Consider the following 130,363-nt stretch of genomic DNA (forward strand, 5'->3'; position numbering starts at 1 on the left):
TAGCTGACCAAATTATAGGGATCCAATTGCTACTTAAGAATATATCCTTATATGGAAAATCAGATAGCCTGATGACATATAATCCGGTTCTCCAAATAGAAAACTTGAGTTCGAAACCACCCACCCTTTTTATAAAATAATAATAATAAATAAATAAATAAATAAAAGATTATATCATTAAATGGGAAATCAAGTTAACAAAGAAGTACTGCTTTGGAACCTAGTTCCAGGTTAAAAAAGTCGTATCATTGTGTTTACACATTAGTTATACTTTTTTTTTATAATAATTTCCTAGTCGTGTTTTTCTAATTTTGATAGGGTTTTTCTTTTACTTGAATTGGAAGCCTTTACATAAGACTTGGGCTTGCGGCCTTAGTTGGCTAGTTTTGGGTCTAGCCATTAATAAGATTTAAGGATAATTGTGTTAATAAGCATTGGGCCTGCAATGGTCTGGCCCAATTTTTGGATCCAGCCTTTAAACCACTTGGGTTTCTCTATTGGGCCGAATCGTATCATAAGACCCATACCCATTCAACCGTTGACCTGACCTGTTTGGCTGACCCGATTAACCTGAATATGACAGAATAAAATAATATTTTTTAATTATTTTAGTAATATTTTTTCCAAAAAAGATTAAATAAATAATTCTTTTTCTTTCCTCTAAATATCTCGAATATAAACATGTTATTTAATATTGTAACATATTTATATACATAATTATTTTATCTAAGATATTTAGTGACAATTCTTATATGTGGCTTAGAGAAAATAAAATGATACATCGCCTAAGTGATCAACGCCACATAGACGTTCTAATGGACATGAAAAGGTCAAAATGTCTATGGGTGAGAATTAGGGCCTTGCACCCCACTACCTCGCCCCCATTTGCCCAGTCCCAACGTGGGTGGGGTTGATCCCCAGTCAACCAGATGCCTATGGTGGGGCCACTCACGCATTTGACCACACCCCCTAGCAGTTGCAGGAAGTGGGCTAGGCCCAACCCTAGCCTTAACTTACTACTGTTTTATTACTCAACTATTTTTTTTTTCTTTTGCTCTTTAAATTTGGATTAAAAATCACAAAACAAGAAATTTTTGCATAATTTAGAAGAAAATAAATTCAACCAACCAATTTAATCATGTAATTTAATTAAAAAATTCAATTTAAAAAAATTGAATTTCTTTTGCTCTTTGAGTCAATTTTGAATCTAGTTTTAATAAAATTACAAAATTACATTGGTTAATTGAATTTATTTTCTTCTAGATTATACAAGAATGTTATGTTCTAGGATTTTTAATCTAGATTAAAAAAGAAAAAAGAAAAAATAACTAGATAGTAAAACAGAAGTAAATGAGTTGTTATGGTATAATTATCCATAACAACGTCATTTTGTTTATGATTCTAGAACTACCTCCCCCTCCCTCCCCGAGACTCTCACTCTTAAATCTCTCTCTCTCTCTCTCTCTCTCTCTCTCTCTCTCTCTCTCTCTCTCTCTCTCTCTCTCTCTCTCTCCCTCCATTCGTCGCATGCCATCATCTCTCCATAAGGTTGATGTTGTCATCGTCGCCTGAATCTAGCTCTGTTGTCGTCAAGTATTTTGTCTTTTTCTTTTTTTTTTTTCAAGTTTTGTTAGGTTATGAATGATGGAATTGTGAATTATGCGCTGTGGAGATTCTTTTGTTTGTAGTGCGTAAATTTGATTGAGAATTTTGCTTGAAAAAATTGTATAATGTGCATGTAAATTTAGGGTTTCAATCCAAAACCCTTAATAATGTTAGGGGAATGTTGAAGGGATTTAAAAAGTATGATTTGGAGGAGTGTAGAAGACCCTTAACTCGTATGGTTACCATGGAGTTGCCTCACTACCGATACATAGACATCTATCCAAAATTATAATTATATCTTTAATAGCACATTTTATTGATTGTGATTGGAAATTATACAAAAAGACTAAAGTTTTCTCAAATTTTTTTTTATCACAAATGCGAGATCATTGGGAAAGCCTTAGAGGCCACAATAAAAGAGTAAGGTTTGGAGTAGGTTGTGAAAGTTACAATTGATAATGCCTCTTCTAACGAGGTCATATTGGGGCATCTTAAGACCAATCTTAGAGAGGCAAATAAGTCAATCATGGGTTGTGAGTATTTACATGTGAGATGTGTTGCATATATTCTAAATCTTATTATTTGTGATTGTTTGAAAGATCTTGATAATTCGATTGCATGAGTTAAAAGTGCTGTAAGATTTGTTAGATCTTCACTTGCTAGATTTGAGAAATTAAAGGTTGTTGTGAGGGTTTCAGGTATAACATGCAAGAATGGTCATTGTCTTGATGTTTTTACAAGATGAAACTTAACCATCTTAATGTTGGAGAAGGTCAAAGAATATAAATTGGTCTTTGTGTTAATGGGTGATGAATGCATTCAATATGTCAGACATTTTGAGGATGATAGGGGATTAGACAAGCCAACTAATGATGATTGTGAGCTTGTTGGGATTTTTGTAGACTTTTCAAAGCTTTTTTACGAGATCATAACGAGGGTTTTCAGTTTTTTATACCTTTCGTCCAATGATTTCTGTTAGCAAATATGTAAAGTGAAAAAAAAAAATTAGACAACAGAAGAATTGGATGACATGTGGAGGAGTGACCAAACTAGATTACCAGAGATGGCATTGACCGATATTAATTTCAAATTTAATTAGATGCTAGGAACTATATATTGAACATGACAGAATTCACAGAACTTGTCCAGGTTGGTCAGCTAGCTCTTATCTTTTGAACTTTCTTTACAGAGTTTTTCATGCAAAGATTAGTGAGGGTATTTAGGGGTAAATATACATGTATATATAATTTATCTTTTGCTTTTTAATTTTTTACGTACATACTATCATACAAGAAAAGATGTAATTGTTACGGATGGATTAAATAGATCGATTAAGCAAAATATTTGGTATTTACATATATATATATATTAATTTTTTGTTTGAAGCGGTTGCTAAAATTAAAAAAAGAAAAAGAAAAAGAAAGTAATAATAAGTTTGTTAGGTAAGGTCAAAGGTGATGTGGATTCAGCTCATTTGAGTTAAAAGAAAAGAAAATATAAATATAGATTTAAACAATTTGTCTTTAGTAAAAAAATATCGGCGAATATATGATCACCTCAATTGGAAAAGACACGTGAATGAAGTAGTACTTTTATAATATTTAATATTTTATAAAACATCGATCGTTTGAGAATCTTCACAGGCAACCATAAATAATGTACGAACATTAACTTTTGAGAGATTCTTGATGATCATCTAATGATCACACCATATTGTGGACATATATATATATATATATGAGGCAAAACCCAAATCTCCCCAAATTTGAACTTACATCTGCAAACCCATTTGTCTTTGAACAAGCAAAACATTATAAGTCAATCTTACTGGAAAAGCTAGCCATTCTACAATGTTTGTGCCTTGTGGTTTCTGAGTCACGTATCTACCAATCCGGCCTTGTCCCCTATCTTTCTTGATTATTTGAATTCTCCTGTAGATGAGAAAAGTAATTATCCTGCATGCATATATAAGAAGACATCAAATTCAGAATTCACAGACATATAAACACACACTAAATTACTTTGCTGTAAAAGCAGCAACAAGGTTTCAGATTCACCACCTTGTTCAGTATTCTTGCATCTTCCTCGTGGCCCTTCTTTACTCAATGAACTTTAAGGGCCTCGTCATCTCGTTGTCTTCATGATCCAGGATCTGCATTCATGCATGTATATGTCATAGCCCTTTAATTAAGGAAAACACTACTTCCACCTATAAAAACCTACCGACAAAACTCACTGAATTGAGTTGTTTTTTACAATTTTTTATGATCGAATCTACTTTTTTACAACTTGAAGATCTATGGAAATATAATTTAGATCACTTACGTGGCAATGGTACACGTAGCCTGGCTCTGCAGTTGCATCAAACGGAAATGACTCATTTGAGTGTATGTATGAAAATCTCACTAAAATTTTTGTCACGAATTCAGGTTTAATCTTGAAAACGTTCTTCCATCCCTTCTCGTGAGCTGGCACCTCTACTCTTTTCCCACGTGCATACTTGCTTATTTGGCACTTGATCGCATCGTTCATTCTCAACATGCATTTCCTGAACTCTTCCACATTCACCAACTCAATCTGATCCAACGCCACAAAGAGCCCCATATGGATGTGCAATGGGTGATTGTCCCCTGTTAGATTTATCACGTTCCACACTTCCGTGCTTCCCACTTTTGGGGTCTCCTCGACCGGTGCCTCGAATGTCTTTCCGTTCAAGTATAGATGTGTTGGCTCGTCCGTGGTGCTCGTGTACTCGTACATTGTTATATACCGTGTGCGCGATGCACTGGATAAATCAGGACGTGGGTATTGCATCAACATCTTGGGAACTCTCCACCTGTCAATCTCACGATGCTTCAGGATGAAAAATTTGATGACCTTGCTATCGGCTTCGTTGACCGGGTTCCCATCTGGATAAGGATATGGTGCATCGTTCGCTAGAATAGCAGAATTGGTCTTTGATTCTGAAAAGTCAACAACCACGTCAGCTATCTCAGATGGGGCCAGCAGAATCTCATTGTTTACCACTGGTTTATTGAGATACGCCGAGTCAGATCCCACGTGAGTGAACTGCAGACCATTGGTAAAGAAGAACCTAAAGTATCTGGCATTGCTGGCATTTAGGATACGAAACCGATGCTTACGACGTCGTACTGTCACACGTGGCCAGGCTTTTCCGTTTACGATGATAGCATTACCGAAATATTCCGGCCGCCAGTGCGGGTGTAGGGAGGGATTATCTCCCGTGCAGTTCATGTATATGGAACCATCGGTTCGAAAGCTACGGTCAAAAACTATTAACGGTCGATCGAGCTCATCGCCAGTAGGGAGTCCAAGGTGGGTCTCCGACCGCGGGTGGCGGATGATGTAGGCCCCAAACAAGCCAGCTAGGATGTTGATTCTTGTCAATCCCATGGCATGATCATGATACCATAGGTTTCCAGCTTGTTGTTGGTTGTGGTAATGACATGTTTGTTTGGTCCACGTGGGTCCCTTCTCTTGGAATCCAAGGGTGAACCATGAGCTTGCGAATCCATCATACTCTCGGGCTCCACGATTCCACCGTGGAGATGGACCACAGTAGGAATGCCCAGCTTATTGGCTGGAATGGCAGTCGGGATGGTTGCGTCCCACGGCAGTATGTGCTTTGGAGGGAGGTGATTTTGCCACGTCACGTTGATATCGATTCCCTGGAGGGCCTCGATTGTTGGACCAGGAACTGTAGCCAAGTCTTCGGATACACCGTAGGCGTAAACTGGTGTTGGAGGGAGATCTCTGTGGAATTTCTGCAAAGCAAAAGGTAAAAAGTAACGGGCAAGCCTTTTCCATTGTGCAACGGATTAATAGAAAAGGTATTAAAAAAAAAAAAATGCTATATGACAAAGAGAAAATCACATGATTAAATCATGATACATTATTTTTATAATAAGATAAATATACATAAACTTACGTCAGTTTGAAATTTTACCTTTACTACGAAATCATGTCAACTTCTAAAATATATATATATATGCCTACACAGAGATGGAATAACATAATTCATGTGGCTGTATGTGTCAATATTTTGTAGGACACGATCCTTTCTATGAGCTAACCCAGAAATGCAATATATATGAAAGATACTGGGCGAGACATCAATCTGGTGATGCATGCAGTAGATCGGAGGCCAGAAAACGCGACCATTTGTAACGTTTCAGGGGTATCGAAGTGTCAGAATGCTCTCAAGCAAACATCAATTACTCATGAGTGTGTACAAATGACTAATGCGTTGTCCTAAAACTGGAAGTCTCGACAGATTTATATAGGGAACGAACTAATTCACCGGATTAACGCTGAATTAGGCTAATTTTTTTACTGTTACATGAAGAATGATAAACAGTTAAAAAAAAAGAAAAGAAGAAGAAGAAGAAGAAAAAGCCCCAAACAAACTTCAGCCTTCTAATTGATCCTTGTAGCGTCCTTGAATTCAGTACGTGATTCTATCATTTTTATATTACAAAGATTCACTATAAAAAAAATAAATAATTAAGATCAATTTATAGTAACGAAAAATTAATAACAACTAATTTTAATCTTATAAATTAGTCGCAATTGTAACTTTTTCTTGATTGTTAAATTAAAATGTTACATTTTTTTATTGGCGGTTTAATTATGAATTGAGGCTGCTCGATCGGTTTATACGACTTACTTGAAGACCATTACACCACCCGCTACTCTTATTAAGATATTACAGATTTACACGAACGGATAAAAATAATAATAAGAATAATAAATAAATAAATAAATTTGTAGAAACTCAAAACAGGAAGGAGAAATCTTTAAAAAAAAAAAAAAGGGCTTACCCATTTCTTCTTGAACATGCCGATCACCAGGGACTTAGATTGGGGAACGCCTGAAACAACATCGAAGCCATGGATTTTGTGAAGATGTGGAAGCTCATCCACAAACATTTCCAGCTTGGACGAATTAAGCTGTTTATCTTGGGCCACTGAAGCTGTGAGTACTCCAAACAAAGCCAAATAAATGAGATCAAGAAACTTGAGCAAAACGCCGGCCACCATGGTCGCTTGTTTGTGTTTTGAGCCTTGGCCGGCTGTATGCAAGCATAGATGGATGATGAGGGAAAGAGATGGGTATTTGATGGGAGACGCCAGGCGTGTGGTGGGCATACGTAGGTTTAAAACCACTATATTTATTACAGTATGAAAGGAATATTACCTGGTGATAATGAAAGGGATCCATTAACTGATCCTGGGTAGGCTTTGCTGTCACTGACAAACTATAAATATTAATATTAATACCATCTAATGACAACAATTTATATAGCAATTCATCTCAATTTATTTTATTATTAAAAAAATTATAAAATAAAATAAATAATTTAATTTTTTAATATTAAAATAAAAATAATATTAAAAAATATATTTTAATAATATTTTATTTAATTTTTAATTTTTATCTCAAAATTCATCTATATGTATCTAATGAGTTTCTCTGGCCAGTTTTCCTCTGCTAGAACTTTCTATCGTAAACTTTTAAGGGCTTTTCCTACTTTATTCCATTTATAATATTCAGTATATTGCTTTCGCCCTTTAAACGCATGCGACCTGCAGGGGCATTATCATCTAGCTACGGGTCTTCTTTTAAAGAGAGCCATGCATCTAAAAGACTCAAACTTTGGTCAATTACTTCCATGGACTCTGATGGGACTAGAAATTTATGTGGCCAAATGCCAAATGCACAAATCCAATTTGCTTCGTGGACAGGTGCAACTCGAGTGGGAGACCAGATATCTGTAATGCAATTAATACTCTACCATATATGTCATTGGTCCTCACACGGTTAGTTTATGATTCTTTATAGTCAAAAAGATGACATAATTCAGCTCTCACATCTCCAGTAGGTTCGGCTTTGATACCATCTAAAGAATATCTAAACCACATTTGTGCTCATACTCGAAAGATTAGTCAAAATTATGACTGAACTCATGAAAACATTTTAAAAGTTGAGTTTCTTTTTCCTTTCAATTGGTTTGTGATCTCATTTATCAACTTCTTATGCTAAGTAAGCTTTTAGTAAGAATTTTATTATGTATGAATAAAGTTATGTATTAATTTATGTATTAATATTGATTTATTTATATTTAAAATTTATATTAATATTATTTTTAATAAAATTAATTTTTTGACTAATCATATTAGAATGATACACATATTAGTGCGCAGTTATATTTATAACTAAATTTTTTTTTCAACAATGACTTTTATTTCCAATACATTAAAGTGCTCCAAGTAGGTCTAAGGAAGGATTATAAGTTTAGAGGGGCCGAATATTTTGAATAAATAGCTGTTGATGAATTGATAAAAGGAGTAAAAGGTAAGAAAGAAAAACTAATTCCTAATTAAATTTGCATTGTTCTAAAAAAATTGATAATTTTACGTCCAAATATTTTATATGTTGCAATTAAAAGAAGAAGCTAACTATGGAAATGAGTTATATGCGAATTAAGTTACATCTCAACGATAAATTAAATTTTATATTTTCTTAATAATATATTTCACTCAAATAATTACAAAATTCAAAAGAGAAATAAAATAATGTGCATATCATTGTATTATATTAATTTTCTTGAAATTAGATAAAATTTTGGAACAATATTAATACCACAAAATTCTAATTTGATGATAATAAGATAGTTGAATAAAAAATTGCAACAATTTGCAGGTGTAATAAAGTAGCAGCGCTCTTACTGGACATGCCCCTGTTGCTTCATAGACGATTTTTCGCGATATGGCCTTATTTATTTAATCTCCCACAAGTCTGAAGTATTAGACTACTTTAGACAATCCATGAGCTTGATTAATAATCATTTAGACAATAGTATAAAGGCTCTAAGAACTGACTATGGACGTAAATATTTGTCTAAGCGGTTCAAAAAGTTCTGTGATGAAAGAAGAATCAAAAAGCAGTTGACAATGCCATATATACCACAACAAAACGGCGTAGCAAAAAGGAGAAATCGAACACTATATGAGATGATTAGATTGATGATGGCACAAACAAACATACAATTATCATATTAGGATGATGCACTTTTGACTACAGCCTACATCCTTAACCAAGTGCCCTCCAAATCAATGCAATCCACTCCGTATGAACAGACCAGTGAGAAACCCAACATAAATAACTTGTGGCAATGGGGTTCAACAGGATTTGTTCACAATTCTTTTCATAAATATGGAAAGTTTGGCCTTAGAGAGAATAAATGTATCTTTGTAAGGTACCCTAACCACTTTAAGGGATATGTATTAATTGGTGAACAACCTGATGGAATTGTATCTGAAATTGATTCATGAGTTGGAATTTTATCAATGATAAATTGTTAATTATAGGTGAGTTTGATAGTAGTTTGAAACTCTAAGAAATTGTTGATCAAGAGGAAGCTACTTCAAATGTCCTAATTGAGAATGATGGAATTTTTCAAACTCATGGGAGTAACTTGGCTCCAAATAGTAACATACCACTTGTTGGTTATGTACAACAGTTTCAACCAAGTAGCATGTGGAAATATTCCATGTCGTCAACTTAGAATTAAATGAAAAATTTTCATGGTGGGGTTGCAAGATAATGATGAGCTTAGAACCAACCAGGATGTTTTCTCGTCTTCTATAAAAAGGGGTGGATGAAAGCACTAAATTATGAGATTGAGTTTATGAGGACTAATTAAGTCTGGCGTTTGGTAGACCTATTGCTAGGGCAAAAGGTCATTGAGAAAAAATGGGTTCTAAAGGTCAAATGAAAAGCGACCGATTCAATGTAGAGGTATAAAGCTCGCCTCATGGCAAAAGAATATACCCAACAAGAGAATGTAGACTATAAGAAAACTTTTTCTTCAGTAGTATAGTTTGCCTCAATTCAACTTATTCTAGCCATTGTAGAATATTTGGATTTGGAATTCTACCAAATAGATGTTAAGAATGCTTTTATCAATGGAGAACTAAATCAAGATATCTATATGGATCAACCCATGGGCTTTGTGGCTAAAGGTCAAGAGCGCAAAGTGTGCAAACTCGAGTGCAAGCAATAATCTAGACAGTGGTATATTCGATTCCATCAAGACATTATCTCAAATGAGTTTACGATTATCGCAAAAGACCACTATGTTTATATTAAAACATCCAAAACAAGTTTTGTATTGTTATCACTATACATTGATGACATTCTGTGGGCTGGAAATGATGAGGTACGGGTGGGCAGAGGGGCCCCGCACCACGTTGCCTCGCCTCCGTTTGGCAAATGTGGGTGGCAGGGCCCAACCCCGGCTTGCATCTCCAATGCCCCACCCCCAGGTGTGTGTGTGTGTGTGTGTGTGTGTGTATGTGTGTAAGACGACATCATTTTATTTGTGATGTTAACCCAAAAAGCCCAACACCCATGGTGACCCCCTCCCACCCACAGTTCTCCCTCTCTCATCTTTGTGAAACCCTAGCCTCTCTCTCAACCTTCATCCGTGGCAATCTGTCAGGCTCGTCATCGTCGTCGTCCACACCATCTCTGTTGCATGCCTAGTCCATCACCAAAGGTATGTTTCCAATTCAGAGTGAAATCAACTTTTTATTTTATTTTATTTTATTTTATTTTATTTTATTTTATTTTATTTTGTTGAGTTATGGAAGACGGATTTAAATTGAGAAGTTGCAGGATAGGATTGTGAATTATGTGTTCTGGAGTGTGAATATTGGTTTCTTTGTTATAAAATTTTTTTAAAAAAAAAATCTTGTGAAATTGTGATTTCCGGATTTCGGATTGAAACCCTAGCATGGTTTTAATTGTTGCTATGACCTTTACTTCATTTTAGATTTTTGTGAGTTTTGAAGAATAAATACTCAGCTAGATTTTAGTGCTAGCTCTCTTACCATTTTCCCAACACCAAACCACTCCTAACCCTACACCTACAGACCCTACCCTTGCCCCTTTGCCCCCCCACAAAGCAAAAAACCAATTTCAATAGTTTGGACTCACTTCACCAAACTAAAGGGTCAGGACCCTAATAACTCTAAAAGTAAATGTAACTATTGTGGTAAAGTGTATCGATGTCACTATAGGAGGACACATATTTGATCCATTCTAAAGTTCATTGTCTCCTACCACTTTAGATGTATTGATTTACACGCAAAATTGGATCACTAGAATCCCAATTCATATGGTAGATGTATTTGACTTTTAGGAGATCAATGAGAAGAAAGGTGGTGATCAACTTGGATTTGGTAATTGTGGATTTCATTTTGTTATTTTAATTTATTTACATTCATTTAATCGGTATTATTTTCAGATTCTATTGTTGTAGCGATACATTAAACAATGTGTACATCCGCTACAATATGATTTCATGTGTATTGGACCCACAATTGTCATTGATTTGCACATTTTGTTCCTTAATTAGTTTTTGTAGTTATATAATTTTTGGAAATTCTAATTATTTTTGAATATTTTAGTTTTTATACTCTAATTGTCATATGTCCAATCCTAATCCCAAGGATCCAATGATCTCATTCTCATTTTGATCCCAATCTCATCTAGGTTATTACTTTTAGTGTTTTTGATTTTAACATTTCTAATATATGTTTGTATTTTTTAATTTTGTTTCTTGTTTGTAATTCTAATTTATTTTTCTATTAATATTTTAGGTTTCATGATCTCACAATTTCACAACACAGCCTAATAACTTTTCCACCACCATGACCACCCCACTTCCAATGTCAAAATCAATTTGAAAATTGAAATGATATTCTTGAGTTAGTTGTAATCTTGCTACAATTTTTCCCTTAATAGTTAATTGTGTTATTATTATATATTTAAATTATGTGATGACTTGTTATAGATTTTAGATGAATTTGTAATTTTATAACATTTTTAGATTAATTTTTAGTATTGTAATAGCTTCATTAGGATCATTAATTTCAACTTAGTAGTATACAAGTTTTTAATTTATATTATTGTAAATTATTTAGAAAATTTTATGCTTTAAACATTTCCATCTATTTTTACAAATTTAAGGACCCAAAATGACCCATAAACATGTTTTAAGCCTAACCGGCTGAGGGCACATTTGGGTAGGGTGGGAGGGCGGAAGATGGGGTGTTCGCTAGGGTTGGCAAATCGTATTTTCTAATCGTGTCAAGTCATGAAAATTCGACTATATAGGTCAACCCGAATCCAATCCGTTAAGCTAAATATGTCAAAATTTTAAAACTTAACATAACCCATTTAAATAATAGGTCGTGTCGTGTCACTCGTTTTGACATATTTAATAATTAATTAGAAATATGTTAATACAACACAATTTATTTAAACCTGTCTGTTTCATGTACATGGGTAGCACTAAAATGCATAACTTATTTGAACTGATTAACAAAATTTTACATAAAAATTAAAATCTATATTTATTAATAACCACAATATTTTGAAAAATCTATATCAATATTTTTAAAATTTAACATATAATAAAACCAATATTACAAACTATACAATAACAAATACAAAAATAGGTCTAAAATTACAATTTCAAGAATAAAAACAATAAAAACATAAGAATACTAAGAAATACCAATATTAGAACTTAACAATAGTAAATGTTTAATTTTGAAATAAATTCTAAATGGGTTGATTTGGTGTTAAGCAAGTTGACATGTTATTGACCCGTTTATAAATCTTGTTTTAAAGGATTAACCTGTATTAAACCTAACTCATTAACATTAAACTCAAACTTATTAATTTTGCATCATGTTTGTGTTAAGTTCACGTGTCGTGTCACATATAGCCACACCTCTTGTTCGCCCCTGCCCCTTAGAATCTAGACAAGAGACCCTATCTCTCATGTCGAGGGTGGGTGCTAGTGGCAAAAATCTCACCCCCCACAAGGTGCAGGTAGCACCCCTATGATGAGGGGATAGTTGTCACTAGTAAGGAGTGGTTGTCCCTCAACTTTGAACAACATTTATAAATCTTAACTCCCAAAATGTATTATGTCCCACTAATATTTATCTAAACAGATTTACATAAAGAAGGTTTTTGAGCTCTTCAAAATGAGTAATTGTAAACTCATTGACACCCATATTGCTAAAGGACAGACGTTATGCCAATAAATGTGTTCTAAGATCCCAAGAGACATGTAAAAGATGATTCGTGTTCCCTATGCTAGCGTTATTGGTAGTCAAATTTACACAATGACGTTTGCTTGATTAGATATATGCTATGCAGTATTCTTTTTCATTAGATTCCAATCTAACCCTAGACTAGCCCATTGAAAGCAATCAAAGGGATTTTCATATATTTCAAGGAAATTGCAGACTATGTATTATGTTATCACGGTTCAAATTTGCAACTGAAGTGTTGTAATGGTACTGATTGAAGTAGTGACCTAGACAAGTGAAAATTGAAAACTAGGTATATTTTATTGTTGAACAATGATGCCATTAAATGGAGTGGCAAAAAACAACCCTACATAACCTTATTCACCATAAAGGTAGAGTATATACCATGTTTCAGAGCAGTTCAGGAGACTATTTGGTTAAGGAGGTTCCTTCAGCACCTAGATATCAGTGAGGATAATTCTAAACCTGTTATGAGTTTTTGTGGCAATATGGTTGCTCTTGTATATGCTAAGAACCCAAAGTGTTGTTGAAGAGCAAAACATATTGATATCCAATATCAGTACATTAGAGACATGGTAACACAAAAAGAAGTGCTCCTAAAACATCTATCTATGAGTTGAATGGTTGTTGATCCCCTGACAAAGCCTCTAGTGAAAGACATTTTTATGGCTCATGTAAGGAGTTTTGGACTGCGCAGACTGTGATTATAATTTATTTTTCAATTGACATAATATTATAAATTTTCCTTAGAGATATTAATGCGCTGTGATATTTTTTCCATTTAGTTTGTCTTTATCATATTACATGAATTGTATACACACAAGATATGTTAACAGACTTGGATAGGCTTATTCACATGAGCGATCACATTTGGCGTTATAAAGAGGTAGAGAGCAGAGATGAAATAATATGTCACTCGGTACTTGTCTAGAGACGGATAAATTGCATGACACAAAAAGATATGTTGAATTAGTGAGAACTAAGATGAGGTTCATCATATTTAAGAGGATTGTCCATGGACACCCTGCAATCCATGTACCTTGCAATGAGCTGGATGCGAGATAATTTTTTGTGTCTTGGAGGCGAGCAAATGGAGAGATCCTGGTTAGATGTAGAAATAGCGTTAAGACTAAGATTTGTACGGTGTTTTGATATGGTGATACAATGTTTGGGAAGATATATCTATCGTAGCATGTCCTTCATACTACATGTGCTTATGCGACTAGATATGAAAATGAATTAATTGTTCCTCCCTGTTTCTTAACTGTGTGAGTCTTGTATTTTACTTTTGAGTCCCCATTCTCAACCTTTGACAATGTCATGAGATGGTGGTTCTAATGTTTGTTACTTTAGCATGCTATGTCTGGCCATGTTTGATACAGTCTAAAGAGATATTGCTGGGACAATGGTTAGACTAAAATTGAGTGACATGATAGCGAAGGAAATACTATTAGACAATGCATCCTAAGTTATGTTTGTTGATGTTAAATTTTGGCACTATGATTTGGTAGTGCCATAGCACCGGATGGAGACGAACTCATATCAATTGGTGGATTCACTTCATGTGAAACAACTACACTGTTTCTCTCAGCAAGTATTCTAAGAAACATAAAATCTTAGAAAAGAGCCAAATTGCGAAAAGAAAACCTAAAAACTAGAGAAAAGCACTATCTATAATGCTTTTCGTCCCTGGCTACAAGTAGCACCAGGAAAGAGAAAAAGCTCATTGAATGGTTAGTCCTAATCTGTGGAATCTGTAGCACGTTTCTGCCATGGGTAGGGGAGTTTGAGATTTTGCTACATTTTATGAGTTTCTTCTGTTAACTTCGCGAAAATTATTGGGATATTAATTACATGTGAATCAATGTCCTTTCTATTCTTTGCATGCAATTTCAACCTTGTTGTGCCCGCTATAGTTCATAAGCATAAGCATAGCTTCTTTTACTCAGCACACAATCATGTCACTAAAATTATACCCACTGACCAATATCAATTCTTCTGTAAATGGATTGATCAAAGAAACTCAAAACACTAATCATTCTCTTTGTTTATTTACCAGAACTACTGTGGCTCACACCAAACAACCACATATTATAGTCAGTTCTGAAACAACTGAAGAACAAACAGACAGAACTGGAGCAAATACTAACGATAAACATAGAAAAATAAACCATCTTGACAACAAAGCAATTCGCTTACAGGATTTGGCCCACACATACCCATCCTAATTCCAAGCAGAATAAAGTCAAAAGACAAAAGCCACCAACGCACTAACAGAGAAATTCCGGTCAACACCCTACTTTTTCTCTATGCAATATATATTTATTTAATTCTTTCATCACATTATGGAACAGCTGCTTGTGTTCTCCTCACTGTACATATGGATTGCAGAGTCATGACCACTGTAATAAGGTTCAGTGTGAGGGTACGGGTTGGGATTTGGGACATAATTATAGCAATAGCCAGTGCTGGAGGGAACAAAGGGAGACCGGTTATACATCATTTGTGGTTGTTGTTGCATGGCATGCCTGGCCAGGATATCCATGTTCATCGTCGGAGGTGGTGCAGGGGTGTAACCATTCATGTTCATCAGCGTGGATGATGGGTATTGATCAGGGACATATGTACCAGTTGTGAACCCAGCAGAAGGGCCCTGACATGCATTGTTGCTTTGGACTTGAAAACGTCCCAAACCATTGGAATTCCCTCCTAAAGCAGCGGCAGCAGAAGCAACATTAAGGCTATTTCCACCAAAACCAGCCATACCCATCATAGAATTGATGTCATTTGCCCTTACTTCTCCAGCATTTATGTTACCCCCAACCAAATGAGCAGTGTTCATTTTCAGAGCTGCCATGGTTTTCGGATCAATCTCACCTGCATTAACTCCGATTCCCATATTCTGATATTTGTTTCCTATCCTTCCATTTCCAGCATTCCCATTTACAACATTATTATTTTTCCCATTGTTGGAAGCAGCAACAATGACTCCAACACCTTTCTTTGCATCATTTGCATCAATTGCCTGCTCCCCGAGAAGACCAAGTTCGTTAGCTTTCTCCCTAATAAACCGCAGCTCATCCTCTTCGTCATCCCCTTCCTCGTCATCAGCATACTCATTATCTTCTTCAAAGCTGAAAGCAGGAAATTTCTGCTGATTTTTCAAGGCTTCAAGATCCTTGATCAACTTTTGGTTTTTGACTTCGTCGTTATTATCATCTTTGATGCAGGCGTTTTTCTGTTTTTGGTTTTGGTTGGTTTTCTGAAACCATAGTTCGGCATGTTTACCAGCTTTTACTAGTATTTTTATCAATGTCGCAGCATCTACACTTCCTGAAACTGTGACTCTCTGCTGCACTGCATCTATGTTTACTTGGTACACGCCTGTAACAACGGGAGAAAGCGACGAGAGACTATAAATGCACAAAATTAAATTTTAGAACTGATGGCACAGTTTAGTCCGTGTTTTTTGTTTTAAAAAGGGGCCCACAAAACGAAATTCAATTTCATAGTTTATCGTCCATCATTTTCTGGGTAACCAAACTAGAACTGTACACAGAAGGAAAATATATGTGCATTGAGCAGGCAATGCAGTACACACTGAGTAGAGGAAGACAAGTACGTGTAATAAAAAACTGAGAAGATGAAACAAAGCAGCACCTTCAATTCTCTGAAGGAGTTTCTTCACTTTCTGCTTACACCCATCACAGTGTATGTTCACTTTGAGAACACACGTCTGTAGATGAAAATGAAAGGAACAAAGTGAACAATAAAAAGTAAAAAAAGAAGAAGATTCTCGAGGTAAAGACAACCATCCAACTTTGATGCATTATTCTGGGTAATAAATATAACAAACAAAAGGGAACTTAAAGACCGAAGGAATGCGGTTAAGAGGGAGACCTGAATCTTGAGGATCTTAAAGTCTTCATCTTTAGTCATTTCTTCGGCGCTGTTCGGGATGAAAGCTCTCTCTCTCTCTCTCTCTCTCTCTCTCTCTATATATATGTGTGTGCGCGCGCGCGCTGTAAAAAGGAAAAGGATAGCACCTTATCTAGTGGGGGTAAAAGTGTTGGCGAGAGTTTTCCGTAACTTGCACTTAAATAGATTCTTTCCGTTCTCCATTTTAGTCCCTCCTCCCTCTTCAGTCAGTCTTCGGTCCTCAAAAATTAAAAAATAAAAATCAAACGCACATGGGTCTTTCAGCTTTTAAGTTAAAACGAAGGAAAGGTCTATAGTTGCCGAGATTAAATGAACGGAAATGATACACAACCTTCCAATATACCACATTCCACTTTTTTTTAATTTTTTAATATTTTTTTTTAATTTATTCTTTTTAAATTAATTTAATTCTTTTATTTATTATTTATATATTTAATATTTAATAAAAATTAAAATAATAAAAATTAAAATAAATGTGAAGTGTGGGATGTTGAGAGGTTGTGAAGATTTTTTCTTAAATGAAACAAGGTAAGTAGGAATCGCAGGATGAGATAAAAATTAAATAAAATATAATTTTTATTTTTAAATTTTAAAAATATTAAATTATTTATTATATTTTATATAAAAATTATAATAATTAAATAAAATGAGAGATTTTTTTAATCTGACAATGCCTAAATATTGACTATTGTATAATGCAACAAGGATAATGATAGGTTTATTACTGTTTATTATTTTTTTCTATTTTATTTATTTTTAATAATTAAAGAAGTGATTATTAATAAAATTATATAATTTTTTAATTTTTTTTAATAATTAAATATGTTAAAAAAATACTTAAAAGAAAAGAAATTAAAATTTTAAATACGCTTATATAAAAAGTGATAAAAGAGAAAGTAAACCTATCGTTATTTATGCCGAATCGTAAGATAAATCAAATAAAAAACTGACCGAAATAAAATAAAATACTGACCAACTGCCAAGAACAAGGAAAAAGTGAGATAAAAGTAAGAGGGAGCTGAAAGTCAGAAGATGGACTGAAAGAGTGATATATGGGAGGGAGAGATATTGAAGGGGGTGCTCTGAGCTCTGAAATGATGTGATTTAACGTTAAATACTGAGGAAAAACAATAAAAGAAGAGCAGACTGAATTCATTCTGCTCTTTTGTCACGTGTATCTTGTTTTGTTTTGTCTTTCTAGTGGTAAATTTCCTTTCTTCAAGAAGGAAATGAACTATATTTTCAAATAATGATCCTAACTTTATAACATTACACCAGAAGAGTTTTCATTGCGTCGCAAGCTCTCCATCTTTCTTTCTTTCTTTTGTTTGCGTTTCTTAACTTTATGCTCACACTAACACAAGAATAAAGCTTTTTCGTTTATGATTTTTGTTATTTCTGTTCAACAAAAATGGGTTAATACCAGCTGATGAAGAATGAGGTCAGTTTTGCATTTCAGGAGGATGTCTTGGAATATGCGGTATCCAAAAGAGAAACCAAAAAGAACCGTTGGGAGTTGAAAAATAATATCAAATACATGAATTGAATGGTCACCTGTGCTGAAAAGATGCTTAAAACCTCGCGCACTTTTTACTGTAGTTGAGATCGGAAAAACCAAAAGATAAAGTGAAGAACACTTTTTTAACCACTTCGGGGTCACAATTTCCCAACAGACTTCCTCAAACATGTTTGTCCCAACTCCCAGGCTTTGTTTTGTTTTCTCTTGTTTTATGGGTTCGTGTTTCGGAGAACTGAGACGCAGAGCACGCAATCACACAAAGGTAAAAGGGAAAGCGAAATGTGTAAGAAGTGAGGGCGTAGGGAGGCTGGCAGTGTTAGGTCATCATTACATGCTCCCCAGCACCTGCAAAATCTCTCTGCATGCTGTCCCCAACCCTCTTTTTTTTTTTTTTCATTATTTAATTTAATTTAATTTAATCTTTACCCCTCCAACTCCAAGTCCAAGCCGGGGATTTTCTACATCGATTTCCTGTTGAAAGCGTTCATCTTCTTAAATGGGGGATGGAAATTGAAATTTTCTGAGATCATCAGCAGCTGAGGAAATTTAAAGTTGCGGTAGATATGGACGAGGAGGGGACGGGATCATGAGATCAGGGATGGTGTAGGATACAGACGTCCAATGGTTCCCACAATATTGGGATCGCATACTCCAGTTCAATTTTTTTTTTTTTAATAAATAATACTTTCATAAATTAAAAGATAAAAGATACGACAGATATAGGTTATAATTAATACTGTGTACAAAATAATTGTTAATTTTATTTTATTTCAAAAATTTTAAAAATTAATAATAATAATTAAATTAGATGAGTTGACATAATCTCTAACCTAAGGTTTATGATATGACTACTTCAAGACGTGTGCAGAGTATTTAATAGCGGGGGTTTAGTAGCCTTTAATATTCCTGTTAATAAGGATCCAGAACAGTGGAATGGCAGAAGAAGCTGCAAATATATAAATGTACAGAGCCTTAGATCTGGGAGAATAATGTTGTCTACTTTATTAGACAAATGCTGTCATGCTTCTCCCTCCATCCCCTTTAAACATCCAAGGAAATGTGCAAATGCCTCCCTATCTATATATCTTTTTTTGACTTTTTTTCACTCCTGTATAGAAAATTGTATATTCAAGTGTCTGTTTAATGTGCAAGGACTTATTTATAGTTGAATATTATGCTTGTGGTAAAGGGAAATATTTTAATTATAAATAGATTATATAAAAATAAATTTATAAATTTATGTGACTTAATGTAATTAGTTAAGTTATAAAGTTATTTTTATTATAAAGTAGATTTAATAGATAATATAAAACCATGTTATTTTGTTATATTGATTTTGTATAATTTCTTTGTAGAGTTAGCAATACTCTATGGTAAATAAGGATACACAATCATAACATAAATACATATACAATCAAGGCTTAGGGCCTGTTGAGATACTAAGAGTATATATCTCGATATATTTATAAAATAAAAATCAAACAGTTTAAATTAATATATTTTATTGAGTTTTGGAAAAGGAGATAAGGTTTAGATACTGATAATATCTTAATATATCTACAAAATAATAGTGAAATTGACTGAGGAAATAAAAATGAAATAGTTTAAATTAATATTTTTTTTTCTCCATGGTTTGGACCTACAATGGAGAAAAAAAACGGAGGAAATAAAATGCAAAAGAGAGAAGGTAAGGCACAGTCTTACAGCAAAACAAGAGAAAAAGAAAATAAATACCAGAAGAAAAAGAGAAGCATTCAGTGCACATGAGGAGGAAGGAAAAAAAAAAAAAAAAAAACAAATGAAGAAGAAGAAGAAGGAAGGCAACGGCGCAGGAGCAGAATAAAAGAAGATGATAGGCATTTGGCAAAATGCACCATATGGAGAAGGGGCTAGAAGCGAGCCCATGGGCTAGGCCTAAAACTGGAAGGGCTGGGCCAAAAATTAAAGAACAACCAACTAAAACAAATCCACCCGAAAAAATAAAAATAGTATAATAAAATAGATAAAAGATAAATAAAAACACTATAACTAAATATCAATAAAAATAAACAATAAAACTCAACAATAAACTAATTTAAAGTAATGAGCAATTTAAGTGATAAACAAGAATTAATATCAAGAAAACAAATTAAAATAAATTTCACAACTCAGTAATCACAAATAAAACAACAAAAACCACGTTAAATTTAAAACAAGAGAACTGATGTTACTTTATTTGTAACAAGACTAGATTTTGTTTATTCTATTCAAGTTTTAAGCCAATTCGTGGATAAGCCTTTCCAAATATAATTAGATGATGCACACCATGTGTAACGATGCCTCAAAGGTACACATGGCCAAGGGATTTTTTTTTCCTTCTTCATCTTCTTTGGCTTCACAAACTCAGACTAGGTCAGACACCAGAAAATCAGTGATGGGTTTTTTTGTAAAATTGGATAATTTTCTTATTTCTTGAAAATCCATAAAACAAAGTACAATATCTTAATCATCAATTAAAGCTAAGTACAGAGCTTTGGCCTCCATTGCTTGTGAATTAACATTGTTAAATTCTTTACTTCAAGACTTTGGTATTTATTATCAATTCCCAACATTGTTATTTTGTAAAAGCAAAGGTACTCTCCACATAGTAGAAATCTTGTTTTTCATTGTGAAACAATAAAAATACAGAGAAGAATTGGAAGAAATGTAGTATATCATTTCATATTTACATATCGTTATACACACACACACACACACACACACACACATATATATATATATATGTATCTTTGTAATGTAATAGCTAAATAAATACAGGATACAAATATCAAGACAATAAATGAAAATTGCACAATCTTCTTCCTTAAATTTTGACTATGTCACAATTAGTACAACTCTTGATTACAGTTGTGCCAACTTGGTCTTGTCTGGAAGATTCCTTCTTCTTGTTGTCTAATGTAATTGCAGCATAGTGGTTAACATCCCCCCCCCCCCCCCCCCCCCCCCCCTTCCCTCCCCAAGTGCATGGAGAGTTAAGGAACCATGAGCTTGTCTCTTAACAGTAGAAAATGAGATGTAGTTAAGCCTTTGGTAAACACATCAGCAGTTTGATCTGCATAGGGTATGTATTGTAAGGAGATATCTTTGTTGAGGACCTTCTTACGAATGAAATGGTATTCTACCTCTATATGCTTAGTTATAATAGGGAAAATTGTATTAGATGCTAGAGCTAGTGCACCTACATTGTCACACCAGACTGTAGGAATTGTATGAAGAGGGACATATAAGTGATGAAATAACAAGCGTAACCAATATATTTCTATAGTGACTAGTGCCAAGTGTCGGTATTCAGCTTCTATGCTAGACTTGGAGACTACAACCTACTTCTTAGCACTCCAAGAGACTAGACAGAGACCTAAGTAAATGCCATATCTTGTGATAGATCTTCTATCATCTATGGAGCTTGCCCAATCTAAGTCACAAAATGCATTCAAGTTAAGGGACCCTCAAGTGAAGTGTTTGCCATGATTGAGAGACCCTTTAATGTATCAAATGACTCTCTTAGCAGCTATCTAGTAAGTAGTGGTGAGGGAATGCATGAATTGGCAAAATTGGTTTATGAGAATGTTATTTCTGGTCTTATTAAGGTGCAATATTGCAAGGCACCTACAATCTACCTATACTCAGTTCCATCATCAAGTTTGACTCCATCTGATTAAGAGAGTTTTGAACCAGAGACAATTGGAGAGTAATAAGGCTTTGCCCCAACCATTTTGGCTATGTTGAAGAAGGTCCATTTTGTATTTAGCTTTATTTAAATGAAGACTATCATTGTCACAAAGCACTTGAATGCTAAGAAAGAGGGATAATGAGCCAAGGTCCTTCTTTGCAAAGTGTTGGCTAAGATGCTGAATAAGATGCTGAATGTCATTTGAATGTGTTCCTGTGATGATAATATCATCAACATACACAAGCACAAAGATGTGAATGGAGTTGAAGTGGAGTGAATGATCTACTTGAAATTCATACAAGAGCAGTGAGTGCTTTTGAAAGTTTTTTTGACCAAGCCCGGGGGGCTTGATCTTCTACCATAGATGGACTTTTTAAGTTTGCAGACATGATCAAAAAATTGGCTATCTACAAATCCTAGTGGTTGCTCCATGAAGACTTCCTAATTTAATTAACAATGGAGGAAAGCACTTAAGACATCTAATTGATAAATTGGCCACTCGTGATGGTATGCAATTGCCAAAACTACATGAATGGTAGTTGGTTTAATGACTGGACTAAAAGTTTCAGTGTAGTCAATACCATCTTGTTGCTCATATCCTTTAGCAACAAGCGTAGCCTCGTATCTGTCTGAGGAACCATATGATTTTTGCTTGATTTTAAACACTCATTTGCAACTTATAACATATTGCTTTGAGGGTCTTGGACATAAGGTCCAGGTGTTATTTACCTGTAATGTAGTGAACTCAGATTTCATGGTAGCAAACCACTCAGGTAACTTGGAAGCTTATTTGAAGATTTTGGGTTCATAAGGAAATAATGGAGCATGGAGTGACATGATTGGATTATAATAATACAACTTAAATCCAAGAAATGATTTAGGCCTAGAGGTTCGAACTTGTGCTCAAGTAACCATTGGATGAGAAGGTTAAGGACATCGTGCAGGAGGTAGTGAAGATGGAGAAGGGGGATTTGATTGAGAGGATAATGTAGGCTCTGTAAGAGAGATATTTGAAATAGTAGATGATGTAGAAGAATGAAAAGACAATGAATGAGGGGAAATGAGAAGAGCGTTACCTGACAAAGATTATTTTTCTGTTTTAGAGGAGAGAATGACTAAATCTCAAGCTATGAAAGAATCTTCATAAAAAATCACATGCCTAGAAATAAAGACTTGATTGGTTGATGTATCAAGACATCTATAGCCTTTTTGATTTGGACTGTAACCAATGAAGATATATCTTTTGGTTCTAAAATCTAGCTTATGCTTGTTGTAAGGTCTGAGCAAAGGGAAACAAGCACATCCAAAGACTCGAAGAGAGGCATAATTAGAATGTTTGTTAAGCAATTTGGTGTATGGAGAAGTGAAGTTCAGGAGAGGAGTAAGGAGCCTATTGATCAAATAAATTGATCTGAGAAAGGAATAAACCCAATAAGACTTTGGAAGATCAAAAGTGGTTAAAAGTGCTAAGCCTATCTCCACAATATGTTTATGCTTGCATTCTGCCACACCATTTTGTTGTGCAATGTGTGGGCAAGAGAGTTTATGTAGAATCCCATGAGTTTCAAGGAAAACCTTAAACTGAGTAAAGGTTTATTCTTCGCCCCCATATGTTTGTAAAGCTTAAATTTTGTTTGATAGGAGATTTTCCACTAAACACTAGAATTTTGACAAAACATATAAAAACATCAAATTTTTGTTGAATGGGAAACAACCATGTAAACCGAGAATAGTCATCTACAAAGAGGATAGAGTACTTGAATCCACTACGTGATGGAATGGGAGATGTCCAAACATCAAAATGTATCAAATCAAGTGGTGCAAAACTTTGTCGACTGGAATCATGAAATGGTAATTATTTGTGCTTTGCAAGTTGACAGGAATAACAAAATGGTATTTTATTAATGAAGTCAATGACTGAAAGATTGAAACATTTTAATACTTTTTGAATTACAGAAAGATGAGGATGGCCTAATCTAAGGTGCCAAACTGAAGTAGAGGTCTTGATGCCAAGTAACGCATTGATTTGGCTTGTCTTATTGTTAGAGATTCTTCCTAGGTTGATTGGATAAAATCCATTATCACTCCTTCCTTGCGGTAAGATCTTCCCTGTTGCAATGTCCTTAACAAAAAAAGATCATATGTGAGCAAAAAATAGCAAGAATTATCTTTGCAAAACTATTGTATGGAAAGTAGATTTGCATATGCTTTTAGATAGTGTAGTATGTACTGTTAGTTAAAGGATGAACCATTGGCTTGAAAAGTAGCATAACCAGCATGTGTAATGTTGAGATTAGAAGCATTTCCCACAACTACAAAATTGAATCCTTGGAAAGGATACTATATAGTCAAATTTTCAAGTGAAGTAGTGATATGTTGGATTTGCTCCATTGTCTGCAAACCAAGAATCAATTTCTTCAAATTGAGCATTTATTTGGGCAACCATGGCAGCTAGTTAGTGAGGAGGGTGTCTTCCTTGAAAAGAATAATCCATCCTATGAAAATATTCAAGAGCTTGATGGTTAGTTTTGCCACAAATCCGACAAGGAGTATAATTATTGTTTTGAAATATGGAGCCAGGTTTTCCTGTAAAAGTTTGATTGTGATTGTTGTGAGAAAGCTACTGGGTTGATTGCTTTTAAGGGAAAGATTTTGAACTAGTATTCTGTTTAAATTTGCAAGGATTGAAGTTCTTGTTGCCTTTGTTGCTAAAGAGAGCAAATGTACTAGTTTCAGGTGGTGTATTTTTTTGTTAAGATACAAGTAGAATTTTATGGTTAAGTAATTCAACTTGAAAGTCATCAAAAGTTATTGGACTAGTACTAGTCGCAAAAAGAAGAAGTAACAAAATGGGTGTATGATGGATATAAACCACTGATGAAGAAGGAAATCAAATCTTCATCATCCATGGGCTTGCCAACAACTGCAAGTTGATCTGCCCAAGATTTGGCTAATTGAAAATATTGAGTGCAAGATTTAGAATCTTATTTGAGTGTTTGAAGTTATCTCTTTAGATGAGTAACTCGAGATCTAGAGTGAGAGGCAAACAGAAAGGCCAAGGAAAGCCATCCTCAGGCGTGAGGTGTTGAGTCCAAACATAGTGGAATACTCTCAATTAGAGTTGCATTAACTAACTCAGAATGTACTAATCCTTCTTATTCCAAAGAACATAGGTTGGATTCAAAGCGGGTGTAGACCCTACTTGGGTAGGAAGAAATTGTTTAGGACATGGCTCATATCCATCTATAATTCCTACAAGATCATGGGTTCTTAACCCTGGTAGAAATTGTGAAACTCATAACATGTAGTTGTTATTGTCTAGCATAATGGAAATAAGTTGAATGGGATTAGGAATGAGAAAAGAAGCAACATCGGATGAATCTAACATAATGGATAGCGGTGTTAGCCTTTGTGACTTTTGATACTATGTAAAACAATAAAAATAGAGAGAAGAATTGGAATGAATGTAATATATCATTTCATATGTACATATCCTTATATATATACATCTTTGTAATATAACGGCTAAATAAATACAGGATTCCAATATCAAGAGATTGAATGAAAATTTGCACAAGCTTCTCCCTTAAATCTTGACTATGTCACAATTAGTACATCCCTTGATTTTAACAGTGCCAGCTTGGTCTTGAGTGGCAGATTCCTTCTTCTTGTCTAGTGTAATTCATGTAGCATAATGGTTAACACTCATGAACAAGCTAAACCTATCAAATTTATTGTCATTTGGTACATGAGAAAATATAATCTAGTGTACTTCCAACTCTATATGTTACTTCTCAATATCAATTATATTATATTTTCACAAAAGCTTTGCCTCACATTCGTCAGCTTGTTTATATTCTTTCCAAGATTGGTGTGCTTAACATTCACATTCTATCTTGAGGGGGAGTATTGAAACATAAGTAATGTTAGATGAAGCTTTAGAGTGTGTAAACATTGCACATCCTAAAACTGTAAATATAATTTCTTTTATACACTAGCAGACTAATTATGTAGCAATTACTTTGTAAAGTTAGTCTGCAATTTCACAACACGCGTAATCAACCAACAATTCTTTTCTTGTATATATATTATAACCTCTGTACAAGTTTAATTAGTTCACAATATACAAAATATAATCTTAAATTTTCAGAAGATTCTTGCGTGCTCTTCCATTCTTGCTTTCATTGGTTTCTTGAATGCTATTGTGTTTCGAGTTGGTATCTTTTTCTAGAAAAAGGAGCAAAAAAATATAAAAAATAAAAAAGAAGAAAACTCGTCTCTCGAAAAAATAAGAAAAACTGGAGTGATGCTCCTGCAATGGGTGGTGCGTGCAGTAAGTTCTAACACTTGATGGATCCAACACTTGAAATTCGTCTGCTTTGGATGCCAATGACAAACACAAACATGACATACACAAAGAGAGGTATGGAGAGGGTGGGTCATATTCGAATGGGGTCTGGACCTCAGCTTTCTATGAAAGCACATTGCCCATGCATGTTGCCTCTAATACACATAGATGGAACTTAATTTATGGACAACCTATTGGTTCTATACTCACAAATGATGAAACTATAGGAGCAATGAATTGGGCCTGCCATGCCTACTTTACCAATTAGATCAAACAAGCCCATAACACTACCTCTAAAATAAAATAAACAAGATAATGCGAATTCTGAATTCTTAAGGAGATAAAAAATAAATGCTGGTAGGTTTACTAAAAAATTACACAAAAGTAAAATTTATAAACCAATGTAACTAGGTAAGATATGTTAGATATTTTTTATAGTTAAAAAAGATATTACAATATGATCGTTAACAACAAGCCACGTTAGATGTTGGTTTGAGATGGTTTTCGATTTGTATATATATTGTCTACTCATAAATTTAAAAGAAATAATAATAAAAACAAAGAGATCTAAAAGGTACTTTAATGCTTTACTAAAACGTTGTTAATGGTAACAAGATTTGGTTAATGTGTAAACAAACATTTTTGCTTTGTTGCACAGATTTTGTTTATGAAAATTCAGTGGCTCGGATACCAAATACACATAGAGGGTGTGAATGGGTATTTTCTAAATTTATTGAACTATTTAAATTAACAATCAAGCAGGTCAAAATAAATAATCAACACATGTGACTCTCTCAACTCCCACGTACGGATAACACGGGTCACGCATCCCATTGCCAAGTGTCAAGTGTGTGGACAAGCAATACATGTATAACAAAAATAACGCAATAGTAATAAAAAATCTTTCAAATAAGTACTAGATTTTGTTTAAATACAAGCTCATTTAAAAATAAGTATACTAAAAATATTACAAATAACCAGTAAAAATATAACACAAATCAAAAATAGGAAAATAAATCATAATCTACAAGTGATCCTTGATCACTCCTCCGGCAAAGTCGCCTCCTCGGATTCAGCCTCCTCATCCTCTGAATCAAAATTTACGGTACTAAAAACGAAACCGCAAGTAAGTAACAAACTAAATAAACCTCAAGATAAAAATACATTCATCCAATAACTAAATGCATGAACATGATGCCATATACATATGTTCTGAAAATCATCATTTTTCGAAAATAATCATTTTTCCAACGCACGCTAAAATTTTATTTTGGTCCAAAAACCCAATCTATTAAAACAACAACCAATTTTTTCTAGAGAATAGCCCACATATCCAGGTCTCGCAATTTTCTCAGAAAATGACCCAATAACCAAGCATCAGAATACTATAGGCGGGAATCACAAGCAGTACTCTACCACCATCCCTACTTACTACCATCCCTACGCATGCACCACAGGCAGGAATTACAGGCGGGACTCTACCACCATCCCTGCTTACCACCATCCCTACAAATCCATCTGTAGGCAAGAATCGCAAGCGGGACTAAGCGGGACTCTACTATCATCCCTGCTTACCACCATCCCTACGCCACATGCACCGTAGGTAGGAATCACAGGTGGAACTCTACCATCGTCTCTAGTTACCACCATCCTTACAAGTCCATCTGTAGGCGAGAATCGCAGGCGAAACTTTACCACCATCCCTACGCCGCATACCCGTATGGAGGAATCACAGGCTGGATTCTACCATCGTCCCTGCTTACTACCATCTCTAAAGTACCTCTGACTTAAACTAATCAATCCAATCAATCAAATATACCAAAAATCATTTCTTTCCTGAAACTCAGTTTTCAAGTTCCAACACACATGAACATGCATGCACTATACAATGCAAATGACAAGACATAAATATATCCAACAAATTTCAACATCAATCAATATACAAATAACTCCGTCCTCCAATCCATCCGCCCCCGACTCCTCAGACTCAGTCCGGCATAACCAACCAATCACAATTTATTTTAAAAGTAATAATATATTTAAATCTTAAAGGAAGTTTGGAAAATACTTACAATGCTAAATAATATTTTTTGAAGGATCAAGGGGCTGCAAAAGGCAGAGGAAAAGCAACGTAACAGTGTAAAAGCACAGCTTTCCTTTTTCAACACACATGAACATGCATGCACTATGCAATACAAATGAAAAGATATAAATATATCCAACAAATCTCAACATCAACCAATATACAAATAACTCTGTCATCCAATCCATTCAACCCCCGACTCTTCAAACTCAGTCTGGCATAATCAACCAATTACAATTTATTATAAAAGTAATAATATATTTAAATTTTAAAGGAAGTTTGAAAAATACTTACAGCACTATATAATATTTTTTGAATGATCAAGGGACTGCAAAAGGTAGAGGAAAAGCAATGTAACAATGTAAAAGTACTGTGGCCATGGGTTGTAAAATACCTACTTTTGAATAGGGACGAACCAAGGCTTAGAATTGATAGGGAATGACTTAGAGATATTTATGAAACTAGTAAAAGTGGGAGTTGGCCTTGGGTGGCGGTGAAAATGGCAGTGGAAGTGAAAAAATGTCAAGACAGAGTTGAGCTCATAGGGGTTGCTTCGGCGATAGATCGGAGCTGAAAATTGGTGGGTTAGGTAGGCAAGAGATCGGTGATGAAGTGGCGAAAAAGTGGTGGTCGGTGGTTGTGAGACGACAGTGCGAGGATGATTTTGGGCTGAGGCTTGGTGGGGTGCGTGCTGCTTAACGGAGGCTCGGTTGGGGCTAAAATTTGGTGGAGAGGTGTGCCGATCGAAGGGAAAGAGGATGGTGGGGGCAGTGCAAGTCACGATGGCGAACTGCGGCGGTCTAGGAGGGACAAAAGAAAAACGACGGGAGAGGGAGGAGAGAGACGTCGCACGGGAGAGAAGCAGGGGAAGGAAGGAAGAAAGGAAAAAGAAAGAAAAGAAAGAAGAAAAATGAAAGAAGAAAAAGAGAAAAGAAAAAGAAGAGAAAAATGGAAAAATGGAAAAAGAAAAATGGAAGGAAAGAAGTGAGATACAGTCATCACATCTTGAGTCAATAAACTGATCTAACGAAAACTATTTTCAAAATAACAAGTTAAATAAAATAATTCAAACGCAATGATTAAATAAGATAAATAATAAAATCTAAAACACAATAATTTTAAAGGCCAAAAATAAACTAATTTAATTTAAAGAATAATTTAAATACAAAACGATAATAAATAACAAGAAAGCATATTAAAATAATTTCACAACGTAAAAATTACAAAATAATACTGCAAAAATTACCTTTAATTTAAAATAAGAAAACCAATAATTATAATAATTTGAATAAAATCACTCAATAAAAATATACGTAAAATGAGAATATCACAACCCATATGTCTTCAAAATTTAAAACCACTTCAGATGTAAGTCACTACCTAAAATCTACTATAAAAATTTGAGTTTGTTACACCCAATTTAAAAATACTAACAAATTAACCCTTGAACGTGTGTATTGGCCATAAGGATTTCCAGAGCTATCTGGGCACAGAGATCAATTTGATGCTCATGGTAAAACTATAGAAAAAGCCAGTGATTTGGAATTGCTGGGGTGCAAAGATTGAGTGGCCTACTAAATTTGGCTTGCAACATCATGAGTATCCCACTAAATCTGGCTGGCAACTCCAGACTACTAGTTTTTTCAGTAGTTTTGCTACAAGCACTAACTAAATCTCGACACCCAGGTAGTTTCAAAAATCCTTTCGGCCAACAAATACGCACACACTAGTGGACTCAACAATATTCAAACACGAGCACAATATGATGAAAGTTTGTTTATCAAGAGAGAATCAATCTTCAATATGCAATGGATTTCCTTGGAATTTTATTTTAAGAATACAATGAATACTGTAACTTTGGCATCTCTTCATGCTCTATAAGTCATGCATATTATTCTATATAATAAACTTAGGTTCTGAATAGGCCATTAAAAGTGTCCAGACCTAGTGAGAAACTGATTTTCAAAATTTTCGCTTAAGCAAACTGTCTTTCTATCTAGTTTTCTGGTCATGATATTGTCGAGCTCTTTTGACCCCATAAACGTTGTCATTTGAAGATCATTGTGAACATAATTTTGTAGAAAATTGTGTTAGCTTTGCAACTCCACCAAGATAACCTAATCTAATATGGGAACAAAACGTTATGACTAATTTATGCGTACTAGGTCGATCTCATTAGCTCTTGCAAATTTGCAATCTTTGCACTTTTTGTTTCAATTTCAACCTAGACTCTATCCAACATATTTACAATTTAATTGGACTAAGTTTTATTATAAGAACATATATGCCAAAATATTATTTTTACATTAAGAGTTTAGAACATTCAAACTTGAAAGGAATGGTAGCCGGAAAAACAAGCTAGTACTCATGCTTTTGATAAGGCGATGCTCGTTTTATGCTTTGCCCTGTTCTTTGTATAAAAATTGACAAGCCAATCCTGATCTGTCAAATTGCGTGTTTTGCTGGCCGATTCTTCGTATAAAGTTTTACATAAAGGTCCTTTGATGCTGTTGCAAATGCCATTGTTGAAAAATATTACTCCCTAGCTAAATGTTTGTCTATGAAGTTTCGATAGTACTGGTATTCCATCCCGGCCCAATATTACTCTCTTAATTCAAACTTTGAAGAAGATCAGTTACGACAAAAAATGTTAAATATTCTCAACAATTAGATTACATTTACATGTTTATGATCTAATATTTTCTTATATTTTCTATGATCATTTCCATATTTCATTGGAATTTGGGACACTAAGATATGGTAATTCATTAAATTTTATCTCCTTAGGTGGACCAGGATTTATCCAACTACTAGGGCCTTCGAACGTGACTAATTTCGACTGGAATTGATCCATTAACTTTATGAATAAAAGTTTTTTTTGTGACTGGCCGGAGATCTATTTGTGAGCCCAAAAGAAAAAGTTAACTGAGTCAACAGTTGAAAGAAAAAGATAAAAAGGATATCAAAATTATAATATTGAAAATGCTTTAATGAGATGCTTTTGAAAAAGACTCGGACTCAAGCTTGGAAAGACTACAAGATATATATCACTTGCGTTACCAACAAACCTTTTGGCATCTCATGAATGATATTTTTGGGTTAATTCTCATCCATCAGCTTCATAGACCCTTTCGGAAAGACATCCTTAGTTTTTTTTTTTTTTTTTTTGTCAGTATAAAAGGGAAGGTGGCCGGCCGGTGGTAAGCCGAGGTGACCTCCTATACTAATGCATGACCAAATATAGGAGAGCACTCTTCCTGTTGGGAACCGAACATGAGGAGCTAGTTAGACGGCGAGACATCTTTAACATTTGATCTCCTATATATAGATTTGTATAAAAAAAAAAAAAATGTCTCCAAAGTTCTTTGATGTATGTTAAAAAAATGGAGATTAATTTGCCTTAATACTCTCTCAAATATTATATTTATTTATGGTGTAATGATTCATTGCATGTAACTAATTGACTTGGTTACATATGATATTTTTTATTTAATAAATTTCATGATTCATGCACATCATACAGGGATCAAGGTCTCCTCAAGTCCAAACTTAAGGGCCTCATGCAAGTTAGAGAAATAAGTCCTACAACATTTATTATTATTCCCGCATTAACGCAACTGTTGGAATGAGACGTTCCATCTATCAGTACCCTAGTTCTTAGTTTTGGTACATCTTTAATTCTTATTTTAACCGAATTGATGCATTGCTTAACTAAGAACGTCTCATAACGCCATCAAGTAGTTCACGTGGTCGGTAATGGAAGGCTAGGAATGGTTTAATGGCGGGTTTGGCTACCTTTATTCTTCTTAATAAGAATCTAGAACAAAGCAATAACGTAAGAAGCTGCAAATGTCTAAATGTTTAGCATTACTTTTGGGAGAATAATGTTCATGCACGTCCACTTCCTTTAGAAACAAATTATCGTGGCATCTCCTTCCCTTTTTCATTTCAAACTTCCGAAGGAAGTGTAACAATTAATGTGATCTGATCTACATCCATGGTCATGTATCTTTCATATATAACTTTCTTTTACCCTTCTCTTTTTTTCATTCTTTCTTTATATATTCTGATTTCTGATATTCTCTTTCGTGGAGAATTGAGATGTAAATTAAAAGAAACTGTGGCATTCCCCATCATCAACTCATTGATTCTTTCAAACGCACATAACAATCATGTTTATAGCACATTGACATATATATATTAACAGATCAACCAAACTACTTATAAGACACTATCAAACTTCAAATTCAATAAGAGCAATACTATAGCACAAAGATATTTCATAAAAATAAATCCATATAATGTGATATATATGTTAGATATACTTTATAATAAAAACATCTTTACAATCTAATGTATCATATCAATCCATGTCAGTTTGTGGGCAATAGATTTACTTTTATAAAAAATAAAAATAAATTTAAAAAAAAAAAAGTGAGCAAAGCATTTCTCATTAAATAATACTTACACAATTAGTTTGATCTGACCTAGTAAAAGCCTAGCTCGTTATTGGATTGATTTTGTTAACTTGGATATGATCAACCTAGTATTGATATAAATATATATAATTAGGTATGAATTAAGGATGTCTTTTTTCACCCACTTTTCTGGATCACCAATTATATGCAAGAACAAGTGTATAATTACTTGTATGGCCTCTAGTGGAGTATCCAAGTGCCAATATTATTCTAGATTTGCCACGGCTCAGCAATATAAAACTGACATATATACCAAAACAGAGAGAGATAAATGGATAAGAGAGGTGCTGAGTTAACGTACCTCAGCAGGACCCCTTAAAAGTTACCTCCCCCCCATGCATTGCTGATCATCGATCGTCCTTTATATATCACAAAAAGACTGGCACAACCTGAAAATTACAGGAAGCCTATCTTTGAACGGAAAACTGATTTTTTGGAGCATTAACCTAAGCTAGATTATATGGCTACCTTGTCAATATATAATACTGATCAAAATTACACGAACCAGCTGGCCTATTAGCAGTACGACAACCAAGTTGTTTTATCATCTTTTTGGGTAAAAGGGAAGGATTAAGAAGACATCAGAATCAACTAGAATGCAGGCATTCTTTAGCAAGTGGCCGGCAATTAGCTATGGTTTTAATTACAAGAGCGATCGATAGCCCAACCAAAGTGGTAGTCATTTTCTGATAAATTTGGTATCTATCACATTATAACCTAGATTAAGTACAGGTGGCCGATAATTGAAAAGGTAATTCCTGTGACATGATATCTTTCTTTATAAAAATGATGGTGCAGGATTAATTAGCTAGGAAAATAGTTTAATATTATCGTTGATGTGTATATATATATTAAACTATTTTATAATATAAAGAGAAAAAACGTATACACTTTTGGAAGAATCTTCTGCCCTATATATATATATATGATATCTTATCACACCTCCAATTATATATATGTAGAGGGAAATGCCGGGATCCTGCTGGAGGTTCCCGCTCCCTTTATTTATTTATTTATTTTTAGTTTTTTTTTTAATAATTAAGAAAATGTTATTTAATAATATTATAATTTTTCTTTATTTTAAAAAATATTTAAAAGTGTAAAAAAATATGATATAAAAAAAATACAAAAAAAAAAAAAAATTGTCTAGCGGGAGCTTGGAGCCCCCAGCGGTAGGCATAGCAGTCCCCTGCATATATATATATATATATATATATAAAGTCTTCCTTAATTATATACCCGTAGCATATAATAAATTGATCATATGATGATCACACATATATATTATATTACATTGTAATACTTTTGTGGTACTGAGTGGACCGTTTCAATATGTTCCGCCGCAAGTTATATTTATATTATATGGCATGGCAGTAGTTCCACTAGGACAAGTTCTCCAAAGGGACAGGTACCATGAGATTAACATGATTATAAATGTTTTTTTTTTTTCTTTAATGTTTTATCTCGTTGTCATTGATTAATTATCGCCCAAATAATGCCACTCATTCAAACGTACAGAAAGGAAGGCCCTCTAATCCCTAGTTTACCGGGAAAGAAATATACGATGCGGGACATCCTTTTTTGTTTTTTACATTAATATCATATTAATACATACCGTTTGTCATGACTTTGTTCCTTCATGATCAATCTCCAAGAACGAGATCATCCTTGGTCTGAACGCTGAGGACTCATGGGTTTCTCGACACGTTCGTCGATCGTGAGCCTCTACGTAGACTCCTCGATGGTGGCAATAATATTTGACATTCCCTGCAGCAGCTTGCACCCAAAAGTCTTTTTCAAAAGTGGACTGCTAATTTGTTTTTTTCTGGTTGACAGTAACTATACGTCCATTCAGATCATGACAACACATTAATAAATTTTGTGTACAGAAAAACATGTATTTTATCATTTGGTAAACAGTTCTAGTACTAGTGGTACAACTTCTCAAAGAAAATCCAAAGCTCTAGCAAAACTTCCCATCTCCACAAACTTTAACACCTACCTCAAAACAACAAGTAAATGGTTTTTTTTTTTTTTTTTTTGTTTTTTACGCGTTTCATGTATAGAAACATACAAGATCTACAAGTGTTAAATCCATCCTCGACCCTCGTTCCAATACTAAATCTGCTTACATGATTGAACATGCATGTGCATTTTCATCACTGAAGAGGGTTGTGAATTTCTCGTCCGGTGCATTTGGGCTGGGAAGGGCTTGGAAAACATTTTTCACGTAACCAGACGGTGCCTTCTTGTCGTAGGCCTGAGGCACGTAAGGGTAAGCCACCAAGTTGTATGGCACATATGGCCAAAACTCAGCTCTCTTCCCAGTGCTCTTCACCCTATTCAAGACCTTGTTTGGCTCCACATACCCAGTTACAGTTACCCGGCTTTGCTTCCGGTTTACATCCACTTGTTTCACCCCTGTAAGTGTTTGTCAAGCAAACACAAACGAAGAATATATATAACTGTTAGCACCTCCAATTAATGGAAACAAAAAATTAGTAAGTACTTCAATGGCAATAAGATTAATTTACTGTACTCTATAGCAAAAAGTCTACAGATTTTGGCGGAGACTTTTCATAGTTTATTTACTTTGATAAGGATTTCATGGATATCATCTTGCACAAGACTTGATCAGGGAAAAATCTAAAAGAAAAAATAATTAGACAATCAAGCTTATTAATTACAACTAGTTAGGAGAAGACCTTTCGGTGGAATAGGATCTCTCAACTTTATTTGTAACTAGATAACGACCAAATTACTAGCCACGATCGAACTTTGCATAGCAATATATACAGCTAGCATTTAATATGTTAGTCTACGAGCTTTAATGCTTTCCCACTTTCTTTAACAAAACAATATTCTCTCCATTTTTAACTAAAATAGATAGATAGTATTATATATTGGTCGTTTGAGGTTGGAAACAGCATTTTTAACTCTCCTTTGAGAGAGAGAGAGAGAGAGAGAGAGAGAGATTTGAACCTCTGAGGTTGGAAACAGCATTTTTAACTCTCCTTTCACAGCCATCACAGTCCATTTTCACCTTGATATCGACTGTCTGCGACACAACAATAGTTATGGAGTGAGATCAGTTTCCACACACACACACAGATATATATATATATATATATATATGGAAAAGTTACGGATCGTAAGACCACTTGGCATACCGCGAAACAGAGATATGGAATTGGTTTCTGAAGAATACCTGCATTGCTTTGCGTTTCTTCCTTGGGGTGGAAATAGTGATATAGTCTGAGAGAAAGTCGAGTGCACCCATTTTGTTCTGGTCTTTTCACCAGTGGCAAATTAGCAAACAGTTCTCGTTAATTTGTCTGCGTTTTCGTGAATGGGGTCGAGAGAGAGAGAGAGAGAGATGACAGTTTTGGGAGGACAGGAGTACATGAATTCTGTGTTGATCTTGTATTTATATATAGAGGGAAATAAACCATGGCTGCAAACAGGGAACTTGGAGTGCAAATTGTGCTTACCAATGTAATAAATTAATTGTATAGAAGACAATGACTTGTGTCCCATTCATTCTCCAAAATATCTTCCCTACGACAACTGGACATCTTAATTGGTTTTTTTTGGTTAATAAATAAAACAATATTCTATTATTTAAACGAGAATTTAATATATCATATTTTTATTTTATTTTTATTTCATTATTTAAAATATAAAATTTTTATTATCATTAGATAATCTTTTATTAAATAATTATTTATTATAAATATATTACATCTTATATAATAAGATAAAAATAATATAAGAGTAATGAATGGTATTATTATTTAAAATGTAAAAAATTAACGTAGAGGTTACTATTGACACGTGTCATTGTATTCAAATTTTAAAATTTTTCTCGTTCAAAATGTTGGACTGAAAAAACATATCTTATGCAAGGGAGCTGGTTTGTACCGCATGTTTGACAGGTTGTCGAATTGGGAGCCGATGTCGTTGTTTACTTTCGCCGAAAGAAAGGCCGAGTTACTTTTGCGTCTCCTTTGGTTTTTCTCCCCAAGGGCTTGACAGACTATTCCCCACAGCCGTAGACTGTAGTGCCCGCCCACTGTTTCTCTTGATTTAAAAACCCATATTAACCTTAACTAATCACAATAATTATCATAATCTAATCAACGTTAATAATATTCAAACTGCAAGCATCCTATAAGCTATTGTCCTAAAAAGTAGAAACTTCAAGGTTATAATAGGAATAAATTTAATTTATTATTTCTTAATTTATGGTGATTATTCTCTGATATACCCTCCTGCTGCATGCATTGATTGGAAAACCGACAGGGAAAGTTGGATATTCATATACAGAGCGTTCAAACATATCATAATTTCTCTAATTCACTACAACAGATAGCACTTTTGCCGGCGCTTTCAAATCGCCGGAAAATCGCCAAAACTCGCCGCTATATCTATATACCAGCGATTATATAATCGCCGCCGAATCGCCGGTACTATTCAGCCATTTCCTCTATAGCGCAGCGAAGCTCAAAAATCGCCGCCTAATATAAGCTTTTTACCGGCGATTATCTAATCGCCGGTATATAATTTCAAAATATTAAACTAGATACCGGCGATTACAAAATCGCTGGTAAATTATTAAGCGGCGATTTATGTATCGCCGGTAAATATAAAAGAAAACGGGAATTTATTAACCGGCGTTTAGGAAATCGCTGGAAAATTATTAACCGGCGTTTCAAAAATCGCTGGTATGTTATTATCCGGCGTTTCATAAATCGCCGGTAAGTTATTAACCAGCGATTTATGATACGCCGGTTTATCAATTTAAAGACGGATAAATATTTACCGGCGTTTAGAAAATCGCCCGTTTATTAATTTCCGGCGATTTTAGAAACGCCGGTAAATATGTTACAGTCTAGAATTTGCATTGCGGCGTTTAGAAAATCGCCGGATTTTAATAAGCGGGCGATTTTCTAAACGCTGGCATTAACCAACACTGCCAGAAAATTACTTTCCAGCGTTTTTCTCATCGCCGTAATTTAATATAGCAGCGATTAGGAAAGCGCCGGAACTATTATTACGTCCATTTCAATGATATTCCAGCGATTTTAAAATCGCCGGAATATAATTTTTTTGCATTATAATTTTTTTGCCGTTGTTTTGTAAGTTTTTAGCGGCGATTGAAAAATCGCTGGAAAGTCCTAAGAATTCCAAATTTTAATAACCCAGTATTCCTAGATGGGTTTCATTTAAATGAGACCAATGCATTTAAATGATCATTGGTCTCATTTAAATGAAACCCAGTAAGATTACTGGGTCTCATCTTTCACCCATGCATTAATCACCCAAACCAAATATTTGGGTGATTCATGTATAAAATGTACCTGATTGACATGAGTAGCTAATTAATTATCCATACATCAACAACTCACATAATATATCAATATTCAAGTAAATATATGATTAGACCAAAGTCATATATATTTTTACACTGGGTGGTGCATTATACTGTCATATCAAGTACAAGCTGAGCTACAAAGATGTGAAGAGAAATATAATCACTAATATTTGAAACATGTTCAATCCTCTACTACATCCAAAATCAAAGAACTACCAAGTTGTGCTTGTTGGTGCCTTCAGTGCACGCCAATGAACAGCACAATGTTTTAAAGCTTTGAAGAATGTTCCCATCTGTTTAAAATCACCAAAACAGATACAAACTCATGAGCACCCTATATAACATAAATAGTTCTTTCTTAATCATAAATGTAACATGTACAAATTAATTAAATATCGATAAGTTGGTTTGTGACTGTACAATATATCCACATATCGAAAAATAAACGAGAAACTCCGTCATAAAACCAGATTGGGAACCTCAGGCACCTCAGAACTCTTATTTTCCATTTAGTTCACACCACAACAAAAGCCTCATTCAAAATGTCATTAGGGGCCTTGATACCTAAAATTTATTGTTTGCTCGATTTGAAAAATGAGACTTACACTGCTAGTGTTGCCTATATATAGAATGATGTTTTCCTGAATTAGAATTTTTTATGGTATAGTGCTCAGCTCATATGAATCAATAAATAAATAAATAAATAAATAAATAGTATTCCACTCCCCACCCTTCAAAGTTTGTACAGAAGAGAAAAGTTTGCATGAACCTACAGTTCATGGTAACCTTGGCACAAGCTCACACTTTGAGAAAAAGTGGCAAGTGCACATTACAATAACTTGGGGGCATTTACACAGCCATCTCCACCAAAGAGAGATGCAATTTAGATGATCTCTCCTTCAGCATGTTGTTTAGAATCAGTCTATCAATTCCAACACGCCACTACGTGTACACAAAAGAAGAGTTGAAAGTACTGTGTAGTGCCTTTGTTAAACCGAAGATGGATAGCCAAGCAGTCAAGCATAACTTAATGTTTCATAGAGATTTCTTTTTCTTTTAGAACATTTATTTTCTTACAAAAGTTAATTATCTGAATTTCATCCGTGTGTATTTCCACAATACCCCATGATTACACCATCATATTGAACACAAAAATCATCAAGATAGCCCAACATTTGATCATACCATTATAAAGCAAAAATTTACTGAGCACGTATAAAGGAACAAAATTATACCAGGCCAGCAACAATAAGCCCATTATTGTTGATGTAATGGCATACACCCATTATTGTGGGGAACTATATTTCCCCTAGTATAATATCATATAAACTACAAGCGCAGATGTATGTGACACAATAGAACATCTAAATATGCAAATAAAAATTGGATCAGCACAAAGATGTTGGCCTTAAAATCTGGTCTTCTTCCCCATAAAAAAAATCTAATATCTTCGATTTACCTGGTTTGTGCAAATGGCTTTTCCTTCTTAAGTTCCAATTCCTGCAGCTTAGCTTCAGCTTCCCGCTTTTGAGCCAAGCCCTTCCCCAACTTCCAACTTCTTCTCCTGGTTAAAATGCACAGGAAATGAAAGTTGACCTCTTCAACTTTAATCTACCAAGAGACAGCATTTACTTTTCAAAGAAAGAAGCTTCAAACTCAAGCTACAATATTAAAACTAAAAAGATTCCCGAGCCCATAACTATGATGAACTTACCATATTAAATGGAAAACCTTTTCATCCTCTACAACCTCATGGTTTAACGCCTTCCATAATAGAATTGATCTGTGTCTGCCAACACTTAATAATAGTCATTTGTAAATAACCACCGAGTCTCTTTGACAACTAGCAGAATTACTGTAACATTTTCACCAAAGCCTCATAAGAGATTAAAAGAACAAGAAAAGGAAAATTTTTCATAGTCACGAACATCATCAGACTGCAATTTGTACAACCTGAATCTATCCCTTCCACAATTAAGTTCTTGCAAGATTTGGGAAATGTAAAAGGGGAAAAAACAAAGAAAAAATAAACGCCCAGGTATATGCACATGCACTCTTTATCCTAATATATCTGTTACAAACACCAATTTCCTTCATTCATGAGAATTGTAATTCTTGTAATAAAATGGAAATTTCTTTTATGCTGAAACATGAAAAATACTGAACGGCCACAGTGGCATTTGTCAGCATAATTGAGTAACATGGGCTCAAGGGTAAAAGTTGACCAGTCCACCAACCAAAGAAAACAGGTTTGAGGTATAAAATACTCACAAGAATTTTATAAACTCACTATACCGCTCCTCACACATGACAGGTTTATGATAATATTCCAAAGTACCTTGGGCTTCTCTTCTACTTTTACTTTCTGCCTTGACTTCAAAAAGTCTTCCTTCGATATACGTTCTCTTCTCCAACATCAAACGGCAGAAAATTTTTAACACCCCATAATAACAAACTCATACACATATGGAACAAGAAAATTCAAGAAGCCAAAATGTAAATTCCTTTTACCAGCTGAATCATCATTGTTTTCCGCTTCAAGATTAACTGGTTTGTGACAAACTGGATCTTCATCCACGACTAAAACACCTTTTACATCTGGTTTACTTTGGACCACATTCTTCGTCCTTTTGTTCTTTTCCTAATTTCCTTCCTTCCTCATCATTGCTCTCATATCTCTTCAGATATTCTATAACTGACTTGGACCCCCAAGTTGAAGCCGCCACCATCATTCAACTTCAGAAGCCTTGAACGTGGAGGAAAGACAATATTACTGCATTTGTACAATAAACCAACTAAAAAAAAAGGATTAACATAGCCATTAGGAATATACCAACATAGAAGCAACAAATAAACGTAAAATTATATTAGTGTGCATGCAAAGAGGAAACTGAAAATCCTTAAAACTAGTGTTGTGGCCAACTCGGCCAAGTTTATTTGAAGATTATATGTGAGTACTTACCTGTTGGTTTTGAAGTCAGAGGAATTGCCATTGAAACGACGAACTGGAACCATCGATTTAATATCAAATGCTCAAAAACTTCTAACGATCCAGTCGTCGGGCCTAAACTTCCCCAATATCCCATGTGTTGGCATATACCCCTTACTATATATATATATAGTAATATGTATATATATATATATATAGATTACTGCCCAGCTGTCTTTTTGACTAACAAAAAAGCACCCAAAATGCCAAAAAACACTCGACCCCCCCCTTATGGGTCGGGGGAATCATTACACTGAGTCTGGCGATATGACTCAGTGAATGTGGGATGATCCTTAAAGAACGCTTGCAGCAGCCTATCAGTTTGAATCGCATGCTCCCTAAGAGCCCGCACCTCTGATCTCATTTCATCCAGCTGACTCTTATAGTCTTCGGCATCTTTCTTATGTTGTTCAGCATCTTTCTTGTATCTTTCAATCTCTGACTGGTAGCATTGCATTTTAACTTGGTCACGTTGTCTACTTGACTCGGGGATGACCATCTCCCCAAGTCCTCGTGCATATCCAGGTCGATGTCCGAGGACCTCCCTAAAGACCGTCGCTGCTGCCTCACCACTTCGTTCCTCTGGTTCTAGGCCATCCAATCTACCTTGCATCTCCTTCTGCACAAATGCAAAACAACGATTATTAACAATTGTTAACAACCTTATGCTCTTATTTATTATTATCAGAAATAATAATAGATCAAGTAGCCAAGACTATAAGTACTAGTACTACTGTACATTTGCAAAGGACTAGTGTACTACTCACGTAATGTTCTTCAGTAGCATCTGTCACGAACTTATTCTTTTTCTTCGACCAGCGTGTCTCTTTATAGAAGTCCACCAAATTTCCATTCTCAGCGCGCTACATGTGTGACATATGGGGAATAGGTAAATATGTTTGCAGTTCAAAAAATTAATTTATTGTGGTTGCAATTTGCAAATTAATCTCAATGAGGTTGAAATGAGACCACGCCTCAATCAATAAGGAAAAACATATTGGATGCAAAACAGGTTGTATATAATTTCAACGGATTAGGATTAATTTATATAGGGCGGCATCCTCATACCTTTTGCTCAAGTATTCGGACGAATGATTTACGTCCTGATGTGTGATTAATTGCTTGCTTCTTTCGGTTCTCCCGGTTCTGAGAAGACATTTTCTGCGATGCACGCACACCCAATGTCAGTTAAAATGTACAACTGGATTTGCCTCAACTATATTGCTCCACTATTTAATGGAAGGATTTATTGTAATTAATAGTTGAAGAGCATATATACCTTAAAGGCCTCACTGCCCCACCTGCCACACAACTTCACCCATACAAGTGGGTCCACCATGCTTGTGCCATTAGCTAAAGCTTCTTCATGGCTTCCAAAGGATTGGTAAATCTTGTGCAAGTCATGATGGAAGGAGTTGAAGCGCTTACGAAGTGCCTTTGTCACCGTCAACCGGTGGTTTTCCCTTTCCCAGTCTAACACAAAGTCAGCCTACAATAATCGGCTGATTAGTATATGTGCTACGGTTATACTATATAACCCACTTCCATTTATACATTTCACTACTAACACATAAAACTTACCCGAACACGGTCAATTAGCTCCTCTTTCATCGCTTGTGGGACATCAGTCCATCGCGCATAACTCATGTCACAATATTGTTTCACAATCCATGATACTCGTGTTGTGAACATAGGGGCATGATCACAACAAGGGGCAGTCTCACCATCGTTTATCTTTAAAATCACTTTCCCGTTCTTTCTCACCTTCTCAAACTCAATGCATCGAGCGGGCCCACGTTTTCGTAACCTCTGTTGCTGCGTTAGTACGGGCTCCGTGGGGGCGTCTGCAACTGTATTGCAAAATTCAGATGATTAGTGTACGTAATTATAAATTACCTAAACTCTTACAAATGGGTTTAAATATGTCAATGCATTGAACATTTAATAGACAAAACAATCACCAATTTGGGGTGAGTCTTCCAATCTTGCATGTTCTCTAGTAGGTGATTGTTCCCGCACCGGTGAGGGTTCTCGAATAGGCGCTGGTGTGGGAATTGGGTTGGTGGATGGTGGGGGGCTTGGGGGCTGTGTGGAATCATCCGAGGACTCTTGATTACACTCCTCAGGGCTATAAACTGAGGAGATTTTTGCTCCCCGTGGTCGGTTGTGGCGAGCCGAGTACGGTACGTGGCGCCTTGCACGAATACCCCGGATTCTCCCTCCGCCTCTAGAACTAGGTCCCGCGCGATCACCTGCATGTGTACGAGTTATGAGGATTGTAATAAAAATCAATCTCATTCCACAAAATAATCTGAAGCCTTAGACATGGTTCATCTAATGTGACATATCCTACATTTTTGGATACTTTCAGCAAGAAAAACCCTTACATTATGAGCATATTATAGACAAATGACTAACTTATCGATCATTAAGTATATACCTTGATAATTAATACTGCTCCTCATGCCTCCAGCTTCAAGATGGGATTGCATGATAAATTGTAAAGCCAAGAAGATGGCAACACAGTTTTGTTTTCTTGTAACCTGACAAAGAATAATATGATACACATTATAAGTCAAACAAGTTTATTAGGTATTAAGTACGAGCAATACACTATAATGCAATCTTCAACATATTAGTTCAGTCCTAGAATTCAAACATCCGATACTTGATGGTTTTAAGCAAGTGAAGCAGAAATTGGTATGAGGCACCCAAAATAATTTTGTGTTGTCTGTGTACATTTACGTAAAATTTGGAATAGGTAAATGAATGTACCAACCTCAACTCATGTGATGTTTCTAGCTTTTGCTTATTTCTCTGACATAGACTCTTCGTCTGTTGATAGGTCATCCTCATCTGAATATTCCCCCTCACTATCCGCATCTCCAGAACCAGAAGTAAGCATGTCATCATTAATAAACCCGGATGAAGAGTTGCATTGACCATCACTAGCCATGACTTCTCGTGCATCAATATGGCTAGGTGGTATATCAAGCCTATCAAGTGGAGTTGACACTGGATTTTCATTATCACTCTGCACTGGTTCATAATAATTTGATGACTCATTTTCCTGATCGGCCTCATTAATACTTGAATCGCCATCATTAATATCTTCTATAGTAGTCGACACTGATGGAATGTTGTATACATTCCTATTTGTATAGTTCTGCACAACACCCCAATTCCCTTTCGCCCTTAAATCTCTTATGTAGAAACATTGATCTGCCTGACTCGCCAACACGAACGGTTCATCCTTATACCAAGTCCTGTTCATGTTGACACTAATCATATGGTCATCCACCCGCACCCCTCGTTTTTTATCACCAACGTCAAACCAATCACACTGAAATAGGTACACCCGACGCCACTCCATATAGCGTAACTCTATGATATTATTAATAACACCATAAAAGTCGGCATTATTTGTATCCTCGTCCCCAGTCACCAACACCCCAGAATTTTGCGTACGACGGCGAAGTTCACGCTGCTTCGTATGAAACCTTTTCCCATTTATTATGCTTGCAGCATATGATGCAACCCAACGATCAGGCCCGCAAGCTAACGCATAAAGATCCTCGGACACATCATGTGGATTCTTGATACGATGTTCCTGGATCTATACCAAAATTGTTGAAAATCCACAATGTGATTAATTGTCATCGTTAAAAAACATATCGAGGAAACATGTTTGTTTTCAGTACGTAGATAAGGTTGGAAAATAACTTACACGATGCTTGAACCAAGTTGGAAAGTTAGTTTGATGCGTGCGATCGATTGAATTTGGGTGTTGCACCTTACATTTCTCGTAGTGTTCCCTACAGATAGAGCACAACATCGCAAAGCAAAATATTTGATGTTATGGGCATTGCATGTATAAAATTTTGTATATGGAGAAATGGAAGTAGATGATCAAGGAAATTAGTTGATTCTTACTGTATATAGGGTCCAATCTCCGGGCAATTGTTGAGCACATACCAGATGGCTGCCTTAAAGAGTTTGTCTTCTAATTGCACATTAGAAGCTATACCCAAGGGACGGACCTTCTGGTTGAAAATTTTGAATCCATCTATAGTTGCCTCTTCGTCAGCATCAATGTTTCGGTCCGCTCGATTGAACCTCGTCTCAACATCTTGGAGGTACATGGAGCAAAATGTCAGGCATTCAGTGTGAATGTAGGCCTCGGCTATTGAACCTTCTGGTCGGGCTTTATTCTTAACATACCGCTTGAATTTGCCGAGATATCTCTCAAATGGGTACATCCACCTATATTGTACTGGACCCCCAAGTATGGCCTCACGGGGCAAATGAACAGCTAGGTGGACCATGACATCAAAAAATGATGGAGGGAATATCATCTCCAGTTTGCATAGAATGGTTACGATATCAGTTTGGAGCTGTGATAGGCGATTGACATCCAGTGTTCGAGCGCACAACTCTTTGAAGAAAGTGCTAAGTTCAGTCAAAGCCAAGGCAATGTCACTTCGTAAAAACCCCCCAGCAGCAATTGGGAGTAGTCTATGAAGGAAAACGTGACAGTCGTGGCTTTTCATCCCGCTGATTTTGCCATCACGTAGAGAAACACAGTTCGAGATATTAGAAGAGAACCCATCTGGGAATTTGATATCGGAGAGCCACTCACAAAATTTATTCTTTTCATCTCCGTATAATGTGTACAGTGCATGTGGCATTGTGATGGAATCACCTTCACGCCTCAAATGTAATTCTTTTCTATAGGCCAAAATCTCAAGGTCACGCCTTGAGTTGATATTATCCTTAGTTTTTCCTGGAGTGTTCATTAAAGTGAATAAGATGTTTTCGGCAATATTCTTCTCAATATGCATAACATCTAAATTATGCCGAAGTCGAAGTGTTGACCAATAAGGTAACGTGAAGAATATGCTAGACTTTGTCCAGTTAAGCTCTTCAGCAGTACGTTTTCTCTTCCTACGAGATTTGCCAAATTGAACATCGCCAATCATCTGCAATTGACCTAGAATATCGTATCCTCCAATAACCCTTGGTGGCATGCGATGATCTTCCTTGCCATTAAACAACCATTTCCTCCTTCTCCACATGTGATCTGGCGGTAAGAAACGGCGGTGTCCCATATAACAATGTTTTCGGCCGTATTTCAACCAATTGGAGTCTGTGTCAGCATTACAAGATGGACAAGCTAATTTTCCCTTTGTTGACCAGCCAGAGAGATTCCCGTAGGCAGGGAAGTCATTTATTGTCCACAACAATGCAGCATGCAACATAAACGTCTCTTTAGTTGCTGCATCATATGTAGGGACCCCATTTTCCCAAAGTTCAAGCAGTTCATCGATCAACGGCTGCAAGTACACATCGATCTCATTCCCTGGCGACTTTGGACCAGGAATAATCAAAGATGTCATAAAGAATTGATCTTTCATGCATGACCACGGCGGCAAGTTATATGGGATAAGGATCACTGGCCAAATGCTATGAGGTTTAGCCAAGTTGTTGAAGGGAGTGAAGCCGTCACAGGCCAAACCAAGCCTCACATTGCGTGGATCCGCAGCGAACCAACTATGATGTTCATCAAATTTTTGCCAACACTCAGAGTCAGCCGGATGTCTCAGGCTGATATCATCTATCGGCCGTTGATCTTTATGCCATCTCATATCACCTGCTATCTTCGCAGACATAAAGAGACGCTGCAATCTCGGTTTCAACGGAAAATGGCGCAACACTTTTTGAGGTATAACTCGTGAGCCGTGTGTATTTGGCATCCACCTCGAAGCCTTACATACAGGGCATTCATTAAGAGATGCATTTTCCTTCCAGAATAAGATGCAATCGTTGGGACATGCATGGATTTTGTGATAATTGAAACCCAACCCGCGCTCCAAAGACTTTGACTCCTCATATGATTGTGGCAAGAGTGCATCAGGGAAGGCAAACCGCAGCAGATCAAGTAGCATGTTAAATGACTTAATTGACCATCCACCGATTGATTTGATGTGTAATAACTTGACAATGAATGACAATTTTGTAAATTTTGTACACCCCTCGAAAAGAGGTCGTCGGGCATCATCCAGTAGCTTGTCAAAAGTAGTTGCTGGCTCATCTCCAGGTATTGGTGGCCTATTTGGCGAAGAAGAGTTGTGTTGGGACACATTAATAAAGGTCCCTGCTCGGATGTCATCCAACATATGCTGCATGTCATCTATGTAATCATCTTCTGGTATAACCTCATCACTAGTATCATCATCACTGACGTACAAGGTTGTCTCATCCTCCCCATGAAATACCCACTGCGTGTAATTTGGATTGATCCCTTTGATAAACAAATGGGTTTCCACCTCATATATAGGCAGCCACAGATTGTTAAGGCATGTACGGCATGGACACCGAATTCGATCCCGTCCACTTGCATGATTTCGTGCTTGTGTGAGGAAATTTTTAACACCCTCGGCATATACAGGTGATAAGAGTCTATCGGGCTCGTTCATCCAACTTCTGTCCATCTAAAGAAAAATATGGTGGGAAAGAGATTTAGATAAACAAAACTCCGTCAACATAGATAGTTGATGAAGGCTGAAAAATGTGCACATTCATTCTCATAAAGGCATGGCATAAAAACTCATGATTTTTGCCCATGTATAGGACTAGCAAGTGTATGTGAATTGAGTTTGGGTTATACGAGAAAGGTGGGCATGTTACAAAAGTTATATCCATGAATCCACTAAGAGGTGCATGGATTGAGTGATGGTGCGCAATCACTGTTGGTTTCATCGAATATAGTCATGGCTAAGACGTTGATAAATATTTAACTTCCCAAAGATTTATTACCAGGGCATACTACAGATCTGTGTCTTCATTTATAGTCATGTATGGTTCAAGGATAATTGACTGTCTAAACAGAAATGAACCTTCTGGTATAATCGGGGAATTGGACAGCTAAATTTGAAATGTCTCCTTAATTTATGATCTTGATTGCTATCACAGGTCAAGAATGGTATTGGATAAGGTCATGTGCAAATGTGTGAATAACGCTGATGCTACGTAGTCTGTAGTTGTATATATAGGGGTTTTTATTAAAGTGGCAAGGTGAAAAACTCATATATAGTATATTCATGGCTGGTCAACCCTTAAGCTATGGCCAACACTACCGTGTCTAGACAAAATGAGTAGCTAATATCTATAAAGATAACGCATTAACAAATGACAATATAGATCAGGCCACGAAGTAAGATTACAAAGCACATGTCAATACTAAGAAAAGATATCTGGGAACGTGATAGTATTAACTATCTGAAACAACTACATGTCCACCACCCTCACTAGGAATATACCAATATAGGCATAGTATAACTAAGTATACATATCTTCCAGGGTATAGTCATACATACCCTGGAACTTTAATAGAAAAGTCATAAGTAATGAGTAGAATTGCAAACAGGTTGTATGTGAGAAGTATACACAGATAGAAGAAAGAAGCATGGTTCTATTTATTTCACAAAGCCATAAAACATCCATATAACTTGCTGACATGTTCGTGGTAACGAAAGTAAAACGAGCCATTAAATATGATGTTCTTTTTCCAGCTAATTAAATAAACATGTCAGCAAGTGGAAAAATAATCTCATCCATAGATCAAGTTTCGATCACAATCCCCATTTTAGATAAATTATAGCCCCAATCAGGTACTAATTGGGATCAGAATACAGTACCTGCACAGACCCAAGTCAATTTGCACACGCCTTCTCTAATGCTCAGCTGCTTAACCAAGTACAAGCAATTTGCTGGCCTCTACTGGTAAAAGTTACATGCTGCAGATGATCTGGGTAGCTGAAAAAATACATTTTTTCAGGTTGTATATATAGAATGGACTTCTATATATTAAAAAAAGGAATAAAAGGAACAAGGGTTGCATGGTAATGCTTGCATGAACCACCATAAATAATCAAGTCTTGTAGGAAAATTAACATGACCCAAGTCACGGATTATGCTGGCCGTTATATTTATTTTGAATCGATTAACATAATAAGTTCATATACAGCCCAAATGAAGATGGATCAACTGAAAAAGTATCAAAAATCCCCAATGGCAACTCGAACGGCCAGCACAGACTGTGATGGAATTCAACAAATAATAAAAACTTCAACATATTGCTTTCGGTAAAGAAATATAGATTTCTGTAAATCTGTACAAAAAGCTCTATTTCTTCCCCTTTTTGATGCTAGTCAGAGAAATTTTTCCATATTTCTGGGGTAAAAATCACTGGTTTTCTATTGGAGAAAATTTGATCAATGTTTTATTGAATTTGACTGCATCAATCGGGAATACAAAATTTAATTTGTATAAGACTTCGGCAATGGTTGGAGAGAAGCATCATATGGTGTTCAAACTCCAGGAAAAAGCAAGTAAATAAATTTCATATTAAATTAAAAATAAAAACATTAGTAAAGTAAACAGGTCGAAATGGAATTGGATTATATTAACAAAAGAAAAAAAGAAAAAGATGATGGTGGTCTCCTGAATAATGTACTCAATTTCTCTGTTTCTACTTTGATGGATTGAAGTATTAGAGTTTATGTTGGACCACATGACACGTTGGCTGTTTGTACCAAGGAAAAGCATGTTTGTAAATGAAAGTTCACAAAGAGGAAAATGAAGTAGAAACATAACACAGTTAGCCTCTGAGGTCACAGAATTTTTCAAGATCATACACAGCACTCTGCATTTGGTAGAAACAAAATATAGTTCCGTGACCCTATATGAATTTTGTTTTCCAATAGACATGAGTTTGTTTGGTAAAACAAGTATGGTAACTATGCATGGCGTATGCATAGTGAAACTCACCAACCTCTTTCATCATAAGTGCAGACAAAATAAAACATCATGTGTGCTTCAATCTTACTTTCTTTGGCTTAGAGTGGGAAGAAAAGGAGGGGGTGGAGATGAGCCTATCTCCTGAATTCTGACTCGTGAATTTAGTGGGAAATTCATATGATTTTAAATGTTATCCATATAGACTTATGAAAAATGCTTTACTTAATCTGATCAAAATAGTTCTAACACAATGTTTCCAGCTGCTCGTAATGTAAAATATGATCCTGACATGATCCTCATGGGTTTGGACAATTTGGGGTAATTAAGCACGAGTTTAGGCTGAAGGCAGAGGAAAGGAAAATGAGGGGAAATAAAAAAAAATAAAAAAAAAATAAATTAAAAAAAGAAAACCCTGTCACAGGCCTTACGAAATAATATAAATGAGACAAAGCTGTTTAATAGCAAATAGCAGCGAATATAGTAGAAATCGTTGAAACTAATTTGTATTCCCTGGCACGATAGTGGCCTTATTTGCAATCTTTGACAAACTGAAAGAAACACATGATTGCAATGATGCAGCTTATACAAAAGTCATAGTTCATAGGTTTGTGAAACATAAGAAAAGATGGATAAAGTTACAGTAGTTAATGATGTAGTTAGTGCTGGTAAATGTCTATCTAAAGTATACATAGTGGTAGGAAGGGTGAGGTAGGAATCCATCTTACCTTAGTCTGATAATAAAAATCAAATCAGATTTGCCAATAAGAATACAGATTTGGATTAGCCAAGTAGTTTATTGAAAATGAAAAGAAGATATTCACTGGCTTTTGGGTACAATTGAATCAAGTGGCAGGGAACAAAATCTCAGAATTATAAGTCCAGTTAAGAGCAACATTAATGACATCTTTTAATGATATTTTTGTGTGGTATAATATACAGGTACAAGTCGACAGGAATAAGTTAAGATGTAAGCCTCCAACTAGAAGCAGACAGAATTTTAGGGAATTGGAGAAAAAGGAAAACGGAACAGAAAAAGAACAATAGAATGACAAGAAAAGAAAGACTACATCTAAATCTGTCTAACTCAATTGACCATTCGTTCCACTCATGACTAAACCTGACCCAACCCCAGTTGGAGAGAGAGAGAGGGCATTTGCATCAATAGGGTGTTGGCTCAAATGGCATTAGAAAGACATCATCATTTTAGTGGAAGACTGCATTTCATTGGGCTCATTTTCTCTCTTTTGATTCAGCCCACCAATATCAGAAGAGTTTCGTACTCAGGTGACCACAAGTTGAGTATCCAAGACTATAGCTAGCTAGTCCTCTCCATGTTTATGAATAAATCTACCAAGCCTTGACCAAATTTCAAGTATATATATATATGCTTGAAAACTTAGCAGTAATTAGCTGATTGAATGAGTAAATAAAACCAGATTGACAGTAGTAGAACTGCAGGCGATTTTCATGAGCAACCCTCTATAGTGCAAGCTTATCCTATGCCTTTACAGCATAGGTTACAAATGCTTCAACAAATTTTGACACGCAACATTTACATTTTGTAACGTAATGGCAACACGTAAAGTTCTAAGTAAAACACGACTCATTAAGAAAAGTAATAAGGACAGACTCGGTCAATTGCCACTTTAGATTTTCCTATTAAAATCATGGCTAGCATGATTTTTTGTCATTGTAGACAGATAATCAAACCCACAACTTGTGGCATTGATCACAAGTACAAAGAAGAAGCCACCACTAAAAAATGGCTCAAATTTGAAACATGTTGCATGCTTATGAGTTAAAGTTGATGAATGAAGTCTGAATTCGAGTGTAAGCTAGCAAAGGAGAAAGGACTTGACACATAAACCCACAACTTGAGACAGATTTTCTAAACATAAAAATCAGGAATCAGCTCTCAAAAAGAAATCACTAGACAAACCACAAAGGAAATCACCAAACAACCACGAAGGAAAATGAAGATTTAGAAGGGAAGGAAAATAACCCACGGAAGATGCTTGTAGGGTGCACTGTATACTCCTATTTACAAAAAGAGAATGCAAATTAAATATCGCAAAAAAATTGGAAAATATATTTATCTGCAAACATCACTAACACATTAGTAAAAGCCATCCAAACAATTAAATTGAAGTCTAGTGACACAACCGGCGAAATTATATAGTTACCTGACACAGGGGCCAGACCCTAGAACCTGAGTTTAAACAAATTAAAAAATAAAAGTAGATTGGTTTAAACAAAATAGATTGGTTTTAACAATAATAACTAGATGATTTCCCTAAAATTCTAATAATTTCCAGCTTGAAAATACTTCCTAGCTATTTCAGTATTTTGGTTTTGACACAAGGTGTACATAATATATATAGATTGGTTTTTACAGCTTCCTAAAGCAAAACATCATGGCAACACGTAACATTGGCCAAATAAAATACGACTCATTAAGAAAAGAAATAGGACAGACTCTTTCGAACAGCAGGTTAATTTTCCCTATTAAAATCATGGCTAGCATTGACATATGTCATTCTAGACAGATATAGAAACCCTAACAGAAGTGGCAGTGATCACAAGTACAAAGAAGAAGCCACAACTCAAAAATGGCTAACCTTTCATCTAAAGCGACGAGAAACGACTGGCCTTCTTCCTCGGCAGCCGGCGTGTGCAGACGACGGACTGAAACACCGGTGGAATTTTGGAGCGAAGCTCAAACAGGAGAAGCTTTAGAATGGGAAGGAGAACACCGGTGTGGGTCAACGAGGAAGGGAAAATGGGCACCAATGAGGCGGGGTTTCAGTCGGGGGAGGTTGCCGGGGGAGATTTTTGGTCACTGATTCATCCACTTCGATCTTCCGAAGATGGTCGTGCGATGGTGAGGGCGGGGGAAATAATTTGGGGGGAAACAGTTTTGGCGCCCTGGGTCCTATCCTGACCTTAAATTAATTTATGGGATGTTGCGGCGTATAAGGTCGTTGTAATATAGTTTGTAGTCGCCGCTAAAAATATTTAATTACGTGGCGCCAGATTATTTGTAGAATACCCCGGCGCGTTTCTAATCGCAGGCAAACATATAGATATAGCAGCGTTTCCTATTGCGGCGATTATAAAATCGCCGGTAAAACTACGATTTCTTGTAGTGATTATTAATGTTCTGGAGCCCATCTGTCTTCAATCATTTTCTACCATGAAAACACTATAGATCCAGACAGATCATCAGTAATTAACATAAATATCATCATTTTAAAATAGAAAAATTAGGTTATAAAAAGAGTTATACATGTATGATTTTTCTTACAGTATATATATATATTAATATTATGAATACAACTTGCATCCTGGTGGTACTTCCACTTAACTAAAGCTACAAAGTTGAATTGGATGCAGGCCAGGTCATGTTATCGATGATCATCTAGAAAATTCTCCCATGATAATTATGCATGCAAAAATGGTCCCCTCGAAATCGAATGGTGATAGGCCATGGAATTAAATAGATTTTTGTACGTATCTGTGCAAGAAGGCTTAAATCATTTAATGGAACTCACATTTATAATTAATAGAATTAATATATAGTCTGTGACAATCATTGCCCGGGGTAGCTGCCAAACCTCCCGCGTTAAAGATTTTAGAGCAAGCAAGCTGTACGTACATGAGGCTACAATTATATATATCATTTGAAAAATAAAACAACAAAACTTAGGGAATATTGATTAATTTCTACCATATTTCGTGGGGGAAGTGTTCTTTTTATTATTATTATTATTTTTTTTTTTTTTGCGAAATAAATGTGGTTTAGGTGATTCTTCTATGCAAGTTGCATCCGCTCCATGGAGATATATTTTCCAATAATGCTCTCCTTTGGCATGAATCGGAGTTAACGAGCCATGGTACTATTGTGCAGGTCTTGTATTCATTTTAAAATAATAAATAAATACACGTAACTTGCATTTATATATATATATATAAATACTTTAATTATAAAAATATTATATAAAAATAAATTTATAAAATGATGTAATTAGACGTAATACATTAGATTATAAAGTTTCTTTTATTATAAAAGATATTTAAATGATTTTATGAAATTACACTAATTTGTAAATTTATTTTATATAATCTCTTTATATTTATAATAATTGATCTTATACATACGTATGTACGAGAAGAAAGGCTGTGCATAAATTATAAAATGAATCCTTGCTAGGTAAGTAGAATATAATGAGGTGGTCCATATATTTAGAATATTGCAACACGGTTTCGCAATTATTGATGTGAATGTGCAGATTAATTGCATCTAAAGCCATATTGCCCGCAGGTTTTTTTTTTTTAATTTTTATTTGGAAGCTTTATTGCATGCAGCTGAATCAGGGTAATAATGAAACACAACATAACATCACTACCCAATTAAACTACATAACGTCAATTAAGGAGCACAAATACCTATGACGGAATCATACGCAAGAGTCGTAGCGCGCGCGCTCTCTCTCTTGGCTTTGAAAGAAAGGGATATTTAAGAATTATATTATGTATAACTAAAGTTAAATATTAATCTATATATTAATATTAATTTGTTTATATTTAAAATTTAAATTAATATTATTTTTAATAAAATTTATATTTTAATCAATTATATTAGATTAATGTATATATTAGTACGTAGTTGTACTTGTAACTAAATTTTTCCTTCTTAATTACATGCTAGCTACTAATTAATCTACAATTTAAACTTATTGCAATTCAAACTTTCCAAATGGACGATTTATATTATAAACTTTAACTTTTTATAATGTTTTAAATTTCATTTTTAAATGTTGGAATAAAATATTTTGATATTAGTGTATTCTAATATACCATTTTGAAATTAGCTACATATATATAAACTATAATTAATAAAATAAATATATATGTAATATTATATATGTATTTGTGTGTATATATACATATATATATATGTATATGTATATGTATATGTAAGAATTGAAGATTTTTAAAATGAATATATATACTACGTTGAACACATTTCTCTAAAAAAAGGTAGAGATCATATTAATTGATATCAAAAGAAAATATTAAAAAATCACAAACTTGAATTTACATAAAAAAAATTAAAAAAATAACTAGTCAATAAATTATTAAAAATAATGAGATTTAAGAAGAAAGAATGGGGGACGTGCATATTTAAAGTTATAAAAAAAATTAAATTATACAAAATTCTTTTCCATTTTAATATTATATGAATGTGATCTAGATTTAAAATCTGTAAAAATGTCATCTAAATTCAAAGGTTGTATAGTGTACCGAATGGAAAATTCCAATACCGAAACATAAAGCTAGGAATTGAAAACATTGCTTTTTGATAATTAATTTGCGCACTCAATTGTACAAGATGATCATGACTATATATCATCTTCAACATTATATCACACACACGTACGTACGTCTAATTTTTATCTTAATTCTAGGTTCGCTATATATGCATGCTCACCAAAGTTCCAAGCATGTCTACAGCTAGCTCGGATTCATCATTTCTTGATCCTATATATGTCAGAAGAGTATGTTTGTACTAGATCATGCATCTATTAATATATGTATAATTAATAGAATTAGGGCTGTTCATCCAGACCGGTTAAAAACCGGTCCGGCCCGGAATCCGGAAAACCGGATTTCCGGTTGCATTTATTGGTCCTGCATTTATTGTGAATATCATATAATTGAGCAATTTTTTATTGGCTGAAATTAAAAAATAAAAATAAAAATAAACATATTAGAAGACCGAAGTAGACTTCTGAGTAGACTTGCAGGATCGAGGTGTTGTACTGCTTCTCAATCGAAAATCAGATCATCTAGCTTTATATAAAAGGTTATTGGTTAACTTGTCAAAGGTTAATCGTTCCAAGTCATGCCATGTGATGTTCTAAAGATATTTGGAAAACATTTAATGACTTCAATAACTTCAAAACGATGATGATCGACTCCATAAACGCCAGCTGGGCTCAGTTTGTTGTGGTTTTGGTAAACGTCCTTGTACGCATCCTCCTCCTCGATCCTCCTCTATATAAATTGTCACTATATATTATAATAATAATAATAATTCATATTTTTTCCTATACATATAATATATATATATATATATATATATTCATCGATCGAGTTTGCTTTGTCATCACGAAATATATATCACGTGAATGGCACGTCTCAATTACCTCCGAGTTATATGCATGATGAGGTGGCAGCCAGGCAGCCAAGCTTCATGAACTGCTGATCGACACATGATGCCACGTTGTCAAACTTTGGTTATCGATATGACGTTACTAAACGTGCTGGCGTGTTGTGTGGGAGAATTAATCTGAGATGGTCTAATCACTCAAAATGTTCAAGATACTCGAATAATCAAGAAGGTTCAAGAACACGAATGGAGAGAAACTCAATTTCTGTATTATGTAAAATGTAAAATGTAAAAAGTGAATGTAGAGAATAGTCTAACTATATATGCTAGAAAAGAATACATGTGCAACATATATAAGTGCAACAATAGACTATATTTACAATTAAAGATTTGTAAAATTAACTATTTACATAGTTCAATAGTCTCTCTCAAGATGGAGTATAAAGGACGTCAAAAACACACATCTTGAAAATAAGATAGAGAAACTGACTAAGAGGCAAGACTTTGGTGAATGTATTTGCTAGCTAATGCTGAAAACTAACATGTTGAGTTCTAAGCACACCGAATTGTATCTTCTCTTGAACCAAGTGGCAGTCAATTTCTATGTGCTTAATTCTCTCTTGAGAAATAAGGTTTGTTACTATGTGAATTGCAGCTTTATTATCACAAAATAACAATGCCATATAATATGAGTAATCTCAAAATCTTGCTTTAACCAAGTTAATTCACAAGCAATTGAAGCTAATGCTCTATATTCAGCTTTAGCTGAAGATCTAGAAACAATATTCTTCTTTTTTGATTTCTAAGAAATCAAAGAATCACTCAAAAATACATAAAATCCAGTCACTGGTTTTTAAGATACTGGACAAGTTGCTCATTCAGAATCTATAAAAGCCTTTAGGTGTAAAGAAGAAAAAGATAGCAGAAAAATTCCCTGACCAAGTGTGCCTTTGAGATACCTTAAGACATGATGTGCAGCATCCAAGTGTGTTTGAGTAGGTTTATCCATGAACTAACTTAGAGTTTGTACAGAATAAGCCAAATCAGGCCTTGTTATTGTCAAGTAGAGCAACCTCCCCACCAATCTTCTATAAACCATGGGATCTTCCAAGAGTGCTGAATCAATTCTTGTCAATCGTAGGTTAGAACTCGTTGGAACTTTGGCTAGCTTACGGCCAAGGAAATCAAAATCAGCCAAGATTTCCAAAACATAATGTCTTTGACAAAGAGAAATTCCTTTAGTAGTTCTAGCCACTTTAAATCCAAGGAAATATTTAAAATCTTCATCTTTAATATGAAATGCACTATGGAGAATGTATTTTATGTCTTGGACAACTTTAAAATCATTGCTGGCCACAATCACATCATCAACATATACCCTTTTCTCTCCATCTCCAGAAAAAAAGCTTTTTGTGCTCTGTCATTCGCTCCAAGACGTGTATCCTCCTTTCCTTTAGAGTGATTTTGAATATTAGGCTCACCCGACGAGGGACAAAGAGTAGTATAGTCAGTCAAATGTAGTTTTAGTTAATTCTTTTAGTTTAGATAGATAGAGCCCCCGTGCTCCTAATGTAGAGCTAGAACTACTGCTACCGTGGAATTCGCAATCACACATGAGTACCTCGCCTTCCAAAAAAAGTGACGAGATACCCTTTCATCGACTTTATCCAATACAGGATACTACCAAATGACTCGAACGAAAAGGTAAGTATCAAAAGGCGTGCTCCTGCGGTGTCTGTCGAACCAAGATGCAGAGAAGGTCATTCAAGAGACCCATAACAGCATTTTTGGTGCTCATCAAAGGACCTAAATTTCAAGACAGAATCCAGAGGTTGGATCAAGCTGGCTCAACATCAGTACTACACGAGCCCCCACAGGCATAGAAGGTTCATAAGGTAAGCATGTTGCCTTGCGTGTGTGGGTTCCATTGGCTTATTTATACAGCGACACAGAGTTCATCCACGTGTCATAGTGCGCTAGTTTTCTACGGAGCAAATAGAGTGAGTTAATAAAAGTCAGGCCTAACATAACTAAGTGACAGAACTACTATATATTAGTCCATGTTTTTTTAGAGAGGGCAGATATAACGATATTAAAAAAAAAAAATCAGGAGATGATAAAGGATACATAGACATCTAAGGGGATGTCTATTCTATTCCTCTTTTTTTAGAGGAAAAAAAAAAAAGATATCTCGTTTATCTATCTCCTCTGTCAGACGGAATGACTCTTCCCATTTTCCGCAAATACATTGATTTATTCATTGTGCACAATCGAACGCTAACCTTGAACTGACCCTTCAACTGAGTAGGCGCTTGGAAATTCTAAAACCTCTCCCTTTTTATTTTAAGACCTCCTTCTTCCTTGTTTTCGACTTAGTCCTTGCTTGAACCTTTGCGACGGCTATGGCACCTGCCTTGATGCCTGTTTTAAGCCATATAATGACTTAGTTAAGTTGCATATCCGAGTCTTCTCCTTATTGCCATACCCTCCTCATTCAATCTCCATACAAAAATACATTATCTACATCTAATTGATGTAAATACCAATTCTAAGAAGAGGCAACAGCTAGTAAACAATGTACACTTATAAGCTTGGCCACAGGAGAAAAGTTATCAATAAAATCTAACCCCTCTTGTTGAGTGTAACCCTTAGCTACAAGCCTAGTTTTATAATGTTTAATGGTCTCATCTGATTTATATTTAATTTTGTACACCCATTTGCAACCAATGGGATGTTTATCAGGAGGCAAGTCAATAAAAACCCATGTATTATTTTTCTCAAAAGCAAATAATTCTACTATCATGGCCTCTTGCCAATGAGAAAATTTAATTGCTTGATGATAGAATTTAGGTTCAAACTAAAATGAGAGGTTAATGGTGAAAACACGATGTGTGGAAGAAAGTTTGTTATAAGAAATGTAAGTAGACAAAGAATGAGGAGTACTTACCTTGGGAGAAGCTATAGCAATGGAAGAATTAGAGTTTGATGAATAAGAAGTGATTAAATCACAATGATATTGCTACAAATATTGTAATGGATGTTTGATTCTAGTAGACCTTCTAATAGAAGGATTATTAGCAAAATGATTAGAATCTGAAATTTGTTGGAACTAATCAATTGGTACAGAATGAGATGAATTTTCTATAATATTAATGGGATGGGAAGCAGCAAGTGTATTAGTCACAGCAGGTGAGTTAGAATTTGCTGGAGTACTAAAGGGATAGCAAACTTCAAGTGTATTATAATGAGGGATGAGTATTACAAAAAAATCTAAGGAGATTGATTTAGGATCTAAAAAAAGATTATTTCTATTTTTATATTTTTATATGAGAAGAGATGTTCATAAAATATGACATCCCTCGATAAAAAAAAACAGATTTGAAGTGTAAATCATACAATTTGTATCATTTGACACCAAAGGGATAGCCCAGAAAAATACACTTCCTAGCTCTAAAATCAAATTTTGATATTTGAGAAACGAGTGCTAGCATAGCATAAACAACCAAACACTTTTAAGCTGGAATAATTGGGCTTTTGAGAAAAAATGAGTTTATAAAGGGATTTGTTAGAAAGAATAAAAGTAGGTAATCTATTAATGATATAGGCTACTATTAAAACACAATCACCCCAGAAACAAAGAGGTAAATAGGCTTGAAACCTTAGGTCACGTGCAATACATTCTATTGAAGAGTGGCTACACAACTCTTTTGATGAATAATGCATTTAGCAAAAAAATAGGAAGACATATCAATCTCTATACCATTATTACTCCTAATAATTTTCACTTTAGAACTAAACTATGTTTCTATAAAAGCAATGTAAGAATGAGTTTAGCTGTAGTTTCAGATTTGGTTTTCATTAAATATACCCAAGCAGCTCTTGTAAAATCATCAATAATAGTAAGAAAATAATGAAAACCACCTAAAGTAGGAGTAGAGAATGAGCCCCATATATCACAATGGATTTTTTCAAAGGAACAAGAAGTATGAGATTCACTATGTGGAAAAACCAATCTGGATTGTTTTGAGTAATGACATACAGCACAGTTTGTATGCCTAGAACGAGTACATCAAGAAAAAAAAAACATTTGTATCAGACTTTGTTTCATAAAAGAAGGATGACCTGGGCGATAATGTCATAGGTCCAAATCAACAGAATCAGAAGTACAAACTGAAGGTAAAACAAAAGATTTACTATAATCAGGTACATCAAATATTGATGCTTTATTATGTAGCAAATAGTAAAGACCATTTCTTTATTCACCTAGACCAATCATCTTCCATGCACACAGGTCCTGAATGAAGTAGAATTTGTTTAAGAAGATTAAACAACAATTAGAAGAATGGGTAAGTTTACTAGCTAATAGGAGATTAAAGGAAAATAAGGAAACACACATGACATTGTTAAGAACCAAAGAATTTGCAATTTTAACAACTCCTATGTGTGTAATTGGTGCTTTGTAACCATTTGGCAATATAACAAAAGTTGATTGAACAATGGTGTAAAAGGAAAGAAGTGGCATTGAGCTAACCACATGATCAGTAGCTCCAATGTCAATAATCCATGGAATATCAAGATTTTAATGATACTTCTTAGTAGAAAACAAGCAAGGATCGAAAGTCAAGTTAGAAAGTGATTTACCTGATTGATTGAAAAAGGTCTGAGGATTTTGCCAAGATGTGGTATCTACTAAATAAGCTCAAGCAAACTTATTAGATGAATTATGTATCTCAAGCAAATAAAGTAACTGTTGACATTATTCTTGACTAAATGGTAAGGAAAGTGTCTCACTAACTTGTTTGTCCTGTGAAATATTACCAGACAAATTACCATCAACATAACTGATTCTAGGTTTATTATTCTTGTAGCAAGGAGGATACCCATATAGTTTGTAAAAATTTTCTTGTGTGTCTTGTCAGTCCACAATGACTACAAATGGGATTCGATTTTTGGAAAGATGACTTGAATCTTGGACTAGACTTCTGAGTATCATGTGCAATAGAAGCAAGAACAGTGAACTCCAAATTGGAAGATTTAGGAACATGAAGGCTACAATGGCATTTTTCTTGTAAAATTAAAGAGAAAACTCTGTTTATGGGTGTAGGGAATCTAGCAATAGAATTTGGGCTCTAACATTAAAAAATGTATCACTAAGTCCCATTAAAAACCTCATCACATACTCTTGTTATTGGTATTCTAATATTGTTTTCAATACACCACAATTGCAATTCGGACCACAGGCGCAATTCAATAATGGTCTAAACTTTGACAATTCATCCCATAAGGTTTTCAACTGATTATAATAATCACTTGCAGACATGTCTCCTTGAAGTAACAATGAAATTTCCTTTTGAAGTAGAAAGATCTGTGGCCCATTCGACTGTGAGAACCTTTCTTTGAGACCAGCCCATAGCATAGCAACCGTATCAATATAAATACAACTTGTTGCAATATTTTGGAGACGAAATTCAAAATCTAAGAAAACACCATGTCATGCAATGAAGCCAAGCATCAAGCGTAGGGTTAGGTGAATTCAGAGCCAAAGTCAAGCTACCGTCAATAAACCCTAATTTGTTCTTTGCCCTGAGAGCAATCCTCATGGATTTGCTCCAAGAATTATAATTATTGCTAGTAAGCAACTGAGAAACAAGAATAATGCCTGAATTGCCACCATCATGAAGGAAGTACGGACTGGAAGAATTGTCCGTAAGGTTGATACTTGAAATAGAAGACTCAACCATTGAGAATCAAAAAAATTTCTTCCAATACCATGTAGGAGAATTAATCTTGGGATGATCTAATCACCCAAAATATTCAAGAAACTCAAGAATGATCAAGAAGGTTCAAGAACACAAATGGAGAGAAATTCAATCTTTTGTATTATGTAAAGTATAAAAACTAAATGTACAGAGTAGTCTAACTATATATACAAGAAAAGAATACACATGCAACACACGTGCAACAATAAACTATGTTTACAATTAAAGGTTTGTAAAACTAACTATTTACGACAATTATTTACATGGTTCAATATGCTACTCCACTCCAAGTTTTAGAACTCATGAGAAAGCAGTACTTATATATTAAGCATGTATGCATGAATTATAAGCTAGAGATCCAGAAGAAATGTCGAATTTGGAAGTCACCAAAAAGAGATTGAATTGAGCAAATTTATATTTGGATTTAAGGGTAAAAAGAAATTAATAGATAAGTGAATGTTATAATATTTATTGAGTTATTTGAAAAATTTATAAGAATATCATTAAAAATGTCCGTTGGTATAACATGACAATATGGAAGTTTATATGCTTCGAGTAGTGATAGGAATAGAATTCTTTTAGAATATTTTTATAACTCTGTTTTAAATGAAAATAATTTTTGTAAAATAAGATATTTTTATAATTCTGTTTTACAAAATGTTGTCTATTTAAATATATGATTATAAAATAAATTTTTCTATCTATAAGCTGATAGCATTCACATTGGATACTGCATATTCCCATTATCCCTATAATTTAAGGAAAATTTTAGGATTTTGAACAAAAAGCACCCTCCATCCCGATCCCTAAAATGGGGATGACATTTACGGATGCTACAGAAGTTCCTCATATTTGGGGATCTACAATAGATCCCCATATCTTATTTTTGGTCCATGTCCTGCATTTCTTCTCTCTCGACAGTTGGGTACCCTCGTTCATATCTTTCCTCCCTCGCAAAGGTGTAATCGGTCTGGTTCAATCCGGTTTTGAATAAAATTTAGGATTGAACCGATATATATCGGTTTTGCATTTTTAAAAACTTATTACGCACCGGTTATTCTCCTAAATTGGTATATTCGGTTTTACCAATTCCGATCCGGTTGGATCCTATTTTTTAATTTTAATATATTAAGTATATTAGTATTACTAATGTATTTATCAAATGAAATATATTGACAATTTATTAAGCAATAAAATTTATTTAATATATATATTTTATATTTAAAATATATGATCAAATAAATATTCATGTTTAAGATTAAAATGTTATGTTATAAATTGTAATATATTATTTCATACATAATTATATATATTATATATAAAAAAAATTAGATATAATATTAAATTTATTATATATAATATTAAAAATTAATAAAATATATATGATATGTGAACTGGTCCGGTTCAGTCCGCTCCAGTGTTGGAAAACGTAAAATCGATTTCGGACCAGATTTAACTGATTTTTAAAATAAAGTAACCGAACTGGTCGAAAGCTAGACTGAACCAACCGATCTTGTCCAAGCCTGTTTTCTAGTTTTTTGATTTACTTTTAGACCCCTACTCCCTTGCAATGCAGGCATCTGCACTACACAGACCTCAGCCACGCCACTGTTGTGTCCTTCCTTCTCCACCTCATGAAACTCTGCAAACCTAACAAATTCTCCTCTGTTCCAACCATCCAAAAACAGAGCATGCCACTATATGAAACTCAATGAACCACTAGATCCACCATGAACTGAAGTCACCACTATGGGTAAACTCAGGTCTGTCATCACCAGCCTCAAGTCAGCCCAGTTTTGCCACTGGCAGCTTCAGTTTTCAATGGATAATGGATGGTTGATGAGGGAGAGAAAGTCAAGGCCAATGGACTTCAGGTAGAGCATTTTCTCTCTGAACTAAGAAAGGCAAAAGTTGGGTTGATGAGGGGAAGAGAGAGAGTTAAGCAGAAGAGAAAGAGTTGCATTGAGAGAAAAAAAAAAAAATTAGGAAGTGGACGTTGCTTGGGCGGGGCAAGGAAGTGAAACAAAGTCATAGTGGGGAGAATGGAAACGGGATTTCAGATGGAAAGAAGAGAAAGTGAAGGAGGAATTAGAGGATAAGCATAAGGATTCTAACACGATATATATTTTTTTAATGGGAATAGAATGTGATATTTGAAAATATGAAAATAAGACAAAAGAGTCAGTAGTTAAATTTGTAGATGGAAGTGAGAGAAAAAATAATAAAAAAATAATAGAGAAATATTATTTTAATATAATAGATAAAGAATAGGGAATGTGATGTATGATGTTTTTGAAAGATGAATAAATTTTAAGAAAAAAATTTTGAGAATGTAGTTTTTAATTAAATTATAGAGAATTTTATAGAAAATAAGATGAGAATACTCTGAATGTAAATCCACCATTTGTGTGGGATCCATTATACTTATAAAATAATTAAAATACTATTTATGATATGATATGTCAACCTTAACCATTCTCATCATTGAAACATGATTTTGGAGTATTAAAAATATATGGGCTCAAATAGGTTTTTTCTTGTAAAATAATTATAAAAAAATAGTTGTAACTTATCATTTTCTTATATTAAAACTGTGAAAAAAAAAAAAAAAAAGTGATTTTTTAAGATTTTGCGAGCAGCCCATGCCTATAGTTCTAGGCCCGGCCCATATAACAGTTTGAAAATCTACGTACTTTATGATATTCTCGGTTCTAGTAGAGAATCAACATACATATCAGCCATATATGCATATCCGATCGATCATGTGTCAACATGCTAGAGGCTGGCCAACTTATGTATATCATAATATATGCATGTGTTCTTAATTACGATCGCCAAACGATCGAGTATGTCACTTACAGTGTGTACTATACCTGATAAAAAAACATTCTGTCAACTAATTTAAGCTCGTTTATCAATCTGATCTCTTTTTAAGTTAGCATATTTCTTGGCCATTACTCTGGAATCCTGAGGAAATATAAATATATTATTGAGAAATAAATCTTACATTATCTGTAGACAAAATTTTAGATATGTTTATAAATAATGAGTGACCATCTTTCGTATAACCAGTTTTATGAAAGGGTTAGGCCCATAAATTTTTTTCTTAGTATCAGAATCTGCCACAAGGATAAATGGAGACCTACACTACTTACTCAATAATAATTGCCAAAAAACTATTGGCTTACACGTGAGAGAGGGTGTTAAGGAATAAATCTCATATTGTCTGTAGACAAAATCATGAACATGTTTATAAGCAATGAGTAACCCTATCTTGTTGAATCGGTTTTATAAGAAAGTTGGGCCTATAAATTTCTTCATATATATACCCGATCGAGCAAATATAAAATTAATGTGTTTAATTTCATGTACTAATTAATTAGAATTAGCCTTGCGTGGATATGTTTTAGGTTCTAATTGCGACCCTGCATCTCGATCACTAGGAACGAATTAAGTCAGGATTTATGTAGAGTGGGCATATATAAAAATTTGCATGTAGGTAATAAAAGATTACTTAAAAGCGTGCATAAGTATATAGTAAATTTTAAACTTAAATGTAGAATAAAAAATAAAAATATTTAATATCCAAATTGATCTCAATAAAGATATGCGGCCTCATGCATGCATGTATATATATTTTCTGCAATTCATCATATATAGGCATGCTAGCTAGAAATTAATTATTTTTGTTATTATAACTAACTTAATGCTAATATTGATGATGAATATCATAAGCATGCATGTAAGATTTATATTTACTTCACTTGATCACGTGCGATCGATCCATATATACACATGCAGCTAGCTTCAGGCCGCAGTAACGATTATTATAAATAAAGGCGAAATCTAATCATGATTCTTTACAAGTAAGACGTTGTTCATGTTGTGGCCCTAGCTAGCTAGCTATCTGATTGATCTTCTCGTACGTGCAAGAAAAAGATGAAGAAATTCTTTCTACCTGGTAATTAAAATGTCACAAACCTTAATATATCATGTTTTCAGTAATTGGAAAACTTCAAATTCAAACGTTTATTCAGTATGCCTTAGTGATATATACGTGGTCATGAATTGTGTGTGTGTGTGTGTGTGTGTGTGTAACGTACACATGCATGAGGTGTTCATCTAACTTTTGGTCCTCTTTCTTTGATTTCTAGGAAACAAAAGCTCCAAAAAATCTGGAACTCGTGGAAGTACTACAGATGATCATGGTACTGTTGAAGCAGAAGGATCAGTAAGCTCACCTAACATGATGAAGAAAGCATCATCAGGAGGATCGGGAACCAGCTCTGAGTTTAAAAGTAAAGCTCCTGATCATCAAGCTTCGAAAGCATCAATGGAATCACCTCAATATCATGAGCAAGCCCCTGATCAAACTGTGACAGAAGAAGCACCATCGGATCATATTGTTGAACAGATCCCAACAAATTATGAACACAATCCTTACATTGCACCGCACGCCATGGAGGACAATATGGGATCTATTATATTTCAGCAAGCTGTTACTGATTGGATAAATTTTCCATGGGATCATCAGGACAATGTAGGTAGTGATCATGATCATGATCATGATCATGGTAGTACTTCTCGTGGGTTTGGTTATAATTAATATATATATATATCCTCCTCACATATATGGTTTTGAGATCTGATTAATTTCACAAGTGTAGGAGGAAATAAAGTAAGTTCATATTTACAAGATTTGAATAAGATCAGCAACAGTACTATATATAATATCCCAAATATTATGGGATTACATGCATTGTTTACAATAATGTGAGAAGAAAAATCAGTGCACGAGGATACTGCATCTGACATTTCAGTTCAATTATTTGTATAAAATTCATCTATCATGTTGACATGGTGATAAGACCATGGATACACACCATATTTAAGTTATTAATCCATCCTAATCGATGTAATAGGACAATTTTACTGGTGACACGATACAACTTAACCACTAATATATATCAAGATCGAGAAGTTTGATAGGTTAAATTAAAATTAACATTAATATAATCATATATAGGGCCCTTCTATGGATACCGAATGATGTATCAAAAAAATGCACCAAATGATACATCCTGCTATTTATTTTCATTTTTTTTTTTCATATTCTAGCATTTTTAATACTCATAACTCCCCGAAACACACATGATATATGAACTCAAATTAAGACCACTGTCATAAACATCCCTTTCCTATTCTTCTTAACTAACATTGTTTTTACATACCCGTAAGCAGCAACTTCGTCCTTTCACTGTCAAGAGCTTAATAGCCTAAGGGCATATAATCTGGTTTGAACCTATATTCGAAATCCCCTAACCCTTAAAAAAAAAAAGAAACTTCGTCCTGCCACTTGTCATGTTCTTCCCGCCAAAATTAATGCTATTGAATATTTTGACCTCTAAAGATTTTGATTAGTGAGACGTTTTGAACCGGCGGCACCTATTATCTGTATTTGTCGGAAACCAATGAGGACTGGACACGTATGCTTTATGAAACATTTGTGAGTGCGCAACAGGCGATCAATGCCTCCGACCCCCCCTTCTCTCTGCGTTGTTATTTCTGCAATCTGCCCCCACCCCGCCGACCCCCTCTCTGCGCTCCCAATGGTCCCGATCTCGCACACCGACCTCACACACAAACTCATATTCCGTCTCTCCTGTATGCCGATCTCGCACACCAACAAACCGACCAACCCATCATGGTAAATGCTAGAAACTATAGGTGAAAAGCAATATTTTTGTGTGAACCGACTGCCCTATTTTCAATCTATAGGTGAAATAATTTTTGTGTGAAATCCATCCATAATTTTTGAGAACATGCTAGAAACTATACTACAATCTTTTTCATGATTCTATAATTTTTGTGTAAACCGACGGTAATTTTTTCATGATTCTTGCATAATTTTTTTTCTATTATTAAGTGTTAATGGCAGGGTAGATAAAAGTAGTTCAAACGCGAGGCTTGTGCATGGCCATTTCAGTTTCTTTCGTGTTCGGGGGATAGAGAGACTGAATGGGTAAGGACGACGGAGATGGGGAGGCTGGGTTTCGAGCGAGTGAGAGAGTTTCTTTCGTGTTCAGGGGAGATCGATCGATAGAGTGAGACAAATGAGTGAGGTATTGGCTTCCGAACAAAATCCCCTATTGCACGGCATAACGGGTAGTGTGTAACCAATGACGTGGCACATTTCTATTGGCTTCCGATATTTTGTGTTTGCAGGAGATACCGGCGTGAAGTTATTCTCTTTTGGTTATCCTCATACACTCGGATTTACCAAGCCAAAACCCTAAAACAAACCTTTCATCAAAGCTCCGTCGATCCATGGCTTCCAGTTCAGTGCTTCTCATTGTATCTCTCCTCCTCCTCCTTTCTCCCTTCTCTCTCTCCTCCCTCTTCCCCTCTCATCCCATCCTCAAAGCCTATGATATTCTCTCCGATTCCGGCTACGCATTAATGGCTGGAATAACTGTGGAGCTCGCCTCCCGAAGCCTTGTTCCACAGTCTCCCTCTCTCACCATCTTTGCCCCCTCTGACTCTGCGTTCATTCCCTTGGATCATCTCCCGCTGTCTCTCGTCCAATACCACCTCCTTCCCCTCGCGTTCTCTTTCCAGAGCCTCAAATCCCTCCCTTACGGAGCCAAGATCTCCACGCTGCTCTCGGGACACCCGCTGATAGTCACCACATCACTGGAAGATTACCGACTTTCCTTAAACAACGTCACCATCCCCTGGTCTCCGATATACGTTGACGGGTCTTTGATAATCTTTGGGATCGACAAGTTCTTTGACCCCAATTTTCAGTTTTTGGACCCCTTCCCGAGCCATAGCCCCAATCTTGCGTGCCTCGCGTCCACCCCGAACGATGCAGTGGTTTCTCTTTCGGGCGCCTATACGTTCCATGAAGCTTGTGCGACGCTAAGATCCAAAGGATGCTCTGTTATGGCTTCGTTTCTTGACATGCAGTTTCTTGAGCGTCAAGAACGGACCGTGTTGACGGTCTTCGCTCCAGTTGATGGAGTGATAAAGAATCGTTTTAGCAGTTTCAGTGACTTTTCTTCGTCGATTTTTCATCGACACATTGTCCCGTGCAGGCTTTTGTGGGGTGATCTGCTGAACATGGAGGACGGTACGTTGCTACGGACTTATTTGGATGGTTTTACGATCAATGTCACCGGGTCCCATGACGTACTGGTGCTCAACGATGTTCCGGTTATCTATCCTGACATGTACGTCTGCGATTGGCTGGTTGTTCATGGCATTCGTGACATTCTTGAGGCGCCGAAGCAGAAGGAGGAAGCGCTAGGACCTCCAGCTGAGGTTCCAAAGCAAACAGAGAAAGAGCCCGAATCGTCACCGGAGATGCCAAATCAGACAGAGCAACTTGCGGATTATTCATATCGAGCAGTAGCAGATTATTCATTTCAGGCGCCAGAGAAAACAGCACAACTAAATTCTTCATCTGAAGAAGGTACCAGTGCTGAGAAGAATGCCATGGGACATTACCACTTTTCTACCTTCCGTTAGGACACTTCGCGCGTTTGTTTTGTAAAGATTGGTATGGTGACCATAGCCATAGCTCGTCTGATTCAACGTCTCAGTCTAGGAACATGCATTAATATAACACTTACTCTGTTTTTTGCTGTATTGAGGGGGCGGTGTGTGAGATGTTTGGTTTACTGGACTTGGCCTATTTTCTGTACGTCACATGTAAATCAACGGGTCCTGATTAGAAAAGCATGAAAACATGCTTTTTAAGCTCGTTTCATTTGATCTTGACCTTGAATATCTTCTAATCCAGGTTCATGTTTTCAATATCCAACTGGAAACTATAGAAATAATGAAAGCCCTAAAACATTTGTTTGAATTGAAACAAAAAGAAATTACATAACCTCCAGATATTAGGGTCATACTCATATACACGAAAAGCAACTCGATTATCGAATAAGAGGCTTAGGTTATTTGCCCAATCCAACTAATGCAGTTTTCCGTAGTTTATTAATCTTCTGATCCAGAATAAGAACAATATCCTTCTTTCCTCCATCAAGAAGAGCTTGTTTCAGATTACCAAACATCTGTGCAGGAGGCCGAATGCCCATGTCTAGCATCTCATGAAAGTATTTGCAAGCATCATCCAACTTGTTCTCACGGCACAAACCGTTGATCAATGTAGAGAACATATGCATTCCAGGAAGGACACCCTTGGCCTTCATCTGAGCCCAAACCCTTACTGCCATATCCACTCGTTCCTCATTACAAAACATCCTAACAATGATCTCATATGTACTCACAGTTGGTTCACAGCCTGGCTCGCTACTCATTCTTTGGAAAACGGAGTAAGCTTCTTTGTTTCTCCCAGCCTTTATCAAGTGATGTAGAATTATATCATAAGTTCGAGAATTTGGACCAACTCCACTTTTTCTCATCTCATCGACCACCCTATACACATCATACATTCGCATCGACCAGCCATAAGCACCCACAAGAGCATTGTATGTGGGTGCTTCCGGTGCAAAACCACAAGCCTTGGATTGTTCAAAAAACTCTAGGGCTTCATTCAACCTCCTCTCAGAACCCAACCCATTAATCAAAGTACAAAATATATGAGGACTTGGCTTGCAATTCTTTGCTTCCATTTCATGAAACAACTCAATTGCTTCATCATACTTCCTAGCCTTACAATGGGCATTGATAATTATACCATAAGTCACGACATCCGGCTCAAACCCTTCCTCCCTCATCTCCCTATAAACCTCATTCAAGCTCAACAAATTCTGTTCTTGACCCCATCCCTCCAACAATATCGTGTATGTCTTAATATCAGGCATGAACTTTCTCTTCTTCGTTTTATCAAACAGCTCTTGGGCTTTTTCTACATGTCTTGACTTGCTTAGAGTATCGATCAATCTATTATAGTCCGACACTTCCAACTTCAATCCAAACTTCTCCATCTTCTGAAACCCCTCTATGGCTTCCTTAGCCTTCCTCGCTCTTGCATATCTCCGTGCAATCAATGCGAATGTATCTTTACTCAATAACCCTTTACGTTTCATGTCACTCACCAAATCCCATATCAACTTGAACTGTTTGATCTTGCCCAGAGCCTCAATCAAAGTATTGTAGCTCTCTGTACTGTACTTAAACCCCTTTTGCTTCTCAGCCCAGCGGAAGAAAGACAGTGCAAGAGCACCCGCATTGCTCAGCTTCTTTAAAACTTCCACAACCAGCAGCGGCGATACTTGAGCCGTAATAGAACCGAGGGAGGCCTCGATAGAAGAACCAGAGCTTTGCGATAGCATACTACAGATGCTTTCTGCTTCTTCAGAGACTCTATCGCGTACAATAACATCTACATTAATGTCAATGGCTTCAACGGACACTGGGTTCATGGCCGCCCCATCGTGGAATGGTCTGTAAAAGCCAAACCGATGTTCAGGTAACGACCCACGTGGGATTTGAATGTGGGGCGTTGAATGTCGAACCCAAAGTTGGTCTTCGATTGCGATGAGAGAAGTAGTAGAAAGTGATGTAACCGGAAATGTTTGAGTTTTTGAAGCACGGGGAACATTAGGGATGTGATGAAGTAAGGGATTGGTGAATCTTCTGGACGCCCTTGGTATGAAATTGAGGAACCCAGAGCGTGAGAGACCCATTTGAGAAACAACGAGATTTCAGTGAACCCCAACCAGGAGGCGAGGAGATATTGTTGGAAGTTCTCTTCGAGTGACGGAGTTGAAGGCGGCGTAGGTCTTCCGAACGTAGTGGTTTTGAAAAATGATATTTGCACAATTTTTACGGAATTATTACACACCCTGGCAAACATTATTATACAATAATACAAAAATTATTTCATATTAAAAATAGTCAAACGTTTATGGCCTCTACCCATAAAAGGGAAGAGTAATGCTACATACAGTCATTTTTGCGCACTCCTTGCGCACTCCACTGATATGATTGGCTGGATTAATTTTTTTTTAATACACAACCAATCGTATCACTGGAGTGCACAAAGGAGTCCGCAAAAATGACTGCACATAGAATTTTTCAAAAGGGAATACCCAAAGTTTGTACTTCACCACTTCTGAATTGAGGAAAAGTGTAATTTCCTTCATGGCTGATTTTAAAAATGAGCTCTTTCCAACTTCTATGTCGATCTAGAAAACGTGTAAAGAGACCATTCTGAGGCTTCTCCGATCTTCAAAACGTAAGGGAATTCATGTTACTACCCCTATTAGTTTCATATTTACGTAACTTCATACGTATCCACCGTCATCATGGATTCATGCACTTCAAGACATTCTCATTCCTCTTAGAATTTCTTCTGTATCAGATCTGCACGTACCCACTCTTTTTGTCATTTAAGTAATTGAACACCATCTAATGATTTCAAGCATAAAGCAAAATTCTGAGAACATCTGATCGACCGAACTTTCTTGCTTTTATTTGCTTCCTTGATCCTTTTTAGTGACAAAAATGGAAGCTTTAAGCATATCTAGTTTATAGGAGAGTAAGATGCCATCTAATGAAATAGCTGCTTCTGCTAATGAAGGTGAAGGCGGCCACTGAGAGAGAGAGAGAGAGAGAGAGAGAGAGAGAGAGAGGGCGCTTTGGAGAAAGAACCATGGAAACAATGAACTTTCCTGTCAGCATTCAAAAGGGTGCCTATTACAATATGATAATAGGTAGAACATACAACCGTAATTAGCAGCACAAAGAGGGATATCCGCTTATTGCTTGAAAGACTCGGTAGCTCTATAATAAATTCTAGCCCCCCTCCCTCCAAAGTGAATTCACTTGCTTGCCTTCAACTATACCCAGTAATAAACTAGTGATGCCTGTGGCCAGAACTCCAAACAAATTAGTCCGTCTAAAGAATCAATCTCAACTGATGCCCGTCCTTCTATTTTCTAACCGGTCACAAATTCTGATTCGAATGAATTGCAATGAATTTTACCTCATATCAAAATATCTCTATTTAACACGAGCAGATTCATTTGCATTGATTTTTCTGTGAATTCAAGTCGTCAAGTAGATTTGTGATGGACTCTTCAAACTTCTTTGCTAGAGGCCCAGGCTTCAAGACATTGACATCACCCCACTGGGAGCAAGGATCCATCAACCAGTGCCTCCGCCCAGAGCACCATGCCCCTGGGGCAGCTCGATTATGCCCACGCCTGAGAATCTTAGCATCAACCATGTTCAGCACAGGGTCATCCTTCTGGAATTGTCTTGCAAAAGCGGCTCCACTTTGGACCATTTGTTCAAAATCAGAGCTACTGAGAAAGAGGGGTTCCATCTTTGGCGGATTATCCCAGATCATAAATCTCAAATCACTGTTCACAGTCGTATTCATAAAGTCTGGTGAATTGCAAATGGCAGAGTGAAAATATCCTTCTTGGGACAAGACTACATTAGTAAAATACATGAGGAGTGTTCGGGGTAAATTATCCCAACCAAGTACACAAAATTCCAGAAAAGATCGGCTCAAGATGACCCATGGAGAACCTGCAAAGAAAGATTGGTGAATCGAATATTCCCACCAAGCATAAAGCATACCCATACATTTATTTTATGTTGAAAAAATAGCCTATTATAGTGAATAGACTTTGCCTGTAAAAACTTTGAAAGCATCAGGTGTTTGCCGCTTCTGTGTAGCATGAAAAATTTGACTCCTCCTGGCCAAGTACAACGCTGGGTCAACTACAATAGGGCTAAACCTTTGAGATCTGAATCAGAAAGTAGACCAACAAGATTCAGATTGAACTCAAATTAAATACTTTGAAGAAGCTGCTAAAATTAGGACAAGTTTGCCTACTCTTTCCATCCAAGGTCACCGGTGTGATCAATGAAATTGATGTCTCTACTGATAGAAGAAAACACATGTGACAGGTCTGAAAGTTAAAAGAAGCAAACATCAGAAAGTAAGAATTACATACGAAGATAAACAAAAAGAAAAAAATGCAAATTTAGATTAAAAATTTATAAAATTTCAGAATCATGTAATGAAAAAAATAAGCATCAGAAAGTAAGAATTGACCATTAAGAAAAACAAGACAGTGATAGAGAAATCTGATACATTTTATTACACCTTCAAGGATACATTGAAAATATAAACAAATAAAAATGACAGGGACCCATTGTTAAGAAAGTTTATTTTCCATATTTTTCCATAGGTGGATATGAAACTAGGAAAACAAAAATACCAGCCATAGCATCTGATGTTTCAAGGTGTAACTGATATCAATAAGCCATGAGCTCCGCAGACAATTTTCGGGGCATAACAAAACTGTCCAATATCAAAGGCAAATTGGCTGAATGTTTGTTTCACTTCAAATAATTGTCTAAAATACCCCTTCACTTGCATCAGGATCTAGGAAGCTGCTATGTAATAACTGTTATCTTTTAACAAATAGGATACAGATTTTAATGAAAATAAGGGTGCTGCACCAGTACATAGAAAGTATACACAAGTACAAGGAAAACTATCTAAAAAAATCCTGAAAAATAGAAACAGAAAACGCAGCACTAATGTGGACTGGTATCCAATGGTACAGGGTGTTGAGAAAGAATGACTTTGAGGTCTAAAACTGACTTCTCACAATCTTCAAAATTATGCTCATTTCACTCTCTCCATATACACTACATCATGCAAACTGAGATCATTTTCCACAACAATACAGACTGATGCCTACAAACAGCTTTTACAACATCCTAGGAGATCCACCACTCAAGATGGCAAGACCTAATCTATCCCAAAACAGGTGAAGATCATGTTCCATATAAGATACTTGCTAACTCGTAATGAAATAGAAGGTGATCAACTGATTCCCACTCTTCTTGCACATGCGACGCCAATTAACCACTATCATTTGCTGCTTCCTTCCATTATCCTATTCTCTCTAAGATGGCCCCCATCAATGTATCTTCGCCACCTCAACCACCCTAGTTGAATACAACCGGTAGATGAACAATGCGATAAGATCCACCCTCCAAGCATTGGCCCCACTAACAAAATTAACACAACACTGATGAGAATCGTGCACAATGATCTGCCAAATAAGCATCCTTAAAAAGTGCAATGCTAAATAGCTCTGGGAAAGCAGCTTTCAAGTATTGATTTCCACACCACACATCATACCAAAAGAGAATCTTGAAACCATCACCCACCACCACGGCAAATTTAGTGAAGTGAGAAAACCCCCCTAACACCTTTCTAATGTTCCTTGAAAGAGCAACCAGCCCCTACCCCAAGATAAAATACTTGTGTCTGTTAGCATCCTGCAAAGGCCTTCTCTTCCAAACAATTCTCTCTAAGATGGGCCCCATCAATGTATCTTTGCCACCTCAACCACCCTACTTGAATACAACAGGTAGAGGAACAAATGATTTTACTAACTGATATAACACTCGTTCACTGCTATACACCAACATAAAGCCTCTTCACCCCCAATGACCAAGATTACCTTGTGCTAAAGATAATAAAAGAAAGCCTAGCTACTGCAAAGACAATTTAATCTTGGGGAATTCCAATATCCAAATAGCCTTGAAACAGTCCCATCAATGAAATTTGACCCGAATTCAAAAACTCCCTATATCAGAAGGCGTGGGCGTTCTTTCTAACAAAAAATACACCTTAATTTATGGTAATTATCATGACTTAATGGGTTTTCTACATTATTAAAAAATAATCAAATGATAAAAGGATGCACCACAATAACATCTTGGATCCAACCAAGAAAATAGGATTTGGCCTTTGATGGGATGCTGGAGTTTATGTTATCTTTGGCTTTAAGGAAGTATACAGATCAAAAAATGCACAACTTCATATTAGTTCAAGAATTAATCTCCTAGAGTACGAAATTGAAACATAGTTTAACCCTGGTAAGAATAAACAGTTCTTAAATTTAGTCCTATCTGAATGCACTCGTTAATCTATTTCTGCTTATGTGGGAATGAATCACAAACAGAGAGAGGCTTCAGCCCAAGCTTCTATTAATATGAAATGAAAATTTCAAAGTGCTTTATCAAATTAAAATACATTCAAGGACCAGAATAAAATCGTAAATTTGTTCTAAACGATATCAGATTGAAATCATGTTTCTAAACATTCCAACATAGTATTGAGAGTCCTCACTAGGACAGGTAACCAAGTTTAGCATCATTGATATAAACTATTTTCAACATTTACAGAGCCTAATTTCCAAAGCACAACATCATTTTCTATGATTGAAGGATATATGGCATCAAATATAACAAATAATATGAGGAGTTACTACACCAAACATCTACTCTAGTACATTTTAAACACAGCAGTCAACCCTGACGCTTAAAATGGTAAGGAAAAGTTTTAGGTATCAAGCACGACTATATTAAGTTCACAAAAATGTTGGACCAAACCAACTCATTCAAATTGCATTGAACCTACACCAATCTCATAATTCATATTTAAAGTTAATAATATCCGTCCCATTGTACTAGGAACTTGTCAAAAAAGGGAGGAAAAAAAAAACAGAACAAAAGCCAGACCAATGTTCCTAAAACTTTAATTGTCCACTCATTTCGTACCTAAATTCTCTTATTGATCCCATATCACAAAAACCTTGCAACCAATCCAATATATCAAAAGAAAGTAACACAACAACTCAATGACCGAGTAGCAATTGTCAAAAGAGAAAAAGAATAACCGAAGTGGCATACCGTCCTGAGTCAGAAGTGGGTAATCCATTGCGCTCAAAGTAATAAACCAATTCCACCCACCATCCATTCTCAACAGTATCGCCGCGGCGTGCAGCGTGGTTGCGACATTCGAGGAGCCCATGTATGTAAGGCGATCGGGCTTGCCGACCACGTCCACATTTTCGAAAGCACGAATCGCTGGCACGGCACTGACTGCCGCGACTAACCGGCGCCTCTCCTCGTCGGACGCCTCCACCGCGAGGTGCAAGAGGTAGCGGTTGCGCGGGTGGTATACGGCGAGCAGGAGTCGGAGGATCCGGTTCCCGTCGCCGCGGCCTCCGGAGATGTAGTACGCGAAGGCAGGGGGGTAGTGCGCACCGTGATGTACGACCGGAGGGAAGGGCTTTGGGGAGCTGAAGGAGGAGAGGGAGGTGAGCAACAAGAGAAGGAGAAGAGAGAGTAATGCCGCAATAAACAGCGTGAAGAGCCATTTCTTCTCAGCTCCCATAGTGATACGCTTCTTGTTGTCGTTCTCTGTTCTGGGTTTTCTTTTCTCAGCTGGACAGTGATAATGGGTGGAGTCAAAACAAGGATTCGGTGATGTGGGTGTGGCAGAATTTGAGCCCAGAGGAAGTTTGGGGAAATGGGTCAGCGAGGATCACGGTTTCTGTGGATTTGGCATTGAGTTTTTGGAGGGTGCTGAACATTAGATCAGAAAGTGACAATTTTTTCTCTCCAAAAATCTATTTACTTCGTCTCTCCTTCCATTCCCCTCTATCGCTTCGAATCTTTCAGCCTAGTTTTTCTCATACAATTTAAACCATCTCTATGCGACAGACTGACCGTAAAACGTTAGGGTTAAGATTTTTTTGGTGTTCGAAGAAAATGGAGCTTTGCTTCTACTTTCTCCTTTAATATTCGTATACTGATTCGGTCTGATTTCAGGAAAAAGAGAGAAGAAAAGCTCAATTTGCTTGCGTAGTATATGAACAGTTCTCAGCTAATTCTCTTACAACCTCCATCAAGGCGAGGAATTTACACGCTCCATGGTTTAATTTCGTATCAGTGGAGTGGTTTCCACACGTACATGCGAGGAGGTGGGAAACGGAGATGCTGATGTGTTCGAGCAATGGGAGCTTTTCTACTTCCAGGCAAAGGAGTTGCTGGAAATAGAAGTTTTGACAGCGGAAGCAAATTCCAAACTTCCATTATCACAACACGTCACGTTCGCCACACATTTTTGAAAAAAAATGGAAGAATTAGGACACGTGTCTCTAATATTCTTTTCGGTCAAGTGATTATTCTTTTTTTTAATAAAAAATAATCGACATCGTTGATTTAAAAATCAATACATGTTATAAATTTATTTATGACAGTAAATAACCATTAATTAAGATCATTAAATTTATTAATTAAGACTAATCTTTAACTATTAATAAGATTATTAAACTATTAATTAAGATCTATCTTTAGCTATTAATTAATAATTAAGGTATATCTACTCTTTTGTATTCTTATATATATAGATATCATTTACTTATATATAATCAAATTTACATTTGAATAACAACTATTTCTCTTATAATATCATCTCTCTCTTATAATATCATCTCTCTTAGTTTTATAACACATTATCAGTACGAAGGTTCTGATGATTTTGAAACTAATAGTCCTCTACTTCAAGTAAGTTTTTCAATATATTTTTATAGTTTTCAAAATGAATATGAAATGTTACATTACTTATTATTACTTGATAAAAACTTTATGATTATTCTCTTGATTTTGTAAATGTATTTCTTATTTATAATATAAACATATTTATGTTCCTGATTTATATATGTAGAATATGTCAAATCTTACAAAATTAGAATTCGTTGCTCTTGATATTTCTAGAAAAAATTATTTATCTTGGATCCTTGATGCTGAGATCTATCTGGATGTGATAAACTTGGAAGATACAATTAAAAAATGAAATCAAGGGTCCCAGCAGGACTGCGCTAAGGCAATCATTTTTCTTCAACACCATCTTCATAAATAATTAAAAATTGAATATCTCACGGTTAAAAATCCACTTATTTTGTAGAATGATTTAAGGGAGAGATATGAGCACTAGAAAACTGTAATCCTCCCAAAAGTTCGTAATGATTGGATGCACCTGAGGGTGCAAGACTTCAAGAGTGTTAGTGAGTATAACTCTGCACTATTTAAAATTAGCTTACTACTAAAATTATGTGGTGAAAAAGTCACTAATGATGACTTGTTAGAGAAGACATATACTACTTTTCATGCATCGAATGTGCTCCTGTAGCAGCAGTATCGAGAGCAAAAGTTCAAAAAATATTCTGAATTTATATCTTGTCTTCTATTGGCTGGGCAAAATAATAAGTTTTTGTTAAAAAATCATCAGTCACGTCCTACTGGTTCTATATCATTCCCTAAAGTGAATGAGGACGTGAACGTGGTAGGAAAAACTATAGAAGTGGAGGTCCTAGAAGCGACCACTCTAAAAGGGATTTTAATAGTTATACACCGTACCACCAGAAGTGGTTCAACTCAGAGAAGGGTAAAGGTCCTCAAAACAAATTTTTAAAGAAAAATGAAGATGGATGCCATAGATGTGGTATGACTTGATCTCGTACGTGTCGTACAGCTAAGTACTTGGTTGACTTATACCAAACTTCTATAAAAGAAAAAACAAAAAAGTTTGAAATAAATTTTGCTGAACCATCAGATGCTTTAAATTCTATAGATGGAGAAGATATGACAAGCCTTGATGTTTCTGATTTCTTTGAGGATTCTAGTGGTAGAGTTGATCATTTGATTGGTGATGAAAATGTTCCTTTTTAATTAATGTATTTTCTTTATCTTATTATAAATTTTATTTTATATTTTACAATGTTTTGTAGTAATGAAAGTTTTATATATTTGTAGAATCATGAGTCTTATTGATGAACTTTCTATCTTTGAGATGAATAATAAAGATGTATGTCTAGCTGACAGCGCTACAACTCACAATTCTTAAGGATAAAAAATATTTTCAAAATCTAACATTGAGTAAAGCATACGTTTATACCATATCTAATTTATCGAATCTAATTGAAGGCTCCGAAAAAGTTTATATTGTATTGCCTAATGTCACCAGATTTTGTATTAATGATACTCTATTTTCTTCACGATTCAGAAGAAATTTACTGAGTTTTAAGGATATACGTCGTAATAGTTGTCATATTGAAACCACTGATGAAGACAATAAAGAGTGTCTTCTCATTATTAAAATAATTTCGAGTCAGAAGCTCGTATTAGAAAAACTGTCTGTTATCTCATCTGGATTGTATTATACAGAAATGAGAACAATCGAATCACATGTGGTAATGCACCAGAAATGCATTAACCCTAAAGTATTTATGGCTTGGCATGATCGCCTTGGACATCCGGGATCAATAATGATGAGACGAATAATTGATAATTCGTATGGGCATCCCCTAAATAATCAGAAGATTATCTTACCCAATGAATATCCATGCTCTACATATTCTCAAGGTAAATTGATTATCAAACCATCTATCTCAAAGGTTGTTTTTTAATCTCCATCCGTTTTACAAAGGATTCATAGGGATATATGTGAGCCTATTCAATCATTAAGTGGACCGTTTAGATATTTTATGGTTTTAATTGATGCATCAAGTCGATGATTATATGTCTGTATACTTTCCACTAGAAATATTGCATTTGCTAAACTTTTTGCCCAAATAATTAAACTATGAGCACAATTCCATAACTATTCAATTAAAACTATTCGATTAGATAATGCAGGTGAATTTACATCTCAAGTTTTTGATAACTATTGCATGTCAATAGGAATAGATGTTGAACATCCAGTTGCCCACACACACTCAAAATGGTTTAGCTGAATCATTAATTAAAAGGTTTAAGTTAATCGCTAGACCTTTACTCATGAAATCAAAACTTCCTATTTCTGGCTGGGGACATGCGATACTTCATGCAGCATCGTTGATTCGAGTTAGGCCATCAACATATCACAAATATTCTCCATTATAACTCGCATTTGGTCAACAACCAAATATTTTTCATTTTCGTATTGTTTGATGTACGGTATATGTTCCAATTGCATCTTTATAATGTACAAAGAATGGTCCTCAACGTAGACTTGGGATATATGTTGGATTTGATTTTCCATCTATTATTAGATACCTTGAGCCTCTTACAGGGAATATATTTAAGGCACGTTTTGAGGATTGTCATTTTGACGAATCTATTTTTCCAACATTGGGTAATGAGAAATCGGTGCCTGAAGCACGACAGGAAATTACTTGGGAAAATAAAGCCATTTCCCAATTTAATCCTAGTACAAATGAATGTAAACTAGAGATTTAAAAGATTATTCATTTGCAAAGTGTTGCAAATCAATTACCAGTTGTATTTACTGACAATAAAGGTGTGGTAAAATCATATATTCTTGCTATTAATGTTTCAGTAAGGATTACAGTTCCTGGAAGACAAGTTGCCAAAACAGCAATAGGTGAGTCTAAGATACGCATGAAGCATGGACAGTCTATTGGTACTAAGGACAAAATTCTTCGAAAGAGAAAAATACAAAATGAATTTGGTACTCCTAAAAAGTTCATACCCACAACACAGGCCATAAGAGTAATTGATGCTCATGAAGAGACTAAATCTCCTGAAAAAGAACCTCCTAAAGAGGTATTTAATGAAATGTCTTCCCTTGAAGAGGAACAGGTACTTGAAAATAACGAGGTTTCGATACATTTCATGAGTACTGGAAAAATTTTGAATAGAAATAAAACTGTTGTTGACAACATATTTTCATATAAAATAGCACTCGATATTACCATAAGTAATGAAGAAATCGAGTCAAGAACTGTCGAAGAATGTCGACATAGAAATGACTGGCCAAAATGAAAATCAGCTATTGAAACTGAATTAAACTCGCTAGCAAAGCGAGAGGTCTTTGGACCAATTGTACAAACACCAAAGGGTGTAGTACCTGTTGGATATAAATAGGTATTTATACATAAGCGTAATGAGAGCAATGAAATTGTGCGATATAAAGCATGACTTGTTGCACAAGGTTTCCTGCAGAAACCAAGGATTGATTATGAAGAAACATACTCTCTTGTTATAGATGCAATCACATTCAGATTTTTGATTAGTTTGGAATTACAAAAGGATTGGATATGTAGTTGATGGATGTGGTCACTGCATATTTATATGGATCATTAGATCATGACATATATATGAAAATTCTTGAAGGATATAAAATGCTTGAAATTTCTAATATGAGTACATCTAGAAATATGTATTCTATTAAATTTCAAAAATCTTTATATAGGTTAAAGCAATCCGGACGCATGTGGTATAAACGCCTTAGCGAAAATCTATTGAAAGAAATATTTGAGAATAATCCAGTATGTCCATGTGTTTTTATTAAGAAATCAGACTCCGAATTTGTTATTATTGCAGTTTATGTTGATGATCTAAATCTTGTTGGAACTCCTAAATAGATCAGAAGAACCGCTACATATTTAAAGAATGAATTTGAAATGAAAGATCTTGGCAAAATAAAATTTTGTCTCGGCCTGCAGCTTAAACATTTATAAAATAGAATTCTCATTCATCAGTCAAATTATACAAACAAAGTCTTTAAACACTTTTACATGGACAAAACTCATCCCCTGAGTACTCCAATGGTTGTTTGATCAATTGATGTATAGAAAGATTCATTTCATCCTTGTGAAGACGATGAAGAAATTCTTGGTCCTGAAATACCTTATCTCAGTGCAATTGGAGCCCTGATGTATCTTGCAAATTGCACTAGGCCTGATATTACATTTTCAGTTAATTTACTTGCAAGATATAGTTTCGCAACTCGAAGACATTGAAATAGTATTAAACATGTCATTCGATACCTCCGAGGTACGGTTGATATGAGATTATTTTATCAATATGGTTCAAGTCCACAATTAGTTGGATATGCGGATGCAGGTTATCTTTCAGATCCACACAGAGGTAGATCTCAAACTGGATATGTATTTACTTATAGAAATTGTGACGCCCCCAAATTCCGTTTGGGATTGGACGGACCTTTGAAGCATCGAGACATGCAACACAAGGTTACCTGCCCCCATTCATGACATATAAGATGCAATGTTCCTAACATGCATATAACATTATGCAATATTCGCAGCGGATAATTTTTTTTCTTTAGCAATACTATGCACCAAATTGAAAATATCTCAAGTGCTTAAAACATACTTCATACATAAAGACCCATTGAACAGATCACAACACTAGTCCAAAATGGTTATGATCCAAAAAGTACTAGAGATGCAACTCCATCGTACAAGTAGTAATTTACGTTAACTACTATATTAACATTGATGTCGCACCGTCGCTTAGTCAACTGTGTCTAATTGATCAGCTCCTGATTCTACTTTAGGTTATGTAACAAGATCTACCATTTGGGGGGAATGGTAGTTGGGACTACCAAAGTGAGATTTGATTACAAATCTCAGTAAGTTAACAAAAAACTTCCACACAAGCTAATGATGCATGGATGAAAGTAAAAGCATAAATGCATAATCAAATTCATAAGTAATTAAAGCATAACTTGGCGTACAACATAAAATAATTGACATAACTTAAATTAAAACATGAACTGAACTTGACTTGACATGAACTTGATCTGAAACTTAACTTAGCATGAACTTGCTCTGAAACTTGAATTAACATGAATGTGATATGAAACTTGACTTATCATGAACTTGTTCTGAAACTTGACTTAACACGAAAAATACATACTCCACAGTTGTTGTGGTCCTATGTATTCTACGTGTAAATACATACTTCACAGTTATTGTGACCCCATGTATTCTATACAAACTTGACTTAACATGAAAAATACATACTCTACAGTTGTTGTGGCCCCATGTATTCTACGTGTAAATACATACTCCACAGTTGTTGTGGCCCCATGTATTCTACACAAACTTGACTTAACATGAAAAATACATACTCCACAGTTGTTATGGTCTCATATATTCTATGTGTCAATACATACTCCACAGTTGTTGTGGTCCCATGTATTCTACACAAACTTGACTTAACATGAAAAATACATACTCCACAGTTGTTGTGGCCCCATGTATTATACACATCACAATGTAGTTAAATACATACTCCACAGTTGTTGTGACCCCATGTATTCTACGTGTAAATACATACTCCACAGTTGTTGTGGCCCCATGTATTCTACACGTCACAATTGCTGTGACCTCATACTTCGTGTGCCACAGATGTTGTGGACCCCACGAAACTGAATGTACTCAAAATGAAACGTGACTGGAATACGAAAGGACTGAAGCCCTGACGTAAAAATACGTGACTTGAACATAAGTTGAAATACATGACCAACTTGAGATAGAAACATTTCGTAACATGGCATAACATATAATAGACAACATATTTAACATGACATACTTGCAACAGTGAATATTACATGACTTGACATACATGTAATAGATGGCATACTTAGCATGACGTACTTGTAAGGTACAGTAATACATGATAGAATATATTATGTAACAAATAAAAATTGATGACGGAATAAATTCTGTATAATAGACAATTACGTGATAACTTGGCATGGCATGACATATATGATAACACACATACATACACTGTAGCTCCTTTACTTAGCACACATACACAGTAGACTGCTAGTAAGTTAAAAGCTAACTTACCTTGATCTCCGCGTTTTTTATAAAACCTCAAGTGCGATCACGAGGAACTGTAATTAGTGATTCTAAAAGTTAACACTGAATCACTAATAATTTGAAATATGAAAAATACTAATTTAAATAGTAAAATTTCTATTTTACTCTCTACATGTAGGAAAATGACCGTTTTACCCATAATTTAAGGATTTTGCATACTAATTCCAAAAGTCACCAAAATTTACATGCCTCATGTAAATTTTATCCTTAACTCAAATATCAATTTAGAAAAATTTAAAACTAATCACAACTATTAAATCTCCATAGAGCCGAAATTCTCATATGCTATTTCCATTGATTTTTGTTTCTAACTTGTTTTGATTAACCTTTTGATCTATGACTTATAAAGATGTGATCTTCAAACCAAACCATCACATGGTTTAAAAAGATATCCTAAAATATATATAAGCTTCTAATTCAAGATCACATGATTAAAAATTAACCAAAACATAAATTTAGCCAAGAACATCCACACTTTGGCTTATCTGAATATCTCTTTGCATAAAATTTCATATCTTTGAAACTAATATCAAATATTTTCAAAATAATAATATAACATGTATATAAGATGCTTAGGATCCTCCAATAAAATTATCAAAGTCATTGGAATAGATTTAGACCACCAAAGAGTTAAACTTTCTCAAAACAGAAACTGTTTTTCTTCTTCCAATTTCTAAGTTTCTAAATCTAAGAAAATCTTTCATCAAAACCTTTAATCATGTAAAAATCCTCAACCAATAGTCATATATACATGTTAACAATACTCCATAAAAATTTCAGACCAATATCTATCCATTATTTTGATCAAAAACTCCAAACTATAACATATTCTCCAGTTTATCTCCCAGAATGACATTTCTATAGTTTACACAATATTTGACTGACCAAATGATCTTCAAATAGGACAAATAAGATATCCACGTAAACTAAACTCAAAAAGGAACAACTTATATGAAAGAGATTTTATGATAAAACACTTACAAAAACTTCGAAATAGGCGTGCCAAAGAACTCCTAAAACCTGTCCGAGAGAGAGTGTTTGATATTCTTTTAATGGAAAGTATAAATGAAGATAATTTCATGGGGAGGGGTGGCTGGAGATACTTATGGATGAGACATGGAAGAGATGAGGCTGGAGTGAGAGTTAAGTGTAGGACTCTCTTACCCGAAGTGAGAGTTAAGTGTAGGACTTTCTTACTCGGAGTGAGAGTGGAGTGTAGGACTCTTTTACCTAATAATATCTACAAAAAATCAATTCAAGATATTTTTACCCAATAATATCCATGAAATTAGCTTAAAATATTTTTATCCAATAATATCCACAAAATTAGCTTAAGATATTTTTATCCAATAATATCTACAGTTTTGAACAGACGTTTTGTCCGAAAATATGAAAAAATGTTATTGCGCCATAAGACCTTAAATAACCCTCCGAGTCTAATGACACAAATCATAATACATTTTGACACTTCTAACTATCTCCAATAATTAAAAACACACTTCTGATATCATAGTAAATAATAACACTAATTATGTAGTTAGACAAAAACCTATACGATTAATGGATTCGTGAAAAGTTATGAGGTCTTCACGAGGTTCCTAAAGTTAATAGAAATTTCACAATTGAATTTCTAGCGGGTTTTTACAGAAATTCTGCTATATCATGGAGATCTGTCAAGCAAACAATATCTGCTACATCTTCAAATCACTCAGAGATCATTGCAATTCATGAGGCAAGTCGAGAATGCATTTGGCTAAGATCAGTGATTTAACATATTCAAGAAAAGTGTGGTCTTCCAGTGATTAATGATAGTCCAACAATTTTATACGAAAATAATGCTGCTTGTATTATTCAAATTAGACGAGGATATATCAAAGGTGATAGAACCAAACATATTTCTCCTAAATTTTTTTATACTCATGAATTTCAGGAGAAATGTGAAATTAATGTCAAGCAGATACGGTCAAGTGATAATCTGACAGATTTATTCACAAAAGCATTACCAACTGCAACATTTAAGAAGATTGTGCAGAACATTGGAATGCAAAAACTTGAAGACCTATTATCATACACTTTTCAGGGAGAGTAATGTTTTGAAGACTTGTACTGATTGTACTCTTTTTCCTTCGCTAAGGTTTTATCCAACTAGGTTTTCCTTTGCAAGGTTTTAATGAGACAATCTTAAAACACTTGGTGATATACATGAATATTGTACTATTTTTCCTTCGCCATTGGTTTTTTCCCTCTGGATTTTTCCTTAGGAAGGTTTTAACGAGGCATATTTTTTATGTATGTTCATTCAAAGGGAGAGTGTTATAAACTTATTGTATGACCATACATAGCCATTAATTAAGACCATTAAAGCCATCAATTAAGACCAATTTTTAGCCATTAATTAAGACCATTAAGACGTCAATTAAGACCTATCTTTAGCCATCAATTAAGACTTAAGCTATACTTACTCCTTTGTACTCCTATATATATGGGTATCATTCACTTGTATATCATCAAGTTTGCATTTGAATAACAACTTTTTCTCTTACAATATCCTCTCTCTTTTGCAATATCATTTCTCTTTTAGTTTCATAACAATACATTCATTTTCACGATTAATGCATTGCATAATCTGACTCGATCTCTCTACTCACACTAGTTCTTCACCATACTCTAATGCTAGTTTGACAAGTCGATGTGCTGCTTGATTTACTTCCCTTGGTGCAAACTGGATCTTTCTCACCTCTTCATGATAGAAGAAGTCTTTGATATCTTCTAGAACTTGTCTATATCAAGATCAATTCCCTTTTCTATTTCGGATATCATTAACCACTTGTAGTGCATCTCCTCAAATATTAACTACTCCAGACCTATTTCCACACTCAACCCTATAGCTCTTTCAAGTGCCAAAATATATGCCTACATTGGGCAACATATAAATCTCTCTAGAAAACCTGCAGAAGCCACCAACTCACTCTCCCAGTCCCTTACCGCTATACCTCCACCCATCACAACATTTTTCACATCCAGTGTAGCACTCCAATTCACCTTATACCAACCAATTTCAGGTTTTACCCATCTAACCCCATTTATATTCTGAGTTGTCCCTACTGTTTACTCTCTCTTTCTTAGTTGAGCTAGTTGAAAATTCTCCAATTCCATCCTTACTCCCTGTAGTAAATTACCATAACTCTCAAACAAACTTTCCTTCGTAGACTAGCATATTTCTTCTCGACCACATCCTTCTAAATACATAGGCTATTTCCTCAACCTCAAATATTTATAACCTTGAGACCAACTCTTTCCAAATCTTGTAAAAGTTCCCATCTATGCACTTCCACTTTTGTAAGAAATTTGTAAAATCTGCCCACAAGCAGCAGTTCAAGTCAACAAGATATGACTACTAGACTCCTTATATTGTTTACAAATTGGACAGAAACCATTATCAGTGATTCTCCTATTGAGAAGATTCCACTTTGTTGGCAAATTTCACTAACTGCTTTCCACATAAACACCTTTACCACATTTAGAATCTATAGATCCCATAACTTCTTCCATACAGTTGATCCCAGATACATTGCTAAAGTCTCTCCCATTCCAGACCTCTTCAATCGACATTCTATAAAATATGCTAACTTGACATATTAATTAATTGATTAATTGAATAGGTTAATTAATTGAAGTAGTAGCTCTAACATTCCTCAGTTTGGAATTTTTTTGTCATAACATATTCGAAAAAAAAAAATTATCTATTATAACAGATAAACATTGATTATTTTACTTGACTTTATAATATGACGGTATCTCAAATATGAAATTTGTTTGAATTGTTTCCATGATTTCATCGAGAGATCATATTTCTTATCCTTGAATGTTGTCAGATTAAGATGTTTTTAAATCTGAAGGAGAGAGATAAAACTCACGAAGTAAGTTTAGATATTTATTATAACTCTAAACCATCTATAGATCTTGTTACTAGAAAGGCCAGTCTTCTCTCTCGTTTTCTCCCATTCTCTGTCTACGTGGTGAGAACACAGAGGTGGAGTGAATCATTGGTTTCTACCAAGAAACCAACATTCGTGTAGGACAGTAGCAAATACTGAGAATGGGAAAATAATGGAAGAATTATAAATTGGATGCAACCAATTGCGATTATCAGAAGAGGAAGAAATCTTTGGAATTAAGAGGGAGAGAATTCAAGGATGTTTGTCAAACAGTTGAGAGGAGTTTGATAGTGAAAATCTGCATGGATCGGATAATCAGCAAAGAAACTATTGAATCTGCGATGGCTAAGATCTGGTGAGTGAGTCAGACTGTCACTTTTAAATAAGTAAGGAAGAATGTCTTTATCATTACCTTTACTACACATGCAAACAAACAAAGGGTATGGGAAGGTAAACATTGGTTGTTTGATAATGCGGTTTTTGTTCTGCAACACTTTGAAGGCCTCACATAGGCTTTAAAAGTTAACTTTGGTTTCAAACCTTTTCGGGTTCAAATTTTTAATTTTCCTTTAGCCTGGATGACAAGGGAGTTTGGAATACAGATTGGTAATTCTATTGGTGTTGTAGAGAAGGTGGATGTTCAGGATAATGGGGTGGACTGGGGACACTTTTCATGTGGCCGAATAGCATGAAAAGTTGCCTAGGTTCTATTTTTCATGTAGTCGAATAGTTCATTGTGTTGAGCCTTGCCACAAAAAAGTCAAAGGGAAATTGAGCGAGAAGATGGAAGCTATGCAGTTTGGACATTGGCTTAGAGCGGTACCAACTTTGAAGAGAAAGTTCCAACCTCTAAGAATGAAGGTATCTACAAGATGTAATGATGTATGAGAAGGAGTTTCTGATAGACATGCTTGAGCGGTGGCAAATAACTCTGAAACTGGTGCTAGGCTAGTGATTTCATGGTTCAACAAATCAGAATGACGATTTCAGTTGGACGAATTGTTAGGCAATAATGCAGGGGTGGTTGGTATACAGAAGAAAGGTGGAGAGGAAATTGTCGAAAGAGACGGTGTTGTCTCTACGGCAGTTGAAGGGGAAGCAGTAGTTAAAGGGGAGGGAGCAATTACACGGTTTCTCAAAAATATGAAGGGTAAGGTGAAATTGGACTTGCCTAAGGATGTGTTTCCATATGATGGGCCCAAAAAGAAGATGGGCCTAGTATCATAAAGCCTATAGAAGGGGAGGGGTCCAAAAATTTGTCAGGAAACCTGAGTAAGAAAGGGGGGATGTCTCTCAATCAAACGATCATAAGTCTATTGAGGAGGAAAAAACTGTTACAAAGGCTTCTCAGATATTGGTCAAGGAAAGTGCTGCTGGGTTCATTCATGAAAGTGATGAAGCAGATTCAGTGCAATTAGCAAGAATACCAGATTCAACAGTTGCTACATCTATCCAGGAGGATTTTCCATCAAGCAGGTGGAAACATTAGGCAACGGAAAAAGGCGAGTGTTTTTATTCTATTCAATCTAGGGTGGATAAAAAGAGAGGTTTACAAAGGAAAGATGAAGGTTTGGGATGTACTAGTGTTTCTAAAAAATAGAAAATTTCAAAGAAGAGGGCTGTTATAAACAATAATCATGAAGAGGCGGAGGCTACTAGACAGCCTCATCTAGAGCAATGATCAGGATCTTAAGTTAGAACTGTCGAAGGCTTGGGAACCCCTGGATAGTTCAGGACATTTGCTTAATAATGAAGGATAACTGTCCCAATGTTATCTTTTTTATGGAAACTAAGCTTAAATAAAAAAAGATTGCAATTTTTGAAACAAAGAATCGGGTTTGAATGTTGTTTTGTAGTGGAACCTGTTGGAAGGAGTGGTGGGCTAGTGATGTTATTGCAACAGGCACTACAATTAGAAATCTTTATTTTCTCGTAGAGGCATATTAATGCTTGGGTGTGGGAAGGTAGAGGGCAGTCAAGGTGGCTACTTACAGGGTTCTATGGACACCCAGAAATTTGCAAGAGAATGTAGTCATTGGACTTACTTGTGTCTTTAAAGCCATGAATTGACTGTGGCTAGTGCGTTCTTGGATATTTTATCACAAGTTGAAAAACAAGGTGGGAGTCAAAGAGAAGAATCTCATATGGAGGCTTTATGTCAAAGTCAATTATTTGATGTTGGATGGTCCAGGGAAAAATTTACCTAGAGTAAAAATCATTTGGGAGACTCTTTTATTAAGGAGAAGTTTGATAGGGTGGTAGCCAATGGTCCTTAGTTGGAGCTTTATGGTGAAATACGTGTAGAGGGTTTGGTGGCCAGAACTTCTGACCATAAGCCACTAGTTTGTCAGTTTTATACAATCACTAATAAACTATGCTTAAGGCAAAATATTCTTATGCTGGGCTTTGGAGGAGGATTGTTGGAAAATTATTGGTGATGAATGACAAGGGACTTCACACAATCCTGATGCTATAGGTGCAATGCTGAGTGGTATGATTAAATGTTGCAAAGGCTTATCAAAATGGAGTAAGGCACTTTTCAGAAATAGAAATCAAGATCTCATACTGAAAATTATGGGTGTAAAAAAAACCGGTGAACCGGTAAACCGGTACCGGACCGAACTAATAGGTTGGGTTCGGTACCGGTTTTATTTTTCTTAAAATAGGTCAAAATCGATCTCATTCTGATTTTTCTTTTTCTAAAACCAAACCAATTCATATATATTTTTTAATTTTTTATATTGTATATAATTTTTTATATATAATATATAATTATATATAAAATAGTTTTGTATTAATAGTTACACTAATATTATATAATGCATATTAATGGTTATACTAATACTATATCAATATATATTATAATATACTACCATATATTATCACTATAGTATTATATACTATAATATACTATATTATATATTAATATATAATATAGTATATTAAAACTGAATCAAACTAGACCAAAACTAGTAAAACTGGAAGAACTGGTTTAAGGGGGTAACCGGTGTGGAATCAGTTCTTAAAAATGCAAAACCGGTTCATACTGGTTCGGTCTCAAATTTTATCCAAAACGAGACCGGTTGCATCCCTAATGAAAACCGAAGAGCTTAAGATGTTAGAAGAATCAAATAATGCAAGAAATTGGGTAGAAATCAAGAGGCAAGCTATTAATGTTATGCTGGAACAAGAAGACTGAAAGTGAAGACAAAGGACAAAAACACACTGGTATTAGTTGGGGGTTCGAAACACTAAATACTTCCATTTATGTGCTAATCAGAGGAGAATGAGAAATTTGATCAAGTCTATTTCAGATTCTAATGGAAGAGTACTAATAGATTTACATGAAATAGGAAGGGCTTTTGTTAATCATTTTGAAATTGTGTTTACTTCCAGCAATCCAACACTTGTTGATATGGAGGGTTGTAGCAATTCAAAGAAAAGTTACTGACCAGATGAATGATGATTTGTGCAAGAATATCTCTATAACAGAAGTTGAAGAAGCTTTGAAACAAATGTCTCCACTGAAATCTCCTAGGTCAAATGGGTTTGGTGCTAGATTCTTTCAAGATGATTGGAGCATTGTTGGATCTGAGGTTTGCAAAGCTGTCCAACAGTTCTTTGAATGTGCATGATAATTTGAATTTCACTTTTATAGTATTGATTCCCAAGGTAACTAATCCATTATCTGTGCATGAGTATAGGCCTATAAATTTATGTAATGTGCTATATAAAATTATTACCAAGGTCCTAGCAAATAAGCTGAAGAGAGTTCTTCTTGTGATTATATCAAATACCCAAAGCGCTTTTATTTATGATAGGTTAATCACAAATAATATTATGGTAACCTATGAAGTATTGCACACCATGAAGACTAGACAAAAGGAAGTGATAGGAAGTATGACTTTGAAGTTAAATATGTCCAAAGCTTATGACAGGATTGAGTGGTTTTTTTTTTAGGCAATGATGGTGAAGATGGGTTTTCATTTAATGTGGATTAATGTGATTATGAGGTGTGTTAAATCAGTTCCTTATTCAGTTTTGGTTAATGGTATGCCTACTTAAAAGCTTTTTCCAAAAAGATGACTTTTACAAGGAGAACCACTATCTCCCTATTTTTTTATACTTTCTGTAGAAAGATTAAGGTTTCTATTACAGTCAACTGAAAGAAATAGGGAGATTAAAGGGATGGTAGTGGCAAGAGGTGGGCCTAGAATTAATCACTCATTGTTTGCGCATGATTGTGTTATCTCTTGTAAAGTTCAAAGGTCCGATTGGCAGGAATTTCAATCTATTTTTCAACTTTATGAAAGATCCTCTGGGCAAGTTCTTAATAGGTAGAAAACTTTCATTTTCTTTAGTTTTAACACATCAGAAAGCTTTAAGGGGTACATCAGGGAGGAATTTGGTGGAGAAGTTTGTGGAACTTATGAAAAGGACTTAGGTCTTCCAATATTGGTTACTAAATCCAAATATAATACTTGGGGTAAAGGACATATTTTGGTGCAAATTTCAGAATTTGAAGAATAATTTCTTATCTAAAGCTGGAAAGAAAATCCCTATTAAATCAGTTTTGCAAACAATCTCAACTTATACAATATCAGTGTTTTTGAAGGCTATGTGCCAGGTTGTTAAACTATGTTAAGAACTTGATTTTTCAAAGGTTCTATTTGAAGAGGATGCTCTTTTAGTGGTTAATGCTATTAACCAAGAGGGGCTTGATATGGCATATCATGTACTGCTTGTGGAAGATATCAAAAGGGTCATTAGATCCAAAAAGGAAGGCATGTCAAGTTTGCTCATAAAAAATGTAATGAAGTGGCTCACTGCTTAGTTAAGATGGCTATGGGAAAATAGGACTTTTATTGTTGGATTGAAGATGTTTCTCGATCTATTCAAAGTCTAGTGTTGAAAGAACAATATTGTAATAATTCTACTTAATGTTATGATCACTGTTTCTTAAAAAAAAAATAGATATTTATTGTTTTTTATCTAAAATTTTCAGTATTAAATAATTTATTAATATTATAGAGTCTATTTTATATATCATCTCATTCATTTAAATGGATGGAGGGAAAATTTTGAGAAAAAAATCAATTAATAGTGAATGTACGGAGATGAAATTAAAACTTCATAGATTTTATGCCCCTAATTGGTTAACATCTTTTATCAAAAATCTTGTCATGCAACTCAGTTAAAACGTCCAATCATTTGCCTAAATTTTAGTAACAGGTCGGAAAACACAAAGATGAAATTAACTTTTTAAAAAAATAAAACAAAAGATACTAAAATTCTTATTCAATTAACTTTTTAATTCTATTTATTCAAATGTACAAACTTTAATACATGACATATTTCAAAAAATTTTTATTCAAATTTTCTTATCTACTTTTAAATAATCCAATAAATAAAATACCTTAAAGAATTTTCAAAAAGTCTCAAATTTTTCCTAATAAAAGATGATTACTTTGGACAAGAAATAGATTTTATTCCTTGCAATAAAAGTTATTAAATACTCCCACAATATTAATTAACTAATATTTTTATCTTATTACTATATATCATATGATCAAAATTATTTATATAGACATTAAGGCCTCATTTAGTTACTCAGATTAGATTAGATGAGATAAGAAATTTGTAAATAGTAGTGAAATAGTTTGAGTTACAACTTTTATGGGATTTTGAAAAATGAGAAAAAAAAAAGTTTGAATAAAAAAATTATAAATTAAAAGAGAGTTAGAATATAACTTTTTAATATTATTTTTATTTTAAGATTTGAAAAGCTTAAATTATTTTTTGTGTTTTGTTTAGAAATTTTGGAAAGTTATAATGATTAGATAAAAAATTAAAAAAATTAAATATTTGATATTAAAAAAAAAAAATTATTGGAATGGTGAGATGAGATAAGATAAAATTATTTGAAATATTTATAAAATTAAACTAGGCCTAAATTTAATTTACTTCACATGCTAAATCGTGGTCTTTTAAGAGAATGTTTGGAGAATGAGATAAGATGAAAATTTTATAAATAAGAGTAAAATGGTTTGTGAATAGTAGTTAGATAATCTGAATTAAGAATTTTTTCGGTTTTGAAAAAGAAGAGAGGAAAAATTAAATAAAAATATTATAAAGTTAAAATATTGTTATAATATTATTTTTGTTTTGAGATTTGAAAAAGTTGAATTATTTTTTATTTTCTAGCTTGTTGGATGCGTTACTGCCAAATTGTGAAAATGAGTTTTCTATAGGGAGGTTTGACTTGCTATGTCTCAAGTGTGAAAGTTGGATTATTAAGTCCTGGATTGGTAGTTAATGGAGATTGACTTGGAGAGTTTTTATGTAAATTGTCAACTATTTGGAATGATAATTGTTGTGGTTGTAAATATATTGAAGATACGTGGTTAGTCTAAAAGGGTTCAATCCTAAGAACAGGCATGATAGTGGTTGCTCGCACTTCTGCTCATCACTTTAAAGCTTAAATTATCACTTCTACTTGCGCAAGTGATGCAACATCTCCCTTATGCTTGTACTTTATATACAAGGAAAAATTAGGGGTGGGCAGCAGGGCCCCGTTACCCGCTGCCCCGCATAGGGCGGGGCGGGGCATCCGCACCGTCAGGGCCGGGGCGGGGCCCCCCGGCTCGTATGGTGTAACCCAGCGGAGGCGGGGGACGGGAACGGACCCCCCCGGTCCATTTTTCCCCCGTCCCGTCCTGTATGTGATATATATAATATATAATATATATTATATTATATATATATATTAATAAGTTTAAGTTATGCTTAAATGAAACGGCGCCGTTTCATTTAGTGAGTTAAGTTATTAACCCTAACACCACCCCTCCCCCCCCGGGCGTCCGAAACCCCCAGGCCCCAACCTTCTCCCGAGTCCCGACTCCCCTCCCCTTCGAAACCCCCTAAGTCCCCACATGCAGTGCCGCACGCCGTCCCTCCTCCCTCTCCCTAGTCGACGCACGCCGGACGCACGGTATGTATAATTTTCTCCTCCTCTTTTGATTTTCTCCGTTAATTTATATATATATATATATATATTTTTAGTTTTGATCGGAGATTGGAGGAAGGATGGGGTTGAATCGGAGATAAAGGATGGGATTTGTGAATTGTGCTGTGGATTCGTTGTTTGTGACATTGTGTGATTGTTTCGGATTTCAAGCATTTTGGATGTTTCAGATTGCCCATTTTTGTTGTAAATTTCATTGAAACCCTAACCCCTAAATTGATTTAGGGGTTTCATGGATTGAAACCCCAATCCGAAACCCTAAACTCATTTATTTGTAAAGAATAAGAAAAAGACCTACCAATTAATTAAGAAAGAAATTATTTATATACATATATATAAATATATTATACTCGGGGACATCCAATGAAAAAGTATCTTCCTAACCACTGCAATCATCCAAAACCACGTACTTCCCGATCCAAATTATTTTATAACATGTCGATTGATATTCATATAGTTATTTTATAACCTATTTTCCTGAGTTGTTCTACAACCTTTGATTCCACTTCATGAAAATATATATTAAATTTTGTTTATTTAAATTCTAAAATTTAAAGACTAGAGCTGGTATTAGAAAAAATAAAAATAATAAATAATAAAGATACACATCTGAAGGGACTTGAGTTTGTAGAGAAATTCTGCAATCTAACCCAACATATCAATCTTTTAAAAATATTATGCAATGACCAAGCTCAAAATTGTATATCTTGAGAGCTGTCTCCAGGTCATTGTCACTCTAAAGAAAAGCATGGCTACTTCTAAAACCCAACCATGGAATGCAAAGGCTCACATGAACAAACTCGAGCAATCTTCAATAATGGCCTTCATTCATAATTTTTTTTAATACTTGTAAAAAAATTCATATCTAATCCAGGGGTAAAAAAATAATACCAGTGTCGGTACTATTAAAATCAATTATGGAAGGATTTAGAATCAAGTCAAGAACTTATGACTTACATGAGGTTCGCTTTAGAGCAATTGCCACTAGAACATAAACTATGATACAAGAAAGAATGCATTATGAATGATTTGTTAAATGAATGATTTTTTTTAAACAGATCATCGAAAAAGCTTATAGAAATGGGTCTTATTCAAGTTAATTTATTATGAATGATTTGTTAAATGAATGAATAAAATTATCATATGTATATATAAAGTTTTATACTCATGACTCCACATGATATATATAACGTACACATGATTAACCTAAATTACCATGCACTTGGCCTATATATAAATGACACGAAATTAACCCCTACGCTTGCCAAAACTTAAAAAAGGGTAAAAAAGAAAAAATAGAGAAGAAAATAATGCCTATTAAAGTGACCGAGAAAATAATAATAATAATAATGAGAAAGGAAAAATGATGAAAGATTATAGGCTTAGGACGGCTTAAAAAGAAAATATGAAGCATGTCTCTTCCTAATCAAATTATTTGGAATTGCTTATATGAGATGTAAAAACTTATTACAGTGTAACATTTCAATTATCATCATTATATATAAAAAGTACTTAATACATCAATAATAGTTTTGTATACAGTTTTTGCTGATTGTGTTGGATTGCACTTTGAATTTTTTTTTTTTTTGTTGGAGAATCAGGAATATCTTCAAATTTCAGTGATAGCTCGCCTTCCCCAGCCAACACCCCTACCCCAGAAACTAACCCTACTCCTACCCCTATAACGAGTACACCTTGCCTTGCTCCGAAACCCACACAGGGCAAGAAACTTATATCTATAGTTTGGCAACACTTTACCAAACTAGAGGGTGGTGACCCCAACAACCCACAAGCTAAATGTAATCACTGTGAAAAAATATATGGATGTCACTATAGGAAACGTGGTACATCCCAGCTGAAGGTCCATCTAGAGGAACAATGCAAGAAGAGTCCAATTTTAAAATCCTTAATGGAGAAGGGTCAATCTAGACTAGATTTTAAAATAGCGGATGGGAGTAGTGGGGCCGGGGGGCCAACATTGAAGGGGTATACGAAGTATAACCCCGATGAGTGTAGAAGGAAGTTAGTTCGTATGATTATCATGGACGAGCTGCCTTTTCAGTTTGTAGAGGGTAAAGGGTTCCAAGAATTTGTCCAAGAGTTGGAACCGAGATTTGTACTTCCTTCTCGTCACACTGTGGCAAAGGATATTAAGAAGATGTACCTTCGTGATAAAGATGTTTTGAGGGGCCAACTCGCGGGTTTGGTAGTTTGCCTCACTACCGATACTTGGACTTCTATCCAAAATATGAATTACATGTCGTTGACTGTGCATTTTGTTGATGCTGATTGGGTTCTGCACAAAAAGATTATTAAATTTTGTCAAATAACTGATCATAAGGGTGAGACGATTGGGAAGGCATTGGAGGCCGCAATAAAGGAGTGGGGGTTGGAAAAGATTTTTTCTGTGTCAGTTGATAATGCGTCGTCTAATGATGTTGCATTGGGATATCTAAAGAATTATCTTAAAGATGCAAATAAGACATTCTTGGGTGGTGAATACTTGCATGTTAGATGTGCTACACATATTTTGAATTTAATTGTGACTGAGGGGTTGAAAGATGTTGATGACTTGGTTGCACGAGTTAGAATGGCTGTGAAATGGGTGAGGTCTTCTCCTTCTAGATTGGAGAAATTCAAAGTTGCTGCAAAGGCTGCGGACATAACATCGAAGAAGGGTCTTGTACTGATGTTCCTACCAGATGGAACTCAACCTTCTTGATGTTGGAGGCGGCCCAAGAATATAAAGCAGCCTTTCAATTATTGGATGATGAAGACATCCAATATGTCAAATACTTTGATGAGCACGGGGGATCACGAAAGCCTAATGATGATGATTGGGTGGTAGTTTCTACTTTCGTTGATTTTCTTGGATTATTTTATGATGTCATATTGAATATATCTGGTTCTTTGTACCCTACATCCCATGGGTTTTGTCAACAAATATGTAGAGTAAAAGAAGAATTAGAAGATATGCGTAGGGGTTACAATGAAAGGATGAGGGGGATGACAGTGACCATGATGCTAAAATATGACAAGTATTTGGGAGATTTGACTAGAATGAATATTTTCTTATATGTGGCTGTTATTCTTGATCCCCGTCTGAAAGTTTCAGGCTTGTTATATGGGTTGGGACTTGTTCACGATCAGGTATGGACTGAAATTATTGGTGAATTGGCCCGAGATACCTTGAAAAAATTGTATGACGAGTTTATGGCAATTAAGGGTGGTACTACATCGAAAACACATACACCGACCTTAACGCCTTCTACAAACACCGTGACCGGGCCTTCTACAAAGAAGCGCAGAATGCTGTGGACTAAAACCCTCGCACAGAATCCCACACTAGTCCATCAATCTACGAAGGTCGTTTCTGAGTTAGACAACTATTTGTCAGCGGATATGGTCCAAGATGATGATGATCATTTCGATATATTAGAATGGTGGAAGAATGCCTCAAAGAAATATCCCATCATTTCTGAGATTGCCCGCTATATTTTAGCCATCCCTATTAGTACCGTTGCCTCAGAGCCAGTCTTTAGTACTGGAGGTCGTATATTGTATCCTTTCTGTAGTTCATTGTCTCCTACAACTGTAGAGGCATTGATATGCACACAGAGTTGGACGATAGGAAATGATATTCATGTTCCGGATATTTTAGATTTTAAGGAGACCGATGAGAGTGGTGATCAGTCTGGATTTGGACCACCTGGTAATTGTTTTTTATTTTTTTATTTTAATTTATTTATATTCATTTCCATTTCATCGTTATTAATTTTAATATTAATTTTTGTAGTAACACATGAGACGTCTAGCACCTCTGCAACATAAAAATGTGCTCAAGCCCGGGCCGCCCCAACTGTCACACCCCTTGACTCAAAGACAAGCTACAGCTGACAAGCCTCTTTAGAATGATCAATTTTTAATTATTTGTTCAAATTTTGTATTCAATAATTTGTAATGTTGATACAATGTCCGTTGGACACTTTTATGTTTGTAATTTTGTAATTGTTTAGCCTTTCAATTTTGTAATAGCTTAGTTATTATTATTAGTTTATTACGTATTAGACTCTTAGACATAACACTTTTTTTTTTCTTTTAATCTGGGTTTTAAATTTTTTTTTTCTTTTTACTTATAATTTTATGGGCTGAAAAATGAAAATGATTTACAAGCTTTTTTTGGACCAAAAATACATACTTGTGGGCCATTTTGACCCATTGCTGAGGTTTCTGAGCCCAAAATGGCACAGAAATTGCTTCTGGGCCCAATGCCCATAAATTGCTCTTGGGCCTAAGGCCCAGAAGGGGGGTGCGGGGGGGGGGGGGGGGGGGGGGGGGGGGGGGGGGGGGGGGGGGGGGGGGGGGGTGCGAACGGATTGCCCCCCCCACCCCGTAGTACCCCGCCCCCGCACACCGGGGGCGGGGGACAGGGGAGATTTTCCCCATCCGCCCCATGCGGGGGCGGGGGCCGGGGGGGGGGGGGGGTCTACCCCGCACCGTATGGTGCGGGTAGCACCCCTAGGAAAAATAAAAAATTTTGTACAATTGTAAGTAATTTTGCTTGTTTGCTCGTCGGGGCGCTAGTACTTTCTTTTCCATGATGCTAGCTGAGATGATGAGCACTTTCCTTTTCCTTCGCATGTTACTCACTTGAAACTTGAGACATTGGTGTATTTTGTGTAGAAGCATAGTGCTCACTCCCAAGTAAGCAACATTAAGGAGAGTGACATTTGCCACTTCGATGAGCAACGTGGAGAAGCGAAGTGCTCCCCTAAAGGTGAGCACCAAGAAGGGATAAAGTGCTCGATTACGTACAAGCACAATGCACACGACAAAGTTCACTCCCCCAGGCGAGTACTAGAAAAACAAATTATTCTCCAATCATGCGAGTATCAGGAGGAAAAAAAAATTATTCACCCCCATACAAGAAACGGGAAAGGTAAAGTACTCACCTACTAGACAAGCGTTGTGGAATGCAATAGTGCTCACCCCCTAGGCGAGCATCAATTATTGAAAAATTACTCGTCCATGGGCGAACACCACAAAAGTAAAAGTGCTCACCCCTAGGCCAACAACGTCAAGTAGCATGAAACTCGTGACTTCAAGGAGCAACATGAAAAAGTGAAGTGCTTGCTTAGAGGCATTACCTACACGAGTTAACTTACATAAGAGGAAAATTCTGAAGTCACCTATGTGCCCGATCTGTTTGAGTGAGGAAGAAACTGTAGAACATGCTTTATGGAGCTGTAAATCTGCAATGGATGTTTGGAGTCAAGGACCAATTGCAATACATAAAAGTTCAGACAGAGCAGAAAAGTTTAAAGATATATTTGAGAAACTAGATGCAAAATGTGAGCAGCAAGTTATGGAATTCTTCACCATTACTGCAAGGAATATTTGGCATAGAAGAAACAGGTTGATTTTCCAGGGTCTCTTCCAACATCCAACACATATAGTCAATCAATCCAAACAATCCTTGGAGGAGTACAAAACTGTTCATAAAAGAAGCAGAACAAACAATAGAGGAAGGCAAATGTTAAATACAAGTTGGAATCCGCCACCTGCAGGTTTCTTGAAGATCAATTGGGATGCTGCAATCTGTGAAGAGAAGGGTATTATTGGATTGGGTTTAATAGCCCGTGACCAAGGAGGACAGGTGGTAGGCACAAAGAAAATAACACAAGCTGGTTTTAATGATCCTCTTTTGGCTGAAGCAATAGGAGCATATCAAGCAGTAAAAATGGCTATGGAAATGGGCTATGTTTGTGTTTTATTTGAAGGGGATTCATCCCAGGTTGTTAAAGGTATCTATTCTCAAGTAGAAAGATGGGATAGAGTGTGAATGATTTTCTCTGATATTAAATTGCAGCTAATGGTTTTCTCTAGTTGGAAGTTTCTGTTTATTAAGAGAAGTGGAAACACTCTAGCTCATAACTTAGCAAAATCCTCTCTTAATGAGGAATCAGATGTAATGGCTTTATTGCCAGAATATAGTCATGTAAACTCTGCTGTTTAAGGTTTATAGAGATGTATTTGATTTCAAAAAAAAAAAAAAAAAAAAAGGAGCACGACACTAGCAACTTCAACGAGTAGCATAGAAAAAATAAAGTGCTTGTCTCTAAGGTGAGCATTAGGGAGATCCAACGTGATTGGTCTAGGGCAAGCAATATAAGATCAAATGTGCTCGCCCTTGAACACCATAGAGAGATAAGACAAAGATAAACACAGCAAAGTTTGCCTCCTAGACGATTACCAGGAAAACAAAGCTTACACCTACCAAGTGAGCACCAACTAGGAAATATATGTGTGTATATTGAACTATGAAATATCGAGGAGGGGTTTATGGATGAAGGGGAGAAGAGGCCCAAGAGTGAAAAATGTTAAACAACCAGGTGGTAAAATGGGCTTCCAATCAGCCCAAGCGCACCTTATCCTCAAAAGGTAGGACACGCGTCACTCATGCGCAGCTAATCCGTTGAAACATTTACAGCCGCTGGGGGATTGTTGGACTTGACTTCCAGCCACGTTCAAAAACGACACCGTCTGCTTAAACCCAAAATTAAAATTATAAACAATTACTCAGCGCACATTTTCATACCTCTATGGATTACACTGTAAGCAACGAAGCTTAAAGTGCGAGCGAGCTCACGGACTCAGCTCGAGCCTAGGAAGAGGAAAAAGGAGGATAGTGATAATGGTGGTTTTTGGCGGGAAGAAGGTGGGCCAGGTGGTGACTGGACTTGGCGGTAACGGTATAGGCCAGGTTCTGATCGCGGTTGCGGCTGCCTTTCTGCTCCGCCTGTTTTCGGGCCCCGGTCCTGCTCTCTTGCCGGATACCGAGCCAGAAGACCGCGAAGACAACGAAGAGTTCGACGGAGATGGAGATGCTGGTGAAGCTCCGGTCCCCGGAAAGGTTTTACCAGTGACAATTCGGTGGCGGAGCATCACCTGCTCCCTCTCCGATAAATCCTCCACGTTGGTAACTTCATTTTGTCTTTTTCTTCTCTTATGGATCTTTTTCATGTATGTGGAAGACCGTATGGTTGGTGAGAAGGTGGCGAATGAGCCAATTGTGATGAGGTTTGATTCTTCATTTAGTTAAAGGTCGGAAAACAAATGTTGAAGCTTAGCAGATCCTTCTGTAACTGTTTGGCTTAGCTCGTTTCAGCAAACAAGAATAGAATGGTTTGGCTTTCAAAAACTTTGCAGCATCGTCAAGAACTCTGATATTTCTTTCCACAAATAATTAAAAAAAAAAAAGAATTTGAAATGCTGAAATATGGGATTGGATGCGGTCTGCTCCCAGTTTTAGCTTACAATATGATAGAGAATTTTTAATTGTAGTGGCTAAATTTTCACTACTGCGTATTGAATTACTTGAATAATTAACCAATTACGTGACGGAATCTTAATCCTTAGGTTCGATTTCTACTACAAAACGTGAGTGGAGAGGCAAAACCAGGAAGACTGTTGGCGATAATGGGGCCATCAGGGTCAGGAAAAACAACTTTGCTCAACGTTCTGTCCGGTCAGCTGACAGCATCGCCTCGGGTGCATTTATCAGGCCTTCTGGAGGTCAATGGAAAGCCTAGTTCAAACAAAGCTTATAAGTAATGCATGTTTGGTCAATTATTGTTTTGTTTGGAAATTATTTTGTTTTTAATTTTGCTGGGGGTTCGTAACTTATCCATAAAAAAATTAAAAAAAAAAAAATCATTGATATTGGTATTTGCAGGTTTGCTTATGTAAGACAGGAGGATCTTTTTTTCTCGCAGCTAACTGTTCGGGAAACGCTTTCTCTTGCTGCTGAGCTTCAGCTTCCTGAAATATCATCTGTGGAAGAGAGAGATGAATATGTGAACAACCTCCTATTCAAACTAGGCTTGGTGAGATTGCCTGGACTTAATTTTAATTATTTGTAAGTAATAGATTGTATCAGAAGCAAACGTTTGGATAGTTTATGAGCACACCAAACGTCTAGTATATGCCCTGCATTGCAGAAGCAAGATCAGGTGTAGGGCTGATTTCCGCTGAATTTTTTTTTCAGCTTCTTATGAGTATCTGGATTTGACCTGTAGTTCACCAACTTTTGCAGTGGACATGCTAATTGCATGATAAATAGTTGTGTTTTGGATTGGAAAATCATGCTATGCAGAATACTATGCATTGATTTTCTAAGTAGTGTCTGCTATCCCATTGAGAGTAATTGGAAATGAAAGAATTTACTCAAATCAAATATGCATAAGAAATTTGGGTTCTTATGTAATTTTGTTTTTGCCGTTGACACTTAATTCTTTTTCTTCAAAAGGTCAATTGTGCCGATTTCCGTGTTGGTGATGCAAAAGTTCGTGGAATCAGTGGGGGTGAAAAGAAACGCTTATCTCTGGCTTGTGAACTGATTGCAAGTCCGTCCGTCATATTTGCTGATGAACCAACAACTGGTAAGCATATGTATTTAAATTCTGCTCATGCAATATGCCTCGCTAGCTCTCTCCTTACATAATGTTATGTTGCTTATGTATCAGATTAGACACTTTATCTGGCATTTAGTTTAAACATACTTGATAAAAAATAAAATGAATCATGTTCATGTTCATATTTGAACTATGGTTATGGTTAGTAGTGATTCTCTAACATTTCCATTTGCCAGACATGAAGATCAATGATAGTACCTCTGAATGAGAGAAATGTTTTTTTCTTAATTGTTCTCTCTAGAATGATATAGTCTAAATTTGAGTAGTGCAATGCAAGGTAGAGAATTATATAATGAGTTCTATCCGTGGTAGTGACCACTTATAGCCTATAACTTACGACCTCTTATGTAAATAGGTAAATACTAAATTCTCTTTGGGATACACACATGATATGAGAAGTCTCAATTTGTAAATCATGATGTTCAAAGAGCTTTACTATTTTATCCATCAGAAACTACAAGATAGCACATTAGTCCTTATTTCGATTATTAATCAAAACAAAGTCCTGTTTCTCTTATTCACAAAATTACTTGTGTTTTTCCTTTAGGTCTTGATGCTTTCCAGGCAGAGAAAGTGATGGAAACTCTTCAAAACCTAGCGCTAGATGGACATACTGTAATCTGCTCCATTCATCAGCCTAGGGGGTCTGTGTATGGTAAATTTGACGACATTGTGTTGCTAACAGATGGTGCTCTTGTTTATGCTGGTCCTGCACATGAAGAACCACTGAAATACTTCTCTAAATTTGGGTAGTTAGCTGAACTTTGTTAACTCTATATTCATTGTTCTGTTCCCTGGATGTTTTTTATGGTTCCCTCTCTGTTTCATGTGGCTAATAACTTCATCTCTACGTCAAGTTCTAACCTTGGTTTCTCAATGACAAGATGTTATGAACCCATCGATGGCACGAGACATATAAACTTTCCCTTAATGCATTGTTCCATAGACAAAATACTGGCATGTTTGACTTTTCTTGATAATTTCAGTTGTGTTTGGGGCTACTCAACCGTGCAATGAATACTGGCTATTAGCCACATGAAACAGTGAGGAAAAATAGTCGATTCAATCTATTGGTTGGTTTAATACAGAGGTGTCACATAGCCTTTTGAGATTTTGGTTCCACACATAAAAAGTTTTCTTTTAATTTTTTTTTTTTTGACAAGTAAGAATAAAGTTTTACTAAAGCAAGAACTATGCCTAGCCCAAGTACACAGGAAGTATACAACTGACCTAGTTACAATTAGGAGCTAGAGATGGATAAAGTTGTCTTCTGATTAATATTAATTGACCTTCAATTTCAATATATTTTTGAACGCCCATATGTTACTGTGGTTTTGCCTCTGCAACTTCTCTCTTATTCCCAAAAAAGGAAGAAGAAAAATTCCCCCCGGGGGGTGATAGTGATTGAGAAGAAAAAAAATGTTTCCAATGGTGCATCCAGATGGCATTTGATGAATGGTTTGTGAATCTCTACCATATTGACTGATAACTTCTGAAAGTTTGATAATGGTTGATTCAACAGGCACCATTGTCCAGATCATGTTAATCCTGCTGAATTCCTAGCCGACCTCATATCCATTGACTACAGTTCTGCTGAGGGTGTTTCTTCTTCTCAGAAAAGGATAGATGGTCTTGTTGAGTCATTCTCACAACAATCATCAACAATTCTTTATGCTACACCAATCACCAAATGGGAAATCTCCAAAAGCAGCCCAAAGTTGAGCAAGAAAATTGTAATCAAGAGGAAGGGAGGTTGGTGGAGGCAGTTCTGGTTGCTCCTTAAACGTGCATGGATGCAGGTTAGTCTTTCTACTAATATCTATTATGCAGGTATCTGTTTATGTATTGCTCAGATGAAAGTGACATGATAGGGATCTGGATACATGTTTTAGTTCCATCCACCAACACTAAATTGAGGAGATATATTCTTGTAGTTGCTCTCAATCAATGAGGCAAGGCATGAATTACTATGATGACATTGTATTGATTCACTGTTGTGTACTTTATTTTTATATTGTTTTATCGACCTATCCTTTAACAAGTCAAGCAAAGTCTCTGACAACTTTAAGTCACTTTTTTTTTTTTTATCTTCAATTACTCAAATATTTTGCACCGGACCTACAATTAGAGAGATGCATATTTGGTTTTATGATGAGTTAGGTTGTTCCCATGTGAATGAAACTTCAGCTCTAGGTTCTATTTGATTGATGCTTTTCAATGGCTGACTAGGCTTCTCGTGATGGACCGACAAATAAAGTTCGGGCAAGAATGTCAATTGCATCAGCAATCATATTTGGATCAGTTTTCTGGAGAATGACAAGATCTCAGACATCAATACAAGACAGAATGGGATTGCTTCAGGTGTGGAATGTTCTCAATACCCTAGGAGTCCCCGATCCTTTTCTTGATTTATTTTGCTGCGAGCTTACACAAGTAATTGTGCCGTATTTGGTCACCTTGATATTTAGTAGCTACTCAGATGTGTGTGATTTGGCAGAGCCTTGGAACTATTTTCAACTGTAGTGCTTCCTGTTGTTGCATAATCAGTGACATTATTCTGTTCTATGGTATGCTTGGCTGACATTCCATGCTGCTTCTCCTTTTCAGCTGTCTTTGAGTTTCACAGTCACAATCTTATGGTATTGCCAAAGTTTCCCAGAATTGCTTTAAGGGCTTGTTTGGGAATGGAATCTCATCTCATCTCAAAATTTTTTATAATTTCATTCCCAAGCTTCACTCAAACACAAACACTTTTCAATTCAAATCTTCAACTTTTTCATCTAATAATTAGCTAATCATTACAACTTTCCCAAACTTCTAAACTAAACACAAAAAATAATACAAATTTTTCAAATTTCAAAACAAAAATAATATTAAAAGATTATATTCTAACAATATTTTAACTTTATAATATATTTATTCTACTTTTTTTCTCGCCTTTTCCAAAACTCAATAAAACATATTAACTCAAACTTCACTACTATTTACAAACCATTTTACTACCATTCACAGAATTATCATCTCATCTCATTCCCCAAGCATTCCCTAATTTGAAATAAGTGGTAACAATTTTGAATTGGAAAACCTAGAAGGGTAAAAAGAGTGTTACCTGAAGATATAAACCATAGTTCAACCATGTTGATAAAAAAAAAAAAAAAAAAAAAAAAAAGAAATTACTTGTGTATTGTCAAAAAATGTCAACTTGTAAACAAAAAGTGGTTATACACTTCCAAATGGCATCGCTTGAATTTGTGAATTTTCTGCTTTGGAGATGTCACTTGCTAGATCATACTATGAAGTGATTCTTATGCGTGATAATCGTATGCATGTGTTTGTTGGTGGAATGTAGAGTGGTAGCACCATCTTTCAAAATACTCTATGTTGAAGTACATGGTGAACAAACAAAGAACATATCGGAGCTCTCTGATCATAGATATATTAGCCGGCTGTATTCAATAGACTTGGCTAAATCAACAATTTCTGAAAACAATGACTACGTTTTTTCATGTGTATTTAGGAATTATCACACTTCTGTACTTTCTTTGATACCCTTTCATGTCCATAAACCTCCTAATTCTCCTGCTGCTCATCCGTTGTTGAAAATTCAATCATGTGATGCTGTCATACTAAAAGTCAGAAACTTCTCCCATAAGCCTGCATGTTCGTTTTCTTATATGGCAATATTTGGTTAATTCAAATGTACTTTTCATTGTTTCTTAGGTTACAGCAATAAACACTGCGATGGCTGCTCTTACAAAGACTGTGGGTGTCTTTCCCAAGGAACGTGCCATAGTAGAGAGAGAGCGTGCAAAGGGATCTTACAAGTTAGGACCCTATCTGCTTTCTAAATTGTTGGCTGAGATTCCTGTTGGAGCTGCTTTTCCTTTGATATTTGGTGCTGTTTTGTATCCCATGGCTCGTCTTCATCCAGGGTTGCCCAGGTGAGTATGATAAGTCTACCAACTGACATAAGATGCAGTTTTGCAATGTATGCATTATTCTATAAACCAAGTGGGTAAACATGTATTTCAGTATTAAGTCTTACCTTTTTGGTTTTCTAACACAAGTTGCAATTCTTCAATCTCAACATTAATGTGGGAAAACATTTTCATGATATTGTGAGTTTTTCTTTAAAATGACCAGAAATAACTGGAAATAGACATGCATCCAACCTTTATAGAAGCTATAATGACTCCCAATACAATGATTGCTTTGAAAGCATGGTTTAAATGGTATAGAAAATAGTTCCTCCAAATATATTCCAGAATAGATTGATGACTATATTAAGTGGATACACCATTTTGTTCTTCTTTCGCAAAATTCATAAACAGCTGCTTAGTAGAAAAGATATAAAAATGTCTGGAAAGACTAGGAATGGCTCCCACTTTCTTCGTTTCCATTATTCTCTCCCCCCTAGGTGGGAAGGTCAGGTGAGTGAGGAGTGAATTAGAAGGTGAAGACTGCATCATCCCTAAGCACAAGGAGACCTGAAGCCATTCTGCACGTTACCAACAACATATATTATTCTCTATTTGTGATCCTACAGATTGATATATTCCCCTCCATCTGCCTGAAATACAAAGTGTCTTACATCTGGGCCTGATAAATTTCTCAAGCTGTTGCAACTTAAGTATTGACTACCTTATCAGGGTAAAAAGTCAGGTTGCTTCACTCAAAGCGTAGGACCTAGGAAAGTGTTTTAAAATGAGTCATTAGGAAGCTGTTTAATTGCAGTTCCCATCTCTCACGCATTGCTGCTTGCAGTGTAAGGTAGCTTTAGGTAAAGAGTTAATGAGGCATACGTTTCTCCATGTCTTTAGGTTGCAGGGGACAGTAGGCAGATTGGCTTATATGAGCAGAAAGGTAATACTTAGTTCTTGGGATATGAAAGTTGAGGCTTGGGTCTAGGAGGCCTAGATATTTCATCATGTGAAAGCATCACTAAAAGACCCATAGGAGCTGTAAACAAATAAGATGTATTAGAATTGAAAGTTATAAAGGCTTGACTTGTCCATTACAGTGTTTGCTGAATTGATAAAGGGGTCTCTGTTTTTTATTAACACCCGACACTCTATATAGTTCACTAGCTGCTTACTCCTTTCTTTACCGTTTGATCTTTGTGAACTCTATGAAGGTTAATGTTTTACGTTGGGCAATAATCTATTTCAAGTTACTGACTCAGAACTTTGACATCTAGGTTTGGGAAGTTTTGTGGAATTGTGACTGTGGAATCGTTTGCTGCATCTGCCATGGGTCTCACAGTTGGGGCAATGGTCCCAACCACTGAAGCAGCTATGGCAGTTGGGCCATCTCTTATGACGGTTTTTCTTGTATTTGGAGGTTATTATGTCAATGCCGACAACACACCAATAATATTTCGTTGGATTCCTCGCGTTTCTCTTATAAGATGGTAATATATCGTTATTTTGCAGTTTTAAAAAAGAGTTTTATGTATACAAAATTTGTATTTTTATGGTAGTTGTTAAGGGTGAATATGTTCATATTTTCTTATTGATGACTCCTCTATTCATCTTGCACTTTCAGGGCCTTTCAAGGGCTTTGCATCAATGAATTTAGTGGCCTTCAGTTTGATCATCAGAATGCTTTTGATATTCAAAGTGGAGAACAGGTAAGGGAGTACACATAACATTTTGCTGTTAGTTATAACTTGTAGTGAAATAGATGTCCTGTCCCTTAAGAGAACAGAACACTCACGTAACAATGTGTTCCCTATATTGAAAATACTGCAGCTATTTGCGTCGTGTATAACTAAGTACAGAGCTGAATCGTAGGAAGTTGGAACATGACCATTGCAGTACTGGGTTTAATTTTGTGATTTAAATTATTCTGAAATTAGATGAATTGATTATGCTTCTTTAATAACCTTTTTCTTCAATACACATCTTTTTTATACTTCTTTTTTTGCGTCTCTACGGAGGTTTGCTCCAAGGACCTGAAATCTATTCCGGAGACATTCAAATCCATTTCAGAAACATGCGCGTATAAGTCAATTGTACCTGTTAAATGATCTATAAGTATGGTAGCAAAATATAATCAACCGGCCAAAATAGTTATTTCTTGCTATATGTTGTATTATTTATTGTGTTAGATACCATGTGTATTAGAATAAGTTTCTTTGCATTTTGCAGGCACTGGAGCGGTTCTCCCTTGGAGGTAGTAGCATTAAGGAGACAGTTATTGCTCAGAGTAGGATACTCTTATTTTGGTATTGCACCACTTACCTCCTCCTCAAGAAAAACAGGCCAAAATACCAGCGGCTTGAACTGCCCCCTCCTGACCAAATCCAACCAGAGCCACAGCTTGAGCCTCTTGATACCGAGTTAGTCGGAAAAAACAGCCCACTCGAACCTTCTTTGCTCAAACAGGTCAAGTCAAACCCGAAGCTTGAATCACCTTCAATTGACCAAGTCCGACCATTTATCCTAGAAGGTTTGTAGTTACTTGGGTATTAATAATGTCGTTATTAGATGTACAACTATTCATTGATTTATCTCATACAGGTGCTAAATAAAGAAGATGTCTTTGCCATAAAGGAGAGCCTCGTGAATTTCATGAGCTAATGACCTGTTTTATAGTACTTTTGGAAACATTCATGTCTTGATTGTGGATGCTTTCTCATTGGTTTGGGAAGTTCTTCTAGAATGAATGGAATATGTAATGGCTCATAATTCCATTTTAACGTCTCACCCTAAGCATTACGGCTGAGAAGAAAAGGTACTTAAAACTATTGGCCATTGGTATTCAGTGACATAATGTAGATTTTATATGCTTCCTATCATGTTGCGCACAAGTCAAACATATATTTTTTTTTTTATTATTATTTTGGAGAATCATCCAAATGCACGTTTAAGGGCCAGCTTTAAAATCAGAATAACATCATCGGTCGACGGTCTCATTGTTAGAGGATATCAGACATAAATTCAATACAAAAATTAATGGTTAGGGTTGAGAGATTTGACCTCTTTAATTAGAAGGTTCGGATTAAATTGATTCATAGATGATCCAAAAATAATACTTGACACGTCTCAAAATTAAATGTGACGAAACAATTCAGACAAATTTTGTCCCAACTCGCAAGTGTCATTGAAATTCAACAGATGGTTAGACTATTTAATTAAATGACCATTTATGATAGTTATTTGTAACGAAAATAACTATTTATAATAAAAATAAATTCATTTTGACAAAATAATTGATTATAAATATACAAATTTTTTGACGATATAAATTGAACTTGGTGTAATCCGATTAACACATGATAACATAGATTCTCAGTACTCCTCTCTCTCTCTCAAAAGGAAACCAGAGCTTTGCCAATCGCCCAATTTAGAAAGTTTTTTCTTTCAATGGGGGGAGGGGGCTTAATGCTTCGGCTCCACCCACTTCCCCTCCTTGCTGGCCACGACCTTGTTTATTTTAGTTTATTTGTATTTTTTTTTTTTTTTGTTTTTTCTAATTTTTTACTGTTAGTACCGTTTCTCTTTATCGATTTGCTGCTTTCTGGCAACTTAGGGCCAACACACACCCCTTCTTCAGCTTCTCCTAGTGCCGGTCATCCAGTTCGCAGACGAAGTCTAGCCATATGTGCGGCGCGTACGCTTCATGCGCTATAGCATATGTGCTATTTATGCTACATGTGATCTTCACGCACCACCCTGATTCAGAGAGCTCTCTGCCACCATACATAGCAATTTAGGGATCAGCAACATCGGATTTTTCAGATCCAACTACTCTCTTCACTCCAGATGTCGCGCATGGCCTACACATGCCGCGACCGATAGTAACGTCCACTCTTCGACAAATTGTCATAGTTTTCAACTGCTACGTTATGTTTCCACTTTCTCTAATTAAGAATCGAGTGAAGTGGATGTGACAATTCCTTCCAGCCAGTTCAGGTCAACACGTTGCAGCACACCCCTCTTAACAACAACTTTTAGCTTTAGTTTTACAGTATGTTCATCAAATAATTTAAAAACTATTACCAAGAGATCTCCCTTTATGGGAAATGGGCGGGAGCCAATCTTTTCGTTCAAGATTGGCTCCGATTACTCACTTTATTCTTTCCTTTTTATTTTATAATGTGTGTTGGTTTTGGAAAAACTATAAGGAACTCATACTCCATCGAACTTGTATTTTATATATGTTAATTTATCTATAAATGTATTATTTGCTAAGAAAAAACATAGATTATCAGTGTTATATAAAATTATCAATATGGGCAGTAATGGGAAGAAAGAAAGTCAGCAGCATTAACCTATCATTATATGCTTCCTATCATGTTGCGCACAAGTCAAACATATAAATTTATTATTATTATTATTTTGAAGGATCATCCTATTGCACGTTTAATGGCCGGCTTTAAAATCAGAATAACATCATCTGTCTCATTGTCAGAGGATACCATGCATAAATTCAATACAAAAATTAATGGTTAGGATTGAGAGATTTGACCTCTTTAATTGGAAGGTTCGGATTAAATTGATTCATAGATGATCCAAAAATAATACTTGACACGTCTCAAAATTAAATGTGACGAAGAAATTCAGACAAATTTTGTCCCGACTTGCAAATGTAATTGAAATTCAGCAGCCGATTAGACTATTTAATTAAATAAGCATTTATGATAATTATTTGTAACCAGAATAATTATTTATAATGAAAATAAATTTATTTTAATAAAAAATAATTATTTTATAAAAATATTTAATTATAAATAAACATATTTTTTGATGATTTGAATTGAACTTAGTGTAATTTGATTAACACATGAAAACATATATTATCAGTAAATCTCTCTCGATAGAAAACCAGAGCTTTGCCAATTCCCCAAACCAGAAAATTTTTTCTTTCACTGGGGGAGGGGGTTGGTGTTTCAGCTCCACCCACCTCCCCTCCTCACCGGTCTTGTTTATTTCAGTTCATCTATGTTTTTTTTTAATTTTTTACTATTAGCACCATTTCTTTTTGCCAATTTGTTGCTTCCCAGCGACTTAGGGCGAACACGTGCCCCTTCTTCAGCTACTCCAGGTGCTGATTGTCCAGTTGGTGGAAGAAATTCGCCCATATGTGCGGCATGTACACCTCAAGCACGGCTTATGCTGCACGTGATCTTCATGCGCCACCGCGATTCAGAGTGCTTTGTGCCGCCACACATGATTGTTTCAGGATCAGCAACATTGGATCTTCCAAATCCAACTGCTCTTTTCACTCTAGATGTAGCACATGGCATGCACATGCCGCCACTGCCAGTAACATCCCCTCGCCAACAAATCGTCACAATTTTTAGTTGTTACACTATGTTCCTGGTTTCCCTAATTAGAGATCGAGTGAAAGTATATGCAATAGTTCCTTCTAACCAGTCCAAACCAACACGTTGCAACACACCTCTCTTAACCGCGGTTTCCGTAGTCTGTTCATCAAATTATTTAAAAACAGTCACCAAGCAATCTCCATTTGTGAAAAATGGGTGGGAGTCAATCTATTGGCTCCGGTCACCCTCTTTATTCTTTTTCTTTTATGTTGTAATATGTGTTGGTTTTGAAATAATTATAAGGGGCTCTCATTCTATCAAAGTATCAAACTTGTATCTTGTATATGTTAATTTATCTATAAATGTATTATTTGATGAGGAAAAACATAGGCTGTCAGTATTATATAAAATTATCAATATGGGCAGTAATGGGAAGAACGAAAGTCAGCAGCATTAACCTATCATTATTAATGAAAGATGACGAATGTGGGAGACAAATATCATAATGACAATGTTAATTACTTGTGTAATCCAAGCAAGCAAGCGATCCCACATTGTCATTCATGATTCATTCACCATGACTTCCATAATTTGCTCAGATCTCTGACACCAATCCCACTATTTCTTCCAAGAAAATCGAAGCCCGCCGACATAAGAAAATGCAATAATATAACAGCAACGATGCACCGCCATCCAGGGTCCTAATAAATATAAACAAACGCCGCCACCCCGCCCTTCCTAGAGTCAACTGAGAGACGAGGAAGACTTCTGCGCGCTTTAAATTAACAATAATAATAATATAATAATTAAAACAATCAGAACAACAACAATATAATATATATATATATATATATATATATATATATAAAATAATAACAGCATAAGACTTCTGCTTTTAGCAACTATTTATTTATAATGCGAGATGGAAGGAAATAATTAATAATATCGAGCATCCTTTGCAATATTCATTCCTCGATCGGTGGCTAAATTAATATTATTACAGCATTTTCTACCATAAAATTCGGCCTTTGGAGTATGAGGAATTGCTAGCTAAGCTCTATCGATTGCTTCTACCTAAACTTTGACCTTAATTAGTATTTATAATTCAGTATTTAATTTGAAATTCTATAGCTAGTTTCGCTTATGATCCCTATTCTCAAAATTAAACCAACATAAACTCTTTAATCATATACATATAACAAATCCTAAACATAGTCGGGTCCAATCAAGTCCAAATACATAAAAAACTTTTCATCCATAAAATATTCTTATCGATTCATTATTGCTTTTGAGTGGTGGAGTATTCTCAATATATTTCACTAATATTTATTATTTTTTTATTTTTTTATCTATTTTTTATTATTATTTAATATTTTATTGTTATTTTTTTATTTTTATTTTTAATATTCATATAATATATGAGATGATCTAAGTACCTAAAAGTAACCTAAGCAGTCACAGATTTACAAAATAGAATCAAGCTCCACACAAAAATACCCAACACTTCAGCCGTTTCATAGTGAGTGGCAGGTGACCTTTCTCATTAATCATAAGAGTAATATTACGTATAGTTATAGAGTATACAAATACCGTACAAATGCTTTAAAAAATAATAGAGTACACAATTAAAAAGTTTAATTTTTTTTTACATAAGTATTATATTAATTTCTTTTTAAAAAAAGACTGTTACGGCATAGCTTGCACAACTACAATTACAACAGCAGATATCATTTCTCTGATCAAAAGAGATTATAGCTAGTTAGGTTACGTACGCGCTAAAAGTTCAGCTGTGGCCGGTTATTGATCACACGGTTTTGAATCATTCCTGGTTGCCTAACAAAGTTTTTCGTTCAATCACATGTCCCATTACTGCTCTTTTACTTTTCTTTTCGAAGAATTCTCTTTCAATCTATAAGTAGCATAGGAAAGAAAAATTACACACACACACATATATATATAGATGTATATGTATATGTAGAGTTCCTTCCCAAACCGAGATATATCCACAATTCGTTCTTGAGAATCAGTACTGTTATTTTCTTACTTCTACAGCTAGCAATGGTGTCGACTTCTATTCTTTCTTCATCTGTTCTCTCTTTTCACCCATATCCGGGTAGCTCCAAACATAGCCTCCATGATCCAAAGAGAGCATCGAGGACTAGAATTTTCGCTTCAAGAAAAGAAGCCCATGACCAAAACTACAGCAGCCGAAGGGTGGACGAAAACATGATTGTTCTTCGGAAGCGAATCCACGAGATGAAGATGGTGGAGAAGAACTACGAGCCACCGTCGGATTGGATGGATTGGGAGAAGCGAATTTACACCAGCTACGATTCGTTTATATGTGAAGTGATGGGTTTCTTGCAATCCCAGATGATGAATAGCAGGCCAAGCTTGACTTTGGGAATGTTGGTTCTAATCATTTTCAGTGTGCCAACTTCGGCAGCTGTGGTTTTCTTTCATCTGATGGAGATTATTAACAAGGGGATCTTGGCTGGGATTCACCACATTTAGTAATTAATTAGCTAGTGTTGGAGTTGCATACATCAGAATTTATATATTCTGTATGCATGTTAATTTAAATGTATGATCGATATCAGACAACGCAGCATATATATATATATGCATCATTGATTTGGTTAATTTTTTTTTCTTTTTACCCTTTTGGACTTCTTCTAAATGATGAATATTTGATCTTTTAATTACTATATACATGATGTGGCCAACTGTTTGTTGAGTTATTTAACCAATAAATAAATCATTGCTTGTAGTACGTACAACTACTTCCGATCGATCGAGTTGATGGCCGATCGATGGCATATGATTGAGGTTTTTGTTTCTTCCTGAATATATAGCTTTATCATGATTGAGTAGGCTAGCGAGTGAGCAATTAAAATGAGTTTTGAAATAGCTTAAAGCAATGCTTGCATAATGATTGGATGAACTGGGGAATTAATGCATGCTGATCAAAGCAAATTATGACAAATTAAAGAAGTGAGTGTAGAGTTTTTATGATCTCTCTCTCTCTCTCTCTCTCTCTCTCTCTCTCTCTCTCTCTCTCTCTCTATATATATATATATAGTGGTTATCTCACACAGCCATTCACCTTCTACATCCCTATATAATGGATTACAGTATGGTGTAAAATCTGTACTGTTCTAAGATGTATCATCTCCTTTATGCACCACAAAACATTATGAAGTCTGTCTGGCCTGTGTATTAATATATATATATATATATGATGTCCTGTGCGCAAAACTTGTGAACAGCTAGCCTGCCCGGCGTTGTGCAAATCAACGGAAGTACTCTGTACTCATGATTAATGAAGTTGGAAGGTAATTCAAAACAAACGAGTATTACGATGTCCAGGCGGAGACTCTTAGTGGACATTAGGATCGATATTTCTTCCATTAAATATTGAAGAAAATCGAAATAGACTCTGAAAACTTGATGCAGTGCGGAAACAGCTAGCTGATCCATGCATGCACAATTCGTGATTAAAATAAAAATAAAAGGCAATGGGGAGCCAAAAACCCAAAAACAAAAAGGAAAGGAATTCAGAAAATAGAGTCTGATGGTCTTTCACCAGTAAACTCATGTGCGAGGCCCAACAAGTAGAAGCAACTCTTGCAGCTAGCAACATATATACCTGACCTAGTCAAAGCTTCACAGCTATGCGACACATATATCACGCCTTTCTTCATAAACAGCTTCACCTCCTTGCATTGCTGTACGTACGTAGACCAATACTTCTGAGATCCAAACAAAAATTAAAAAAAAAAAAAAAAAACGTAAAACAGCTGCATCTCCTTTCATTGCTGTAACCTGTAGACCATTACATGATTATGATCTGAGATCAGACAAAAAAAAAATCGTTAGAACTATGTTCACCTCAACTCCATATCAAAACATCTTTATGTATCTTTTAGTTTTGAGTTATTCATGATTAACATCCTATAAATGAATGTTGATGCATGTTCAATTTTCTCGTATATATGAGTTTCGTTTTCCTTCGAAAATGCAAACATGATTCTGATAATCACACATAGCATAATACAAAAGAGTAATTGAAAGATCGCTGTAATTAGTTTTATTCCACGTTACTAATCTATAATGGAAAGAATACCAAAAATATCTAGACGGAACACAGATTAAATAAAAATAAAGGATCTAACCCAACCTAAAAACTCAAAGCTACTGTTTCAAATGCAAGCTACTTATTGTGATGAATTATACACTTAATCTACAACTACAAGGGTGAAGGTTATGAAACTAAAGGGAGCTCCCTTCAGTCCAAGACGTGACAGCTTCAAGTGAACACAGCTCCTGCATCGTTGAATCAAAAACACACCTTCCTTGTACATTTTGATGAGTTCTTGAACCAACGAGTCAGCAGCTGAGTGTCAGCCCCTCGAACTGCCTCGGACTGGACTGAAGAGAGCTCCTTCTCCCATAACCTGAAACTAACTCTTCTCTTATTTTCTTTACCAATGCAAGCAGAAGCTTGACCAAGCTTGCTGCTAATATGACTGCACAAACAGGGGAAGAATATTAGCTGCTGCGAAGATAATTAGACTAGAAGGATCAAGAGGAAAAATGAAGGGGGTTATTAAGAATGCGGAGGAGGCAAGGGGCCTATATATGGGAAGAATGTGAACGCCGACATGCAAATCTATAGGCAGCCTGAGATGGAGATATGTCTGTGGCATCATGTAAATCATATGTTGTTTGAATATACGAACTATCTGCTCGTGTCTTTCAACTTAAAGGTGACAACTCTACATTTTTCGTACTCTGCTAATATCTTATCATACAGCTGGATGGCTCGTACATCTGATATTTAGAGCGCATATATATACATATCATATATATATATATATATATATATATATTATATGGCTGCAACCCATACCTTAGCATACCCTTGTGGGTGCCATAGGCCCATGCTCAATTGTATCACGTTTTCCCTAGTGGAGTGGTAGTGGGTTCTGTACTTACGATAATGATTATTGGATTTTAATTAATTTGTTAGATTTTTCTCCCTTTGTCATCCTTTTCTCCTTAAGGACCGTGACTCAAACAACCCTAGACTTGAGCACAATGTTCATCATCTGAAGAAGACATGAACTAGGGTCTACTAGGTTCAGGCTAAAAAGGAAAAGCTCAGGTAATGCCATAACAGGTTCTGCAACTTCTTTTAACTGATTCGATATAAGTAAAGTCATGGGGGGAGAGAGAGAGAGAGAGGTGTTCCCTGGCCTTCACTCGTATGATGACAATCCATCGCAATTTTTTCTTTTTCATTTTTAAGTAATAGCATAACATCCCAATATTAGACAACTGATCAATACTTATTGGCAATGTGTTAATAGCCTTTGCCTCACGTTTTCAATAATATGCAAGATGTTATTTAATCAACTCATGATGAGTAGAATGCTAAAGCTAATTAGATTAATGGAGCAATCAATATTACTATTATATTTCAATATATACAATAATAATATTAATTATTGCAAGTACGGCTTTAATTTAATTTCACAATACCGGCCCTCGATGAATAGAAATAACATATAAAATAAATATTTTCAACAACAACTTTGTACGAGGTTAAATATATATATATATATATATATATATATATAACCTGGATAGAAAAATAATGAAATCTCAATTATATATATATATATATATAATGATATACATATAACCCTTTTCACAATCTTTTACACAATTATATTTTAAATTGAGGCATTTTTATAAAATAACTTTAAAAAATAACATCATTTTACAAAAAAAAATTTAATTTAAAATACAATTGTAAAAAGAGTTGTACATATATCTTTACTCTATGTACAACTCTTTATATATAGAGAAATAAATGATATTTACATTTTTGGAGTATGTAAGTTTTGCACCCTTCCTTTAAAAAAAATGGATAAATTTGAAATCTATAAAAAAAATTACTTTTTAATAACAAATTTCACTTTTTTTAAAAGAATATTCGAAACTTACACATTCTAAAATTTTATCTAATGAATAATATATATATATATATATATATAATTCTATTTGAAAAGTCTTTACAACATGTACAATTCACGTGAAAAATTTTGATTTAAAAAATAATTTTAAAATTTAAATTTTACAAATTAAATTATTACATATGTATATGATGTATAGTGTAAATATTTTTAAATTCTACTACTCATATATATATTACAACCATGAAGATCATACGAGTACTGCAGCGCAAAATGCTCGTACAGAGACTTGCGGATCGATCAACTGATCAATACCTTGAGATTCGCATTTACTGGTCACCACTGTCGGTCCTTCACTCTTGATAATATTCCTGGATCGATCCTTGAATTTTCCATTTGAATAAGAATCTCTCGTGTACTCCACCACATGCATGCCCTCCATGCAGTACTACTATGACTTTTGTGAGTTTATATACTTCTAAAATGAATTTATATATTCATTCATCGATTCTTATGAGGAAGTAATAAATTTATGGAGCAAAGGTTATTCTTTAATTGGTCTCCTCAACAATATTTCCAATCAAATATTGTAAGTGTGCCTTCATTAGCATTTGAAAAGACTCAAATGATCTTTCAAGAAGTTATAATACGCGTTTGAATAGGCTTAATTATAAGAAAAAATTATTTGCATGTAAAAAATCTTAGACTGAGTCCTTTAGGTCAAGTTGGAATTCAGAAGGCATCATTCCAGTAGGCATCAATCAAGCACACTTTATTAAAGAAAAATCTACTCGTCATTTATTTTCTCATCATTCTCTCATTATCTCATGATGTGATATTAAATAATAGGTTTACAAGTAAAATATAATAAATAGTCTTCAATCATCTAATACCACATCATGAGATGATGTGAAAATTAATAATGCTACGCATTACTCGTTGTAATTAAATTAGTCGGGAGGATACACTTTTTGCCCTACTAACATAGCATGATTTTATATGCAAGAAAAACTTAGAAAAAAATAAGTATTACAAATTAAATATTACCACTGTGTAAATGATATGTTTTCCATACCATCTTGTATGTAAAATAACTATATAACATATTGTAGAATAGTTCCATTCTACATGAGTTTCTTATAATTTAAAGAACATATCGAATGAAGAATCAATATGTTGTACTTTTTGAATTACGAAGAATGCATACTTTTCAAAGTTCATGAATTGCTTTATAAAGTTCATTTTCTAAAACCCAAAACTCAGTTATTTGTTATATACAAAGGTTCCAAACCTTAACCAACTCAATAAATTAACATTGGACGTCAGCAATATCTTAAGCTTCCAAGTCATTTATTGCCTTAAAATGTTTGAGATTTGAACCGAAAAATAAAACTAATGATTTTTAATTAAATATAGTGACAACTAATTGTGTAAATAATAGAGGTACCATATTTTTTTCTGTGGTGATTCCAAAAATGGTAAAGTGAGATTATATTTACAGTATTAAAATCACGTGCAAGTTTCGTATATTTAAAAAAAAAAAAAAAAGATAAATTTGAAATTCACATAAAAAAATAAGTTTTTTAATAATATATATATTTTTAGGAAAAAAAGAATTTACAATCCTTAATATACATCTATCATAACTATATTGTAAAGTAAATTATCATTATTTTTATCGGGTGCATGCGCTGGCTATCCAACTTTCTCCATCCAATACATATCTTATCAACCAGTACTATATAATATATATCACATTTTCACTTTTAATTTCAATTTCGATGCAGGCCAGCTCATGCATGACGATCGACAAAAGACATGTACTCGATCGATGACATCTACCTGCTATATATTGTTCCCAGGGTAATGAATCTAATGATACCCTTATACACTCTACAACTAACATTACTTATATTCCCAACCCCAACTAAAAGCAGCTGCTGTCCCACTTCATACCCCAGGGGCATGCATTTCCCCATAATTTCCAGCCTGGCTTCTGCATGCTTGCTTACCCATGATTGGATTTCGATCCCAACCAAGCCAGTTCCATCACAAAAACTACAGTCATTTACAATCCCAAGCCCTGGTAGCTCCTGGTAGCCATGCAGTGCATGATTGACAGACAGCCGCTATCAAAATGGTTATTGGTTTGATTTTCATCCCAACGAAACCAAGCTAGTTTCTTTGCAACCATAGATAAATTAGAAAGGACAACATCGTTCAAAGTTCTGGGCGAAGACATTTCTACTTTTGGCAGATTAATCAGAAGCTCGTTCTTTAGAGGTATTGATGTGTTGGATGACTTGTTATGTCTGGCAGTCTTACTCACAGTCTAGTACCGTGTTGGACTCATCACAGAACTAAGAATTCGGGAATCTCTAACCAAAAGTACCCATGTCTTGTCATTTCACTTAGTTTGCATAATCGTTCACGATTCTCTTTTAGAACAGTGACAGCAGTCATTATAATATATATATATGGGAGGGAATATTTTAACTAAATACCGTGTGAATGTTCATGCATTATATTCATTAAATATTCGTAGCTATGATTATGTTTTTTCTATAATCCTCAAACTCATGAGATATTAATATTATGTAAAATAATATAACAAGTTGGGCGTTTCAGAGGTAGCATGGCCGGTATTGCTGAAATTTGATCCTATGTTAGTTCGTATTTTCCTTTCCATTTCATAAGATGTTCCAGAATTCTGATTGCTTTGTTTTAGAGGTAGTTGATAACTGTCTTGTATGCGTTGAAAGTTATCTTCGTGTGAAGAGTCAGTATGTGGTGGAATTGCTCTCTTGATTTTTAAATTTTCTGCGTCTTTAATTGGTGAGTCATTCTTTATGGCCTATCAACAAGTTAAACCACTTAAAGCTTTTGAAAAATTCTAAATATAAGCCTATACAGAGCATATCATCTATTTTTTTTATTTTTTATTTTTTTCTTTTACCAAATATTTAGTATATGAATAATAAATAAAAAAATTTGAATTAGTTTAAAAAGAATAAATCCAAAAATTTTTTTAAAAAATTAAAAAAATTAAAAAAAATAAGATTTGTAGTGTATAAAATTTATGAGTAGCAAAGCTCAAAGCTTTTTCTAAGAGTATCCGCGCTTGCCCACCTAATTCCCTAAATTTTAGTAAAAGTAATTTAACTTTTTGATAAAGATTTATCTCCATCCAGTTTTCTATTTTAAGAAAAGGTTTTGGAGTACGAACAGAGTTACTATTCATCTCTAAATTATTTTTATAATATTTTATTTTAACAAATATAATAAATTATTTTTTTAATTATCTACACTTTTTCTCATGCTCATATTTATTATAGCTTTAAGTAATAATTTTAAAAATATTATCATACTCGCAAAGAAATAGTTTAAATTTTTGTTTAAAACATTCACTAAAGAGTAATAGTTCAAAACATAAGAAAAAATATAAAATAGTGAGTACTTAAGTTTGTAAATGGAAGTGAGAGAAAAAAAATAATAAAAATAATAGAGAAATATTATTTTAATAGAATAGAGAAATGATAGAGAATGAAATATACGAGATTTTTGAAATATGAATAAAATTTAAGAAAAAAATTTAGGAAATGTGGATTTTAGCCAAATTTTAGGAAATTTTATAGATAATCAAATGTGAATGCTCTAAGCTCAAATACCAAATTTCTACTTAAGAGTCTTTTTTTTTTTTTTTTTTATTTATTTATTTATTTATTTATTTATTTTTTTATGGAAAGGTACTTATGAGTTAAGAGTGTGATGTAAATGACAATTCTTTATCCAAGCTATATGGAGAATTAGAGTAACTCTTAATTAATGTAAAATAGACCTTATTGTTAGGAGAAAATGTTATAAATTATGCAAAAACAAAACAAAAAATGTAAATATATTCCTCTATAAGGACATCAATGAAAAAATCCAACTTAATAAATCAACAATTCTATAAAATCTCAATAATAATGTCGATCTCTCAAAATACCTAATCAATAGAGCAAGACAAATATATATACTGGTTAAGACCGTCCAATAATTATAGTACCATTTAGTACTCAATCCACCGTACTAAAATAATCCCGCACATGCTTCCTATTTTTGACTCTAAGTTGAATCATCAAGATCATCTAAAAATATAACGAAGATAATTAGGTGAATTATTAACAATTTAGTAATTTCTTACTTTCTCAGATAATCAGCTTTTTGGATTCGACCTGCATATACATCCAATGTTGTTAATGTGCGTAGAGGATGTTATATACATTGTTCACGTTTGGTTTGGATGTATGAATCAAAGTGAAAAGATGGGTTTGGATAGATGAATCAAAGTGATCAAAAGATGGCGGAAGACGTGCCAACCAAATTAAAATTTGTAGGAAAGTGCTAGATTTATAAATAAATTTTATAATAACAAGTTTGCTTGAAACTGATAACATGAACTTAAAGTAAAAAGATTTTTATAATCTAACTTATGTCATATTAATTTATAATTTTCATTTTTTAAAAGAGAAGTTGAGATGAGATGGAATAAGGATGATTATCTCTCATACTCCAAAATCAAGTTTCTTTTCCACATCTCAAATTCAAAAGCAATATTTTGTATAGGAGAATTAATTGAAAACAAAATTCTCAAGTCTAAGAAAACCAACATAATTAATTGTGTTAAAAGTTGTTTCATCTTCAAACTTCATTACCATTTTCTTTTTCAAAATTTTTTTATTTTTTCAATAAAAATAGTTACATTTTCCACTAGATCATCTTCATCAGAATAGGTATGGTTGAAAGGTATAGAGCTCCACTCTATGAAAGAATGTTCATGGTCATCGTGTTGTTTCTCCCGAACATTGTACTCTCGAAATAAAGCACGATTGTAATACGATATTTCAAATCTGGAGTCAGAATCATGATCATACATCTTACCCTCTAGATTTTGCTCCTCTAGATGTTGGGTTAATTTTGCTATCTGCTTCTGCAAATCTACAACCATCACGTCTTGTAAGTTATGATCACAGTGACATGCTTCTTTAGTAAGAATCCGCCCACTCCGACCATGATCTATACCACCAGCCGTGAAAACTGATGATAAATCACCTCATAAAAACTTTAAAGGCTCCGTTTGGATAATTAGCTGAATGAGTTTTTTATAAATAGTAACGAGTTGAGATAATGAAGTGAGTTTTGTGGAATCTACCTAAAATGAGTTTAGATGTATTTATAAGAAGTTGAAAAAGATTATAAGTCTCATATGGTAAAGAGGTGTTGAGTTGAAAAAAGTTATAGATTCCATGTGTAAAGAGGTTTTGAGTTGAGTGATGTTTAGTGATTTGGAAGTTGTGTGTTTGGATGTTGAAATAGGTTTAAAATAGAATCTAATTGAGATGAGCTGAGCTCATTCAAGAATCCAAACAAAGCCTAAATCTCTGATGCCAACTGATGTTGGACAGAATAAGGATAATTATCCTAACAACTAATTAATCAACAAAGACTAGTGACTGAGATTGAGAAAAGATGCAAAACACTGAAACAGAGAAAAAAAACTCTAAAATATATTCACTAATGATAAAATTCAAAATTAATAAATGAAGCCCACAAGCTTGGCTAAATAGTTGCAAAACTCAAAATTATGAAAATTTTTACAAACAGGAAAAATCCATATTATTGCATAAAAATTAACTATGTAAGTAAAAAAGAATCTTGCAAAAAATTTGTGCAAAATTGAAATCACAATCACTTTTAAAACATAAAACGAAATATTTCCTAAGAAGACAAAAGTGAACATAAATTGAAGATTTGGGAAAAAAAAAAAAAGTGATATTGCCCTAATCCAAGGACGATTAAGCTTTTTTTGTCATATTTGTGCAAATTCACCTTCTTAAAATAGTTAAGTGCAATCAACGTAAAATCTAGATATGAATATCCCGTATCAACTTGGGTGTGTATTATAAGTGTTACAGCTACAAATAAATTTCATAACAGTAAATTTACAAGTCGATTTATTATTATAAATTTTATTTGTAACCAAAGTATTTCCTTTTATAAAACAAGCATTTCCGTAGTTTGTATGACTAACTTACCAAGCCAGAGAGAATATAATTACGAGAAGTATAGAAGAATGCAGGGTCTATAATTATAGGCGCCCCCCCCCCCCCCCCCCCCTTCTTCCTTCTCCCAAGTCAATTATAGAACCCCCCCAGTCTACAATGGTCTCAGATTTGGGCCCTTGGCGCTGCTTCTTGCTGGAAAGCCTCTGGGCTGGGCAAAATACTTGTCATAGGCCCTACTAATTAAGATCTTACAAACCTCAGACCCCAGCCCACACTTATGACCAACAAACCCAAATATTTTTGCAGTTTGCTTTTTTTTTTTTTTGTTTTTTTTTGTTTTTTTATAAGATTTGAAAATGTGTAGATATGTCCTAAGAAAAAACCTTATCTAGGTAGAGGTTGCTACATTTTTTTAGGCATATTAACACGGATAATTCTTCAAACCACAGTCAAGAATTTTAAAGTTTATTGTTTATCTTTTACCGGTTATTACTTCTTATCATTTAACATCTGGTTCTCTTAAAGGACAAAAAAAAAAAAAAAAAGGAACATTTAGCATTTTACTATTTATTATGGAAGAATTCTATTCTATTCATCACATTATCGTTTTATTTTTATCTTATTATTTAAAATATAAAATATTTATTATTATTGAATGATTTATTATTAAATAATTATTTATTATTTAATAATAATAAATATATTATATTATTTCTAATAAGATAAAATTAAAATAATAATATAATGTATAACATTATTCAAAATTTATTAAATTGAATATTATGATTTACTAACCATCTTAACATAAATCCGTATTTTGAAAGACCACATGATTTTTTTTTTAAGGAAAAAAAAGCCAAATTCGTTTATTTGATGTGAGGCCCACACTGATACCTTCCGAGTTTTTTAAAAAAAAAAAAAACCGTTTACGGATATTCGGGATTTTTCTCGTTTTAACGTGGCAATTAAGGAGTTTCCTCGATCCAACCTCGCGAATCTACTCTATGCAATTCAAATCCTCGGCCACAAAAAAAAAAAAAACACCTTTTACGGATATTCGGGATTTTTCTCGTTTTAACGTGGCAATTAAGGAGTCGGCTTTCCTCGATCCAACCTCGCGAATCTACTCTCTGCAATTCAAATCCTCGGCCACAATCCTCAGATCTCTCGAGTTTTATTTCTTTTATGATTTGTAAGACCTCTGTCTCTCTCTTTCTCTTGTTTAGTTTATGCAAAGTTAGTAATTTTCTAATGTTATTGTTGAATGCATGAAAGTTGAAACCCCCATTATTGTCGTGGATTTTCTCTGTGGAAGTGGAAAATCTGCGAGACCCTTTTTCTTTTATTTCTTATGGGGTGGAGAGACCCATTTTTCATTTACTTTTCGCTAATTGGATTTCTTTGATTTGGGGTAGCTTGTGATAAACTTGTCAATGGTAATTTTATTGATTTGTTCGCCATTCACGATAATTTCTAAAATTAAAGTTTGTATTTTGATCAACGAAATTGTGGTTTGTGATAATCTGTGAGATCCATGTCGTAAGGTGGCACTCCAAAATTTATTGTTGGCTTTATAGGAACCTGAGCTTCTACTGGATTCATTCGATTTTTCGTGAATTTGTTGATTGATCTATTGCAGAAAGATTCGTTGGTTTTGGTACAAACGGAAAAATGTCGCGTTACTTGGCTGCGTTATATCAAAACAATATGAAGTCTAGTGGCGAAGATTTGCTAAGTGCAATAATCCCTTTAATGAAGCTCCTTTCCCTTACGGTTATCGGTCTGGTTCTTGCGCACCCAAGAACCCAAATAATCCCAAGAGCGACGTTTAAGCTGCTCAGCAAGCTTGTTTTTGCTCTGTTCTTGCCCTGCCTAATTTTTACTGAACTTGGTGAAAGCATCACGCTTGAGAACTTTGCTCATTGGTGGTTTATTCCGGTAAATGTGTTGGTCAGTACGGGTATTGGCTGTATACTTGGGTACTTGGTCGTGATTATTTGCCGCCCACCTCCTCAGTTCAAAAGATTCACCATTATCATGACTGCGTTTGGTAATACAGGCAATCTCCCTCTTGCCATTGTTGGATCTGTTTGTCATACTGCGGATAACCCATTTGGACCACATTGTCATTCGAGAGGGGTGGCTTATGTCTCTTTTTCTTCCTGGGTTTCTGTGATTTTGGTTTATACCCTTGTGTATCACATGATGGAGCCTCCACTGGAGTACTATGAGATAGTTGAAGAAGGGATTGAGATTGAGGAAGAACTAGCAGTTAATGATGTCAGTAGACCTCTCCTTGTAGAAGCTGAATGGCCAGGCATTGAAGATAAAGAAACTGAGCATTCCAAGACACCCTTTATTGCTAGAATTTTCCAAAGCATATCAAATGTTTCTCAAACCTCTTTTCCTGACATTGAGGTTTCGGGAGAAGGTGGTGCGAACAGCCCCAGGTCCATTAGATGTTTAGCTGCGCCTAAAGTTTTCAGGAGGATGAGAATTGTGGCCGAACAGACTCCAATACGGCACATACTTCAACCCCCAATGATTGCTTCTTTGTTAGCCATCATCATTGGTACAGTGCCTCAGTTAAAGGCTTTTTTCTTTGGATATGATGCTCCACTATCTTTTCTCACAGACAGTTTAGAGATTTTAGGTGGTGCAATGGTACCATCTGTGTTGCTTATTCTTGGGGGTATGCTTGCTGAGGGGCCAATTGATTCTAATCTTGGCCTTCGAACTACAGTTGGTATAAGCATAGCAAGGCTCTTAGTGCTTCCTGTGCTTGGAATTGGTATAGTAGCCTTGTCTGATAAGATGAATCTTCTGGTCGACGACGATGCAATGTACAGATTTGTTCTTTTGTTGCAGTACACAACACCAAGTGCCATTTTATTGGGAGCAATTGCCAGCTTGAGGGGATATGCAGTTGGTGAGGCTTCGGCACTTCTTTTCTGGCAGCATATATTTGCCCTTCTCTCTCTTTCCTTGTATATTGTTATCTACTTCAAAATAATCCCATATGTTTGAGGTAAGGATAATATTTTCTCGCCTTAGAGGCCATTCAATTAGTAGTTAGCGTAAATGCAATCAATATAATATTTTATATTGTAATAAAAAATTACAATATGTTGCCAGATTTACTTGTTTATTTGCTCTGTCTGCTCTATTGAGTAGTAGTTGTGGAGGTGAATGATGATTCTCCCCATTCAGTGATGATTGGTTTATGAAAGCTGATTTTGCAAAATGATTAATTATGGTTCTTGTTCAATAAAAGCTTTCTAGCCCCCGAGTTAGTCTTCTTATGGTAAAGTTTAAACATTTCAATACTTGTAAGAATCTTTCTATAATGAATAGGTCAGTTGTCTTCTTTGACTAATATCTATTGTTTATTAGTTCAGTTTGATATACTTTATGGTTATCAAGCTTCTCTTTAATGTTTCCAGGCCTAATGTTGTAAAATTCCTAATCCAATGAGATCCATCAGATTGCTCTTTTTATAATCAAAAAAGTTAGTCTTCTTATTCTTGATTGGACATTGTGTATTAATGCTCTGAAAGTTCTGTTAGATTATGCCCTTGACTACATTATTAGATCATTTGATGAAGCATATGATTTTTATTTAATTTCTTTTCTGGAAAGTGTTTCATTCAGAAAGGGAATACATCTTCTCTTAATGATGCCTTAATTCCCAAACAGTTTATATTATCAAATTGAATCCTAGTGGTCACTCTGATAAAATACTGAAAGGGAAATACGGAAGAAGTTCAATACAAAATTATCCAAACCATCCTTTGTCTCATATGCTCGATATAAATCTGTTGTCTTTAAATTTCATTGAAGACTTGTGATACCCCATACTAAGTGATAAGGGTAGGTGGTATATGAGATCCTACATTTTTTGGGAACGAGAAGTTCTTGCTCTTTATAATGTTTCAATAGGGCTCTAATTGTATCATTGACTAATTATTTTGCAGTATAGATTGATCAGAAAAAAAAAAAAAAAATTGCAGTATAGGCTCAAATGTGGCTTGGGCCTCTCTTAAGGCGTTACAAATGGTATTATTATAGCCTATCCCGACCAGATTTGAGTTGTGCCACTTACGAATCTATGATGGACTGATCCCCCGCGCACTGGGGGAGAGGGGTTGTGATACCCCATACTAAGTGATAAGGGTATATGGTGTATGGAATCCCACATTGCTTTGGAATGAGAAGTTTTTACCCTTTATAATGGTTTCAATAGGACTTTAATTATATCATTGACTAGTTCTTTGAAGCTCAGATGTGACTTGGGCTTCCCTTGGGGTGTTACAAGACTATATTGGTAGTGTGTACCATGGATGCTAACATCGAAGTTAGTGGATAGACAATTCTGCGACTGATTCATAGAATCAGATCATGGCTACTGAAATAAGTGATTTGACCGAATCTAGTTCTACTCACCATTTTATGTGATTTAGACTTGCTGTAGGCAGAGATAAGCATAAAAGCCATGTGAATGGGAGGGCTGATTTTTCTAAGGTTCGAGCATGCTATCAGTTTTCTTTTGTGATGATTTTGGCTTTAGTAATTGTGCCTAGTTTGATGCTGTTCTAAGAGTTATGTGTGCCAAGATACGATATGCACTCATGTCTTCACACCATTGTTTTTGTGTACGGCCGAAAGTGCCATCTTATTATAATACACATCATGTACAGGCTGTAATGGCTCATGAATCCATTAGTTTGTCTCAAAGCTTTTGGATTCAAGTCCAATATGTGAAAATAACAAAGAATGAAATGTTCCATCAGTTTACTGCTATCACTCCATTCATACAGGTGATGTAGGTGAAGAAATGTATTTTACTGTCAGTCAGTTTTGTTAAACTACAACGTATAGCCATGAAATGAGATTTAATTTACTGCATTGTGCATGAAACAAGAAGATAGACAAGAGGGTCTTGTTCCTATGACATTTATTGACCAGCTAGATAGAAGCCATACTTCTAGGAAAAATGAGTTAATATAACAGAAGGCCTTAAACAAAACCCCAGGCTGCTCTGGAGGAGAGAGCTGTTAGCAGCGAGAAACCATCTTAGAAGTCCTTAAAATTTAAAGTTTTTACTACATATGCAGGCCCCAACATTTTATTCCCATTTTTAAAGTGATTCAAAATGGGGAATTGGTATAATAGTATATTATACCATAAGGACTGTCATAGGGAGAACTC

General features: G+C 35.1%; 9 protein-coding genes and 1 pseudogene across 14 annotated transcripts; 5 read left to right on the plus strand and 5 right to left on the minus strand.

Moving 5' to 3' along the window:
• Positions 1 to 3,180: 3,180 nt before the first annotated feature.
• LOC122313673 lies at positions 3,181 to 15,776 on the minus strand (annotated as a pseudogene).
• An 18,931-nt stretch (positions 15,777 to 34,707) lies between these two features.
• On the minus strand, positions 34,708 to 36,243 carry LOC122312898 (heavy metal-associated isoprenylated plant protein 21-like). Its single transcript, XM_043127568.1, has 3 exons — positions 36,043 to 36,243; positions 35,817 to 35,892; positions 34,708 to 35,255 (listed from the first exon to the last, which is right to left on the minus strand). Exons 1-3 carry the CDS (start codon positions 36,112 to 36,114, stop codon positions 34,963 to 34,965), a joined length of 441 nt encoding a protein of 146 aa, XP_042983502.1. The 5' UTR covers positions 36,115 to 36,243; the 3' UTR covers positions 34,708 to 34,962.
• Positions 36,244 to 38,284: 2,041 nt separating this feature from the next.
• On the minus strand, positions 38,285 to 49,696 carry LOC122313038. 5 transcript variants are annotated; one of them, XM_043127741.1, is made up of 12 exons: positions 43,977 to 45,074; positions 43,638 to 43,740; positions 43,159 to 43,449; positions 42,779 to 43,047; positions 42,477 to 42,686; positions 42,266 to 42,358; positions 41,965 to 42,060; positions 40,720 to 41,816; positions 40,547 to 40,613; positions 39,923 to 39,997; positions 39,668 to 39,772; positions 38,285 to 38,501 (listed from the first exon to the last, which is right to left on the minus strand). In XM_043127741.1, the coding sequence occupies exons 2-8, from the start codon at positions 43,687 to 43,689 to the stop codon at positions 41,427 to 41,429; spliced, it is 1,401 nt and encodes a 466-aa protein (XP_042983675.1). In that variant the 5' UTR covers positions 43,690 to 43,740; positions 43,977 to 45,074; the 3' UTR covers positions 38,285 to 38,501; positions 39,668 to 39,772; positions 39,923 to 39,997; positions 40,547 to 40,613; positions 40,720 to 41,426. The 5 variants fall into 5 exon arrangements, with proteins under 5 accessions (XP_042983675.1, XP_042983676.1, XP_042983674.1 ...); XM_043127742.1 differs by having other exon boundaries at positions 39,923 to 40,981; positions 41,171 to 41,816; XM_043127740.1 differs by lacking the exon at positions 43,977 to 45,074 and adding an exon at positions 48,895 to 49,696 and having other exon boundaries at positions 39,923 to 41,816.
• Positions 49,697 to 68,078: 18,382 nt separating this feature from the next.
• LOC122313258 (putative fasciclin-like arabinogalactan protein 20) lies at positions 68,079 to 69,698 on the plus strand. The gene has a single exon (XM_043128087.1). The coding sequence runs from the start codon at positions 68,255 to 68,257 to the stop codon at positions 69,455 to 69,457; it is 1,203 nt and encodes a 400-aa protein (XP_042984021.1). The 5' UTR covers positions 68,079 to 68,254; the 3' UTR covers positions 69,458 to 69,698.
• A 70-nt stretch (positions 69,699 to 69,768) lies between these two features.
• LOC122313257 (pentatricopeptide repeat-containing protein At1g71060, mitochondrial) lies at positions 69,769 to 71,765 on the minus strand. The gene has a single exon (XM_043128086.1). The coding sequence runs from the start codon at positions 71,581 to 71,583 to the stop codon at positions 69,889 to 69,891; it is 1,695 nt and encodes a 564-aa protein (XP_042984020.1). The 5' UTR covers positions 71,584 to 71,765; the 3' UTR covers positions 69,769 to 69,888.
• A 771-nt stretch (positions 71,766 to 72,536) lies between these two features.
• LOC122313259 (beta-glucuronosyltransferase GlcAT14A-like) lies at positions 72,537 to 77,781 on the minus strand. Of its 2 annotated transcripts, none has more exons than XM_043128089.1 (4): positions 76,628 to 77,781; positions 73,746 to 73,821; positions 73,541 to 73,605; positions 72,537 to 73,435 (listed from the first exon to the last, which is right to left on the minus strand). In XM_043128089.1, exons 1-4 carry the CDS (start codon positions 77,112 to 77,114, stop codon positions 72,921 to 72,923), a joined length of 1,143 nt encoding a protein of 380 aa, XP_042984023.1. In that variant the 5' UTR covers positions 77,115 to 77,781; the 3' UTR covers positions 72,537 to 72,920. The 2 variants fall into 2 exon arrangements, with proteins under 2 accessions (XP_042984023.1, XP_042984022.1); XM_043128088.1 differs by having other exon boundaries at positions 73,541 to 73,656; positions 76,628 to 77,778.
• Positions 77,782 to 100,573: 22,792 nt separating this feature from the next.
• On the plus strand, positions 100,574 to 101,398 carry LOC122313674. Its single transcript, XM_043128848.1, has 2 exons — positions 100,574 to 101,176; positions 101,252 to 101,398. The coding sequence occupies exons 1-2, from the start codon at positions 100,574 to 100,576 to the stop codon at positions 101,396 to 101,398; spliced, it is 750 nt and encodes a 249-aa protein (XP_042984782.1).
• A 571-nt stretch (positions 101,399 to 101,969) lies between these two features.
• On the plus strand, positions 101,970 to 110,655 carry LOC122313532 (ABC transporter G family member 7). Its single transcript, XM_043128621.1, has 12 exons — positions 101,970 to 102,361; positions 102,802 to 102,992; positions 103,118 to 103,268; positions 103,691 to 103,823; positions 104,404 to 104,605; positions 105,379 to 105,655; positions 106,086 to 106,217; positions 107,577 to 107,797; positions 109,054 to 109,266; positions 109,401 to 109,485; positions 110,006 to 110,306; positions 110,378 to 110,655. The coding sequence occupies exons 1-12, from the start codon at positions 102,077 to 102,079 to the stop codon at positions 110,386 to 110,388; spliced, it is 2,202 nt and encodes a 733-aa protein (XP_042984555.1). The 5' UTR covers positions 101,970 to 102,076; the 3' UTR covers positions 110,389 to 110,655.
• Positions 110,656 to 115,046: 4,391 nt separating this feature from the next.
• On the plus strand, positions 115,047 to 115,958 carry LOC122313024. The gene has a single exon (XM_043127719.1). The coding sequence runs from the start codon at positions 115,186 to 115,188 to the stop codon at positions 115,639 to 115,641; it is 456 nt and encodes a 151-aa protein (XP_042983653.1). The 5' UTR covers positions 115,047 to 115,185; the 3' UTR covers positions 115,642 to 115,958.
• A 10,179-nt stretch (positions 115,959 to 126,137) lies between these two features.
• LOC122313965 (protein PIN-LIKES 2-like) lies at positions 126,138 to 128,409 on the plus strand. The gene is made up of 2 exons (XM_043129311.1): positions 126,138 to 126,347; positions 126,795 to 128,409. The coding sequence occupies exon 2, from the start codon at positions 126,827 to 126,829 to the stop codon at positions 128,180 to 128,182; it is 1,356 nt and encodes a 451-aa protein (XP_042985245.1). The 5' UTR covers positions 126,138 to 126,347; positions 126,795 to 126,826; the 3' UTR covers positions 128,183 to 128,409.
• Positions 128,410 to 130,363: the final 1,954 nt, after the last annotated feature.

The sequence above is a fragment of the Carya illinoinensis genome, chromosome 6 (assembly GCF_018687715.1).
Source record: "Carya illinoinensis cultivar Pawnee chromosome 6, C.illinoinensisPawnee_v1, whole genome shotgun sequence".
Lineage (NCBI taxonomy): Eukaryota > Viridiplantae > Streptophyta > Magnoliopsida > Fagales > Juglandaceae > Carya > Carya illinoinensis.

What these genes read in the sequence shown, in the direction of transcription:
- LOC122312898 (XM_043127568.1), bottom strand. Translation starts at nt 36,114, where the DNA reads ATGGGTGCACTCGACTTTCTCTCAGACTATATCACTATTTCCACCCCA. An exon ending in AGAAACGCAAAGCAATGCAG is followed by an intron (nt 35,893 to 36,042) that starts GTATTCTTCAGA and finishes GTTGTGTCGCAG; the next exon opens with ACAGTCGATATCAAGGTGAA. An exon ending in TGCTGTTTCCAACCTCAGAG is followed by an intron (nt 35,256 to 35,816) that starts GTTCAAATCTCT and finishes AAACACTTACAG; the next exon opens with GGGTGAAACAAGTGGATGTA.
- LOC122313038 (XM_043127738.1), bottom strand. Translation starts at nt 47,673, where the DNA reads ATGAACGAGCCCGATAGACTCTTATCACCTGTATATGCCGAGGGTGTT.
- LOC122313258 (XM_043128087.1), top strand. Translation starts at nt 68,255, where the DNA reads ATGGCTTCCAGTTCAGTGCTTCTCATTGTATCTCTCCTCCTCCTCCTT.
- LOC122313257 (XM_043128086.1), bottom strand. Translation starts at nt 71,583, where the DNA reads ATGGGTCTCTCACGCTCTGGGTTCCTCAATTTCATACCAAGGGCGTCC.
- LOC122313259 (XM_043128088.1), bottom strand. Translation starts at nt 77,114, where the DNA reads ATGGGAGCTGAGAAGAAATGGCTCTTCACGCTGTTTATTGCGGCATTA. An exon ending in CCCACTTCTGACTCAGGACG is followed by an intron (nt 73,822 to 76,627) that starts GTATGCCACTTC and finishes TTTAACTTTCAG; the next exon opens with ACCTGTCACATGTGTTTTCT. An exon ending in TGCTTTCAAAGTTTTTACAG is followed by an intron (nt 73,436 to 73,540) that starts GCAAAGTCTATT and finishes CTTTCTTTGCAG; the next exon opens with GTTCTCCATGGGTCATCTTG.
- LOC122313674 (XM_043128848.1), top strand. Translation starts at nt 100,574, where the DNA reads ATGTGCCCGATCTGTTTGAGTGAGGAAGAAACTGTAGAACATGCTTTA. An exon ending in TTGAAGGGGATTCATCCCAG is followed by an intron (nt 101,177 to 101,251) that starts GTTGTTAAAGGT and finishes ATTAAATTGCAG; the next exon opens with CTAATGGTTTTCTCTAGTTG.
- LOC122313532 (XM_043128621.1), top strand. Translation starts at nt 102,077, where the DNA reads ATGGTGGTTTTTGGCGGGAAGAAGGTGGGCCAGGTGGTGACTGGACTT. An exon ending in AGTTCAAACAAAGCTTATAA is followed by an intron (nt 102,993 to 103,117) that starts GTAATGCATGTT and finishes TGGTATTTGCAG; the next exon opens with GTTTGCTTATGTAAGACAGG. An exon ending in ATATTCAAAGTGGAGAACAG is followed by an intron (nt 109,486 to 110,005) that starts GTAAGGGAGTAC and finishes TGCATTTTGCAG; the next exon opens with GCACTGGAGCGGTTCTCCCT.
- LOC122313024 (XM_043127719.1), top strand. Translation starts at nt 115,186, where the DNA reads ATGGTGTCGACTTCTATTCTTTCTTCATCTGTTCTCTCTTTTCACCCA.
- LOC122313965 (XM_043129311.1), top strand. Translation starts at nt 126,827, where the DNA reads ATGTCGCGTTACTTGGCTGCGTTATATCAAAACAATATGAAGTCTAGT.